Source organism: Phalacrocorax aristotelis, chromosome 1 (assembly GCF_949628215.1).
Source record: "Phalacrocorax aristotelis chromosome 1, bGulAri2.1, whole genome shotgun sequence".
NCBI classification, from domain to species: domain Eukaryota; kingdom Metazoa; phylum Chordata; class Aves; order Suliformes; family Phalacrocoracidae; genus Phalacrocorax; species Phalacrocorax aristotelis.
The window spans coordinates 184761897-184876368 of record NC_134276.1 but is presented as its reverse complement, the minus strand read 5'-3'; the positions used below and the strand labels follow the sequence as shown (position 1 = coordinate 184876368).

The 114472-nt window shown below is 41.1% G+C and overlaps 1 protein-coding gene and 1 long non-coding RNA gene across 2 annotated transcripts in view; one reads left to right on the top strand and one right to left on the bottom strand.

Annotated features, from left to right (window-relative positions):
• The first annotated feature begins 26472 nt into the window (after nt 1–26472).
• ANO6 (anoctamin 6) lies at nt 26473–103236 on the top strand. The gene is made up of 20 exons (XM_075091896.1): nt 26473–26578; nt 54711–54787; nt 64430–64558; nt 73385–73450; nt 75074–75352; nt 75688–75801; nt 77643–77758; nt 78191–78325; nt 79621–79726; nt 80998–81058; nt 84423–84568; nt 86028–86105; nt 87618–87843; nt 88713–88882; nt 89449–89546; nt 92464–92594; nt 93393–93598; nt 99627–99820; nt 100288–100393; nt 101314–103236. Exons 1-20 carry the CDS (start codon nt 26473–26475, stop codon nt 101518–101520), a joined length of 2751 nt encoding a protein of 916 aa, XP_074947997.1. The 3' UTR covers nt 101521–103236.
• Nucleotides 103237–111390: 8154 nt separating this feature from the next.
• LOC142051659 (uncharacterized) overlaps nt 111391–114472 on the bottom strand; it is a 15930-nt gene continuing 12848 nt past the window's right edge. The window contains exon 3 of the long non-coding RNA XR_012658576.1: nt 111391–113499. This is a non-coding gene — a long non-coding RNA (uncharacterized LOC142051659). The remainder of the gene's footprint in view (nt 113500–114472) is intronic.

The following is a 114472-nucleotide window of genomic DNA, read 5'->3' as shown; positions in this document are numbered from 1 at the left end:
GAGTAAGTGGCGCTGCATCTTCCTGAATCTAAATATCAGCAATATCATGTAAATTTAGTCATCTGTGAAAAGCTGTTTAGGATAAACTCTGTGACTTTGCAATGAAGACAGTATGAGTCCTCATATTAGCCACTTTGGACACTCTGCCTATGTTGAAATTGCTTTTAACTGGTTTCATGCTTTGTCCGTTGGCCCTCCCACTTGTCAAAGGTACTGCGAAGTTGTAGGTGGCTGCTATCTTCAAAAATTCCCCACTCATGCTGTGTGTGACCCAGACAACCAGTGGTTCCTTCCCTTTTCTACCACCTCACCTAACTGCAACCTTCTCAGCATCTCCCTTCACTCTTTTAATTGCCTTTGAATGAGGCACAATTTTCCATTGGTCTCTTCCTCCCCCCTGTAATTCCTTTCAAAATTATATTAACTGTTTTGCTTAGTTAAAGGTAAGCTGAGATGAAACAACTGGGGGCTAGAGCTGCGAAAGTTATAATATTAAGAGTCAAGGCGATTACACAGAGGTGGCATAGTTACTAAAAAATAACCAAACTATGGTTATGGAAGTCCTAGGGTTTTGCTTTGTAACGGCTCTCCCAGGCTTTTCTATGTTAGGCAGTGATTGTGAATAAATCACACCGATTTGCCAGGCAGGGTTCATTGACCAAGAATTGACTATGAATTTATTTGTCAGCAAATGTACATCATTCCTGCACTGTCCCAGTGACACAAATCCATTCTGGTGAGTCTGAAGGGATATGTTATTTCCTTAGCAGAATATTTTGTTTGTATTTATTTTACATTGTGTCCACTGATGGCACCAAATTGACTTACATGGTAGCTCTTTTTAAAGTAGAAAAATTCCAGATTGACTAAGAAAACTAGTTTTGCTCATGGTCAAGAAATATAGGTGTCATGCAGTGCTACTTTTGTGTTGCTGTTATATTAAAACAGAATAACGAATCATTGTCATATGTTTCTCCACTGATCTCATAGCATAATGTGTATCAACAGAAGGGGATAACAGGAATACCCCACCTAGATGCCATTTATGTGCAGACAACAATTTTCTCACATGAGCTTCCCACACCTGGCCAAACCCAAAGTTATAGTTATTTTAATGTCAGTTGCCCTTAGAGCAAAACCATGCACAGCGAATGTGGGAAATGGCCAGGAATCTAAATAGGGTCTTCTGATGGAAAGATACTGTATTGTGAAATATTAAAAGAAATCTTTGCCAGACAAAATTAACTACAGCTTTCCTGTTTCCCTGAAAAATAAAAAGCCCTTAGGGTTTGATGTAAAGCGGGTCCCTTTGGTTTGCAAATCTGATGTTACCATCTTTACAGAAAGTGTGGAAATTCTGAAAATTATATTGAAGGCTGCCGCCCGGCAAGCTGCCTACTGCTGCCCAAGGCAATGAGCACCAGCTTTCAAAGAAAGCAAAATGATTTAAAAATCAGTACTTCGGGTTTTCATGACAGAGCCTTAGATACAACAACAAAAAAAAAACAGTTTAAAATATAGTCGAGACACTACCTGCATCGTTGTGCTCAGAGGCTGAATGCTGCAAAAGCCTTAATGATCCAGTGTCTTATACAGGGAGATATTTTATACTGAATCCAGAGCCATAGTGAACTGTGTTATCATCCACTAATGGCGCACAGGATATTTGCCGGAGATGCTGGCACTTTGTAGAGACAGGTAGACAGATGGACGACAGCCCAAGAAGAGCAAACTTGTTTTGTTAATGGCAGAGGAGCAGTTCTTTATTCTTATCTTGGTTAGGGTCAGATTCTGACGGCCTTCTGTAGCTTTTGTAGTGCCTTACTCCTTCAGTAACCCCGCTGCAATTCAGGAGAAAAGGAGCATTATTCAAGGCAGGTAAACAGAGCAGAACCTGGCCCTCGGTCAATAAGTGATTTGCAGAAAGGTCTTTTTAAAATGTACTGTGAATGACTGTTTACTTGCCTTGAGGCAGCAAACAAAGACAACCTCCAAATCCCACTACAGCAATTGGCAAGTGTAATACTACCCAGCGTATTTCAGTTCATTTCAAACACACTGTCCTAAGTGAAACGGGAATTTCAAGGAAGCAAAGTTAAAAGATGCTGGCAAATGAATCTGCTACAAAGGCTGAAATGGGGGATTACAAATGAGCGATCCCTTTAGTTAGACTGCTAAATTGGTGTGCAGGCCTGGAAAAAGAGAACAATGAACACCTCCTGACACCAGGCTGTTTGTCTGGTGAGTATCCCTCAGTGCAAATGTTGGTACTGTGTGAGTATTTTTTGTGTTTCTATAAAGTCCTAATGAGCTCCTTGGGTGAGAGTGAAACCCTTTGCTTTTTCACACTGTGCTCAAGACCCTTAAACTTCATGGGGTCAGGCCTAAAGAAAGGGTAATGGACCATGAGGTCCAGCTTAATAGACCCGATATTAACACAGCAGCAAGAATGTCACCAAATGCAAAGTTTAGGGCAGGCAATGAATGAAGTATTTGTTACACTTAAATAATATACAAAGATTATAACAGAGTAGTAGCACTATATCAATGTCATCGTGCGGGACTTTGAAAATCCCCCATGTATGAAATAACTTTGCAATGCATCCTTGTATTATAAACACCACAATTTACCTACATGCCCTAAATGATTAATTACATTAATGTGTTTTAAATGTCATATCCAGCCAATAATAGTCATCAAATCTTCTCATTAATCTTGGACCTTGAAAAACCTATGTGTAAGAAAACCTCTCTAATCCAGCGGATCGCAGTAAGGGAATATTTGCATATGAGAAGCAAAGAGTTTATTCATTCAGTGGCTGAGATTCCAGTACTGGCAGATCAACATCTTTATTGGAAAGAGAATGAGGTTTGTCACTTTTTAGTTTAGGCCTGAAATGCTTATTTGTGCAAATAATGTTTCATCTGACTAATAAAGTTAATTGATAATTTATGCTGAATTATGAACCAATGTGGGGCCTGAGCCTTACTGAATCTAACATTCATTTTAATATGAAACAATAAAGTAGCATCCACTAATGAAAGCCCTAATTAAAGGAAAGGAATAAATACAGTGCTTTAGGAACACCAGCAATTCAACCGTTTATTTGATAATTATTGTTTAACCTCTTTTCATAGGCATACATTTGTAAGCCCAGAACTCTTTAACACTATAATTACAATAGCTCTATATTAAACTTTATTTGTAGATAAGGAGTTTTTATTATTGCCTCCACTTCGTATTGTTAGAAGAACTAAAATTTTCATTGGGCAGAGTTTTCTTTCTCTTTTAATGACTGAGAGCAAAATAGTTTCCAATAATACACTTCAAGGAGCAGCTACTCAATGAGGAATGTGTATTGTCCCTTTTGAAATAAGGCCCCACACAGACGTATGGTGCTTGAAATGGGAAACAGAAAAAGTAAGCAAAACAAATACTGGTGAAGTTAGTAATTATATTTAATTTGACAAAAATAAAAAATTCTTTTTACTCTGAAAAAAAGATTTCTCACGTGTAGATGCCTGACATCATTCTGACCTGGCATTCACCAGTACGTGTTTGCCAGTGGTGGGAACAGAGAATGGCCCCAACCTGCCTGGGGACTCCAGAGGGACAGGAGGGTGACTCTTCTCTTAGTGAGCAAATGCAAATAATGGAGCATTGCCCTCTTTTTCTGCCATAGGACAGTTGCAAACAGGTTAACTGAAATACAGGCTTTCTTTTCTTCCTTTGGAGGTTAATTAAAGGTTGATGCATTGATGGAGAACAGGTGTGCCCTTCTTCCCACAGCGAGTATAGAAACTTGCACGCTGCTGAATGTTCCCTGGGTTGGCCAGGGAGTTGGCTGGAGATGCTGAGCTGGGCTGGCCCAACATCCAGAGGTGGCAGCAGAAACTGCACAAAAACCCTGAACCTGTAGCAGTTGTGTTTTGAAAGCCAACTGATGAGCCTGCCCGCACTTCCAGGCTTCTCAGGCCTGGACAGTAAGCCGGGCTGTACAGTGGAGGAGGCCACGAAGAGCAAAGAGGCAAATTGCTTCACTGGTCTCTCTCTCATGACTGCTTGTCCTGGTTTCAGCTGGTTAAACCACGACACTGCTAGAGAAAGATGGGGAACCAAGGTAATTGCCAAGGCACCCAAAGAGGGTTAATATTTCTGGCTTTACTATTTGTTGCCTCTCTCAGAAGTGTTTGGTGCTCATCCTCCATTTTTGAAATGTAGTGGTTTAACATTTCATTTAACAATTGAAACATCATAAAACATAATAATCCCTTAAATATTAATAATTATTCTTAAAATCCTTTGGGGACAAAAATGGTTCCCTGTGTTTTCAAACTTTGAACGCAATGTCTTTGAGTAGGGAAGGCAAGATTGTTGAACCCATGTCTTCTAATATAATGACCCAGACTTTGGTATAGCTCAAGGCTTTGCATAAGGAAGCCCTGCCTGGCTGAACCTGGCACTTTCCAGTAGCAGCACCACTGGCAGGTTACCTCAACAACTAGGCCACCAAATTTATAGTCAAGAAGGTGAGGCTTTGCTAGACCACCATGCTGGATGGAAATGCAGCTCTAGTGCAGGAGTATGCATGTCAGCATGAATTATGAGCTTAAATTTTATCGATGCTGAGTGAAATTAAAGTAACATCTTCAAAACGTCTTCCCTGACTTGAGACTCTGTTCCATTTTCAATTTGACTCGGGCACTTAAAAAACCAACTTATTCCATCTGTCAATGAGGACTTTCTCAGAGATCCAGGACAGTAGGTGCCTTTTTCCCCACTGCAATGTGAGCAAAGTGACCAGAGACTATCAGATCTGAAGGAGAACAAAGTGACTTTCAAGTTTATCATCTGAGGTTACTTTGTACCATCCACAGTTGGTGAACATATGTTGCAGCCTTGAAAGAAAACAACTCTGCAGGATTTTGAGCTTTTCATTGAAAAATTATGAAGCCAGCAATTCAAAGTTAATTAAAATCTGAACCAAACTATTCTAAACTTTAAGAAAACGAACTACAATGAAGCAATCCAGTTATCAGTCAAGCTTAATGAGAATCAAAGTAATTATTGTATACATAAAATGTTATGAAGTCACAAATTATTTTGAGCAGCAGGTGAAATCATCAAGGAAACACTGCAAGCATTAAATCATGAGTTGATGTAACACAAACTCAGAGGAGGACTTGAAATCTGCTCTCTCAGTTCTCGAACAAGTGGTATGTGAAGTATTGAAATATGAGTATATAGGAGTATATGAAATATGCCTTAGCGAAAGAAGCAAGTAGGGGGGTTAGGCTTTTCTGGCTTGTGTTTTCCACTGGTTAAGCTTAGACAGCTTCCTGCTCATCGTTTAGGTCTTCTAGATCACGTTTCAGGTGTGATTTCCAGTAGCGGCTTTTTGATGCACTGATCGAATGGGGACCTATGCCCTTACTTTTGACTATCTGGCTCAGACCACATGACTCACGAAGTCTGGTGTAGAGGATGCAGTAGTTAAGGAAAAAGGTACCATCTTCAGATTGCATGGTCTTTGGAGCATGAGGGTTAGAGCTGTGGTCAACCAATTCCATTTCTGTTTGACATTTCATACTGTGCAGTTTATTTTAATCACGAGGCTCCTCAGGCTAGCATGGTATCTGGCTTCTGCTGTTCCCATTTGGCCTGAAGATGCTGGTGTTTTCCAGAGAAAACCATGTGTGCCAGGTTTTCTAACTCAGCAAGTACGATCCATGCTCAGAGGCACATATTTGACTGGACATCAGTCTAGCATGCAGCAGACTTGTGCTCAAAATATAAAAATCATTACTCCAAAAGATGTGATTCCACATATTCTTTTGTCTGTTGTCCAGCTTCTCTGTGAGGGATGAAAGTCCCTTCTAAGGACTTCTGCATATATATGTGTGTGTGTGTGTGTGTATATATATAAAAATATATAAAATATACAACATACTTAGAAAAAATAACAAACCTTGCCAATACAGGAATCTGAAGTTTGTACATACTAAGTTTTATTCCAGTCTATAGCTCTCTGCCTAGATACGAGGGCTTGACCTATGTGTCTGTGCAAGTTTTGGAAAGGAACTAGTTATTTTGAAAATCTACTATATTATGCAGGGTTCTGAAGAGCAGGGGTATAAACACACCCAGAGTCCCTTACAGAAGCAGAACATCACATTTGTAGGTAAGGAATGTGCTTTTATAATGCCTTTTCTCTCTCAGGAGCTGTGTAACTTCTGAATTATATTCTAGCAATACTACTACTGCTGCTATTAATAAAATAAGTCACTTAGCCAGGTGCTGCTCTATCTTGATGTACTGTAAATCAAAACAACCTGGGCTTATACTGTTACAGAAAAATAAATTGGGAGGTATCTAGCAAACTCTGAGCCACTGAAGCAAACTCTCCAGAACATGCCTTGCTGCATACCTTGGATCTTGAAGTCTCTTCTATTTACATTGTAAGTATTAATTCCAATAATGTATTCAGCTTTTAGCTGAAGCATTTCTCACTCTCGGCAGTCACAGGAGCACTATAGTTGCTCGCAGAGACCAGAACAGATCTTATTGGAGGTGGTATATCTCACTTCTGGCGATGGAGAAAACAGAGATGGGATGCAAAAGCCAGAAGCACAAAAAATTCTAGCTTTGTAGGAAGCCTTTCTCTGGAATGATGTAGTGTCTAATACATGTTCTCATACTAATACACTTAGACATGCCATGTTGCAATAATTTGACAGCAAACACAGTATAGTCTTCTCCCTGACAAAGATGACAGAAGAAAAACGTAGCGATAACGCGTTATCCTGTTACATTCCTTTGCAACGACAGAGCTCGGTAACTGCATTTCCAGTAACAGCCTTCGCGCAGGGCCGCACACTAGTGCCAACAGACGAGCCAGCTGGCAAACAGCCATTCAGGGTCTGGTGGCAGCCCAGCTGCTGCCGAAATCCTGGGCTGCATCTGCACGGATATGGTAAGGCTAACTCGACTTACTTCAACTCAAAGTAGCAAAGAGTATGAACAGCATGACTCCAAACCAAAAGGCTTGCATCTCCTGGAAGTTACAGTGTAAACAATGAAATTAGCGATATCGTTCCTTTTCTGGAAATCTGGAATCTGTTTTCTTCATCATGAAAAAACACCATTTTTCAGTATAGGAATGGTAGCAAAAGCTCTGCCCACAAAATATTTCCAAGAGCGTAGGTAACCTGGGGGTGGGAAAGCCTGCCTGTTCAGCAGTCAGTGTCCTGGGCTTAGGTTGTCGCTCCAGTACTTGTAAACTAACAGTTACTTGCTTAGATAGAATTAAAGCAAAACCAATGACAAAGTGAAGAAGAAATGCTCCAGTCTCAAACCTAGGCAAACCCTCAGAACTTTACACTCGAATGGTGGGAATAATGAATCTTCTCTTCCTAGTGTGAAGATGCAAAACGTGTAACAACAAATATTTTCCCATCCAGTTAAATACAGAAGGGTCTCTTATTTCTACGCTCGAAGCAGAATCACATCAATATGTCATCCCTGGTCTGTGTTGTGCTAGAGGAAAGCCTTGCAAGGAATCCGAGAGACAACATAGGACGTGTGAGCACCCCTAACTTTCCTCTTTTTTTCATAGCCCATGAGACATAATTTCCCTTGTAGGCAAAATCAAACATCTGAATCACTCCTGCATAATGGTTGCATCCTGTCTGAATTTGTTTATTTACAAATAGATTTGTAGTCTAGCGAGTCAGGTTAAGGACCAGTCTGCCACAGTGAAAACGGCAATAACACACTTCTTGTGGTTAAGCGTAAGAGAAGACTGTAAAATACAAACCCTTTCAATCCAGTTACTTTACGTGAACACACAGAACTTTGGAGGATCACTTTCACAGCGAAATGGGGTCCCATAGTGGGTCCGATAGGGGCCCCATTTTTTCTGTTAATTAAAGCAACTGCTTCTACTTAAGTGTGTGGCAAAGATGGGAATGCTGGGTAAGGATAACCTCTGTTTTGGATTATTACTTTCTGAAGGAAAAAATAGTGCTCCTTGCAAACGGAGACGGAGGAAAATGTGTTAGACTGAAAACGTAGTGAACAGACAGCCTCTAAGCGCCACTCTCAACACAAAAGCATGTTTTCCAGCACACGGGACTCATGGTCAGAACTCAGTTGTTGCATTTCAAAGCAAACAAACGAGCAAACCCCTCAACTGTTATTGCGTAGTCCTGCTTCCTTATCTGTGGCTAAAGGAAACTGCCTATAGTTCACTTTAACTTGGTGTCTCTCCGTACTGGAGGTCCCCTCCCACTCTATAAATCAGCATATACTGAGAGCCAGCTGGTGGGAGCAGCTACTTTTCCATCTGCCCCTGGGGTTTCCTTGCTGAAGAGGGGGAAATGGGCACATCAGGGTCGAGGAGGGAGCTTCCCAGGGACTGAGTCACTGGAAACGGCAAACTGGAACATCACCAATTCTGGTTTTCCACTGAGGGGAGGTCCAGACAAACCTTGCTTCAACAGGACAAGACAGGACATGCCTGTCTCTGAACAGGAGTTTCTAACAGTGTTAAGTGAATGAAACTCAAGGAATAACTATAGGCTCTGTGGGAGCTTCTCCTTTACCCTCCTTCTCCTACTCAGCTGTACTGAATGAAACATAGAGTGGCCCAGCTATAAAAACCAGAATGTATTTTTTAAAAACCCATTGGGCAATGCCTTTTTCTCTTTGGCGGGGTGGATTTGGTGGGCTAAGGTTGGAAAGAGAGGGTAAATCTACAAAAAAAAAAATAAATTTAAAGTTGACTGAAATGTTTAGGATTTCACTCTTGATTTTCACTTTGTTAAATTTTTCTTGTTTTTTAAGTCTTGGTATGAGGATCAGCAGGAGGAATGGATGGAAACTCCATGAATACACTGCACCAGGGCGGCTTCTCCTTGTTGCAAACTGGTTTCCAGTACACAGATGTCACGAAAGGACTCCCTGGGACCAACACCGCCTATTTTGGCTAACGATTTTCCAGAAGTCAGTTTCTCAGATTCTCACGCAGTGAACTGCACCGCTGTTCCATGTCGCGCCCCACAGGCTGGGTTCGCAAACCTAGTGTTTCGGTGCTACGAGTTCATTTGTGCAAGTAAAGGCTTTTCTTTCCTTTGAACTATCATCTACCAGGCACTGAAACAAGTAACTGGGAGCCAAAATCTGACCAGCGCTTGTGTATTTTCTTTTGTATTAATCCTTTGCATGGGAAAAAATACCAAAAGAATTCTTATTCAGTGTAAGTTATGAGCTAAATCCTGTTTACTAAAGGAACTCACACCCAGGGGAAATAAATCAGTATATTCAAATAGAGTGCACTCATGAGGATATAAACCATACAGAATGTTTTCCTCCTTACATTGTGTGTGGTCAAATTTACATTGAAATGCCAACAAACATCTAATATTTTTTAATTGTTTAAAGGCCTCCAGAGCTTTAAAACAATAACTAAATACACATTTTTATATTCCTAGAAAAACATCACCTAACCAGCTCTCTTGAATAACATTTAAAAGGTCCAACCTCTTAGTACAACAAGCCTCTTTTTTTTCTTTTCTCTCATTTTTATTTTTCTCTCTTTCTCTTTTTCTTTTGTTTTTCTTTTTTCTTTCCGTTTTTCTTTTCCTATTTGCTTTTCTCTTTTTTTAAATTTTTTTCGCAGCAGACTAGCTCTGTTGTAGCTGTGGGCTGAGGTGGTAAATGAGAGCATGCTGCCACCAGGAGGCTGACTGGCTTGCTCTGGGTTTCGCTCCAGCGTCTTGCCTTCTGCTTCAGAGGTAGCTATAAAGAATCCCCAGCTCTTTGACAAAGCTCGTGGGTATATAAATAGCAATGAGAGAGAACTAGCGAGCTACCCTAGGGCTGCATATAAATTATGGCTAAAAGTGACATTAGTTAAGTGGCTATTAGTGCCTGTGCCGGGCATGCGTGAGTGAATGTGTGTTTAATTGCGCTAACACGACTGCCACGTATTGCTAAATACAGCAGTGGAAATCACTCCCCACTAGCAGTGACTCTTTCAAACAAGAACCGGGAAACTGAGAAGTGCCCAGATGAAATAGCTATGTACTCTTTCTCATAAGATCATGACAATTTGGAATTATTAATCTTTTATTAGTAAAACATTTTATTTGTATTAGCATTTTTTTTTTCAGTTACTTTCAGTAGCAATTTAAGTATATTTCTAGATTGCAGGCCTATACCTACATACTGGGCAAGCGTAAGTCTCCTAATGCAACTGGAGCCACTGGAGCTACCTCAGTATATATCAGTTGAAGACCTTTCCCTAAGAATTTTCCTATAGATAAATTCTGGTACTACAGGTACATGCTGCCCTCGCAGTCTCTGATAATGTATTTAAGGTTATTTGAGGAAAAATTTATACACCAGAAAAGAGAAGATTTTATCCAAAGCTAATGAGGAGTTTTCTTTTTTCTAGAGAATCCAACTGTCTAATCCTGGACCATTCAGCTAACCTTTTCCATAAAGATCCATTTTTATAGAGAGGCACAAGTACTCTGTAAATAAAACACTTGTCTTTACCAGCCTGTGAGTCTGGATTCTTTCCTTCGCAGTTCCTTGGTCTATCAATGATTTCTCCTATGATCTTGAGAGAGTTTCTTAGCCTCATAGTGTCTTGTAATCCTTAGATCAAGATCAGCTAAGCAATCATTGGGAATTATTAACCTCTGTGGGACTGGAAAGGAGTTCTGAAGCATAATGGCCTTTCCCTCCAGCCCAAATGCCTAATGGCATCCCTTCCCCTGGAGACTGCAGTAACATCTGCTGAGCCTTTCTAGTAACAGCTTGCTTCCGACAGTGGTGAGCGACAGTATAGGCGTGAAGCAGCTTGCAAATGCCATTTTCACACATACCATCTCAGTACCGTTATTACACTCACCATTTTAGAGATCCTAATGAACACCAGTTAATAAACTACCTGTGTTTCCATGAAAAGCCATCCCAGGTATGGCTGGGCAAAGGGCTTGGTTATAGTTCTGATTAGCAATGTGATCCATCTAGACCCCGTAAAAACCCCAAATATCCGTAATACCCGGTAGACAGTTGGCTCCTTCGCTGAACACTGAGACCATCTGAAGGTGGCCGACATGGCAGCGGGAAATGGGGACAGCTGCATAATATTCCTATGTGCTGGCAGGCACGGCTGAAGGGTCCCGAGCTCCTGAAAGCAGCCAGAAGACATGGTTTGCCTGTGCCCATGGCTCTGCCTCCCCGCACCCTTCCCGAAAGCCACACAGATCCCAGCAGTTTGGTTTACTTGATGGGAACCTCTCCTGAAGAGGCAACTTCTCAGTGTCCAGACATTCAAAGCTCCAAAGATTTGTATGGCCATACACATTTCAAAATGTAAATAGGAACAGCCAACTTTCAAGGGTCACTGTATTTTCTCTAATACAATCACCTATTTTCTAGTCTAATTAGGAGCTAATGAGCAGCCTCTTTTTTTTCTTTTTACTGGTGGGATTTATTCTGAGACTATTTCCTCTACTAAGCTGTTCTCCTATTCACAAGAGATAGCAGCTTTCCTTTGAATTTGTGAGTGCATTGTACCACTGGCCATAACTAAAGCTGCCAGAACCATCTGGTAATTCATTCTTAATGAAAGCATATATTTAGAAAATTATCATTTTGCTTTGTTTTCTGTCTGTACCCCGTTGGTGTCAGCATCCTCTTCCCATATTCTGCACTTCAAAAATGATAAACACATTTTAAATACTAAACCTAGCCTGGATTTTTCAGGGATGACTGCAACTGTGGAAAGTTTCAAAGAGCTCTAGGAAATGAGAATTCACTAAAGAACTAACTAGTCCCACCAGGCTCAGGCTAAAAAATGCACAAACACACTTCACAGGAGCTCCTGCTAGTCGGTGCTTCCAGGCTTGAACTTCCTACCTACTTTCACTTTAATACAGTTTCCCTTGTGACTCATTTTGTCTGCACAAACTTCTGAAGGCTGTCTGCTAAAACCATCCTTTCCTTTTTTATACATTGTGGTGTATGGAGCCTCTTTAGACTTGACCAGTTGAGTCAAAAGGATGCTCCACAGGTACTGGCCCTTTGGCCTCACAGGAAAGGAAGATTTTTCTCATCCGAGGATGCTATGAGGAAGCTTTGCAGATTATGTAGGAAGTGGCTTTCCTCAAGGAAGCCCAAGCTACTGTACAGGTGAGAAACCCATCAAAGAAGGTGAATCTAGTGCTCAAACTCAGTTAGACCTAGTGGCTGGCCTTCCATGACGCTTCCATGACCCACTGTAGCTCCTTGTGAGACCAGAAAAAAATCTATTGCTTGAGTTCAAGGCTCGAAGTGCTACTTGAAGCAAGTTAGCCTGGAAACAGCATTACAGTAAGGGCCAGAAGCTGATCTGGTCGAGGTCGGAGCAGCTGGGTGAGACACCCTGCTCCCGCTGGCTCGGTACCACATGTCTCTGTGAAGAGGTGCTGCCGCTGCCCACTTGGTCTCGCTTAGCTCGGTGTGAAGATAGCGGAGGAGAGGTGTAGTTGTTCTAGTGGAGGTACGAAACAAGTGCAGGCTATAATGACATTTATCTATTGCTTTTGTACTGTTATATTAATTATTCATGGCACGGTACATTGAATGAGTTTCACATTTTTTTAAATAGTTACAATTAAATTTTTTAACTTTTTTAACATAATTTTTTAAAAAAATTTTAATGGTTACAATGTTTTTAAATGGTTACAATTTGAATTCCCCTCTGCCTGGCAGGACCTCGGCTGCCCCAGCCCACCTCCCCCACAGAACCTGCTGGAACAGCGCCAAGATTCTGGGAAGAGGTGCTTTTCCTTTTTGGATACAAACTGCTATTCAGTGTTTGGAGTCTTACTGGAAGTTTCCTTCAGGAAGAAAAAACGATGTTGAAGTTAGATTTTTGTCTGACTTTTGTCCTTTTTATGTACAAAGACTGAAAACAAAGTTATGAAAAGAGGGCGAGCACTTTCTTCTCAATTTCAAGATTCTTCCAGCAGAGTTCCCATGGAAAGTTGTCTCCAGCTATAGACTTTTAGGCCAGTACCTAATGCTTGCTCTGGTTATCTCCTTGCTTTTCTGATATTTCCACGTCAGCCTGTGCTGGTTTTGCTGCTTCTCTTTACTCCTAGCTCCATCGAACAGTGCCCACACTTCTGCATCTGTAGTCAGCCCTAAGAAAACCTTCTCTTTTATCTGGGATCCTTACAATGGTGTATGTTGCTGTGTTCTTGGCAAGAGCTCTTTTTGTTTCAGCTATCTAATTCCATTAAGGAGCTTTACTGTTTCTTACATTTTATTCTGAATGATAAACAGCTGTTAGGACCAACTGCTACAAAGAGATTTTGTCCAAGCTCTAGCCTAATGCACCCTAACCCCCACTGAAACCATCTTTCAGAATGAAGTTTTGACTTTGAGATTTCACCTTCACAAAGGTCTGAGGATCCAAGTTGTTCCTAGAGAAAACTTCTTGCACTAGTTGAATATATCAAAGTTGAAAGTTCAGACTACAGAGTCAGAAATGTTCTTCTTCAACAAAAAAGAAATACAAAACCAAACCAAAATACTGTATCATGTCACTGCAAGGCAGACATTAGGGGCTGGGGATTCCAGGTATATAGCTGGGGGTAGCTCAGCACCTCAGTTTCTTCCTATCATGACCACAGGAGACTCTTGTCTTAGACTGGGCTCCTTCCACCATCAGCCTACCCATCAGTGCACCAGTCTCAGCTCACAGCCATGTGTGCCTGGCTATAATTTTAAAGAGCAGTGCTGTCTGATGTCCCTTAGTGTGGCAGCACGCTCAGATGTCTCTTGCTGGTCACAGAACATCACTGTTCCTTATCCCTGGAAGGCCACACCAGGATGATGCCCAGAAACATCTGGGGAAAAGCATGTTTAGGGCCCTTGTGGGACCAGGAAAGGTGTATCTCCAAGGGCAGAAGCACCACAAACATGTGAAGGATCTCCAGGGCCCTAAGCAGATAGGCGTGCATGGAAAGGATGAAAAGGGACCGGATTTCCTTCACACCAGTGTAGAGATGACCCCCACCAAGGGCTGCCCCCATGTCCCTGCCCCTGCTAACAAAGAAATGGATGGATTCCACATTCCCCAGGAATGGGGTGAGAAGTTTGAAAATCCTCATCTCCTCCCTGAAATATTGGAGTGCTGTTCACAGCCCTCCAGACCAGAGCAGTGGGATGTTTTCCTTCTGGCTGGTACAACCTTTTGTGTTTTAAACCAAGCCCAAACAAACAAATTAAAACCCATTTTGTCAGTGCTCAGATGGACCAGAGACTGTGTCGGGGTTCAGCAGGAGCTTCTTGTTGCAAACACAAAGGGTAGGTCACTGCCAAGACAGCCCACTGCTGGTCACGTGCGGGGCTGAAACGCCACATCCTTCTTCTCTAATACATGACCTTGTGTTAAAAAGGTCTTACGAACCATCAAAACATGAACATGCAGTGGCAAACGTGAGGGAAGTTAATAGCGCTGCATCCGCAGATAGCTGCAGCATGTGTGCGTCGTTCGATGAGGCTTCTCAAGGGCCGCCAGTCGCATTTGGAAGCAGAAAAGTCACCATGCAGATGCAACTGAGTCCAGTGTGGAGCAAGACTTTTATTCAGTGACTGACAATCCAGCTGGATACATTCTGTGGCATTTCTGTGGCAGAGATCCGTCGCTCACAGACACGATCAGGGAAATTATTTTATAGAAGTTTCCTTCTCTGTTGTAAACGATGCAGATACTGTATGGACAACATAAACTGCTTTATATTACACACAGACAAGGACTGCTGCTGAAAAAACTTGGAAGCTGTAACGTCAGCGATCTCCAAGTTAGAAAAGGCTTTTGCAACTGCCATTCCGACACTAATTGCAGTTACATTATAAAACACTATTTTTGCCACAGAACACTTGCTTCACCCATCGGACAGAAAGTAGGAGCCACTCAAAGAAGAAACCATTGGCATGCTTTAGCCACACTGTCCTGTATTTACCATGGTCCATGTGCAGGGCTGTGTTCAACCACATTTCCTATGGGCTCTGCTCTGACACTCCTTCTTTGAAGCAAGTCTGTCATAAGCACTTATTCACAAGGCTTCCCATTGCAGGGCTCTAAGACTATCTCATTTTAGCTACCTAAGGCTCCTTTCCTGAGCACTGGTTATTATGTGGGCCTTTCTGTCCACATAATAATTATGTGTAATTACTACATTATTGTTATTCTTGATATTATTTTTCCCATAAGACTTATGGGAAAAAAAGTAACTTGATGCTGTTTTCTGGAGCGTACACTAATGTACATAAACTGGAAAAACCCACTAAGGATGTGCCAACAGCCAGCATTTTGGCATTTCCTACATTCTCCTCAATATCGCAGCCATTTCATGTTTAATGATTTTTAAGGTCATTTTAGAGAGAGTGACAAATAGAGTAGTTTGACATGCCACATTCCTACAGCCAAGCCAAATTGCTCCTGCTTAAATAACTACACCAGAAAATACTGGATTATTGAAAACAATTTTAGCAGAAATTAACTTTAACAGAATTAATATTAGTCTTGTCCAGTTAAAGGAGGGAGGTTAAGAGAAACTGATGGATAATTAGAAAGAAGGTAATCTCCTAGCAAAGAAGTAAATAAAGGTTAGTGAGCCAGGCTTAATATTAGGCTGCTGGAACAGTTCATGTACAGGGCAATTGGAATGTATGGCCAACAAAAAAATCACTAAAAGTGAACACAACCCCTTGGGGGGGGTCTTGAGGGAAGGGTCTAATTCTCATTGCAACCTACCCATGGTAAGATGAAGGCTGTGCTGCAGTATTTCCACAGAATTTACAGTATCTGCTTAGAAACTGAATGTCATAATTGATGCAATACAAAACTTGGTGGTGAAATTGCAAATAAGTAAGCAGTGAAGGTGCAGATAGAATTTTCTGAAGTGAACCTGCAAGTTAATATAAGCGGAGTTGATTTTCTCCTCGCTTGTTAGCAGTAAAAGGCTGTAACTCTATCCACGACTCAGCAGGGTATGCACAAAATTGATCAGTGCAGAGGTGAACTCTTTACTTGAGCTGTGGTTACTGAAAACCATAGGCTGCTTTCAGGGGAATCAAAGTTGCTGATGGCAATACAAATGCAGTAAAAGCATCCGGTGTGTTCTGAGGGGATATCATGTAACGGGGAACTGACCGATTTTTCAACAGTAGCTTCCACGAATGCATTGCTGGGAGAGTTAGCCTGATTTAATAGGTTATCCAGCATGGATGGAGCGTGCCCCAAACAACCTGAATTTACTGAACTGATTCCCTTCAAACTGGTTTTAAAAGGGCCACAGCAATTGTAGAATTTTGTTTCTGCATGCTTCAGTTTAATGTGGGAAATAATATGCAGGGCTATTTTAGGTTGCAGGGGCATATTGGTTTAGAGAGAGATGGCAACACATCAGGCATGCTACCATGTTTATGTAGCTTCTGGACTGGCTGGCTGGCATCTACTCAGCTCATACCTTGGGCAAAATAAGCTCAAATCTGTTCACACTCTTCTGTGCATTGGCAGTGATGTGTCTCCACTCGCATCCCCATACTGAAGCATCAAGTTTAACAGAAAATATTCTTATGATTGGCTTTGGATCTACTGTTTTCCTAATAATTTTCCTTCAGAATGGAAGGTTTGGAAAAGTAACAATGAAGAAACAAGAGCTGTAGTGATCTAGTGTCTCAGACCCACATTTGAGAATGGTCACATCTGTAAATGGGGAGGAAGATTTCACGCTTTGAAACATTAATTTCCAATTGCAACAGGCAGAGTTATTGTTCACAAAGCAATCACCATGGCTTCAAATTGCAGATCTGGAAAACTGCTGCAAAATGTTAAATGGATCTCCTGGTACTCTGCAGGATCACAGTATGGCCTTGATCACCTTGTGATCTATCAGTTCATCATCGTCCTGGACCCTGTGGATAGGCACCGCGGTTCTGTAAGGAACTAGGTGGGTATAGCACCTTCCTTTCAGAAGGAAACTAGCCTTGAGATGGGAGGGGAACGGTGACAACCTTTACCTGGAAAATTTCAAGCCACAGAAGAGCATTATGTATTTGCTGTATTTTCCCCTGACCTGAATACAATACCTGATGTGAGGATGTTTCTGCTGCAGCCTATGTGGTCATAACAGAGAGGAGCTTCAGGTCTTCACACACCAGCCTGAGGAACATTTCTGTTCTTCCTTAGAGGAAGTCAACACGTTCCTCATCTGCATGGTTAGACTTTGATCCTACAGTTCTTGAACCCAACTAGCTGATTTCAGGAACCTGGGAGCCAGGAAAAACGCTCATGCTCTTTCTTGCACTTTTTTCCACAGCCAGCGCCAGGCCATTTCTGCGTGCAGGACACAGGCACAGTCATACCTTTAGTTTGACCAGCTACTGCTGCTTTTCACCTCAGCCATCAGGTGACTGCTTTCAGAGGCTTTTCTTTCTTGCTCATGGTATTTTATGTGCCTGCATTTAGGGGTTCCGTTTTATTCTGGTTTGTCTCACTCTTGAGTTTCTCTGGGTTGGTAATAAGTCAGAGGCAAGTTGTTTGTAAGTCGTCAATTCACAGCTCAGTTGTGAGCATGTTCCTGTAAAGCCACATTCTGCCCTTGTTTACACTCTGCAGCTCCGGTGGTTTCACTGGGGATTTGATGGAGGAAATAAGGTTGGGATGCAGCTCTTTGAGTCCAGTTCCACTGAACTTACTCTAGCAAAAAAAGCTTGTGGGTTTCCTTCTCCTAATACCCAACGCAATGGAAGGAAACATATGCTCCTCCAAGTGACCATGGAAACTGGTGCCTGGGTTTCCAAGGTGATTTTCTGGCAAGTGGCCGAAGGAGGAAGCGGTAACAAAACAGGATCCTGGGCAGCAGAAAGCATCCACATTCCTGGCGGTGTAGCAGCCTGCCCCGAGGAGGCCAAAGCCACAGAGACAAACAGAGCAAACTCCTCACTTTAAAACCACTGCAGATATCAAACACATGGCAAAGGATGGGTAGCTCAGTCTGTGGTCCCAGCTTCCTTGCAAAATATCTGTTTTCTTTCCTGCTTCTATCTGGTGACTGATATCAGCCTTATCCAACTGACTTCTTAAGGCCATATAAGCTCGCTTTCGATAGAAAATAAAAGAGCAAAATGACACAGGGAGAGAAAAGAGAAGCTGCTGAAAAACAACTCTTACCTTGAGGTTAGGAAATTCTAACACTCTAGATTTTTTTTTTTAATGCTTCATAGTAGCAAGTAAGAGTGCTTTTCTACCTTGCATTTTGCAAGGCATGGAATACATGTGAAAAAGGATCAATTCTCTTTCAAGTGCAATAAAAGCACTTTGCAGAGCACACTGGTATTCCTCCTGGGGCTCCAAACCAGCATACAGCAGAACCCTTCCTTCCACATCTTTCAGGAGGACCAGAACTCTCCCTATCTTCCTGTCAGCACAGTTGCTTCTTAGAGAAAAGTTGAAATACAGTGAGGCGCAACATGGCATAACGGAGTGGAGGAGGAGGAAGGACTGGTGTCAAAGACTGCTTCCTATTGCAGCAGAGAGGAAGAGGGGTTGATACGCACAACATATGTGCTCCACCAACTCCTGCACAAGCATTAAAGCCTGTCACAGTGTACACTGGTCACATGACCACAAGCAAGTACAGACATAGCATCTAACAGCAGAACAGCTCAGCAACAGGGATGTTACTCAAGATCAGATGAAGGACTGTTGCAAATCAAGACCAACCCCAGCAGGAGAGCTATCCATCCTGATATAAAAAGTCTGATCCAGAGATAGCAGAAAGCTGTTTCCTTTCTCCTGGAAGAGAAGGTGCCAAAGGAGTTTGAAGCTTCCCTCTACCTGTCAGGAGGAACTGCTGAGTATCAAAATCACAAACATGAATCAAACTGTTGCTAAGTGTTTTCTTGTGCGTTTGTATTCACGCTTTCAGCTATAAGTAAAGCCTTATGAAGCTTGATTGCCAGCTTTTTCATTAAAGCCAGGAGGTCCTATTCTACCTCTGCAGGATACAGTTATTGACAAGTTATTTTAATATTGTTTCATGACCGCAGGATAGAATCAAATTATCCTTAAAAGTCCTGTGAAGGATTTTGACATTAAGTCTTACTTACCTAATTGTGGGATTGATTTCAGAATTCCTTTTTCTTCCCCTCTCTTCAATTTCTAATGGAAAATCTGTGCTTGCAAGTGGTGGGGGAAATGTACAACAGCAGCCACTTAAAGCACTTTGCTTACCACAAACACAGAGCCTTTCTGAAAACATGGGGAGGGAGCACTTGCTAATCCCACTGGAAGTACAGTAAAAACTAGCTGCAGTGTGGGATGCATTGGCACCACAGTAAGGGGAGGTGGTGACAATGATGGGAGGGGATGTAACCCTTATGAGTTAATCTGACTGTGCCAGAACAACCCTTTCTGACCTTACCATCGATAAACTCCGATATGCGTATTTGTCACAAGGTGAGTTCAGGGTTTTACTCAGAGAATGCCTATATCCCACTGACAGCACTGCCCAGTGTAGTCTGAAAACTCAGTTATATGATGTAGTTACGTGTACCGCTCTTCTGTACTTTCCCATCCACTTGGACCTGCACTTGGACACGGTAATGCTGCACTACACCACTCAAACCAGTTTAACAATTTCCATGGGGTTCAGGTCAATACTTAATGTAGTTCTTTGCATCTTCTCAGAGCACTAAGACAGTGTTTGCAGCCTCACAAGTGTGGGGCGTACCTTCTCCATCAGCTGAACACGATGCCCAGAAACCACAGCTAATTCCAAGCAGCTTGGTATATCCCCATGCAAAGGGCAGCAACACGCAGGGGTACCAGCACTGGCTTTGAAAGGACTAGTCGTGCTAGTAAGGTACCACACCTGAACTAACTAACCCATGCGAGTAGCTTTGCCTTCCATACCACCCACCTATAGTCATGTTTGCATTTTACTGTGCGCTTGCAGCGTAAGACAGGGTAACTGAGAACACGCTCTCTCTTGAAGAATAAGATTTGCTACAGTCATTTCCTAGGATTTAGGGATATCCAGACAGATATGGGACTAAATTGGTTTTTTGTAAGTACGATTAAAATATCGTAAAACTAGTATAGCGCATTGCAAATGAAACAATTGCATGTGAGTGATTGTAATTCACCTGGTGAAATAATCCCATTAACTCCCTGAAATTCAAATATTCTGAACTATTTGAGTTCAAATGTTTGTATTAGAAAAATAAAACTATTTGCACTCAGAATCTATTGCTCTAAGATATACATTGGCCATGTATAGGCCTTTCCTAAGAATGAAAATCTTCGTATTAAACACCTTAAAATATTAGACAAATAGTTTGCAATATAATTACCATGCCTACGTCCCAGGCTAAGGACAGCTAGTGAAAGAAGGTAAAATGAACACATAGGTAGGAGCCAGCAGAAGACCTGGCAGCACTTATGAGGCCTCTACATAAAGTAATTACACATGCCACTGGTCTGAGATCAATTATTTATATCCTCTTTTATATATTGTGGCTCACAGTTTATTGGCAATTGTTATTACCAATTCGCTTCAATAGAGGGCAAAAGAGACTGAAGTTGTCATCTCAGACTGGAGGTTGCATGCAAGAGTGAGAATTAAGAAATCTGGGAGGATTACATACAATTGGAAACATGACCAAAGTAAAATAGTAGAGCTGTACAGGGTTTGGGTAATTTTAATTTCCCTTAATGCTTCACTGCTCTCCCTATCTGTGAATCATACTGAAACAAACACAAGGGCTTGTTGAAACAAAATTAACTCCAAACTCTTTACAGTCATTTTTCTCTAGCCTTGAATAGATTGTAAGCACAAACTTAACAGTACCAGGAAAAATATATGGTTTGGTGAACTGGAAGTGCATTCTCCTACATTTTCTTTTACTGATTTCTAATGCAGCAAATTACTGAATAATTTGGTGCACTTAAGGGAATTTCTTGTGAGGAATGACCATTTTATTTATTTTCTCTCTGAGAAAATATTCTCTATATTTATTTATTTTCTCTCTGATTTTATTTCTCCAGTAGAACAGGGCCTTTGCAGGCTATCTAATAGAGCATTTCAAATGGTCTCTTCTGTTCCTGAGTTTCAAACTCTTTCAGTAATGCTTTAAAATTCACCTGCTTTCAGACACAGAGACACAATATCCTAGCAGTTATTAAAAAGTCTGATGTTTTATGAAATGTGAAATAATAGACTTTGTTTGGTCTGTGGGATAATTACTTCCTTCATTCCGCCTAAGAATGCAGAACAGGAAGATGGCTGTTCTCCATGCTGCAATGAATGCCATGATGATGGACCGATTTGACCTTCTTATCGTTAAAGAATTGCTCACACAGTGATACTTGTCTCCTGCTATTCTTCCCAAATTTTGTTTGCGCTGATATAATTTCCTGTAGCGACCTTAATACAGTACATTTCAATAATTGATAGCTTTCCCACAAAACTCTTTCCCTCCAAGTTTTTTTTTTTAAGTGCACTTGACCTACCAGTCCTCCACATTTACTGACCGTTTGCTTTCCTAATGCTTACAGTCTTTATTCTGCTAGGATTATGCAGCAGCTTGTAAGCAGTGTGAAAGACAACATTTGAATTCAAAATTATCTTGACAAATGAGCAAGAGTTGATCAAATGAGGAAATATAATAAAAACAAGAGAAGAAAATGTCCACTTAGGAGCAGAAAATCAACTACAGATATACAAAATGGGAAATAGCCTGACAAAGAGCTCAGCTGCAGAAATTAATGTAAGACTTATTGCAGAATGCAATAGAAATATGAGCTGACAACTGCTGCTGCAAAAAAAGTAATTGTTGCTGTGGGATACGTGTAGAAGGAGCATCACGTTCAAAAGGGTACGGCAATCGTGTTCACCGTGAGTGAGTCCTTACCTGGAACACAGCATTTGTTGCTTGGCACTGTACCTTAAAATAAAGGGTTAGGCAACGAAAGAAGGTGTACAGAGGTACTAACTTGTAATGGAAATATTAAAATGGCAGAAATGAAGTATGAGTGGATATAGTTGCATAAGCATGACAACAATGTGAAAAATGGACTATATTCATAAACAAGGACATAGTCCACAACAGTAAGATCAAGGGCTGCTGGCCGTGTTAGCCCCAGGATGCCTGCACTCCAGTAAAACCAGACCACAGACTGCCTGTCAGCAGAACACCCTACCCTCTAACAAGAGGAAGATTGGAAGAAGGTAACAGCACATCACTTATACGTCATTCCTTTTCCTTTCAGCCCAGCTAGAATACAGACTATGGAACTCGGAGCAGACTTGCCTAAAATTTATGGAGATGGAAGTAAGCAAAATTCTGATGAAAAAGAACGATGCCATGGTGATTTTTGGCTCTTGAGTATAAAAGACTTGTCAAAAAATCAGTTTGTCATTGCTTAACAGATGTGATGAAGACCTGATACCTGGTGTCCCTTCACAGAATCACAGGATGGCTGAGGTTGGATGGCACCTCTGGAGGTCATCTAGTCCAACCCCCCTGCTCAAGCAGGGCCACCCAGAGCTGGTTGCCCAGGACTGTGTCCAGGTGCCTTTTGAATATCTACACAGACGGAGACTCCACAGACCCCTTGTGCTCTGTGTTGGACACAAGTGACGCCAGCCAGACCACCTGAACACTTACATCTTGGCCCTTCTAAGTATGTGGGTGTGAGACTGTAAGTGAATTAAAAAATTGAGAAAATAACTGTGGGTGGGTAAAGCCAATGTACTTAGAGATTTTGTGAAATAATATCACCTTCTCCTTCCACAGAGTCTCACACTGAGTTTTTTACACTCACATCTTAGCAGAGGAAAGCACAGATAATGATACATGCTGGAAGGCTGAAAGACCTGGGTTTGTTTGGTCTGGATGAGAAAAGCTTCAGAGCAATTAAGGTGATAGTTTTCTATATATAATATGCTATTATTAAGAGGACAACAACCAGCTGTTCCTATGGATGCTGGGAAAAGGACAAGAAGAAAACAGCTTCAATTGCTGCAAAATTATTTTGGCTGAGTATCCGCAGGAGTGAAACCCTGCGAGGAGCTTACCGGGACACCTCATGGAGGTTCACCTCATGGTGAAGACACCAGAAACTGTGAAGTACGTGACCAGCAAATATTTGTCACCAATATCTGGATACATTCAACCCTGTCTTACTGCTGGGTGCTGGACCAGACCAGCAGTCGACAGCACATTTCTGGTGCTCAGCGCCAGATTTATTGCCAAAGGCCCTGTGATTCAGAGACCCTGGTGCCAGCCCAGATCCATGTCAGTTAGACACCTGGTTCCTGCGCCAAAGTTTTGTCACCACTGGACTGAACAATCTCTTTCAGTCTCTTCCTGACCTATGTTGTTGTGGTTGCTATGAAACCCTTACTCATGGAAGCAATTTTTCCACTGGCTCTGTGGACTTCTGCTCATTTCTCACTACCAGGAATGTTAAAACATTTTTATTTCTTCTTCAATAAAATTGAAAACAGCCATGCTTGAACTGGGGGGGGGGGGGCGGAATAAAGAATTTGTTTTAGCCTAACTTTTTAATTTCAGATTACTTTTGAAAAACTCTTATTTGTCGGCTAGAGGTAACACAACTGCAATCCTTTGAGCAGATCTTTTGTTATTATCTGTCTGACAAGGAGATGGCAGCAGGGTGGTGCTGTTGCATTTTTCTCTTCATTTGCTATTTTTTTTAATCTCCGTTTTTCAGGAGTAAGAAAACGGAGCTTCTGAAGCTTTGGTGCGTTACCAAAAGTACACATGGAAATATTTGCATCAGGTTAATCAGGTTAAAAACCAAATAGCTATGTGTTTTCAAAAAATTTTATGTGAGTTTTAGACGCAGTACTCCTATTGCCTTTCAGATAACTGCAAAACTCAGCTCTGAAGTAATCTATGAAATTGAACGTTCAGGTATTGAAGGCTGAATGACGCTTACAAATTCTTCATGTTCTATAATTGCTGGGAGAAATCTTACAGCAAGAGCAGGACTGAAGAGGTAGTTCGTCTACCTGTATTTTTAGTAGGATCAAGTTTAAAGAACACGTTTTGTGTATAGCCTGGTTTTAAAATGCTCCTCATTTCTACAGATTTTGTTTTTGCACTTTGCAGCTTTTTTGATTACATTTTCATTCATGATATGTGAAAATGGGAAGTACGTAACCAAGGTAACAATGATGTCCCTGGTATGTATCTGAGGGTGCACTAATCTCACGTTACAGTCCTAAGCCAAGCTGTACCTTGCCTTACACAATCCCTGCCATCCTCCCATCGTTTACGGAATAAGATCTCACCAGTGGGACCATGTTTTGGGGAGGACCCGCAAAGAAGGGGGGGCAGCTGAATATTACGCAATACAGGCATATAAAGATGTCACTGCAACTGTCTGCTGGACACATCGGAACCATGCGCTGTCTGTGGCTGAGCCAGCCTGGAGTAAACACTCCTGGCACAGAGCAGTGTAATTCCCTCTGCCCTTGTTACGTCTCTAAGTGAGAAACCTGACAAGTGGTCCTGACGATAAGGCACATGCTGAGATGGTCAGAGGACCACAGGACAGCACACCAGATTTCTAACTGGGCGCACAAGAAAACACAGGTCTTACTATACATCATTACCTGCTACTGGGTAACCCCTCATCATATTGCCCTCCTTCTCTGGTTCAGCTCTGTGAGGCTTTCTTTATCTAACAGAGTGAGGACAAAAGCTCAGTGTCAGGTGGTGCAGATAACGCCCCTTTGCTGATACCGGCGCTGGCATCAGTAAGGTCAAGAAAGGTAATTTCTGTTCTGATGATTTCACTTATGCCCTTGCAGACCACTTCTCTCTTCAAGCTATTAATGTGAGGGAGTCTTTGCTAAGCAGAGTTGCTCCAAAACTTCCCAGTTAAATTCCTCAACACGTTTTTGTCTGAAAGTGTTTGCATTTAGACTTGCTGTAACGCCAGGCCCTGCTGTGACTCTAACCCGCAGCTGCTTGACAACAGATAACCATATAAGCAAGTGACAAGCTTATCTGACAAATGGCTTTTCGTCCAGATTCTTGTTTGTACACTTTAGACGTCCTGGGTCCTGTGGGCCATTTTGCTATCAGCAATAGACTAGAGATTGAAAATGGATTATTTATACAGTATTTATTTCTTCATGCAAGAAGACAAAAAAAAAAGTTATCTTGCTCTTTTCTCCTTTCCCCAAACAGGACTCCTTCATTTCTTCAATCCATTTTTCCAGCCTTACTTCCATTTCTTCCCACTATTCAAGCTCAGTCCAGTTCCTCTCTGGGCATCCCTCCAGATGCCTTTCCTTTTGAGGAACCCTTTACTTTCCCTCTGGAACCAACACATGTGAGTAGACCGCTATATTGCTGAGCACTCAAATCCTTTTTACGGGTACTTCTGCCTCCTCAGCATTTCTGCATAGTGACAATTCTACATTCCCTGTGGTGCAAGATTCTCCTGGTTTGACAGCCTCTCACCTCTGAAACATCCACATCAATGGAGCTCCAAAGATGAACTGTTTACTCAGTCCCTGAGCCTTCCCCCTCTGACTTCTACCTTCTCCAAATAATCCTACCAATACTTACTGGTTTGGGGATTTCTTAATGTATGTGCGCTTCACATTTTCAGAAGTATTTAGCAACGGTGAGGTCTTCAATGCCTGGGTGCATAATTTGACATACTGCAAAAAGGTCCAGGGGTTTCGCTCCTGATTCAGTTTTCAAAAGGTAAACATATGGATGAACCCAGAGAAGTCTTTGTAAAACCTTCACCCTGGATCCTGTTAAGAAAAATCTTTCCCTATTTCGTTTTAAGATGGTGTTCGATCAGCTTGTGATATGAGCAGGTATATGAATTCTATGATATGGCCAACTGCAAAAAACAGAACCAAACGCACCGTGAATAACATAACGTTTTTCCAGCCTCCCCCTTGTTATCATTCAGGATGCTATTAGTGAAGTACCTAATGTGCCTGCTTACAGGGCACGATTTTGATAACGGTCTCTGCCCCTTTCTGCCCAAAGACCCCTAAGCGCCTTCCCCCCTTTTCCGACAGCTCCAGCACCCAGCAGGTGACAGCGGCGAAAGGACTGAGGAAACACGCTGGCCCTAGCCCTGAACCCCCTAGAGCTCACCTTGCCTCAAGTCCAGCGCCCCCGGGCCGGAGCAGCGCAAGGCTGGGAGCCACGGGACGAGCTCGGAGCGGCAGCCGAGGCTCCGGGGCTCCGCCGCCGCCCCCCGCCCGCCGCCCCTCGCCGCCGCCGCCGCCCCCCGCCGCCCCCCGCCGCCGCCCCGCCTCCGGGACAGGGAGGGCTCGGGGCGGCCTCACCTCCCCGGCGGCGGGAGAGCGGGCGCGGGGGGCCGCAACTTCGGGAAGATGAATGCGGAGAATCAAGATGTGCTGCTGGATCTGGAGGGGGAGGAGGAGGAGGAGGAGGAAGAGGAGGAGGGAGATGATGATGATGATGGTGATGGGGAGACCGGTGAGTAGGGGGCTGGCGCGGGGAGGGTTGTGTGTGCCCCCCACCCGGGACAGCGGGGGAGGCGCCGCGGCGGGGGGCGAGCGTGGGGGCTGCAGCCGGGAGAAGGTGCTGGCGGGGCCGGTGTCGGGGCGGGACGGACGGGACGGACGGACACCTGCTGGCGCCGCGCCCCGGGCACGGTTGTCGCAGGGCCGGGGGGGGGGGCTGGCAGGCAGGGTGCTGGCACCGCGGCTCACCTCCTTCTGCTACAACTTCTGATGCTTTTCCCGTGGAAAATAGGGGGTCTGGGCTGGCGGTTCGTGCCAAGTGGGGCTTCCTCGTGAAGCGGCGTTGCTGGGCTCCTGCTTTCGTAGCATCAGCACAGGCCAGTTTTGCAGAGAAGCGCCAAAAACTTTACCTGTTCCTTTCCCTCTCCTGGGAGGGAAACGCGGGAGGTGGCACAGAAGCTGCGCTTTGCACTAAGTGCGACGCCGGAGACCTTTGGTGTCGCAGTGATCCCCCAGCCCAGGCACAGCCGGTGCCAGGGTGCCTTCCTCCCTTGGAAAATGCAAAGAATGCCATCGCCTCCGCACCCCCCCGGGCACGCTGCATCCCCCAGGGCTGAGCCTTACGGCTGGCATCAGCTGCTCGCTCTCCTCTGCTGCCAGACTTGCGTGCCTTCACTTGACAGCTAAGGAAAGGAGAGGGAAAATTACCCCACCCCCAAAAAAAAAAAAAAAAAAAGTAAGGGAGAAAATTGGCAAAGCATAGAAAGATACTAATTTTGCTGGAAGGAAGAAATGCATATTCTGTCTGCCAGAAATGCAGCCAGTAAAATGACCAGCGAGTTTTAAATTCGAAGACAGTGTATGCAGCCCAGGACGATAACATTTTTATTTACCATGGGAATGAATTCTATTAAAGTAATTCCAGAAAACAGCCCAAAAGGGGTTGGTTCTCAGCTGGTTGAGACTGAAGGGGTCTATTCATTTCACCAGAGACCCAGATTTACTTCAGTTCACAAGCTGTTTTCAGCTGCAGTACCCAAGATATTCTGAAGTCTTTTATTTCTACTTAACTCATTAAAATGGATCTAACAAACAAGAAATGCAGGCTAATGTCAATTAGACAAGCAAGTAGAAGATAGATTTGTACATATAAAGTTTACCAAATAAAAAGGGTTCCTGCTCATTATCGTTCAAAAGGTTGTGAATGTTTTTACTGAGAAGTACAGAATTTTGATTTTGTTTTTTAATATTGGGACTGAATTTCTGAATTTGTAAAAAATTCTGGCGGCATTGTCTCTCTCTGATACTCTTGTTGCCTAAATCTCATCCTTAATAATGGCCAATAAAGTTTGCCTCATTTATTCAGCTAGCTCACTCCAAAAGTGTATAAAGTTTGAGCCTCACCCAATGTCTGTGGAAATCAGGGAATGTCTTTCCTCCAACATTACTAGCCTTTGTTTCAGATGCTGTGGGAGTATCCCTTGCTTTACAGTAATAGTCCAAAGACAAATTCAGTTTTCCGTACAAAGTGAGGCAGAGGAATTATTTGACACCACTCCCCAAATTAAAGGGTGGATCAGCCCTGCAATGTATTAATCAACACATGCCTTTTTCTTTCCATTCTTCACCCCAGAGAACAACTACATTGTTTCCTACCCATGACTCTGTCAAATTCGGGGTTAGTTCAGCTCCCAGAGCCAGCAAATCATAAGCTGCATGTTCTGCTTGCAGGATACAGCATTTTGGAAAAAACACATGCTATGTGGCAAAATTGACTAAAAACTGAGCAGTGATGATTTCATGAGTTGTTATGGAAAGCCTGTTACGCAGTGCCCAGCTGTCACGTTTGCTATTCTGCCTTGCAAAATACAAGCGTAAGAGTCTTGAGGTTTTTACGTTAGGTATAATTACATGAGTGCTATTTTATTAGTCTGAGAAACTTGTAAATCATCCATTTACCTCCAGTTTTATTGTACCACTTGCATCTGCATTTTTTTCCCAAGAAAGCCATTTCTGCTTTAGCAAGTAAGTAGGATTTCTGAATTCATTCCAGTTCTATTCAGGGTCAATCCCAAGTGTTTATAACTCATCAGGAAAGCATTATTACGGCATATCGAAGTTGTAGTCATGGCACATAAAGGGAGCGCTCTGGCTCGTAATTGGCATGCAGTTGCTTTTGGTTATCCACGCTGATGACTAGCAAACCGCTCACATCAGAAGCAGACTTAGGCAGGAGTCCAGAGAAAGAGCTGGACTCCTGAGTCCCAATCCACAGGAAGGTACCACAAACACGCTGCTGGCCATACGTAGCTTTGAAATGGGTTGTTTCGGTCAGACTTGTGCTTAAGGAAGAAAGTCTTGTCCTAAGGTTAGGCTTTTTTGACAAGTTGAAACCCTTTTTTTTTCCCAGTGCTTAAACAAGATGGACAACTTTTTGAGTCAGACTGTTTTCAAGACGATTGTTACATTAGTGGCATCAATTTGTTTCTGAGGTATCTTGTTACCAGGCAGAAATGATGGGAAGGACATTGACCTGCGGTTGCCACAGTATTTAAAATTCTCCAAACCCATTATTTTCTGCCTAGAAACTGTCAGACAGTTCCATAAACTGTAAAGTTTTTCTTTCCCTGGTGCCAAACCTCATACCATATCTAAATTAGTTTGCTTGTGCTTTGGGATTTACAGAATATCTGAGTATGCTTTCCAGAAAAATTAACTTTTGCAGACAATGTCGAGAGACATCCACTCTGACTAACCATTCTGCATGAAATACTTTTCCCTTCAATGGGGTATGTTAGCATCTTGCTCACTCTTGTCTTGGTTTTGCTCAGATACATCTCCTAGATGTTCCTTGAGCCTTGAGTGTACAACATTTTCCCATCTTTTGACACTGCTGCAGTAATCATCAAGCCATGCTTTATGGATGACCAAGAAATGATGTACATATGTTAACCTTTTTCTTGTCACACAATGTAGATACTGTGCTGATGAGGGTTCCAGCTCTTCTTTCTGAAAAGGATTCTATGCAGTCGTTCAGCACGTTTTTAAACTACAATAAAAATGTACAACAGTGCTGACTCACTCAAGCAACATTATTTGTGGAGTTGCTGCCTAAAATAGCCAGTTTTGTGCAGCCCGCTGTACAACTGGAACCCTGTCCTAAGAAGTGACGTTGTAATCCAAATAGTGAAGAGCAGGCATAACTATTCTTCACCTCCTTACTTTTGCTCACTGTACTGTTCCCTGCTTGTTTCCTCATGGCATGTACTGAATTTTATCATATTGCCTGCCTAAAGCTTCTATTTTTTCTGACTCCATAGCTTCATTAACTTGACCTGCTTCTCCTATGACCCTACAAATATTACCAATATCATATACTGCACTCCAATATAAATGTACAGTATACCAATGGTGTTCTACAAATTACTTCAGTGTTTGCTTTCATGATGCTGTGAAATGGTCAATTTTCTATAGAAGTCTTCTAAAGGCAATGGGAAGTCTGAACAGTTAGATTTCTTGATTGAAAAATGTGGCTTTGCCCTGCAGTTTATTATCTGTAATCCCCACACTGTAGGAAATTTAAAAGTGGTCTACATGGCAGCAGGTGCAGGGACCAGATCTGATAATTGTATAACATGCAAGGCTTTGTAAGCAGATCCTTTAAAAAAATATATTTCCTGAAAGGACAATATCTTGCTTTTCAGTCTACCTACAGCAATGTGTAAGACTGTCCTGGTCCACTCTTAGCACACCTGGTTTTCTTCTCCTTTTCTCCTCTGTCTTGTAATCAGCCTAAAAATTATTGGGGCGCATTTCAAGTCACCCACTGTCCTGAAGAAGACTCTGGGATGGATATGTCTGATGAGCTGAGAATCAAGAATTTCTGCTCCCCAGTTCTGTGCTCTGTTTGCAACAATGTTCTTGTACATGTGCTTCTAGGAGACGAGGAACAGGAACAAGCAGGAATGTAGACCTGTGTCTCATTTATTCTGGTTTGCTATCGAGGCAGCGAGAGGTTCTTCATGGTGAACTGGGACTTGTACAGGTCCAGGAAATGCTGCCCTGTAATACTGCTCAAAATTTAAACTATCTTTCATGCTTGCATGTCCTTCCTCTTATATCTGTAACCCTGAAGGTTTACCTACATTTCTTCCTGTCTTCATACTTCAGTAATTTTATTTTTGACTTTCTGCCCACTTCACTTTCACCAAATCCAAGCCACGCAGGGATAACAGCCTTGTCACCGAATACGGTTGGATTTGACAGTACACTGCTGGTACCACTCACTTTTTCATTCTAATTTTATGATTTTTGTACAAAACTACTAAAAAACACATAGTGAGAGTATAAATATTTAACTACAATATAATTACTGTTTTGCAGCTATTTATAATTCATAAACTCTGGAGGAGATCAGAGTATTTCAAGAATCAGGCAGGAATTTAGGAAACTGATAAACTTCAGAAATTTATCAGATCTTTCTCTTTTTAAAGTGTTTCTACTCTAACAGAATTCTGTGTTCTCCCTTAGAAACTTCCTGTACTTTGCAAGTATTCTTCATGCCTGTATTTTAGATTAAGCTGTACTGAACATATGAGTGTGGTTTACAGATAATTCTGCACTCTGTAGGATGGACTTGTTATCTGCCATTGTATCAACATGTGCCATTTGCTCTACTTTAACAGTAATAGTTTTGTTTCTTTCCCTGGTTAAGTCATTAATTTTATGTCAGATATTTATCACAGGTGATTCTTTAAAGTTTTTCCTCTATTTACACAGTCCAAAAGTTCTTTCAAAAGGAAAAATACCCTATACATAATTATGCTCAACATCTTAGATTTTTTTTAATTGACTTTTCAAGCATTATCATTTGTAAAAAAGAAAACTTATTAAAATTGATGCATGGGAAACAACCAGGTTTGTGTTACATGGTACAGAACTCCAGCAATTCCATACTGTTACAGTTATTGAAAGTAATGCAATCAAAAACTCACAAAAAAATGTCCTAGTATCAGCTGATTTGCAGCTTAGGCAGTATAGCAAACCGCAGGTATAGAAAGCCTGAATTTCAGGAGACCAGAGACATGGAAGGGGTGATCTATGCATGCCATAGCAGATGTTGTTCAGTCTGTGCCTCATACAAATGGATCTTTCAAAAGTGGTTAAAGATGGGTTATGAATAAGATCTGTTTCTGTACACACAGTAAGTTCAACAAAGTAGTTATCATTTAAATCACCTCATCCTAGTATTTCTTGGTACCTGCCATTTCCTAGGAAGTGATGGATTGCATGCTGTGGAACTGAGGTCTAGTTTGCCACTAGACATGTGGCAAACCCCAAGGGAGAACTGATACTAACACCGATGTTGTCTGCTGTGGTAAAAAAAAAAAAGTAACAAACACAAGGGTACTCTTGTACGAGAGCCATTACCTGTCATAAATTAGTCTTTGTAATGCCTTCCAGCTTATCCTTTATAAAGAACAATGGACTTTTTTCTTTTATTGTTTTTTTGTTTGGGGTTTGTTGTTTTGGGGTCTTTTTTTAGTTTGAGATGCTACATTCTTGTACCCCCCTAAAAAAGTCAAATAAAAAAGCATTAACCTAAGTTTGGGATTAACCAGGGTAGGTCAGGAAAAAGGCTTGCTCATTTCTGTGCTTTATAAATAACGCACATATATCCTGTGCTTGACATGAGAAGATCTTTGAAAAAGCTTTTGCAGGCTTGAAGCTTCTGGAGCCGTTGCAGGTGCATGTTTAACAAGATAATGTATTTAGTGGTGTGTGAATGTCAAGGCAAGGCACTGAGGAACAGTGCCATGGGTTTGGGTTGTTCATTGTTCTTATACTCAGAAAACAAGGGTGAGGACAGAAATATGCAAGTATGCATCTCTGTATCCTAATGAATAGAAAAAATCAGCTTGCTTTTGCTGGACTGTCACTATTGCTTCTGTGCATGTCTCTGGCGTGGTCCTTTCTAACAGTCTGAAGTATTGCTCTATAGAATAGACATGCTATTAAACTGATATCTGATTGATGTTTTTAATATAAGATTAAAAAAAATAATTTCACCAAGGCATGGGACTAATATTGCTTGTGACTTTTTGAGGGGGTTTTATTCAAATCCAGGCTCCCTGTGAGTGTAGGTAGAACAGTTTTGCCACTGAAGAGTGTGTGTGTTCATCTACTGCACTGGCCGCGATGAGAGCCCACTTGGACACTGTTAACATCTTGTGTTAGGGTTCAGGTCTGATCAATCTGGAAGTTGAAGTGAAAGCCATAGGCCGTAACGTCACAAACGTGTCAATCCAGCATAAATTGGCTTGGCTACCAAAAGAAGTATTCCCCCAACAACTGCCTTACAGCTGCAGCTTAAGTCTTCGTGGCATTTTGGCCTTATTTTTCATTGCGGTGTATCAGTGGCAGCGTGGTAGGAATGCAAGGCTGTAAAGGCCACTGTACCCTTTATCTTATTACTGCCAGTGTCTTCTGTGGGAAATGGAAACTGGCATTCATGCCAATTGTCATCGAACGATAGATTTTGCTTGATAGTCAGTCTAAGAATGCAAACATCTGACTACAGAATCCTTTGTCTTCTCCACCCATCATGCTTCACTCCCACACCCCACATAGCCCTGAAGGCTTTGTGACAGGAGGAGTGTCTTGATTGCTTCTTGAGGAATTAAACAGGCATCTGAAATATATTTTTGCTTGCTTCAGTGAAATTATCTCTAACTGTTGTTCTCACCTATCCTAAACTCAAGCATTTGCTAACAACAGTAGACAGGTAGGCACAATTCCCCCCATGGACTTCAGAAGTGAGATCCTGAAGCATCGCTAGAGCTAATTAGAAAAACGTCCTCAACCTCAAGATGGCTTGATTTAATCTTTGAAGAGTACCTATTCCTCTGCAGGATTCAGAGTCACTCCCCAACCTCCTTATGTTCACATGGGGTACCTTCCCCAAGGAAGTCAAGGGCTGCACTCAGGCCCCACATTTGTATATGCATGATTTCATACACCGCTCATGCAAAGCTAACTCAGCTAACGCAGCTGGTGATTTATCAGGGATGGGCTGCTGAGTGGCAAAGTGTAGGGAATGGCAAAGATTTACACTTTCATTAGCATGAGGCCACCCAGCAGATAGTCTCCCATCGCACGATACCACTGAATGGGAGTGTAATCCCTTTTTCACATTCGTATCCCGCATCCATGTCAGAGCAGCTTCCCCTTCACCAACCTTCAGTTCCAAACCTTATCAATATAGATGGTCCGTCTCCTCTGCGGCAATTGACCTGTTGAAGGGCATAATGTTACTGAATGCAAAGTAGGCAGAGTTGAGATAGCTTCGCTAATGAAAATAGCCACATTAATACAATGTATGTGTTATGTTTGTGAAAGTGTAAGGTTCAGACTGGCATAAACCCCATTAGCAGGAAGAACCAGAAAGACCAAATGGTTTTGGAAAGAGACTACATTTAAACATCTTTAATGAATACCAGATTCAGACTGGAAAATTAACAAAAATGTATTAAAACACAAAGTGACTGAACTTTAAGCAGTGTAGTTACAAGTCTGCTGGAGCATTAACATTCTTTAATTGATTTTATGCCTCATGTGGTAGAAATTGCAGCTTAGTTTCAAAATATTGTGTAAAGGCTGAATATGATTGAACCCTTCATTTGAGTGTTTACATTAAATAATTTCCAACTAAACGACTAATCATTAATATTCTTTAGACATAACTGAAAAGCAAAGTTTTGTAGGAACTGCCACCAATAGCAGATTTTGCTTTGCTTTTATGTTTTCCTTTCCTTTCAGTTCTTTGTTGATGGATTTCCCCTGACCCCATTAATCTGGTTAGTCAGGTTCTCTGGCATTTTTTAGGTGTGCTTTATAATGGGACAGTAAATATTTGCATAGGAGACTGCTTACAGTACAGTCATCAGTATGAGCTGCTGTGCCAGTGTCGTTGTGTAGGAAACAGCCACCACCTCTGTTCTGTTCAAGTGCTGTTTGAGAGCAGTTGCTGCAGCAGTCTAAATGTCTTGACAACTTGAGTGTCCATGGTGTGTTTCTGTCCGGTGGGTAGAAACACCCTAGAAAGCTTTGGCGGATCTTTTGGTAAGGAATCTGACTTTCAGAGTGTCTACAGGAAGATCTTGGTCCACTGCTGCAGCAGAGAGCCATGACCGGTCCCTCAACCTTTACTACTTTGGGACATTACAGTCAGATGAGGAATCTTCACTGGGTAGGGAAGAGAATTTGGAATGAAGAATGGGAACAAGAAGCACTTGTGATCAGATACACTGAGTCTCCTGTGCTGTGGTGCTGCCAGGGCTAATGCGTTTTGGTCAGGAGAAGGGAATGAGATTAGTGACTTTTCTGTGGGCGAAGGATTGTGTGTTCTTTCCTTCCTTTGTGGGAGGAATATTTAACTGAGAAAATGTCATCTGGATTGCAGATCAGGGTGGAAAATATGAGAGCCGATTATAAAATGTTGTCGGTGTAGCAATCCTGCTGAAGTTGCTGGGAACTGATATTAGCAATCCAAGGACATGCTGCTGTGATCTGGCACAGTGGAGGAGTTGAAGAGCCACATCCTGCCTGTGGAGAAACTGGAGTCTGTTGCTGTCAGTGGATGGAGCCTGAGATAAGCACCAAAGACTAGAACTTAGATCAGTGAAGAGGCTCCTGTAGCACAGACCAGGGTCTTGACTGAAGGGTCTGGTAAAATAAGATGTGTCAAAGAGATGGAACGAGTAAGGAGGTGGATAGAAGTAAAGGCAAAATATCCTTTGAGACCTGGGTGCAGACTAAAAAAGAAAGTAAGTAAAAGGGAAAGAGGAAGAACTCTGACAGTGTTCATAAAGGTAAAGCTGTCCAGCGCAGCTATTCACCTATTTATCTGGTCAGGAACTCATAAGCAGTGGCTTAAGGATTCTTTCAAGGCAGTTCATCAGGAAAATAAGCTACGGCATGGAACTAAGGTAATATAACCATGGGCGCAGTGAATTGAAGTAATTAATCTGTGGCATTTTCATGCATATTTTTAATCTACAGTAAGATCACAATGTGTTCATAGGTAATTTATCCAGCAAGAATAAAAGACTATATTTATACCATTAATTATTTGCAAAAAAATTTCCACTGCTTTAGGTTTGACACTGCAGTTAGTGATAATAACATTTAACAAAACAAGACTGAGATGATGATCCAGAGGGCTCTAGCATTGCCAGAGAGTTTTATTAGTTTTTGTGCAATATTACTAAAATTATTAGTGTTCTCTTTCTATGTGTTTTTCCTTAAGTAGTCTAATGGAGTTTTTGTAGGCATTAATGAACAAGGATGAGGTCAAACAATGCACACTTTATAAGCCCTTGTGAGCAGTCCCATCGACTAGAGTGGGAATAGCATTATTTTTATAAATGCTATTCATAGTAGGGAATGCAGAACTAGTCCCTAATGGAGGAAATATCTTTATTAAATCTTTCATCATTTCCATATATACTGATTTACTCTAGGAAAAATAATTAAATTCATTTAATTATTCTGCTGTCTATAAAAGACGAGGAGGAATCTGCACAAAAGGACAGTTTAATCTATAAACTGATGGCTGTGCTTAAGACAAACAGCCCAGCAAAAACTCCTACAATATTTGGTAAGACTTAAACATGTTATGTATTATTAAAAAAAAAAAAAATTAATATGACCTGGAGAATAAATGAGTCAATGCTGAATTTTTTTTAAATTATTTTTTTTCTAACTTGTTCCTTGCTGATAATAAAGTGAGGAGAGAAGAAGCTTCAGGGGCAACGCAGTCTTGCCAAATAGAGCTCCAGGTGTGTTTTTTTTTTAAGTATATTGGTATTCACAAGAATGGTAAAGCTCTTTCTTAGGCCTCTTATGCACAGAAGAAGGTGGCTTTAGGTAGAAGTTGGTTATTAAGGTGCAGCTGTTAGAAGAAAAATCTGAAGAGACCTTCAATTGCTAAAACTGCAGAGTATTTTCTGATTAGGAAACAAAAGTATACTATTTATTTCTAAACTCTGGGTTCAACACTGGGAATGCTTACACGACCATTTGCATCTACACACACAAAGTAGCTCAAAAATGCCTGTAGGTTTTGACTTTAAACTTAATATTTTCATACTCAAAGTAATTAAAAGTATCTTTTTGGGACCCTCCTGTAAACACACTGTATAACAGCTGAGTGTAGGAAATACTTTAAAGCAAACATTCTGAGAAACGCATTACAGAAATTCAAATGTATCTCCCTGGAGACATGTAAATTTAAGAGCAATGGGTATAATTTTATAAACATATTTCAAACTTAAGATTTCTAATTAGATAACTCATTGATCCATAGGCATTGAAATCTAACCAAATAGCAATTTGCAATTACAATTTTGGTTAATCATTTCAGTTCCCATGAAAAGGCTCTACAGCTGCCTGGAGGCTTGACATTGGTGAGGAGCACCATGGGATCAGCTTGGCTGCTAAAAAAGCTGTGTTTGTAGCTTGGGGCAACCACTTCGCATGGGCTGCCCTCCTATAAAACACACTGAAGGCAAGGTATACTTGTTCCCCATGTTATTGGCCAATAGTTTTGACAGTATGCTCGGGGTTGATCTTGGCAAGTCTATCTCATGGCAAAAGCAGCTTGTCTTCTTTATATTTCCTGCCTAAGGACAGCTGATTTGGGTTAGTTGCTCTGGGATAGGAAAAAAACCCCACCTTGCATTATTTTAAGCAATGAAGAGAACACCTTCAGGTTCAAGAAGGCACTCAGGGACTGGCAGAAGTCCAGGTGCATTTGTGCAATGATGTGCTTCGGCACTGGAGCAGGTGAAAAAACAGCTTATCACACTCTTGACCAGAGGGCTAATTCTACAGTCCTCACCAAAAGGTTAGGTCACAGCCCTTCAGCAAATCAGCCTTCAGAGACAGGCATGTTTATTAGGCCAGGTTCTGGGCACGCATGTGATTTAGGCAGGAAAGGTGAAGTGCTTGCACAAAAATGATAAATAGCTTACGCTGCTTCTTGGTTTTATCCATTGTACCTCTTAAAATACCAGCAATATTATGGTTTAACAGAGCTGATTTAAGTTAGATCTCACTAACAACTCATCTGAAATTTCTCAGGGAAAGAAAACACATATAAACAATGGCATTTTATGATGTTTGGACCCAAGCAGTGTAGTGCTTCTGGTAGCTGTTACACTGCCAAAATTTCACATACACCTCTCAGCTGATGTTAGGAATCTTGATTTTTGCAGCATTAACTGCAGTTTGCTCCTATAGTCCTCACAGAACAGCATATACTTCTGAGGTAGCAGGCTGCTGCTCACCTCTGTGCACCAGTCTGTGTAGGGACGTATCACAAGCCAAAGATGACACAAACACGAGAACAATCCTTTTGAGTGAAGTGGAACTGTCAGCATCCATGAAGTTATTTAAGTGTGTAAATGTTGCACTCTCAGCCCCCAGAGACTCTATATTGCTGTTCAGAGTGGGTTTTTTTCAGTGGGTTTTTTCAGCGGTTCATCTTCCAAAGTTATTGATGGTGGAAGGATAAATATCTCTCTGAACAATGGTACTCCATTTATCAGTTGTGGCTGGTGTATCCTTGTCTTTCTTTTTTGTTTGTTTTCTCTGAGTTTAATTAAATGTTTGGGGGATAGATGTTTATCCTGCACTCTAAGATAAGACCAAATATGTCTGTCAGAGGAGTTTCTGCATCTCTCACTGCGTACAGTTCACTGAACAAGCCCGGTGACCACTCTCCTCACCAAGATGTTCCTCAGGAACACCTTGCAAACAAAACTAAGCTCTGGAGAAATCCTGTTTCATTTCAGGAAAAGTCTTGCAGTTCTTTTTCATCCCTTTCACTATTTTCTTCACCATTGTATTTTGTTACCTTTAGGGTCAGTGATTCTCTTGGCCTTTGTAGTGCTGAGTTTGACTCCATATGAGCAGGCCTGGCTCATGCAGACCTGGCTCATGTCACTCATGCCACTCAGAAGTGACATAAGGTGCTCTCAGGGTCCAGACTGCACCAGACAGCCGAAGTGCCACTGTGTAGCAAACAGGGCCAGAGGATTCATGCAGTGATTTCATGTTTCAAGGATTACTCCAATTTACAAATATTAACCTAGTCCAAAATCTGTGGTGACAGGAAAGGTGGCCATTGAAATCCAGCTGTGTGAGTTCAGCATGAACGTATCCCATCACTGCTATGTGCAGCAGGGGACGGATACAGCAAGTACCTACAGCATTTAAGGTTTTGTCTATGTAGAACGCAGGTCAAAAACATAATAAATAAGATTACAAAGTTTTTCTTTTACATGAGCAGGCAGATTTCTAACTGTGGTAGTGTAGGGAACTGAAGTCTACAGAAGTGAAAAAATGTATATTTGATATTTTAAAAATTCCTTGCAGTCTAGTCAGCGAAGTTTACTTTCAGAGATGTTGAAATATTGAATTATTCTGGGAATCAGCACTGTGCTTTTTCCCTTTGTCTCTGCAAGTGTATGAGCAGAATTTTCTACTTTTATTAACTCAACATGTTTAATCCATTTCATAATGCAAGGGAAATGAAAGTGCCATTACTTTTCTAAATGTGGGGTTTTCCATATCTGTGGACCCTCATCTGACATGTCACCTTGACGTGGGACAGTAAGAAGTCAGGCAAGGCAAATCTCAGCTAAAGGTTTTGGTCTCAAAGGTATATCCCTGCTTTTTAGAATGTATATTGCTATTAAAATCAGTAGAGATGTTTTGCATTGTTCATTCTAGGCACAAAAATATGGCTTGGAGTTCAGCTGTCCCACCTCAAATATTCCTCAAGTGTGTGATATTTTTGGTTTTCATTAAAAGCTAGGTTGTGTCTCTTGCAGAGAGCTCAGAGGTGAGGCCACCAGAGATGCTCTGCCTGGGACTCCCCCTCTCAGTCCCCTCGGTGTGGATTACAGAATGGCTGGCTCAGCTAACACTGTCATCTCCTTGCTGTCTCTTTTTGGTGTTTGCTACTCCTGAAGCCTAGAGAAAGTGGATATTGGTTTGTCTTTGTATTCTTCTGTTTCTATACATTTGCTTGCAGCGTTTGTTTCACAGCTTGTGTAGTTTTCAGTAAGTTATAAATGAGTATGTCCATATGTCAAGTTCCATATGTGAAATCCATACTTAGGATAAAGTGTAAAGAGAAAATTTTCTTGATGGATTTACTGGATCCTAATTTGTTGTCTGTTTTAAGAGATCTACTTGATATAATTCTATCAGTCTGCAATTCAGTAAAACCTTTGGAGCTGAGAAATTTTTTCACCTTCAGCCAGAAGTTGGAGTTGACACAAGAGATAGGAGGTAAAATCTGCTGGCTTGTGTTAAAGGGATCAGACTGGGTGACCTCATTGGTACCTTCTTGCCTTACAGTCTGTGAGCTAGATTCACACATTTTGAAAGGTCATTTTTCTTCCCCTCCACGCAAAAAATAGAATCTGCAGTAAAGCCACTGTGGTCTCCTTAAAAATAACCCAAAACTCAGCATAGCCAATGTCAAGGGATTATGACTAGCCTCCTAACAGCCCATCACACTTGCTTTTTCCCTACCGTTATAATGAGATGTGTAAGCAATCTTACCTAAGCTTAAATGAAAACCAACTCTGTAGAGGCTGCTTGGTTTTTTTTTAAACTGAAAACTGATTTTCTCTCTTACTTCCACAGTTTTGAAGAAATGGATTAGAATCTCAGTGGAAATGAGCTTGTAAAGAGGGGTATGGCTGGGTCTCAGCACTGGTTGTACTCTCATGAAGCTCTGTAATGTTGTATGAAATGAGCAAGCCCGATGTAACCGCCATCTGGTATGTTCATAACATTGTAAAACAGTTTAGCAGGACTTGTTAGGGACACCAAAGTAAAATGTCTTTCCTTGCTTTCCAAAGCAAAGCTTGCATCTCCTCTTTTGTGGGCTTTTTATAAGAGTTTCATGGAATTACACTGTAGTATAGGTGAGATAGGAGGAAAACAAGAGAATTTATGTTTGGCTTTTACTGTGTTATTCTTGCTCCTTGGTTTTGTTACAGCTGAACGGTATATAAAATTCAAAGGCAGTCATTTTTTCATCGCGTCATTAGTGTATAGTCCTGACTGATTTTTGGTTCCTCCTGAGATAAGCTATCAAAATACCTGTTTTCCACATTTTTATGCTACCTGCCAATCGAAAGGAGACCTGTACTTTAAAATTCACCTGCGTTCTTTCCTGACAAGTTCTTAGATTGAATTTACTCACTCTGGGATTGCTAATCTTATAGGAGGATGCCACAATTGTTAGAGAAATCTAGAAATGGCACTTTACACCACACTATCGTGCTTTGGTGGGTCTAAAGCTGCCTTCAGTGTTCCTGCTCTGAAAGACCTATTCACAGTGGTGGTGGGTGGCCGTGCTGAAATCTGAAGTGTGACATTACCCAGGGAATGACCCTTCTACATGTGTTGCTGATAAGCACAAATCTGAGGGTGACATAATATCTAGATACCTGATATATTATTAACATGTTTGCACACCAAGCACTCAAAAAGCTCTCATTATCCCATGGGCAGCACTGTTGATACTCTTCCTCAGGTATCTACAGTGTCTGCCTCAAGTGTGTAGTAATACAAAATATATCTGAGAAGATTTCTACTGTGCCACCTCATGGAGTGGAGGGGAACCAAAACTTACTGGGCCTCACTCTTACCAGTGCCAAGAAGTGTAAGCAGCAGTTGCAGGTTCAAAAGGTATAGAGAGAAATTAGTGAATTAAAAAGCCATGAGATGATCTAAAATAAAAAGATACTGCTTCTGTCTGATGTATACCATGGGAGCTTCACTGCCTCTGTGCCCTCATCTTACACTTCAGAACATGGAATGGCGTTTTTGGCCTAGAGCACCACTGGCCTCTCTTGGGGACAGGAGGCTGTGCTGGGTGGACCATTGAGATGATCCATAAGCACATTCTCATGTTCTTATGTGCCCTTGCTCTTCTTTGGCTACAGACACACTCTGTTTCTTAAAAATCCTGTGCAAAACTGGTGAACAGCCTTACAGTCAAAAGGCAAGGCAAGAACTTGGACAGAAGGCAAGCTATAGGCCAAAGACTCCATTATAACGTAAAGTTGAGGACTGGGAGCAGGCAATCTGTCCAAGGACAGAATCCAGGACCTAGCTGATGCTAAGGCCTGCCGCTGGATGACCACAGGCAAGTTGTGAGTTTCCTTCTTACAGCTGATAGACAGGACAAGCCACCAGCCAGGCTCACAAGCCAGATCACGGAACACCCATCCCAACAAGAGGGTGATTGCAGCCAAAGGTGTGGTCTGACGGCGTGGCATTACCTTGGGAAGCTTGTAGCATTACAAACTCTGCCTAAGCTCAAGCCTTGGTGTGGTAAATGTGCAATGCCTGATCTGTGCATTCATGTCACCTAGCCAGGATATTCAGCACGGCATTCTCTCTCCAAAGGAATCCAATTGCATTTTTCCTTCCTTGTCGTGTAAGAGGACTGAAATGACTGTTGAGATCTTACCTCCTTCTACTTCCAGGTTCACAAAGTACAGGGAAAAATGTTTGTGATCACTCTGGAGTTTGTTTTTATTGCCTTCATATTTTCCAGATGTGTTTGTGGGTAAGTTTCTTGAGTAAGTAGTTTTACAGGCATCTATTTATTTTTCTTTAGTTTTGTAGTGGACTTTCAATGCCAGGCAGGGAGACCACATTCTTCTTTTCTATCAGCCTGCCCACATTACCGTTACTAGAATGCTGTTTGCACACATGCATCGTTCTTTTAATTCCTCTTTTCCCAGAAAGTAATTTAGAAACCTCTGTGTCTTCAAAGCCACAGCTGTTTGTCATGAAGCTGTCAGACCTTGCCCAGCTGTAGTTAGTGGGCATGATTAATTGAACTGTCAGCAGAATCCAGAACTTTTTATTCAATGATTGCAATAAGCTAAAACACAGACAGGGTTTGGGGTTTTTCTTCTATCATGGTACAGAATTTACACTAATTACATTATTCTGAACTGACTTTTAAAACTTAATAGATTTTATATGCAAGTTGCTATGGAAAAGTGTCCATAGTTATTACGATTACTTTTTCTTACAGTGCATTTTGAAATTACTCAGCAGCAGCACAGAGTGCTCCTACACATGGGCCACTAACCAAATTGTCTGATTAGGTGAAACTGTAGACTTTAAGCAAAGTTTCCTCATGCCAAATTGCAGTAATAATTGTTCCATTGCTTCTGCTCAAGGGAATCTCTCAAAAGCTTCAGATATAATTTCATTTCTAAACTGACTGTATAATTAAGTAATACAGTATAGCTAGCAGTAATTGTTCTCCATATTTAAATGTAAATATTACCAGTTACCAACAGGAGCCATAGCATCCCTAATTGGCTGTGGCTAGTTATATATTATGTCTAAAAATGTTAACATTAAGGTTGTGAAGTCAAGCACTTAGAAGTTGGGCAATGTCAGCATTAATGTTGCCCAGGCAACTTCAATTTTTCTGCCATTTCTTTGCATGCATGTTCCAGCTTTTAATTACACGATCATACTGTTCTTTTTTTCCTCTTAAGTCCACTGCCTCATTCAGTAAACTGGTAGTAATTGCAGAATTCTTTTTATCTTCCTCAATAAGAGCATGGCTCCAAGCCTTGTTCAAGTGAAATTATCCAAGCCTTGCACAGCATACATTTTCATTCCTTTCCTCCTCTATGTTTCTGTGTGCTTTTACCACATCTGAGCACTATATCCAACAGAGATGCAAGTGTCAGGTGGCCTAACTCCCTTTTTAGGGAGAGCTGGAGTTTCAGGAATCCAGACCCCCATGAGAGGAATGCAGGCTGCTGAAGTGATAAGATGTGGGGAATATAAAACACTTCTGAATGCCTTGTGCAAAGACACGGTGCTGAACAGAGACACCCACATGCCACCGGCAGGCTTCCCTAGAACACGTCTACTGGAGGGCTACACAAAAATAATTGATTTTTGAGCACTTTTGTACAATCAGGTATTAACACCATTCTGGATTTATTGCTGATAAACTCTCTGTGTTTCATACAAAGTTGTCAAAAAAATACTCAGCAGTCACAAATGCTTTGGAACTGATTTTTTCAGCAGTAAGGGCAGTTCCCAATCTTCCTATTCCAAGTAGTCCACTTCTCCAGCTAACTTAATGACAAATCCCCAGCTCTTCTGTAAAAGTGCTGAGCTTCCCAGCTGTAACAGCCTGGGCAGTTAGCTTGAAATCTCTGCTGTGGAAATCTGGGCAACACTTTGTTCAAGCAGCTTTCTCAGCACCATGTGTATTAGGTGCTGAAGCTGGGGCTTACGCCACTTCTCCAAGGCTGAACACAAATTCTTTGACAATCAGAAAATCTTTCTTCCTTTCAGTCTTCCCGCAGTCTCTATAGCCTATCCATCTTTTGCAAAAACAAGTTAAAGGTCTAGAGGGACAAATCCTCCTTTTTAACCAAACCTGGACTCATCCTCATTGCAACCCCATCTCATATACAAAAGGAGGTGGCGACCTGAAGGAAAAAGAATAACAAATTGGACTTTATAATGAAAAATTACTTCCTTTGCTTTAAAATCCACCAGCATCTCCTGCTCTAGATGAAATGGTATTTCTGTATACCTTTTACCTTTGATGTAGTAAGGAGCACTTCTGAAATGGGAAGACCAGGATCCAATCCCTTCCTTCATCTTCTTTAAAATAAGCGTCAGTGATAACAGGCAGTCTTGAACCAGCACTAGTTCAGTGCTTATGAGCTTGAGTTTGGAGTCTTAGTGATCTGCTCCCTTGGTATAAATTTCCAGGTTTTTTAAGAGCCCTGAAAACCAGATTCTACCGGGTAGATCAGTATCAATCAAAGTGGAATCATTTAAGTTAGTGATTAAATTTACAGGTCATAATAAGCAGTAACCTGTATACAGTTTTGAATCATGTTTTGAATTTTTATTTCAAAGGATTTCTGAGAAAGAGGTTTTTCTTTTTGATTGATAGAGCAGTTAAGACAGCAAAACCATTGTGTTCTGCTGACTAATTACATTGCTGAAGGTACCACAGGGCCTACATCCAGCCTGGTCCCTGGTGACGCCCAGGGGAAATGCCCCCAGTGCATGACTGTGAGGCAGGGAGGCTCCTGTTAGCCAGCAGCTGCACAGCCACAGTCCCGCTTTGTACTTTTGGACCTGAATGTTTGGGTTACTCCCAAATCCTGTTTTAGGTCCCTGCATCCTTTCTTTAATTCCATTCATTTCAGCAGGTATATAGCTCAATGCACACTTACTCTGATTTTTAATTTGTTGTTGAATGGGTGCTTTCTTATCTACTAGATAATAACTGTTTACTCTGAATTTGTATTTAGATGCATTTTGTTGGTAAGTAGAATTAATTAACCATGGAGGAAAACAACATGCAAAAATGTTTATTAGTTATCTTAAATATGCTGTATACATAAGAAGATAAGTACATTTATAAAACATTTTGCATTTAAAATAATTTATTAAGCAAGGGAAACATTAGCTGTAGTTAATGAAATTGATGGATTGATTCTGGTCACTAATGGCCATACGCTATGTTTGATATAATTTGGCATAAAAACTGTCAATCTGCTTGGACACTTTTGAATACCTCAGCAGGAATTTATCTGTAACTTCATATGCCTAACACCTTCTGTCCTAATGCCCTTTGGGTTTTTAGAATTAGTGGTGTTCATTCCCTGCCACCTAGATTATATTCACTTCAAGAGAAAAAACAGCAGCCTGTTCTTGATCCCTCTGTCGGAATAAAACAGATTATTCCAAGTCAAGAAAATTTTCTCTCAGAACCTTCTAAAAAAAGTAAAAATCAGAGTTGTCTGTAAGCTGGTGCTGGACTCGGTGACCCAGCTGTTCCTTTATGTCTTATGCGCTTAATGGGATTGAGGTAGTTGTTTTTCTTAACTGTAGAAACTTGCATTTTTGGCAACAGGAATGTCAATGTTTGCACTATTGTTAAATATGAAAGAAATAAAATAAGTGTATATGTGTGCTTCAGTATGTAGCAATGTGACATAGTTTGGATCTAATGAAAAAGGCTTATTTGACAGGCAACATGACAGCAGTTTTCTACCTGGTTCCATATATACTTAAAACAAATCAGCCCTTAATTGAAAAATTTAATAAGTCTTATCTGTTGCATCAGTTTAATGTATTTAAATTACTTAATAGGTTATAAGAAGGTATATGTGGAGAAGAGAGAATGATTCAAGCCCATATTCCAACCTGAGATTAATACCTAAAAATATTACAGTCTGATAACAGTCTGAAGCCTTCTGACTTAATCAGTGTATTCCATTATTTTATTCTCTGACAAAGAGAGCTAGGTATTTGACACATATGCATTTAGTGTTCAAACAAAAAGCATACCAAATATTGTTTAAAATTATAGCAGGTAGGCATGTTAATACATTCTAAAACAAAAAATAGTTTCTGTATATATATATATAGATATATATGTACATATATATATACACACATATATGTATATGTTTCTGTATCTATATGCCAGCTGAACATGAGCCAGCAGTGTGCTCAGGTGGCCAAGGTGGCCAACAGCATCCTGGCTTGTATCAGGAATAGTGTGGCCCGCAGAAGCAGGGAGGTGATCGTGCCCCTGTACCCGGCCCTGGTGAGGCTGCACCTTGAATATTGTGTTCAGTTTTGGGCCCCTCACTATAAGAAGGACATTGAGGTGCTGGAGCGTGTCCAGAGAAGGGCAATGAAGCTGGTAAAGGGTCTAGAGAACAAGTCTTATGAGGAGCAGCTGAGGGAGCTGGGTGGTTTAGTCTGGAGAAGAGGAGGCTGAGGGGAGACCTTATCACTCTCTACAACTACCTGAAAGGAGGTTGTAGCGAGGTGGGTGTCAGTCTCTTCTCCCTAGTAACAAGCAATAGGACAAGAGGAAATGGCCTCAACTGCACCAGGGGAAGTTTAGGTTGGATATTAGGAAAAACTTCTTCACCAAAAGGGTTGTCAAGTATTGGAACAGGCTGCCCAGGGAGGTGGTGGAGTCACAGTCCCTGGAGGTATTTAAAAGAAGGGTGGATGTAATGCTTGAGGATATGGTTTAGTGGTGGACTTGGCAGTGATAGGTTAGTGGTTGGACTCGATAATCTTAAGGGTCTTTTCCAACCTTAACAATTCTATGATTCTATATTGCCTACTGACAGATGAGAGCCAAAATAATTCTTTCTGGCAGCCATTTCAGCTGAAGGTGGGTAAATTGTTTAGCTTCAGAAAAAGCGTTTAGAAGAGGCTACTTAGCAGCTGAATTTCTGCAGTGATTTACGGTCAACTGGTGTCTGATGTGCAGACTGGATGCAGACAGGTTGGTTCTGGTGTGCATTGCAGCAGTGGAAAGCAGGAGCTAGCATTTGCATTTCCACTAATTACTCTGGATTCACAGAATTGTAACTAAAAAGTCATTAGCCCAGTGTTTGTTTTCAAAACTGAAGCTGGGGCTAGTCCAGGTCTCATTGAAATGATTTAGGATTTTTGCAACAGGTTTTGGGCAAGTGTCCCACTTTGAGCTCTGGACACATAAGATCTATTTGACAGTTTGGTTACTGAGCCCCTTAAATCTTCCAACTCAGTGCCTTTTAAATGTTTAGGCACTGCTATCAGCAGAATCATTTCCACACAGTCTAATTTCTCATTCTGTAACTGCCTGATAATTACTTTATTAATTTTGGTGAGCTACCTCGACTCCAAGCTGGCTGTTTCAGGACATGAGGTGTTAGACTAGCAATACTCTGTATTATATTCCCAACGGAATGCTTTCCTGTTTAGGGTTAGTCATGAAAGAGTATTTATTTTTGAAAGTCATACCACATGTTCCCAATCCTTTGTTTGCACAGCTGTAAGAGAAGATAACTCAGTGGAAAGAATAGTCTTTCAAACAAGAAAGAATCATCTTCCAAGACAGCTTTTTCACTTCCTTTGTGATCCAACAGAACCCATAGCTTCATATGCTTGGGCATCTGAAATTAAAATCAGTGTTTTTCTTATTATGTGGTATAGGTTAGGTTTTGGGTTGACGATACCTGCCAATCTGCTCTGTGTGAGTGCACAAAGAATGTAATTTATTAACAGCTTGGAAAGCCATTTTGGCATTACTAATTGTCATTTGTTTTCTCATGTGGTGTAAGACTGCAAGAGACCATAGGAAGACGATAAGACTTTCACATGGAAGGCAGCAGTATAGATCTCTTATTAACTATAAACAATAGGTTATAAAGTATAGTTTGTTATAAAAATAATTACATTTCACTTCAAGTACATGACTTTTTAAAAGGGGAGAATATTGGGTTTAGTAGCATGTACTCTTCAAATAAAGTCTACAGGTATAAAAAATAAAACTAATTTAAACACATTCCAATAAAATAATTGAACTTAAAGAAATGAATGCTACCAAGGGCAAGCCAGTAGTATTTTGGTGGAAGTGGAATGAGGTGAAACCATAGATAATTTGGGATCATAATGGCTGCCGCCGTGAGTGAGTGGAGATGAGACACTATGTCAGAGAAGAGCTAGTCTGGAAAAGTTACTTCAACCCAGTCAGACCTTTAACCATCAAAAAGATCCCTATAATAATGTCTCCACCTAGAAAGGTGCAAGGGAAAAAGATCAGGCCTACATTTTGGAAGGATAACCTAAGACATTATTTTCTCAACTCTCTGTGTTTATTCATTTACTCTGTGAAGTGAAAGATATTAGGTTACATATTCTCCTAGCTAAGGAGGATTTGGTGGTTTGGGTTTTTTTTTAAGAATTCTTTATATGATTAAACAAAACTATTTTATATGTGGCTTGATATATAAGGATCAAGACCGTCAAGGATATTTTACATTTGAACTGATTTTTTTAACAAAGTACCTCAAGGACGTTAATGGCCTAGATTAATTTTGTTTTAGAGCTATGGATCTCATTGTCTCTGTCTTTCCTTGGTTCATAGATTTAAAAAGGAAAATACATATTCTTGCTTTTTCAACTCCTAAATATTTTCTTAGCTTTGAGAGTACTCATATGCAATGAACTGGACATAGGAAATACACTACAATAAAGAAATATTCTGCACCAGCAAAAGAGATTGTGACTGTCAAAAAAACAGTATATGAGTCCAACAGTTTCTGTATCTAGAAAAATTCCACTTGTGTAATGGTTTTACTTCACTTCAGATTCCAGCAAGTATTACATATGGCTTGAATAGTTTACATGTAACTGAAAAAAATATTTGTGCTAGAATCAGCCCTTAAAACAGGTTGTTATCTGTTCTGATAGGCTTTTTTTAGTAATAACTATCAATTTGTTTTTAATTTTATATATACCCATATAAACATTATTGAATTAATATATGAATTTTATACATCTATAATTAATCTATTAATGTATAACCTTATATAAATTAACAGGAAGGAAAGTAGTTGTTTTGTCTAATCTAAATAGCATATATTCAAAGTTTCCTTTGTTCATAGCCCCAGAGCTTGTAGTCATGCTTATAACAATAGCTTCACTTTCTGGGTAAGTTCCAGATTTGGAAAAGCAAAATCTTTGCTCAGAAGGGAAACTGCTTTGTATTGTCAGTTCTGCACCTTTTTGATCTTCTGGTGCATTTAAAAAAACATGGCATAAATTTGTCCCTGTCTTCCCTCCCTTCTTTCCCCAAAAGCCAGGACAGAATATTATACTTCAGTAACATAATTTTATTATTTTTGGACCAAGAGACAGAGGGTTGGACATTCTTAAGGAAGCTGCCATCTACATAAAGTCCTTTTTAGGACAGTGGCTTTACTGCAGTCACCAGCTGGCATCCAGGGATGACTCCAGATCTTTAGACTGAGCCATCTGAAAATTATGCTCTCTCCTCATTATTATTTCCTCAGTTTTGATACAGAGAGTGATTGCCATTTCCTTACGTGGTACCCTGTCTTGGATGTGTCAATACTCATCCTTTTTGAGAAAAGGAATCTCTCTGAAACATTAGTTTTATTCCAGACAGCAGTAGTTTGTTCCTTTTTATGAAGTAAGGGGAAAGTAGTTTGACTTGATTAGATGATGGGCTTCAAAGTAGTTTTCATTCATCCCAGGACTTAGTTCATATCAAGTATTTTACCTCTTGCTTCCTTGTGGCGTCTGAGGCAGCACCTGTGTGTTGGGGCTTTTTGCTTGGTTTCCTCTTGGGTGCTCTGCATGATGATATCACTAAGCTGATCTTCTGCTAGCATGACTGCAGCCTGCTGAGATGAGGAGGCACAACCACAATGTTGGTCTGTTTTCTGAGGAGCTATGTGATGCAGGATCAGCTATACTTAGAAAGCAGTATCTGGGCAAAGCCCACCATCTTTGTATCTTCTTGTTCATCCTAGCAGGTGGGAACAGTCTGACTCCATCCAGTACTCTGAGCCTCACGGTGGCAAACCTGATATGATCTTTTCATTTGATTTTCATTAGGACAAATAGACTTTACTAATTACTATTTTTTCTGTTCTAATGTGGTGACAGGGCTGTCAAACAAACATCTCAGGGAATGTGTCAATTCAGATAAAAATTGCATGTAAATATTTCCTGATATTTTCCAGTTGGTAAGATATTTTGTTATTGTCATCTATTCAGTGTTCTCCTTCAGTAGATGCCTGCTACCCTTTCCTCCCATGCTTTCCACCTGCATTCACTGTGGGACAACATTGTGCGTGCAGCCAGGTAGTACAGATAAGGTGGTGTGCCCCAGCACTACAGTCTAGCTTTGCCACAACTCGTTTTCTGTAACTGTACTGTAAACTTCCCCGTTTATGGAAGAGGTACCCTGTGCAGCTGGCAAATCCCACCAAGGTGCTGAGCAGATATTATTGAGCACATCAGTTTTGTACTTAGGAGAGCACAATATTCTGTTAATTTATTTTCCCCCCTGTAAGAACAGGATCTCGGACTTGTGCTTTTTAAAATTTCTGTGGCAGACAGTCAGTACGCTTACATAATACTCTCAGGGAAGTGAAGGGTGATATGATATCTATAGTAAAACAGCAATGCCTGGGGACCCTGGGGGAATTCCAGACCACTTCCTGGCTTTACATTCATGATTGCTCATGAGGTACCGTGTTCATTGCCAGGGCTGAGATCTTGTCCTCTGCAGTGTCTCACAGGTCTGTTGAGGGAACTGAAGTACCAGGTACTATGAGTTTGGTGTTATAAATCTTTTTGGTTTCTCAGAATTATTCTGTGCCTACTTGTTTGGCTTCTTACAAGCTTAAAGAATCCTGCTGTCCTTTTTCACCTTTGGTTATTTTCATTATAGAGGAAATCAATGATAGCCAAGAATTTCTTTGGCACAAAAAATTTGGCAACTTCAGGCATATTTGCCAATATCCTTGCTTATAGAGCCAAGCTCAGCAGTCTTTTCAGACATCAGTTTATCCAATATTTTTGTGGCTTTCTTGTCACTAATGGTGTTTTGGACAGCATCTTTCTTTTCACTTCTGGATACTGCTTTCTTCCCATTCTTGGGCCTCTTAATTTACAGTCTCAAAAAGACTGTTTCATCCCTACTCCTCTTAATTTACAGTCTCAAAAAGACTGTTTCATCCCTACTGCCTGTGGTTTGGGCAGCTTCTATTATTTCACTATTCAGACTCCAAGGAGATTTTTAATTCTTATTTGTATTTATTCCAAAGGGAGAGCAGCTTCCATGTCTATCAGTGTGCCATAGCCTCTCACGTCTGCCATAGCAGTAGGTAGAAATTACTGTTAGTAATGTTCATGAAACCCTTTAAAAACTCAATTATTCAATGGGAAGATCACTGAACTTCCAAAACCATTCACCATTGATATAAATTAACTAATGGAAAGACTAGACATTTTACATTGGTTCTCAAGGTATTTCAGGCCCTTTATTTGATCCAGTCAGAAATGCTGGCCAACCTGTGAGAAAGCAAAGCCATAGATAAAACTCATAACACAAATCACTCAAAGAATTAACAGCAGGATTCATCTCCCATGGCCTGGCCCAAAGTGTGGGATGTAAAGAAGCAGCATGGCATTAATACAGACTTCTTAATATTTGTGTATTTGAGGTAAGGTATGAAATACTGGCAGTGCAATTCAGTGTCCTGGACTGCAGAATCTCCAGGCAGCTGGAAATACCACTGATATATTGGTAGCTCAGATACCACTGCAATGTTCTTGTAAAGTAGCATGCACAGACTCAGTACTTACAATTTTTGCAAGAGCATTTTTTCTAAGGACTAGATCAAAGATCAACTGGTATCACTGAGCAGGAACTCAAAAATCTATTATTACAATTCAAAGAAATTTGATTAAATATTCTGAAAAAAGCATATGTTGCCAGGATCGCTTGAAGGTAGAACATCACGTATCAGTCAATTATAAACAGAGCACACCAACACAAATCCAGTAGATTTCTTTGCTACCTTACACCTTCTTTGCTTTACTTGTCTAAGTGGTAGAACATAAGCATCTACACTTGATGTGCTGTGACCCAAACATTAACAGGAATGATAACGTTTCTGAAGAAGAAAGAGTATTATTTTAATATAAAATGTCAGCGTGGTGGTTATTTTTGGCCATAACTATGAGAACACTACAGCCAGACATACACTCAGAGGAAACGGGGTCTGGAAAGGACCTCAAAATCTTATCTAGGCCATTCTTCTAATGTTCATTCCTCGTTCAACTTGGCCCAGCTTGTTCCATCTTATTTAATTAATCTGCACTGAAGTACCTCTGATGTTGAAGGCCTCACATGACCTCATCTGCCTCCCAGACAGTCTCTTCTTCTAACTCATTGTTAGAAAGTTTTTCTAATGTCCAGCCACGAACTTCTGTGCTGCAATTTTCTTTCCTGTACACATTCAGGTAGTGTCAAGGCTCTGTATTTTTGGCTTCATGAAAACATTAATCTGCATTTAATTTGAGATAAGTTCTGGGCTGATGTCCCAGAAGAAGTGAGAGTGGCAGTTCCCTTTTGCATGAGTCCCTTCATTGGATCAATGGTCCAAGGACTCTACTGAATGGTATTTCAAGTTAAAATGTGTTAAGGTGATAAATACTGATTAACTGATAAAGCGTGCATGACACTTCCCATATGAAGGGGAAGATACACTGGCCAGAGACACTGAGGCCGAAGCAAATTGTAGTTGTATAAATTTTTGCAGAAGATATTCCTGGCCAGTCCCAGATCCATCAGGATTTGGGAGAACTGAAGTTATCCTTCCAGCTGTGAATGCCACATGTCCCCCCTCTCTTCAGTTCTGGCTGAAGGGATTTCTAGACAACACTGATGAGGGGTATGTATTACACATCATGAGGACTTAGCAAAAAGGCCATTTTAACTCATGATTCTCATTACTGCAGTTCAGTGGCTGGCAGAAGTCTTCATGTCTGTGTCCTCATCTGCTTGTTTCATGTAGTGGCACACAGTGTTTCAGAGCAGATGTTTATTTTTCAAATCAAGATGCTTATATTTCTCCTTCACCCTGCCCATTATATGTGGGCAGAAACATTCCCTCTTCTGTGGGCTTTCAGAAGCACTTTGTATCTGGATATCTTTGTGTCCAGATAGAGAATAAAGAATGCCCTAAGGAATGTAGGGTGATGCCCATTACGCTGACATCAAGGATATGTATTTGCCCTTCTCACACTAGTCTGAGCTGAACCCATTAAAATATAATGATGCACATATACAGCAATCTTGCAGTAGCTGCTGAGATATGCTCATATTTTCTGAGTCCTCATATGATGGTCTCAGCAAGTGATGTTTGTGTGCTGCACTAGTCCACGTTTTCCTGCTGTCTTTTTAAATGCTGGGAAACATTTCTAAAGCATTAATATTTGTGAGAGCTGACGGACTTTGATTATTCAACTGGGCCAACCTTTGGGTTATGACTCAAATGTTTCTGAAGCAATGTTGATGGAAAATTTCATGGACTTGCTTTTGTCTCCTCCCTAGAGTGTACGCTATCACTGCAGTAGAGATCTGGAAACTGACAGCTCAACATCTGGAACAAAGTCCCTACAAAACTCTGTGAAAGAGTATTTAAACCAGAGAATTCAGCTGCTTAGAGGCCATGAGAGAATTCTGTTGATTCATAAGGAGCGGTCTTGTTGTACTCTTTTTCTAAGTGTTTTGACATGCCTTCAGCTGGTATAAATGAGCATCATCAGTGAAAAAAAGCCTCTTAAAAATTACTGAGAATTTGGCCACATATCAATTAAGTTTTTAAGCCAAATAAAACCCCAAACGAGGCACATCATTTTTTTCTCCTGGCATTGTATCTGATGGGCATTTAGCTAGCCTTCTAAGAGTACTATAGATTTGATTGTTTTAGAGTTTGAGGATTTTCTTTTAGTATTATAGTATTTTTTGATAAGTTGAGGCTATCCTTTCCAGACAGCACTGGCATTTAGTTAACATTGATATCCATGACCCTTTCCTCAGTGCAGGACCGACTTTGCTAAGACGCCTCTCTGTTTTAAGGATCTAAAAATAACACATGGGGTCCATCTGCCTGCCCTGCATAGGCAGAAATCATCCTTCTCCCTTCAGCCAACTGATGCTATCTTCAGCCTCAGGATGTTATCTGACTTCTTCTTAAGACCCAAGAATATTTTTTAAGAAACTAAAATCAATACCTTGCAGCGATTGTAGAGCTTCTGTAACTCATTTCCAGCAGCTCTATTAGGATGAATTTGTGTGTTATTCACACACAGTGCTTTATCTGGTGGCAAGTTTTCCCAGTGTGCTTGATAATGCTATCACAGAGTAGCATACTTCACAAGATCATTTTTATTTTACACTGTATTTTCAGGAAAGCAATACACTTTGCATGTTGTTGGTTTTTAACAGGTATTGGGGAAATGGGTGAGGAGTCACTGGGGCATCAATAGACATTGAACTTGTGTGTTACTAGGTTATGTGAAAACCATTCTTGTTATAGAATTAATGTTACTTGAAAGTGGCTTCTCCACAAACAATTAATAAAATTTAAGAAAAAACCAAAACACCTACCACACAAAATGCTAACATGTTTTAATTTTTTATGTTTATTTTTTAGTCTTGGAACTGAACCAGGTGATTATTCCCACTTACGGAACTGTGCCGGATCAGCAAAATCTCCATACTCCTGAATGGGTGGGTACTTCTTTACTTCAGCTATGGCTACCTGTAGTTTTTTCCCATATAGATATGCAACAGTCAGTAGCTGTTCCAGAAGACTAGCATTCCTTTGCATTTGCAGCACATGCAGTTCTTCTGTGTGACTGATTCTGAGTTGCTGTATCTCTGTTTCCCTAAGAGTACCTGAAGTCATTGACTAAGATGTGAAAGTGCAAGCTGACACAGGCACTGGACTCAATTAGAAGTGACCAATATATATTCACTATAAACTGATACACACACATACACCTCCTCTCTATAGATAATTTTGTACATGCATGTATAGGATTTCTGTGTGTTCATGCAAGGATAAACAGTTATGAACACGCCTTACATATAAACGCACATACTCTATAGATTCATACACACCCAGGTATTAGTTGGCCAACATGTGAGTGCAGGATTCATTTTTACAGAAAGCTTGGAGACACCAAGAAATTCCTTACTCCAATCGGAGACTGAAGCAGCAAGAAGAAAAGACACCTGGAAGTGTCCATTCCCTTTATCCAAAGTTCAAGTTCCCCAGCTCACCTAGTGTTTTCTTCTGGTAACAGGCTTCTGGCTCTAGCTCAAGATCCCCTGCCACAGATCTCATTTATCTCTAAGGGCTGGCCAGCTGACCCCAAACAGCCCTGCCATGGCACGTGCTTTGCCAACCTGATGCCCAACTGGCATGCTGATAAGTCCAATTTTACTTTTTTCCCCTTGGTACAAGTGTGGTCTGCAGTTGCATGAGGAGATAGCTATAAGCCTAGACTAAAAAAGACATGAAATCATATACTTATCCTAAAGCTAATAGAGCAACTCCATATAAATCCAAAAAAAAGCCTGTTCTGTGTTTCACTACTCTAATGACAGAGGTTAGTGTCACTGGCTTTGTGTGTGTAGAGGTTGTCTTTTCTAGTCAAGCTACCTCTACAAGTGGATCAGTGCTACAGGAGAACAGGGCATAAAGAAACAAGTTCAACAGTGTCCAGTTGAATTTGAGCACTTAAGAACTTTATGATGGTTTTCACATAGATAAATCATTCAAGAAAGTACTGCAATGGTGCCACCAAGTAACGAGAGCTGCAGCTGGTTCCCAGTCAGCCCTGTCCAAGGCATTGACATTTAAACTATCAGCTATTTACAGATAAATGAACCTGCCTGTGCATTTCTTTATAGCTGTCTACCAGATACTACTCCAGGAATGACAGCCTGCTACCACTGCTACCAGTTATCCCTTTAGCTGGCACAGTGGAGATCTGTTATGACTGTGGAGGTCCGGGTCATGTTGACTTCTCTGCCTGTAAGGAAATATTGGGTTTTTTATATGACTAGGAGAACATACAGTGCAATGAAAAATGAGCTAAAAATTTAAAAGATGCAAATCGAGCTTTCAAATTCAGGGGCTTGAATTAAGCCTGCCCTGTCTTATATGTAGATATTATGACTGGAGCTTTTTCAATAATTTATTTTTCAGCCTGGCCACCAAACTGAAAGCTGTTTTGATTCATACCAAACTTCAAACTGAAATGGGAAACAGAATCATAAAAGAAATAGACAAAAGATTTCCATAGTGGTAGTGCATTTCAGAAGCAGTGTAAATGAGGGGATAGATTCAAGCTTCACTGTACCAAGGTGGACTAGAGCCTTGGGGAGCTGCTCTAGCAGCTTAGCTGGCAATGTACTTTTCATAGTTATGGGTCAGGGTGGGGGTGGGGGTGGGGGTTGTTCCTGCCTCTGCTGTAAGAAGCAAATACCCAAACTACCGGAAGATTAGTTTCCTTCTGGGAGCTGGATACCTTAACCTCCCCTGCCCCTGCTCCAGCATTTGAAGCTCCTTCAGTCTCTGGAAAAAGAATTAAACAGTTTTTGGACCACGATGTGGAACCAACAGCTTCCATTTCTCAACTGAGTGCCCTGACTAGGATATTATAAAAATCCTTCTTGGACTCTCCTTGTGGTTCAATGAAAATTTTTTTATGTATTTATATGAAGTGAAATAGCATCAGAATGTCATATACCTTGTGGTTAGAACAGTCTTCTCTGAGGAGTCTTGGTAGAATTTATTTTTATTTCTACTGAAAATCAACTGTCAAAATCAATTTTTATTTTTGGTTACTCATGTTTACTAGCAGTTGTAATTTCTGCTCAGTTTTAGCAGCATCTTTTCTGCACTGCTCCTTCCATGTCAGGTCCTCCTTGTTGGCTACTGGACAGTTTCAGTGGGTTGGAGGGGCCAGAAAGACAAAACTGAGGTCTGCTGAGCCTGACTGAAATGGATGAGTGCTAACTGTAGCTGGAAATGGAAACTGAATAGGAATCCTAACCTTAAATGATTGAATAGTAGGGAAGTGCTGTCCCTGTTGTCTACACTTAGATCATGCTTTGCAGCTGGAAGTATTCTGGCAATTTGATTTGATTTTGCAAGTCATCCTGGAGTAGCCAAAACTGAGACAGTTATTGGCTAATAGAAATGGCCCTGTTCTTTTGGTGCTGTCTCTATTTATAGGATCATATGCTAAGTTTGCCGCAAGATCCCTGCCTCATTCAGCATGACTAGGACATGAATTTCCAAAAAGTCCAAATTCTGTGAGGATGTTGTTTGTTGTACTTCAGCAAGGTGTAAATTTGGCAGGAAATTGCAGAGGAAAAAATGGAAGGTTCTTACGATTAGAGAAACTGAGTGCAGTCCCAGATAATTGGATTTTATCCCTGCTTCTGCTGTAAGGTTTCTGTGCAAGACTTGCAAAGTCACATCCAGCTTTTGTTTACTTCCTGAATGTCAAAGGGGAACATCTGTGACCCTGTTTACATTAGATCAAAATAGTCACATAAGGACGCGAAAGTGAGTGTATTGCTCTTTGAAGAGAGAGAATTGCTGAGCTCTCTGGAAAGATGTCAATGTCCTGGTGTCTCAAGCTAGAACTCCAAATTTAGAAGACAGTCAACAGCTTTTGGCATTGATCTCTAGACGCCTGATGTGATCACTGTTAAAATGAGGGTTATACTGTTACTTTCTCTCCTGGGGATTTTGTAAAATTAAATTTCTCAACATTTGTAGAACATTGAGATTCTGTGAGGAGAGTACCACAGGCATAGTCAGAAGCAAATACCTATTTTAAGCATTCAGGCTATTTAGATGAGCTGTAACAAAAAAAAAGACGTTGACTAAATAAGATAATAAGGACTATTCCATAACTACTACAAGGAAGGTAGAAATATGGCATGTGGTTGTGCAATTAAGTCATGTGTCATGAACAGTATGTACAAGGAAGACAAAACTGCACAGACAGCATTAATCCACACCTTTTCCAGCTCTCAGATGTTTCATTTTTCAGTCTTATGTGCTTTATAGGTAGATAGTTTGAATTTGGAGGTATAAGATTTTTTTTTGCGAGTCAACATCTCCAGAGGGGAGGCTAACTTCTTTAAATTGTATATTACTGCTGCCCCTCAAATACAATTTCTGCAGCGAGAAGGTTTCAGGGAAGTCCGAAAGAGTGAATTTCCCAGCTCCTGCATCCCAAGAAAGATGGGAGGTGCTGAAAAGCTGGTTTTCAGCAAAGTACTGTCTTCACCTTTCTTTAAAAGTAAGGCCGTTTGGTCTCTAATCAGGAGTGACTGGAATTCCTTCTGCAGCCAGCAGCGACGTGACACTCAGACAGGAAGTCAAGTGGGTGTCTGGTCCAAACTTAGCTCAGGGGACAAGGCATCCCAATGCCTGGCCAGTTAACAACTGCCTTCTGCTGACAGAAATGTATGACTGTAATGATGCCCCGCATTTTTCTGCTTCGTCTTTAGTCTCAGTTTATTTCAGTTTGTTACATATCAAATATTTCTTTGCATGTTGAAGAAATTTTAAAAAAAAACCTTCTGATAAAGTGCTTGCTAATAATTTCATTGTTGCTAAAAACAGAACTGAAACAGTCCTCTGTTGTTATTAGCAAATATGAGTCACAGGGGAAAATGTTAAAGGCACAACTGTTTTAAGGCCCTATGGAAACAGACCAACGTTATTATGTGATATGCAAATAACTTTGCATCTTCCTGAAGTATCTTGTATATTATATTTATATTACATCTTCCAGAAGTAAATGCTTGTGTTGGTTTTAATGTCAGAAAGTTGTCTCTATTGGTCACTTAGAACATAAAATAATAAAAGCTCCTGTTATATAGCTGTGATAGTAAGAAGAACTTGATATTTCTGTAACATTTTCTCCAGATGATCTCAAACCACTTTACAACTAATTGTGTTTCATGATATCCTGGTAATATAATTTGTTTCCTTTTTATTTACTTGATTTGAAATTTCCTGAGGCCTGTAGAGAGAAATAACTGTGCTCCTAAACAGGCACTCTGAAATTTTCACCTACGTAAAACCCACAACTGAAGAGTAACCTGCAGATCCCCGGCAAGACTGTCGCCATGCTCCAGCCGGAGGGATTTTTGCAGGTGCCTGTCAGCAGAGGCAATGTTACACAGGCTCTGCTCTGCTCTCTTGTTTGCCAGTACTGATTTATTCCCTGGCATGCTGCAGGAAGCTGTTTTGAAGCATATCTGTAAATTATGTGTGGTTGCAGACAAGTAGTTTATCCCTCCAGTAATGATTACATTTGGTGCTATTGACAGTCATGCCAAAGGCTCATGCAGACAAAATAAAGTACTTCTTTTATCCTTCCAGTTAGATAAGTCATTCCTGCAGAATCTCTTGTTATTTTTGAAAAAAAAAAAACAGCTTACAATACTGTGCTTGTTCAGGGTGTAGTAAACAATAAATAACTGCAATTCCTGTGCACATATTTTTTCTTCATGATTGTCTCCGTGCTGCCCTTCCCACCATTATCCCTACTGAATGTTTAACAATATAATGCCCAGAGAAGCCTGGAAGAGTGAAGATGGGTTTCTTTGTAATGCCACCGTTTTTTCTCCCCTGGCATGGAGCATCGCTGTTGCTGAAAGGGGAGCTTCCCGTTAGAGTGGTCTCCTTTCATCATCTGCTGCAGGCATCACTTGTAGCCATGACTACAGGAACGGTCTCATGAGTGAGACAGTGAGACGCGGCAGCTCTCCTTAGATACTGGCAAGCCTGGTTATACGTGAGGAGGAGCACAGGGTAACCTCCCTCCTGAGGAGCTCTGACTCCACGGGCTGAGGGTGGGTTCCATAATGTGGTCACCTGGATCCAAAATGGTTGCCTCAGCCTTTAACAGCCCTGTGTGGAGGGCAAGCTTGTCTTCATGTCCCACTTGTCCCTTCTGCAAGTGCCACTCTGTCCCGAGGGCTGGGAAAGCACGTGCTGTTTACCAGCGACTGCTTTTGCTGGGTTAGCAAAGAGCACAGGGAGCTCCTTATTCCTTTGCCGCTGGAGAGGATTAAGAGAAGGTATATAAGCAGAGGGGTGAGCATGGCAGAGGGCTGCTCAGGGCTGGTTGGGGACCTTCAATGTAATTGCATCAGTGCAGCACTTCCCAGCCCTGGCAGGATTCCACCAGCTGTGTGCACATCACCCGGTAGTAAGGACCCAAGTAGTGGGTCTGTAGGATAAAACATTTGGTGCTGAGGAGGTGGTGGCTGCATTATACAAATTTTTGGGCATTTGTTGCTGCCAACTACCTTCAGTCTCATTCCTTGGAGTGAAGAGCTACTGGTGCTCGCCTGATCTGACCCTGCTGTGAACTGAAACGCAGAGGTACACCCACATAAATGTGGCCATGCTGCTTCTAGGCTAGCCCACACGGGTGTACCCTGAGTGTTTCAAAAAGCTTTATCCACAACCTGGCCCTCCCCTTATTCAGACTCCTTCTGTTAATAAAGCAGCTAATAGTTCCTGGTCTCTGAGTGGTAGGCAGGCAGTTGATTGTACAGCACTTGGAGAGTTCAGAAGTGCTGCGGAGTATGTGCTAAATATAATTAGTCTTTTACAACTAAATGTGTTACATTTTTTGTATTTATTAAAGGTGTTAATCAATATTAACCTGCTGTCCACTGCGGTATTATTATGACATTAGGGTCCACAACCTATTGCCTCCATCAGTACTTAAAATGTGATTATGCTGAGGCTAAGAAAATTAGAAAGCGCAGTAAATAGGCCGTGCGTTTGTTTCTTCCAAAACAAAGAGGTATCAATGGTCCTGTTCATTATTTTGGGTCATAATTTGCTGCTGATACTTAAGAAATTAAGTATTAGAATTTCAGACCCATTAACTTATGTGTCTATGCACACAAGCTTGTATGCATTTGTATGATAATTATATTTGTAATACTGTCAAATAATATTACATATTTTTAAAAAACCAAACATTGTCTCAAAGGAATTATTAACTTTAGAGTACAGCACATCTTTTTGGTTTCCAGTCTTGTTTTTCCTCTGGTAATTATGTTGAATAATATATGATTTTTCCTTACAAACTATCCAGTAGGGATTACAAGATGCACCACGCATCTCAGTTAATGTGGCTATTGGAACCTTAACTATTACATTCCCATTTGCATCTTACTTCTTACTTTTAATAGAGCAACATTTAATGTTACGTGACAATTTATTTGTGTGGGTCTTAATCTTGATCTCTTAAGTATTCAGGCTTAATGAGTCAATTCTTTATTATTTTATTGATATAAAAATTGTCTATGGATAGGTCAGTTGAACAATGCCTCCGTGATTAAAAGAATAAAGATTGCATTTAAGAAGTTAGCTTCATAAGTATGAACTTCAATGTATCTGGATTCATGCAGTTCAGCTATATTCCATTGTATCAATGCATAGTTTGAGATATATATATACAAATATATATATATAAAGGTGTATATGTATATATAAAGGTATATGGCAACATGTATATATTCATGTGAATGATATCATATGTGTAAGTAAATTCATGAGTCAGAATACTGATTAACAGACAGTCTTTGCATCTGGTTATTGACAATCCACTTAAGCCAGTTATTGCTAAGTTACATACCAGTTTTATAAGCTTAGAGGAGACTACATTTAAAGGAAAATTATTTAAACAGTGAAGTTATGCAATCAGAAAGTACGACCAGAACTTGTTAGATCAAAACTTGATCTGATGTTTGCTGTCTGCCATTTCTTTCTTTGCTATCCTGTGGATAGGTCATATAGGAAAAAGAGCTAAAAGCTGTAGCGAAAAAACTTCCAAGCTATTACCACTTTTATGCTTTTATGCTTGAATTTCACAACTAAATTCTGTCTCTTTAAACAGAAGTTATTATAATGCTGTTCCTAAGATTCAAATTGCGAAGAAGCTCAATTAAAAAACCTTCTGGTTTATGCAGTGGCAACATTTCCCCTCCTTATTCATTATTCCAAGGTTTGGGCTCTGTGTTTCCAGCATTGCAACATGGAGCAATTTTAGCCCTGGCCAGAGTCCACTGGGGTCCTGGGGGAGAGCAGAGGCTGCAGGGCTGGGCTCTGTGCCTGGCTGGGCTCAGCTCCCCACACCCTCTCTTCTGCTGCTGCCCCAGCGCCTACCATCCTGCCTCCCAACAAGGGCTGTTTGGCTGTGGTCGATGCTTTCCTCCCGATGGGAAGCTAGTCAACAGGAAAACATCATGATTATGTTTTAAATGAGATTGGAAACGGTCAAAACAAAGCTGTATTTTTCACTCATGGCTAGTCCTCAGCAGGACAAAAACTTGTCAGGGTCAAGCCTGATTGCTTGATGGGACTATGCCAACTCTAGCTCTCAGGAATGTAGAAACTCACATCTGTGACTTACTTTGGGTGATAGAGATAGTCAGTGTCATTGTCGTCTGGTGATGCCATCTGAAAGTTTAAAGCACTTTTTTTCCTAAAACTTTATTCACAGTGTGCAGTTGTATGTTGATTTGGTGACTGCCTAGGTAGTTGCTAAATCCTAGGCCAGGCTGTGAAACTAACATAGAATATATGTGTATATTGGCCATATGTCAGCCTATATATATATGTATGTATGCATTTCAGCAGCTGCTCACTGTCAGGTTTGTCACAAATCTCTAGGCACAGGTGGGATTCAAAGGGAATTGGTTCTAACCAAGAATCTGCTCAGTTCTGTCATAATTATGGGGGGACACATCTTGGTCAACTGTTTTGACTCAGCCAATAAACAGTAACAAACTAGTCTACAGGGAGAGGTTTAGAATAAAACTCCTGGGAAATTTTGTTTCGGAAACACTGACACATGATTCCTAAAACACTGTATGCTCCCTGGAACCGGGGTGCTCCTGACTGAAGACTGGCATTCTTCTCAGTTTTATCACAGTTGAAGAACAACCATTTCATTCTGCACCTAAGGGGTCTCTGACACCTTTCCATGCCACATTTCCGTGTGCCTTTCTGTGGACCAGGCATCCCAGAGCTCCCAAAACTGTACCTGGCATCCCTCGTGAAGTCTGGTCTGCACTGACAGGGAAACTTCAGGGATAGGACATCCGGGAATCTTTTCTGTGTCCCCAAAGGCACAGCATGTTCAAGAGATTATTCTGGATCATTTTGCGTGGCCTCATCCTGCCCCACGCCACCCTGCATGCCCAGCCATCTGGAAGCCAAAGCTCCTCTGTGGTTCTGTATGGGAGTCCTGACAGCTTTGGAGATCTTACAATCTCTAATGCAATGCTGAGTCCCATTTCAGACATTTGATATCTACCAACTTCAGTGGCACTGCCCTCATTAACACCGTGGCTGGATTTGGCCAAGTACCTGAGAGTTTGGTGCTCATTACATGGCAATTCTGATAACATTACAGCTATATATTACCTGAAAGGAGGGGTTGTTACATGTGATGGTGCCCTCAGAGTACTCTAGGAAACTACAAAACCATTACTCGAGGATTCAGGTTCCCCTGTCCTCAATGTGTCTGTATCATTTCACACATGAAATAACATATTAAGATGTTATTAGTGGATATGACAGTCTATCCTACTTTCCTCCAGGGACTAGATAATGGCTTATGGATATATTTATCCTTTTGGTTTTGGCATATATTATAGCATGATGGATGTATGACATACAACGTTTTTTGCTTGCTGAGATGTTGCAAATAAAAAGAGAAATAAATCCACATAAGATGTGTCCATTTTGAGAGTTCATCTGCAGCGTGGTCATGTTCTTTGTTCTCTGGGCAATGGTGGGTTTGGGTATTAGGGTGCATGAAACTACTGGGCTTTTTGTTTTGTTTTTTTTTTTTTTTAATTGCAGAGATGCGTAAACTTCTGGCAGGTAAGGGGACAGATGGGAACACACTAATTCTGAGACTCCCATCAGGCAACGGCATATCTTGTAGACAGACTATCTAACATTCTATCCATGACAGCATGCAAATTACTTGACAGATGTGTTATTCAGGAATGGTGCTGCATCCCAATGTTCCTCCCATTGCCAAAAGCTAATATGCTATTTTTAAAGAACAAAATTATGTCAAAGTTCTGCTGTTCTTATGTCATTTGGAGACCTCCCATACTTTTTTTCTCTCTGTTCACCTCTGTGCTACTTTTTTTTTCACTTTGGACTTTGTGTTATATGAGCGTGATGTGTTGAACTTCTTTTTCACTGAAATACGGTGAATACAGGGCATTAAGGTGGTGTAAAGAACCGATGAGTAAAGTTCTTCATGTTAACCTATTCTACCTGCCTTCTAGGCTGATTTTGATGGTAAGCCTGATTCCTTGTTCTTCAGTGATGGGCAGCGAAGAATTGACTTTGTTTTGGTGTATGAAGATGAAAGCAAAAAAATGGCTCGTAAGAGAAGTGATCGTAAGAAGCAAAAGGTAAGTTATTTTTAGTATAAATCTGAATCATTTGTTGGGTGTTAGGGTAGTGGGCAGAAAGGACAGTGCCCTTACCCAGAATGGCAATTGCATTGCCCTGTCCTAGGAGGGCTCATGGCAGCTGGGAGACGGAAGCCCATCAAAGTGAGCAGGGAACAGGGGTAAGCTCAAGCCAGTAGACTGCTCTGTAAATAGGCTGAGCACTGCACATTGTGTCTGTCAGTGTGTGCTAGGTGACCTCAGAGCATCCTCCTGGGAAGGAAGCCTTCAGATGTGAGCAGTATAATGCTGGTATCATGTTCCTTGTTAGAATTAGACACCAAGATCTTCATGCTAGGGCCATTTTCTGTACTTACAGTGATAGAATTAGGCCCTTAGTGGACTGTGGTATTAAAATCTGGGTATTCAGAGGAACCCATAGAAGGAGACAGTTGACCAAATGCTCCAGATCACAGTTGTGAACATGCTGCTGACATTCTGACCAATAAAGTACCTAAGTCATTTATGGAAAATAATTGTACATCACTTTGCCACCAGAATTTCTCTCTGTGCCACTCCTTCCCTTGACCCTTCAACAGCTTGGCCCTCTGTAGGGACCTTGCAAAAAATTTCTGACTCAAGCCAGTGACTGCTTGATGTTCCTTAGCAGCTATGAATGACAATCATTGATTATTTTTAACTCTCGTTTTTCAAGTATTTCAGTAGTTCCATCAGTGAGTACCATTCATTATGGTACCCAGGGCCACAAAAACAAGCTCAGCCATGCCACTGAGCTACTTTAATTGTGAACTACCTGAGAACTATCCATCCATGGGACTGTAGTCCCCTTGGCATCTGTGCTCTCCTACCTACCCACTTCCTTCTCTGATTTAGCGACTCAGTGTTCCAGCAGCACCCTCTGGTAGAGACAAGCAATGACAAAGATCTCACTGAAAGCAGCTCATATACAATTAAGGTTTGCAGTTAGGAAAGAAGAGAGTAGGAGTAAAAAAGCCTGTAGCTAAGTTGGTTCATATTCATTACACAGTGTTGTTGTTGGCATTAACAGGGCAGCCATAAGGAATGTCGTTAGTAGGGTTTGAGGGAGTCGTGCAGTGGGTGGATGTTATATTACACATGATCACAGGATCAGCAATAAAAAATTAATTGAAACAAGTAATTAGAAACAAAAAGCTGCCCCTATGGAAACAATTGTTTTTATCAATTAGCATTTTACATTTATGTTTGTAATATTTGGCCATTGCCCAAATGTACTTAAAAATATAATAAGTGCATTTTCCAAGCAGCGATGGAAATTAAATGTGAGCAATGGAGTAGTATTTTTAGTGCAGCATTAATGGTAGGACATCAGCCAACACGGAACTATAAATAATAAGACCAGGAGATTGTGGGTAATGTGCTAGGTGCTTGCAAAAAAAGTTTACTTTCAAAGGTCTGCAGCCACACTGAATCTGTGGTGTGCTGAGGAAGAGGAAGCAGTCTACTTACATGCAACAAATAAGAGAACAAGAGTATGTTAGACTAATGATCAGATAAGATGAAGACTGAGTGTCTAGGGAGCAGCTCTGTGGAACAGGCCCTCATGGTCTTGGTGGACAGCAAGCTGAACAAGAGCCAGCTGTGTGGCCTGGCAACGAAGTGGCTGACAAAGGCTGTATGGGCAGAAGTATGGCCAGGAGGTTGAGACACATGACTGGGGTGATGTGGATGTGTCAGAAGGAAGCTGAAAACAGTGCTGATAGCGGTTTTCAGAACCAGGATTTCTATGGACAGGGAGAGTCTGGAACAATAAGGGCACTGTGGAAGGCGTAGGCAAGAACGTTGATACTGAGAACACATAGGGTGGTGAAAGGGCAGTAGAAAGCATAGAAAGAGACAAGGATGAAGAAGTGGCAGTTACAGAGGACTTCCAAGGACAAGAGCAAAGGTTACAAATGTGATGACACTGAGCTGGAGAACTAATTAAAAAAACCAAAGCTTACCATGAAACAGACAAAACGTTACACATAGGGTAAAGCATCAGAGGGCACTGAAAGGTGGACGAAGGAGAAGAGGGAGTGAAGAGACCATTTTGTTCAGTGAGTCTGTCACGTAAGCTGAAATGAGTCAACTGGTCATAACCAAACTCCTTTGATACAACTCAGATGTACTGGCTCCCTCGCTCTAGTACCTCACATACGGGGGCCATCAGTTTAGAAATGCATTTCCTTTATCTATTGTTGGAGGAACTGGCTTTTAAAATGTGAATAGATGTAAGCTTCCTGACTTTTTAGGACGGGATAGGTGCAGGTCAGCTCCAAGCACACAAACACTTTAGTCACCTCAAAGACAGAGAGGTCCTTCGGCTCACTTGAGATCACTTACTATGCAAGTGGAGGAAGCTGTATGTGCTGCAAATCTTCATTCCTTAAGCAAATGCTGCACAGACTTTGGCAACATTTTTCTTCCTGTACCTTCCGCCGAGGAGGATGCAGCGCACTGCCTTGTGACCTACCTCACAATCATACTAGGAGTGAAAGCAGAGAAACTGAGAAGTAAAAAAAGAAATAAATGTGAATAGAATATTTGAAAAGAAGAAAGGAAACACATATACCTTATGTCTGAGATGGAATGACATTTATGGTACAGTTTTGCATCCTTGGAATTCCAGGGAGAAAATTAACATTTTGACCTACCACAGTTCCCAGAAAGAGGTGGAGATGATGCTGCCCAAGATAAGATACATAAGGGTTCATCAGTGTTGGCATAAAACCTAGCTGATAGCTTGTCATTGCTGACAGACCTTTTTTTTGTTTGTGCATAGGTTTTTTATGGGCAAAATTACTTCTGCCCTTGTGATGATATACAAGATAACAGAATGAGGAGTATTGCCATTTACTGTTGGCTTTAAATACTGCATATGTCACCGTATGTCTCTGACCAATCATCAACTGAAAATGGCAAATCTTATATGCAGTATCTTCTGTAATTCAAGATGTTTTAAGCTTGAATAGGTTCCTTGCTCATACTACTCTCTTTGGCTCTCCTGACAGTTTTATAGAGCTATTATCCCGAGGTTTATTGTTCACAGAATTTAGAAACTCCAGCTTATTAAAGAATAGCAGATCCAGTGAAGTCTGTTCCTGTAGGGTGAAACCCTCACCTCACTGAGGTCAGGGGCAAGGTGTCCGCTGGCCATGCACAGTGTTACAGGTCTGTGAAATGTAGGGACCAGGACTGTAGTCACTGAGACAAAAATCTGACGCACAGTGCACCTCACCTGATTGCAGGACGTGGAAGTCGGGGCAGAATTAAACTTGTTAGTGGACATCTATATATCTATGTTTCTTAAAGGTAAAAGTTCTGGATGATGCACTTGGTGGTTTTATATGACACTGAGAGTGGAGGAGTCCCCAAACACTTACTGAATTTAGTGGGAAGGATTTGAAAATCAGATCTCAATCTAGATAACCAATTTACTAGATTCAGAGAAACAGGGTACAGATCCATTTATTCTTCTGCAGCAAGAGAAGAATCGAGTCCTGGGGCCATCATTATATTTTATTTGAATGGCTTTCTGTCCTTTTTCAAAAGAGTTGCATGAGTATAACTGAGAAAATGGGCCAGCATTAGTTTATATTAATTAGCAGTATTCTTGGGAAAACATCTCAGAGGAGAGAAGGAAATAAGTAAAAACATGGGGGTGATTTGGACAGAAGGAACAAAAAATATGGGATTCTGAAGCACTTGGAGGTGTGCAGTGGTGCTGTCCTTCCCTCACTTTCATGTGTTTCTGAAATTTGATTTAAAGGAGGCAAAGTCAGACTACTGAAATGACAACTTCATGGAAATTTCTAACTTAATTTACAGATTCAAAAATTAGCAGATAAGGTTCATATATGCAACTCAATTCAAACTCCAAAGCTTTCAAAGTTGGTTTACAATTAATTTTGCAAGCACTAGCAAAAATCAAACTGTCAGAAGCAGATTCCAGATCAAGCAATCGAAAATCCTGCCCAAAGCATGTTTTTTAAACCTACAATTTATGTACCTTATTTGTCAGGATAGGTTGCCATCAGAATAGAAATGAAATTATCACCAGTCTTTCCAGGAACACTCCAAAATGCCAGTTTTGTCTGTTGGGGTCCTCAAGGAGCTCATTGTTGAAAGTTAAAGGGTCAGTGCCAGAAAGGCGAATTAAAAATAGATCGATGCAGAATGTCATTCTAGATCATCTGCTTCCCCCAACAGAAATGAACAGAAAGACTGTCAGTAATTTAAGTAGTAATGTGGGCAAAACCTTCATTTCCAGCCATGAAGTAATCTGTGCTTCACCAAAATAGACAGTTGGGTGTATTTTTTTCAAATTAAATGAAAACTATAATTCACAGAGAATATTACACACATTGTTTTTTTTAAGTACAGTGTTACCAAGAACTTCACCAGGGCTAGAGGAGTTTGTCTTCATAAGCAAACAACGAGCAGTTCCTGCCTCTGGACTTGTTTAGTTTAGATAACCGACAAACAAAAAGCTTGGATAACTTAAAAATCTAGCAGTACTTCTCCCACTGTTTAGCATGCAGTCACACCTGCAGTGACAGAACAATACTTGGGTTTACAGAAAGAGGGGTACCTCGGTAACATTTTATGTGGTATTTGAGGCAGTAGAGGATGGCAGGCTCTACATGCCTATGGTGTGTCCGGCTGACCTGCCCAGGAAGTCTGATAACAAGGATGAAACTGGGAGGAGGGCAACCACACCTGCCCTGGGCTATGCTTGATGGATTGGTTTTGAAGCAGGAACTCACTGAAATAAAATCTCTGTTCCTGAGGCAGCCCCAAACCCAATTTTTACTTCTTTGCCTAGTGGATGTAAGGAAGGATGACAGAAGGATGGGAAGACAAATGGAAGGAGGGAGTTACTCTGAAGTTACTGCATACATTCATAGAACCAGAAATGGGTCTTTCCAAATAGGGTGACTAGAAGCCACTGTTGAGAGCAGGGTTAGACTGCAGTATTGCCAGTTCTGTGTGGTCATGAATCAGGTTTCAGAAAATCACGAGTCTGGCTTAAAATCAGAGGGTATCTCAGAAAATACGTATTTGAGTTCTTTGGGTTTACTTTTTTTGTGTCAGCCCTTATAGCACATTCTGCTTCACAATTTTATGATTACCTTCAAACATAAGGGAAAGAAGCTTACAGAAGCAGAGCTTCTCAATCAATTAATTTCCTGGTGCTGACAGCTGGGACTTTCAGAAAAGCTTCCAAATACAATCAAAGAAACTGTGACAGTTGGCAGCTAATATTGATACAGTGATCCTCTCCACTCCCTTTAGCTGATTTCGATGGGGGAGACTTTGGGCCCCATGCTTTTTCTCTTATTGACTGTGATTTATCTGTTGCCTGTCAGGTAAGGCAGAGGTGGCTATTCAAGCACTCCTTCCTTGTTAGGATTTTTCCCCTGACGCCACATGGGTATTGTTGTGGGGAGCTTTTCTCTTTGTGCGAAAAATATGAGTTGGCATTCTTCTGTCACTGTAATCAAAGCAAGCGCTCCCTACTATTTACAAAACACAGGCAAAAACTGCTAGTGGTCTGCTACCAATTTCCAGACCCACAGTCTTGTTATTCTCCTCAGCTTGGCAAGACATTGAAAGCATTGTGGTGAAAAAGCAGCTACCAAGAGCTAACCCTGCTACATGCCTGTCATAGTTGGCATTTACTTACACTATGCTTCACTTTCTTAAGATTGTATTTGATTATGCATCTTGTAGTGTCTTAGGCTATTGGCTAGCCATTCAATCACCAAAATATATGTCAGGTTTGGATCAGCAGCATCACCATCATTACATTAGTATTACAGCTTAGCCTTGCAGGTAGCTGAGCAGAATGCCAGACACTAAAATAAACTTTGGCCAGTCTCCACCTTCCAGCCCAATAAGCCGTCATATCTTCTTGCCGTATTCCCCAGTCAATGCAAAACTACTACAGACTCCTCTGGGTAAAAGTCTAGCTCCTCGATAGATCATCATACGCATAATTCAATCATTTATGTAAAATAGCAAAGGCCCTAATTAGCAAAGCCTCCCAGGGGCTTTGTTTCTCACTACTGGCATTAATGCATTATTAGAAACCTTAATATTGTCAACATTCCTGTAAGAAATTGAAGGCAAAATTAATTTGGGGAACTCCTTGCCATAATAAATTATTAAAGTAATCTGAATGGCAAGATTAAAAAAAAAAAGTAGTAGACTTCTACAAATGAGAATTGCTCTGCATCCATCTTTGTGCTATTTAGGAAGAAATGAAACAGGTATTTAGCTCCCTGTTTTTTTTAATTTGCTGAAACAAAGCAAAACTCAGGTTGAAATATTTTCATTATTCAGTATTATTCACCTTACAAAGGCCTGTGTGAATACGGAAGAAGCAAAGAGGTAGGTTGAAACAGCAAAAGGGTTAATAGTGGAGGAACAAACAAATCCTGTGTTGTGTGCTGCATATATTAATGATCTGGTTTGAGGATTGCGTTATGAAATGACGAAAATTGCAGAGGAAATAATTATGTAGTTTAGTCAGAAGCCAAGACGACAATGAACCTTTAGCTTTGAAGGAGAATGGGGAGCACTATTACCTATGGAACACTTACAAACACGTTACTGCAAGGAGAAAACTCATTCACATTTGGAATTTTAAGTTAGCGCTGGTAGTACAAGGAAGAGACTTAGATGTCACAGGAAACAGCTGTATTAAGTGTCCTTTTCAAGGTTCAGCTTCCATCAAAATTCTAGATAATAGATAGTATTAGTTATATACAACATATTATAAATGTGCACATTACATATATATACACACAGTGTTATATACACAATGAAAAAATATAAAAAGCATTATATTGTCACCAATAAACAAGTGGATTAATGGACATGGAGAGGCACCTCCATGAAGAGTGCTATCAACGTTTGGGATTGTGATTTTATCCTCAGAAAAGAGAGTAATAAGGAGAAATGTGACAAGTATTGATGAAAGGAGAAAACAGATTGAAAGATTTGGCTTTTCCTGTCCCTAACCTGAGAAAAAGGCGATATTCACTAGACTAAAAAGGCAGAAAACCCAAAACAGATAAAATAAATAACTTTTAACAAAATATGAAATTAGTCCATCATGACCATTGCCACATGTAGGCGCTGCAGATGAGAACTAACAAAGTATAAATGGGGTAGGCTGTTTATATTATTTTTCAGTTTTATAATTATTAATTCCAAAACTGCTAGAGTTTTGGAAAAATAGGTTTTTTCTGCTTTGGAGATTTACTTACAACAGTCTTTAAACATTAAAGAACTGGATGAAACCTATGTGGAGATACAACTGACCTGTTCCTGTGGAATTCCTGAAGATTTTTGCCCTTTTTGCTGAAGCATCCATTTTTTCCCCCCTAGAGTGAGTAGGTCTTGTGTCTAGTCCTGAAGACCAGTTTCCATGTACCTATCAAAGTTCCTAAGATTTTATCTAAAGGGTCATTCATTGCCTCTGGTCCCTCACAGTAGCAACAGGCCTGGATCTTAAGCACAGATCTTAAAGTAGTTAGACTGGCTATAGAGAACCAGGTGACAGAAACTGTTGGACGATTCTTCTTTTAAGTTCCTGTAGTGGTAGGTGCAGAATCCTTTAAGCACAGGGTATATATACAACTGAAAACTTGGCCAGTGTCATGAAAGCAATCTAGGAGTAAGAAAGTAGTATCACCAAGTCACTCTGAGAACCTCGCATGCCTAGCCTAGCGTAAAGCCATCAGCCCAGTGCATTAATGTCATCCCCTTCTGGCAAACTGTTCACAGAAGCATCACCCCACCCCAGCCCCAGCTGTCTACAGGTGCTCCCCCTTACTCGTGCTGGTATTTTGACATATAGTCTGTAGGCCAGGGAGAGCTGGCTACTCTTGACTTATATAAACAAATAGCTCATTGGAGAACTATCCAGTTGATGCAGATAGCTTTCAAATCGGATTACTTCACATGAAGTTTCAAAATTTCTTATAAATCCCATATGGATTTGTATATTTTGTATTTTGAGGGAGAGGGGCGGCTTGTCTCTGCTTTTTGAGGGGAGGTCATGTGTGTGGAGAAGCAAATTCAATATTGTGAAAACATTTCATATTTTTTGTAACTCACCACCTGCCAAGTGCTGGTAACTGTGAAGTGAAATTAAAAATGATCCGTGAATTTCATCTTTACTGAGGAAAACTTATCATGTCCTCTGGGGACGTTGAATGCTCCCAGAAGAGCACCACTGACTCTACAAGTGCAACAGCGCTCGGCTTCTTCCTTTGGGGATGCTTATCCATGTGCTAAAATGTAGGGGGCTACTACAGTTTGAAACACTGTGTGAACTCACATGATTACTGTGAAAGAAGAATATAGTTACAAGGTGCTGGAAGGAAAATGGGATGGAAAGCCCTTGAGATTAAGACTTTGTAAAGGGTAGATTAATGATAGGTGGGAGGCTGCAGGCAGTAGTTCAATTAGTCACTAAAGGTGAAGGAGATCCCAAGTTTCAGGGGTAGTTGCTCTCAAAATCTGGGGCTCATTTTTACCTCTGTAATGTACCAGAAACTAAGAGGGTGAATTCTCCACAGTTGCATATGAGGGCAATATTGTTTATCAGACAAAAAGCCTGATCTGGATTAGTAGGTAAGACTGTACCTATCTATCACAACAGTAGCTGTCAAGTGGGCTATAGAGATAACGACCCAACAAGTCTTTGTTTTGGGAGGCAATTCCATTCTTCTATGCATACGTATTTGTGAGATTTGAAACAGATGTTTTACAGTGATCAATACATTTTAACAGAGGAAGAGGCAAGCATACGAATCAAAACTGATAACGAATGGCTTGCAACTTGAAGCAACAAGATCGGTGAGTGTTCTCTGTGTGATCGGCTGTGTTTGAGAGCAAAGCTGCCCCTATGGGAATAAGGAAACTGGATATATGAAAGGCCCACCTTTTTCCCATCAGTAGCATCTCTTGATCTCATGAAATCTTTTAACTTTGTGTCTGTTGCTTCCTCTGCAAAGTAAAAGATGGGGACCGGGGAGTTTAAATAGGTTGTGTTTGCCCAGCTCTTGGAAGATAAAAATTACTGCTACACTCTGAGGAGTGGTTTTCCCCCTACTCTGGCTGCGTAGGACGTGTGGGAAGCAAGTGGGTGTCCGAGGCAGAATTTCCCTGCCAGGAGAGCAGCACAGGGCTCCTGCACATGACCCCACTTCTCGCAGGGCCTGGCACAGTGCAAACAGTTGTAACTGTCACACTTTGTACATTTTGGTCTGTGAAGTCACCTGTGGGCATTTCACGAGCGCTGTGATAATGCACACGAGCTGCCAGAGCTGCTCTCTCTTGCAAGTTGGGTTAAAGCTCCTCAGACCCCCTTTCCTTCTTGCCCTGCAGGGCTGCAGCGCTCCATCTGGGTCTCCCTGTCCAGGACAATCACTTCCAGTTTAAAATTACTGTCATTTGGTAGTCTATAGTGAGCTCCAGAAAAGGTCATTCTGCCCCTTCCTCCCAAATTAGACTCAGAATCCATGGCATCATGATATTTATTTGATTTCTGCAGTAAGAGCTCCTGCTGCACATCCAAGGATGCATTCTGGCTCTTCACATTCATAAGAAAGTAAACTGCTTGCTGGAAGTCTGACACGGACCTGTTGCTATACTTGCATTTTGCATTTTTTGATAACTCTGCTGCGATCATGACTGAAAAACTTTTGAAACTGGAAGTTTCCCCAGGCTAGATCAGATATCTAACTGATGTTCCTAAGCCAACAAGCTGCATAATGTAATTTTGTGTGGCTGAGACTCACTAATGCAGGACATCAATAGAAGGCTTAAAGGTGGTGTGCAGACAGGAGCCAAGAGTCAGGGTTCCCACTGCATACTGGTGCTAGTTTGGGTGTGCAACTGGGAGCAAATGTGCCCTGTGCTGCCTTTTTCAATAGTCTCAGCTGATTCCCCTTTCCCTCTTCCCATTCTCCCTACAAAGCTGGGAATTCATGTTCCCCAGGAGCACCCATGGGTGCCTGCTTCCATGAAGTCACGTCACCCTGGAGTTGTACTTGAACTGCTGGGGTGTCACTGGCAGCTCTGAAGCCACAGCTGCCCTGCCAGGCTACAAGTACAAACACTCCTAATTAACCCATATGGGGGAAGTTTTGTTAAACTTAAATTGCTTTGTAAAATACTTTGCAGGGATGTAAACATTAAGCATTACGGGAACATTTAGCTTTTTTATATGCTTTTACATGCCTTTATATCTCCTTATATGCCGTTATATGCCCAAGTGTTTCCACCTCATGTCAGTGCTTTTACAAAGCTAATGATGCATTCGCTGAGATGGACAAAGAATGCAATCTTGAATAGGTCATCTATGAGCTGTATGAGCTGTAAGGAGAAAAAAAAATTCTGGATAGTTTAAGAAGTGTTATGAAAAATCCTTTGCTTTCATTTTCTCACACATGTATTTTTAATATTCTTTCATTTTAGGTTTTGGATGAAAAACTAGTTTTTGTGAAAGTCCATGCACCTTGGGAAGTGCTGTGCACGTACGCCGAGGTTATGCATATCAAATTGCCTCTGCAACCCAATGACCTGAAAACTCGAGACTCAACTTTCAACTGGTTTAGTAGACTCTTCAGTGTGGACGAAAACATCATCAAACCTGAGCAAGAGTTTTTCACCGCCCCTTTTCAAAAGGAACATTTGTCCAACTTTTATATTCAAGACAAAGACACTTTTTTCAATCCTGCCACTAGAAGCCGAATTGTAAGTCCATGGAGTATTTCTAGTATTTAATCTTAACAAGAAAAGATTCCTGTAATCAAATCAGTGCAATTATCTTCATGAAAGCATCCTGAAAAACTAGAAATATTTGGGATGTCCTGTGTCATTTATGAGACAGCCTGGACGGTCCAGAAGGAAAACATGCTTTACAGTTGACCCATTTCTGTTCTACCTAAATTTAAAGCGGGATTTGAATGGTTCATATACTCTGTGCAATTAATTTGCCTGCACTGCTTACCCTTTCCTACCTCGATTATATGCTGAAACAGGTAGACTTTCAGGTTGCAAGAGACACAAAAATCTTTTATATATTTCAGGTTCATTTTATCCTGTCCCGTGTGGAATATACAACTAAAAACAATGTGAAAAAGTTTGGCATTAACAAATTACTGGACGCTGGAATCTACAAAGCAGCATTTCCCCTTCATGATGTAAGTCCAGTACTTGTAACTAAAATATATTTTGAAATAGAGGTCTGAACTATATCTGCAGGGTTTATATCAAAATGTACAAGCACTATTGATTGCCTTACTCCTTGACTGGTTATTATATCCACATAGTAGAATAGGACATAGATTGGCTAAAGAGATTTTCTTCAAAAGCACTTTTAGTTAAAAATGTGGCTCCATAACTGAAACCCAACATATTTCATTTAGGAAGTGTTAACCTTGTATTCTCTGGGAGATGTAGTTCAGTAAAGTGCCTGACCTGAGTAATAGTTCCCATGGTGCACTGTATTATCAGTTCTAAATCAATTTTAACATTGTTCCTTTTGTTAGTGTTCAGTTTTTCAGTATTAAAGTTCATATCAAATATGAACATTTTTTAAAAAGCTGTAGGATACAAATCACCTCTTAGGGTGTATGACAGTCTCACACAGTGAGAAACATTCCCACAGTTCCCAAACATTGTGACATACGTGCAGGGAAACTCAGTTTCTGCAGGAAGACTCTGTCCGGCCAGTGCAACACCTCGCAGGTGATGTCAGAGTCATGTGGACTGCGTTGAATTTCATCCTGCAATGATAAGAAATACAGCTTTTGTGTCTACACTTCTGAAGATTTTTCAAGTATATCATTTAAAGAAGCAAGTTATACTGAAAATCGTTTTACATACAAAGGGTAGCAATAGCACAGAAAAAGAAAATGAAGGAGGAAAAAACCCAAATTTCAGAGTATTTGACTAAGGAAAAACTCCATGTGAGAATGCAAACAGGATACAGTAAGCAAAGACTGAGGGCTGTTTTTTTGTATTATATCTATTATATACCCACACCTCCTGCCCATTCGAGCCACCATTCAGAGTCTGAGGTGTATTCTTTTGAGAAGACACTGAGAACACAGGTGGTCAGAACTGCTTCAGCTGTTTGAACTCTGCTTAAAATATTCAGGAGGCCTCCAAGGATTTCAAAGAAATCTTTAAGGCAGAATCAAGACAAATCATGTTTCTTGTAAGTAACCCAAAGCTTTACAGGGTAGAATTAATATCATTCGTGACTATCCATTTTTAAGGTTTCCTTTTAAAGATTTAAAACCTGCCTTGCAGGCTATTTCTATCATGGCATGGGGGATTTGGACTCAGTATGCCTCGTAATTAATGACTGTCTTTTTATACAATTAAAATTATATATCACAGCTACCCTGTAAACCAAAAGTAGCCTATAGATTCCTACAAATGTCACTTGTCTTCTTGCATCACAGATATAGAATGGAAAATTCCCTTGAATAAGACAGGCTTTATTGAAATAGGTTTTCAAATAATCTTATAAAAACCACAAGGATTATCTCCATGTGAACTCTTTTAAATTTAAAACAGAGACTAGAAACCCTGTATTTATCCCTCAGACTTTCCAGCCTTCGTTCCAGTACAATATTATTTTGAAGCAAAGCATGTTAACATGTTAGAGCTACTTAAAATCCATTTTAATTCAGTCCTGTTCTCTAATTACAATAGATCCTTTTCTGTTTTCTATTCCTAAGTGCCAAGTCACTGACATGTGATTAGATTTAAGTTCATGATGAGTCTCTGTTATTTTCAACTCACATATGTAAAGCATTTGCTTTTAGCACTCAGTGCCTTTCTGACAACCTTCAATCCTGAATCCTGGTGCACTCCCAGAGCTGCCATCCTGCTCCATTACCTGGCTTGCAGTGAGACTGGGCAAAAAGGCTGTTCCAGGCCCTGGCTACATGGCACGGGGTCTGCGGAGATGAGAGCTGGGCTGCACTGGTTAAATTAATGGTATCTTCTTCTCATGCTTTCTGTTTTGCAGTCTAGTTTTAGGCACCTGTCAACTGATCCTGACTGCCCAAGTGAACGATACCTTCTCTACAGAGAATGGGCTCATCCTAAAAACATTTTCAAACTGCAACCCCTGGATTTCATCAGGTTGGTATGATTGGGGCTGCCCTAATGCAGAGGGAACTGGGAATTTACATAACCAGTCTGATTTTGCAGCTGTCAAAAGGCGCACAGCTCAGTACAGAGGGCAGGTGCATACACCCGTATCAGCTCGTGCATGGGAGCACTTACTGAGCACAGTTTCATGATAAATCAATTCATGAAAAGGCAACCACTTAAAATTTTTCTTTGCAAGGTATGATCTTTCTCTCTTTTTCCTTTCTTTTCTCCTCTTCCTATCCTCTCATAAAAGCATAAAATGGTGATAGAAATACCCAGCTGTAATACTTCTGCAATCCCAGAGTTCAAACCAGAGGAATATGACAATAAGAGTTGGCACAAAATGTCTGAAATGATGAGCCATTTGAAACAGAAATGTGAATTTACTTGCGTTTCAGAAAAAAATTCTCCCCTCTACAGGAAATACTATGGAGAGAAAATTGGAATCTACTTTGCTTGGCTGGGCTTTTACACTAATATGCTGATCGTGGCTGCAGTTGTAGGAGTTGGCTGCTTTCTGTATGGATGCCTGAGAAAGGACGACTGCACATGGAGGTACCTGATCAGGCCTATTTTAATATTACGTGCAATTTTAATCAGTCCCCTGCAGAGGGGGCTGTATAGGGTTTGCAAGACACTGCATAATAAAAGAGGCAAAATGAAAGGGTTTAAGAAAGCAACAATTGTGGTTTTGAAAGTAAAGGCATAAAATGTGAGCTAGAAGAGTAATGGATGTCCATGGACCATTACAGCGATAGATATCTGGGGGTTTGTTACTTCATCATTTTATTTACGTTTTGTACTAGGTTCACCACACCTAGTGTAGAAACACATAGAAAAGAGTGACAGTCAGAAGTCAATACAAAGTGCCATAACACATCATTTTCACTGTGGTAATCCTTAAAGCAGATATCCACAGGCTTTGATAAAACCCCCAAAATGTCTTTCCTCTCTTTTGAGAGAAGACCAGAGGAAGAGAAACAACACAGGGGGCTTCAGCTGCCCAGGGTATGCTGGGAGGAGAGACATAGTCATGACACAGATTCCCTCACCCCAGCATGATGAAACTCAACCATGGCACAATGACCCAGGTGTTTTTTCCTGAGTCATCGTGCCAAATCCTCTGCAGGCCATCACACTGTATGCCCCCTTCAGGAAGGGTGTTCATCTTTGCAAAACACACCAAAAGCTCCACTCCTGTGGCCAATTTGTAGCCACCTGGTCTTATGCCAGTATTATCATTTAGTTAAGTACTTCATCTCCCTCCCTGGTGTTTACCCCACTGATGTATTTACAGAAAGGAATTACATCACCTTTCAGCCTCCACTGTACTAGGTTAGATAAGCCAAATTTTTTTGCTGTCTCTTAGGAGACAGATCTGCCATTCCTTGAATCACCCTAGCAGCCCTCCTCTGCATGTTTTCCAATCTGATCCTCCTTAGAAGACCACAGGGACTAGGTAGCCATTTCACTTCTGCGGCTATCCCTTTCTCTGGTAGGCAGTGTTCCTCTTCCTTCTCCCCTCAGACTTGCTATGATAGCCCACGTGAGCATGCAAGTGTGGGTTTCCTAACGAAGAGTGTGAGATCTTTGAAGAGTTGTTTCTTTTTTAATGTGAGCTGTTTTGAGTATTACCACCGCTTAAAAGGGATCGAAATTATTTTCCCCTCATGTCATCCCTTTTTGAGATAAGGACTAAGAATATGTTGCCAGGGGAGGGGGGGAAATTCTTGAGAGCAGATCACTGGTAAATTATTTCTCATTTCCCTGAGATTATTGCACTGTCGTCATGTGTGAAAAAGGACTAAAGAATTTAGTGTTGGTGAGTGACTGACTAGTTTTGTTTTTAGCCAAGAAGTATGTGATCCCAACATAGGAGGTAATATCATAATGTGCCCTCAGTGTGATAAAGTATGTACCTACTGGAACCTCACCATCACTTGTGAATCGTCCAAGGTAACTACATTTACAGCTTATAGACATGCCATTGAACTTTAGTTGCACTTTGTCTTGTACTACGTATAAAACAATGTTGTTCCTCCACTAATGTCCTCCAGAATTGCTAGAACTGTGCAAACAGTTGTGCCTTTTAATAGAGTGACTGAATTTTGAAAAGCAGAAACAACAATACTTGCTCTGCTTGATCTAAGATGAAAAAATTTGGGTTTTTTTAATTTTTATTTTCACATAGCCCCCAAGTATTTGATATGAGAATAACAGGGGGGTTTAATCAAAAATTAAACCATTTGGTTTTGTTTTGGGGTACTTTGTTCTTTATCGGGACAAAAAAAGAGAACCCGTGGTCAGTTACTAAAATCTTGATTCAGTAGCTCTGAATCAATTTTGCTAAGGAAATGTTAAAAGCATGTTTTGACATTTCTAAATCCTGTCCCCTCCCCCTCCCAAAGAAGTTATCTGGATCCGTGCCTTGAATTTGACCCAATTTGTCAAAGACAAGATGGGTACATGGAGACGCTGATGTGGGCCATGACAGAAGATGTGACACAGCCATGTCCTGTTAGTCATGACAGGGTCAGACTCATGCTCTGAGTTCCTGACTAGAGGAACCTGTCTGTCTTTCTCCATTAACCTGTCTCACTAGGCTAATTTTAGCCTTTTGTCATTCCTTTCCATAGATTCAGTTACTCCCAAACCTGCAATTTTTCAGCTGCTCATCAAAAATATTTTTCCCAGCTTTAATGTGTTGCTTCAGCACACTTAAAGGGTAAAAGAAATAAGAATACAGGGAAAAGGCTATGATGGAAAGAAAAGGCAAATTGTGACCACAGAGGTATCTCATCAGAACGTGTTTTTGCTAACTAGCTTGATTTGTCATCCTGCTTATGAGAACCAGATGTGTCCATTACCTTTTTGTGGCTGTATTAAAAATACATAACTCTATACCGAGTTCCCAGACCAGAAGCACTCTTTTTCCTCTTCCTATGCAACAGATGGAAGGAAGTCTAACAGCACACCATTTTACTGTCCTCTTGCCGCATATTTGGCTTATATTTTTAATTCTGGGCTTTGCATTTAATTTTCTTAATTTACTGGAAGGTGTTGTACATTGACAGAAATTGAGGAAACACTATCAATAAAGATTGTTTATTGAACTACATAAAAGCTAAAAATCAATATATTCAGTAAGCAGCTTCTATTCTGGGTCAGTGTAGAAGAAAAAAAAATATCTATTTTAAGCATTTTTTTTTTCTTTTCCATTTTTCCAGAAACTGTGTATATTTGATAGCTTTGGAACACTGGTGTTTGCAGTATTTATGGGAATATGGGGTAAGTCGATTTCAAAAACTGTGGCTTGTCATCTAATTTTGGCTAAGCTTCCAACATTAACCAAGAAAACATGGATAAATTTGCAGCAACTTTATTTTCTAGCACTCAGGTATTCATTAGTCTGTAGTTCCATAGAAGATACGTACATTCACAGGAACTGTTTTTTAGCATCGTAAGAAAACAAAAAAACTGTAGAACTTAAAGTTGGTCTTCAGTGTCTGTTTTGTTTCATTTGACTTGGAGAAAAGTCTGAGAGAAGTGATTAGAGCTGCCTCGTGTTCGTCCAGCAGGAGCCAGCCACATGGTTAACTATATCTGGCAGAGGAGCTGGATTTTTTCCAATGAGTTCTGGAGCTGCCTGTGCCTATTAACAGCTGTGTGACTGCACAAGGCAATTGAAAAATAGTCATTTATTATATTTCCCAGGAATTTTTTCCTCCTGGCTTTATTTAAGAAAATGATTGTTAAAATTATAGTAGTTACAAGCACTAGATATATCTTTTAGCAGAGAAAATGTATCTGAAACCAGGATGTTTCCCATGGGTAAAACTGCTTGGTGCTTTATCCAAGGGAATAGGAAAGGTTTATTTACCCAGAAATGGTTTCATTTGTTCATATTAGCAACTTTATTAAACAACCTTTATTGCACTGTCTTATCTGGAAATTACCAAAATAAGTTCAATGCTAGGTCTGTATACAGGATACTACAGAGAAAATAACTCCTGTAGCATTTTTAATTCATATGTAGGCTGACAAGAATATAGAATTTTCTTTCTTTGTAAAACACATTGTGTTTTTATTTTTCTATGATGACTTAAAGTGCTTCAAAATAGCTACTGCTTTAAAGAAATGTAAGATGAAACATATCATTTCAAAAAGATTTTGTTCAAAACATATGTTAAAATCAAAATACCAGCAGGAAATTCTCTAAATAAAAGAAAATTAAAAGTTTTATATTAATGAAATGTAATCTTCTCCTGTCGTCTGAATAGTTAATTTATTCGCAGTTTGCTTTTTAATTAAAATTGTGTTTCCTGTTTTGAAGAATGGTTCCAAGAGTAATAATTACAAAGTTAAGCTGCGTGGTTATAGTGATGGCTGCAAGGTCTATTAGTATTCTTGTCATAAGTCCACTATATAAAGTGGTGAATTGTATTACAGAAATTCAGTCAAAACTGTACTGAATACAAATAACCCATGGTCCTGCTGCAATTCCAGCTGTAACTTTCATCTTGTTCTAACACTTTTGTAGACCTCCTGGTCCAAAGCAAGTTTTAGATCTATTATTGCATCATTATCCTTAATACACCCTTAGTAATTGCAGACTTTTTTTAGTGTGTTCCCTTCAAAGGTCTTAAAGCACTATAAAACACCAGAGAATTTGGCCTCAGGAGTTAGCCCTCTATATATTAATGCTCTGGACCAACACTTCTGCCACTTCTCCCATGATGGTATGACTAGACTGGTAAAGGTCATGAACAAGAGGCAGCTTCTGCTTCACTTGTTGCCACTACTGGGTCCCCTCTCTGAGCAAGATCAGTTAAGCAAATATTCTCCAATGGAGGCATTTCTCTTCAGTCCTTGGTGACACAGCTTCAGAGGCAGGATACCTGGGCCAGGCTGAATGGCAGCGTTGAGGGACATGCAAAAGGGGACACCACAAATTACCAATGTGAGGTAGAATTAACACTCAGATCTCCTGACTCTGAAATGTCATTTTCTTCCACTGTTAAAAAAATGCTGATTCAAAATAAAAGGAAAATGTCAAATCCAGCAGCAGCTCCTTTCCTGCACTGAAAGACGCAACTTGGCTGCTGGCTTTTTTTAGCTAGTAGAAGTTTTCTTTGTATTGCGGCTGTCCCCTTGTTGTGTGCCCTTCTTTCGGTGTTAATCCAGAGGCTCTCACAGAAGGAGGCCCTGGACTTCTGGACTCCCCAGCAGCAGCTGGATTTGCAGCTGGAGCAAATCAGTATAGCCTGTAGCTTCCCGTGATTTGGGCTGGGCAGCAGTTAGAGGTTTAGGGAAGGCTGATCTCCCTGCTCTGCAGGAGAAAGCAGATGTGATCCTCTGGCCCTCTGCTTGGAATGGCCTTTGAGTCTCTAAGCATGAAGTAGCGGGGAAAGTTCTTGTGAAAGAGGCCCCTGAATAATCAGGGGAGGAGGGTTTCCTGGGGTTTTGCCTGTGCGCAGATGCCAAGGTCATCTCACAGCCCAGCCCATGGAGTTTTCTGGGTTTTAAATGCTTCAGTTTGGGGCTTATTGACCACACCTGGTTTTGGAAATAACCTTTAATGTTTGGACTGGTAACTGCATGCCATTGATGTTTCATCATTCAGGATGAGGGGCCAAACTAATTTTTAAAACCCAGTTTTACGGCTAATTGCTCCCAGACAATGGGAGTAATGAGGAGTGCAGTGACAGGATACCAACTCCTCCTGGAGGCGGTGCTGCAGAGCCACACCGCTCATTTAATCTGAGGATGCACTGTCTTCAGTAATAAAGCATCCTGGTGCACTGGGGAGTGTGGTGCTGACACCCACCATCCTGAGCTCCGCCCAGCCTTCTGAGCTGGGCCTGTCACTGCCTCAGCTGCCAGGTCTACCTGCATCGTGTCTCAGGCCAAGGTAAGGAGTGTGGCCGGATTCATGTCTAGCCAGTACCACTTAGGCACCTGTGTACCTGGTCCCTCAGTGCTTCCAATTGTAGGAGCACACTCCAAGGAAATTGCTGACCCAGCCCAGAGAGTTTCTAAGCTCCATGCTATTCACAAAGAGCTGCAGCCCCCTCAGATTCGTGCTACCAGGAGAGGAAATATAGCTGTGTTTCAACTGCTTTACCTGAACCATCGTTGACTCTTGTAGTTTGCAAACTGATAACTTGTCCGCGCAAAAATTGCAGACTGAATGAACATGAGCTTTTCCTTGTGGCAATTTTTGGCATACTGAGTTCTTCTTTTCTAGCAGTCCTGCACTCCCCAGCATTTTGTCTTCACCTATCCAACCAGCTTGCTTTCTTACATATCCCATGATAAACTTTTTCAAAAACAGTCTATAATATGAAATCGAAATCCAAAGTGCTCATACTCTAGCTTAGGCAGAAAGCAAGTAAATTTCTCTATATTCTTTAGCATGTGATTACAGCACCATTTACTCCATGTTTCTCCTATTAAAGTACCTATATATCCAAAGCAATAATTGCATAAAGAAGTAGATCCAGTTATTTTCACCATCACATTAGCCAATAAGGGTTTTTTTCCATGTCTGTGGAAATCTGTATGGAAAACTGAGCCACATGTTATAGCCCAGCGGGTCAAGCAGTGTACAACACTCACGTGGTATTGCTCACTTTGTTTGTCTTCTGGATAGTTACTTTGTTTTTGGAGTTTTGGAAGCGACGGCAGGCTGAACTGGAGTATGAATGGGACACAGTTGAGTACTTAGAGCAAGAAGAACAAGTTCGTCCGGAATACGAAGCTCGGTGCACTCATGTAGTAATGAATGAAATCACACAGGTAAGGAATATTTTGGTAACTGGTGATGGCTACTGCAATAGACATGTTTTGAGAAGACACTATGAAAATGGTGAATCTAGACTGGAGCTGTATAAATCAGCAGTGATTCAAGATGAGTTGATAAGCTGGTTTGAATATAGTGAACTTATAAAGTACAGATGTGTGGGAGGGAATTTATACCTAACTGTAGGCACCTTAAAGTAGTTGCCCATTTGAGGAGCTTGCACTGCTGAGGTTCCTGTGTCATAAATAAACAGAAGTAGGCATCGTCTCCAGCTTAGAAGACTAAGTCTACTTTATTAAATCTCCCAAGAAATGATTCAGGGCTGCTGCCAGAGGCCAAAATCAGAGAGCATTTGCTATCTTTGCCTAAGAATGCATCAGGAAAAAGGGGTGAAATAGAGGGAAAGATGTTGCATTATATATCATGCCAAGACTGTTTTTTTAACCAGAGATGTTTCTGTTTGAAACATGTATAAATAGGTACTGTTGCTAAGTGCATGTGGGTTCAATTACGATTAATAACAGCAAACTCACAAGGACAAGGATAATCCTCATTTCAATGAAATAGGATTCATATTTATGAGGGTCTTAGTTTAGATCTCTATTTATTATACATTTTGAGTAGCTTCAGCTTCCGAAGCTCACTCCAGCTCAGCTTCACTTTTTACTGTTCTCTGTCAATATATTACCCTGACGTTTATCTGATCATTTGCATTGCATTCACATTCCATCCACATTATACTAATGTTTATTAGAGGGCACTTGGAAAGTTTCAAAATTAACTGCCAGAGTTGGAACTATACTATATAGATCTTTTTATATCTCATACTACACAAAACCTGGTTCTTTTTAAAAGCTTATAAACCTGTGCCACCTTTAATGTATAAAGTCATAGCTAGAAAGTTCAAAGAGTGAAGAATATGCTAAAACATAATGATTTAGACTCTCAGAGATCCTATAAAGACTCGGTGAATTTTCACACCACCACACTGAAGTAGGCATTTTCCTTGGGAAACCCATCCCATTGTTTCAATGGGATAAACTGAGAAATACAGAGGTCAAGGACCAAAATTTTAGTGCCTGCTAATTTTAGCCAATGAGGTTTGGAAGCTAATGACCTTGGATGCTATAATCAGCCAAGAAGGATGGGTGCGTTGAAAAGGACTATGCACCCTGTCATAGCTGAAGTCAGTAAGAGCTGAGGACACTCAGCCTCTATGAAAGTCATTTTTGTCTTACAATGGGCAGCCAAAAAAAAGGCACACGTAATCAGGCAAGGCTTTTGAAATCATGAATAAATGTGAGTTTCCAGGACAACAAAGCAGGAAAGGAAACAAAACCAGAGACTCCTTTCCTTTTTTCTGCCTTCAATATCATGAAGGGTTTAAGTGCAGCATCCAGAAAATATGAAGAAAAGATTGGGTGCATCCTTAATCTGTTTCTAAATCTTTTACAGCAAGAAGAACATGTGCCATACACTGCCTGTGGGAAGTGCATACGGATGACTTTCTGTACAAGTGCAGTCTTCTTCTGGGTAAAGTTGTCCTCTTATTCTTTCACCTCATGAATTCACTTGTCTAGTAAATGTCTAAAACAAGATCCTCATGAGCTCAACATAAGGTAACAAAGGAACAGGTTCAGTTGGATTTCCATCTGATGCATAAACCAAGCCATAAGGTATGGACCCGTATGGAGAAGGTAACTGTAGTCACTGAATACTCATTAGCGTACAGTCGGTACAATACGTGCCAAAATATCCTGCAGGTGTAGCTTATGAGTTATGCTTGTGAACGTGGTCCACTGGTTTTTCCCTAATTATTTTAAGACAAATGTCTTTGCTTTTGGGGAGGAGAAAGGAAACACTATAGTTTATATGCTCTCCCCCCTGCCAGGTTCTATCCTACTTGTTCCAGCCATTTGCTTCCATACCATGTCTCCCAGTCCTGGGCCTCTTTCAGGTTTTTCGTTTCACTTAACAGAGCAAAGCTGGGCGCTCTCTAATCTTCCAGAGCAGCTGCTTTAATTACAGCTAAAACTTTAAAGTAGTCCAGTCAGCCATGAAACAATATGTAACATCGTGAGCATGCCCAGAGAGGTTGCCTTGAAAAGCTCAGTGTTTTAGCATGCTGTGCGACCTCCTTGCCTGTAGCACAAAAAGCAGCTGGAAAAGACCTCATCCTAGGTAACAGCAGACAGATAGGAGAAAGAGTGGTGGCTGGCAGCCCAGGAGAACCTCAACATTAACACGTCTGAAACACAAAGGAGAGAATACTGGCTTGCTGTTGGATTTAAATAGGCAGGACTTCAGGTTGAAGGGAAGAGATTTGGTCTGGATTTGTCATTTGTGTTACTGCACTCTCTTATGTGCAGTGAGCGGGGAGGTAGGTGGATTAATGGCAGTTTGCAGAGGTAGTGAAAGAAAGATTCACAGCTCTATGGACCTCGATCTGAATAATAACTAGAGAACTAGCAAGAAATAAAAGCAGGAGGAGAAGCAGAAAGAGAGGAGATGGCAAGCAAGATGGGGGTGCATCGATCATTATTACAACCCCTGCAGATTACATGACTTGGCTTAAAATTTGCCTATTCCTTTGAGGGGTCCGTAGTCTGTAATACTATCATGTGAAAGATAAGGTACAGCCCCCTCCATAATCAGTGCAGACCTGCTAGTACATTTGCATCCTGCAAATTGCCCTGAGTCAACAGAGGGAGATTTCTTCCATCACATGCCTCAGGGCGCAAGATTTGATTACACATCTCATTATCCTCACTCACATTGGTACAAACTTTGTTATTAGTCATAAACCAGACCATCTCTTTTCTTTCCTGCAGATTGACTATGCTGCATGAAAAAAATGGCTTCTTTTATGGGTTCTAAATTTATTGCCCTCTATCTTATTTGAGCATCCTCTTGCACTCATCTTACACGATGGAATGACAGGCACACAATCAGTTTCCTTTTGCCTATTGTAAAAAGTATTTCAAACTCACTTTTTCCCAAAGCCAGTGGTTCAATATTAACATCTTTCTTGTGTTCCTTTGGCAGATTCTTTTGATTATTGCTTCAGTTATTGGAATCATTGTCTACAGGCTCTCGGTTTTCCTGGTGTTTTCTTCCACATTGTCACAGCACGTTAATGGAACAGAGGCGATCCGCAAGTACCTGACTCCGCAGACAGCCACTTCAGTAACTGCTTCACTCATCAGCTTTATAGTCATTATGGTTCTCAATGTCATCTATGAAAAAGTGGCCATCCTGATTACTGACTTCGGTATGCCGCTGCTGTACCTCAGATAGAAACTTGCGGTAAAATAGCAAGGAAAAATAGAATGTATATGCATAATAAGAACTCTAATAAATGAACACCTGTGCCACATATTTCAAAATTTTACCACCAAATCACACAGTACCATCGAGAAATTTTCAAATACAGATCTTCTCAATATCAAAGGAATATGATATTCAGCTCTTTGCCTGAAAACTTGTACAGCCAGCATGAAACATCAATTGTTTACAGTTTTGTGCTTGTGAAACAGACAAAGCAAATAAAATTACTACAATAACCAAGCTTTATGAAAACAGTTCAGTAATGCATAACACATTCAATTACATTAGCTTTTGTTTATGGGGAGAATAGCTATTTTCTTGTAAATAAATGAAATAAGGTCACTGTTCCAAAGCTAGATACCATTCCCATGTTATTAAATAGATAAACAGTCACAAATATTATTATTCTTTATATCCAGGCCATCAACATTAAAGTAGCTATTTTACTTCAGATGTGTGAAGTAGCGCCGTGTTTTAATATACTGTTTCATCAGTTCAAAGTGTTACATTTGCATCTTTCATGAGTGTGCTGGATTTGGGTAAGGTTTTTTTTCGCTGAGTTATTGGAATTTTTGCTTGTTCTTTTTCTTTATTGTCAGGGAACAAGTTCTTTCCTTTCTATAACACATAGAGTTTTAGAATTAACATAATGGTTACAGTATACATGGAGATTATGTACAATCTAATTCATAATGTTCTCAGTCTTATTAAGGAATACGAGACATACACATACTTTTCCAGCTGAGGCTCTAAAGCAGCTTGTAGGTTACTTGTAGGTGGTCTTTCTTTTTCATTTTTTTTTTTTAATTGCAGAGCTTCCAAGGACACAGACTGAATATGAAAACAGTCTGACCACAAAGATGTTCTTGTTCCAGTTTGTCAACTACTATTCTTCATGCTTCTACATAGCCTTCTTTAAGGGTAAATTTGTAGGTTACCCTGGAAATCCAGTTTATTGGCTAGGAAAGTATCGCAATGAAGAGGTAAGGATGTATGACGGTGTGTGTTTTTAAACAGCAGGAGCCAGTAGTCCAGGTATTCTGCTGCAGTTAGGCGTGTATAACATAGTTGTACATATTTAACATGAGGGTTCAAAAGTGACTGCCTCCCAAGCCAATTGCCTCCTTAGTAACCCCTAGCATAAATGAATATGTCACAAGACCAGCTGGGCTTAGAAATGTATTACGCATACCAGACAAGGTTATTTCCCATGGTTCAACAACCCATGGATCAGCACAAAGAGGAAGGGGAGAACATCAGTAGAAGCATTTCTGTTCTGCTGCGTGACCCTCGCCTGGTGACAGCACAGTACAGAGCTGCATGACCTCACCTGGTGTTTCACTCCTTCACTAGTGTCCTGTCAACCCACCACCTATGACCATATGTGGCTTTTGCATATATTACTGGAAAGGTTTGCTTAAACAGTCTTCTTGGATTGCTTTAAGAAATGTTATCATAATAAAACAGGAATGCGTTACTTTAAATGCTTAATTCATTCCTGAAAATTTACCCAACTTCAAAAATTTTTCATGTATCTCCCAACCTTCAGTGTGATCCAGGCGGATGTCTCCTTGAACTCACTACTCAGCTTGCCATCATAGTAGGAGGTAAAGCAATCTGGAACAACATTCAAGAAGTGCTTCTTCCGTAAGTTCAAATTATTAAGTAATCTGCTCTTTCATATTTGAAACATACTGCTTTTGCTTGATATGTTCAGGCATTTGGTCACTGAATTTGGTAGGCATGTATTGTATTCTAAAAGAATAAGTATAGTCTTTTGGGGTCTTTTTAGACAGTTTGGATATTTTCAGTCCGGTAGCTCTGAGCTCCTGTCCTTGTCATTCTGACTGATTCTAGTTCTAATCACAAATGCTTCCTTCCTCTGCAAATCAGAGTCAATGTGTTTCAGGTTGGATACTTAAAACTGAGGCTTAGAAGCTCTGAAAATATTAAACTAAATACTGTTGCTTGATATTGAGTGGAATGATTTGTTGTTATACACTGGGCTTTTAAAAATCATGCATAAGTTACTAATTTAAATTGTTTAGTTTTAGAGTCATATTTGACATTCATAGTGCCTGTATGTTCTCTTTCAGTGGGGCAGATCTCTGGAAAGTCATGTTCTAATGTAAACAATAAGCAAAGAGCTAACCATGAATGCCCTCCATTTAATTTGGGTTAAGATACTATCCAGGACTCTGTTCCTTCTCCCAGGACTTGTTCTTTATTTTATGCTGCTCAGTGGCTGTTGCGTTGCTTGGAGTAGGGAACTCCCAGTTTGCTCATGCCCTCTTGAATGCCATAAGCACCAGCTCACAGCAATGTATTCCCTCTGGCCGTGGTTCTTCCAAGCCCATGAACTGTGCTCCCCTGCTGCATGTTGACCCTGAAGTGGGTGTCATAAATACTGTGTAGGGTTGAGGCTAGGGTGCTCTGCCGAGATACAGTTCCTCCAGACCGCAATGATCCGTATATGCTGCTGGTTGCAGGTCTACAGACCCATCCTTCTTTTCACCATCTTCTTTCACCTGGGGAAGGGTCCCTAGACTGAGCATGCCTGCAGATGTCAGTTCCAGCCATAGACAACTGACTCCCCCTTCTGTGTACAGCAAATATATTAATCTGACCAGAACTTTTAATTCACTTCCCAGGGTGACAAGTAACATTTAGGTGTTGAAATGCTGGGTATCACTTCTGGATCTGGTTTTTAACTGCTCTCTCATTCCTCAAGTATAAAGAGAATAATTTTGGTTTTTTCTCTGTTAATAGACATTCGACCCCACACCCCTTTTTTTAATATGGTTCTTTGCTGAAAATGGCTACAGCCAATTTATCAGTTTTCTTAAATGCTCATGCAAGCCTTTCAGATGACATCAACCTCACCTCGATCCCTGGGAAGGTGAAGGAGCAGCTAATCCTAGAAGCCATTTCCAGGCCCATGAGGGACAAGAAAGTCAACAGGAGTAGTCAGCGTGGATTCATCATGGGGGAGTCATGGTTGACCAACCTGCTAACCTTCTGTGGGGAAATGACTGGATCAGTAGATGAGGGGAGAGGGGAGAGCAGTGGATATTGTCTAACTCGACTTCAGTAAGGCTGTCGACACTGTCTTCCACAAAAGTCTCATAGAGAAGCTGTTGAAGTATGGGTTGGATGAGCAGACAGTGAGGTGGACTGTAAACTGGCTGAATGGCCAGGCCCAGAGGGTGGTGATCAGCAGTATGAAGTCTGGTTGGAGGCTAGTCACTAGTGGTGTGCCCCAGGGATCAGTACTGGGTCCTGTCCTGTTTAACATCTTCATTAATGATCTGGGTGTGGGAAGAGTGCAGCCTCAGCAAGTTTGCTGATGATACCAAACTGATAAGTCAGAGGGTTGTGCTACCACCCAGAGGGACCTTGGCAGGCTGGACAAATGGGCTGATAAGAACCTCACAGAATTCAGCAAGGGGAATTGCAAAGTCCTGTGCCTGGGGAAGAACAACCCCATGCACCAGTATATGCTGGGGGCCACCCAGCTAGAAAGCAACTTGGCAGAAAAGGGCCTGGGTATCCTGGTGGACACCAAGTTCAACATGAGCCATCAAAGTGTCCCTGCAGCAAAGAAGGCTAATGCATCCGAGCATTCCTCAGCTGCATTAGGAGGAGTATTGCCAGCAGGTTGAGGGAGGTGATCCTTCCCCTCTAGTCAGCCCTGGGGAGGCCACACCTGGACTGCTGTATCCAGTTCTGGCCCCCCCAGTACAAGAGAGACATGGTCACACTGAATAAAGTCCAGCAAAGAGCCACAAGGATGATTAAGGTACTAGAGCACCACACATATTAAGAGAGGCTGAGAGAGCTGGGGCTGTTCAGCCTGGAGAAGAGAAGGCTCAGGGGGATCTCATCAATGTGTACAAATACCTGAAGGGTGAGAAGAAAGAAGGAGCCAGACTAATCTCAGTGACTAATGCCCAGTGACAGGACCAGCGGCACTGAGCACAAACTGAAGCACAGGAGGTTCCCTCTGAACATCAGGAAACACCTTTTTACAGTGAGGGTGACCAAGCACTGGCAGAAATTGCCCAGGGAGGCTGTGGAGTCTCCATCCTTGGAGATATTCAAAAGCCAACTGGACACAATCCTGGGCAACCGGCTGTAGGTGTCCCTGTTTGAGCAGGGGTGTTGGACCAGATGACCTCCAGAGGTGCCTTCCAACCTCAACCATTCTAGGATTTGATGAATTTTGTGATCAGAAGGAATTAATCTGTCTAACCACAGGGCTACATTTAACTTGGGTTTTTGTTACCCTGAATTTTATGTGGTCATTCACCTGTACAACATAAGTATAAATCACTATGATTCTGATATATTTCCCTTTTAAACTCTTATTTATGGTTGTAAATAACTGCTTTCAGGATAAGGCAACAGAAGATTATACTCACGTTTGCAGGAAGTTTTCAGTAATTCAAGAATAACTAAATCTGCTGTTCAAAGCTCTAACAGCACAAATGTGAATTTTTTCCATTTACTGGACTTCTTAGGTTATTTTACCAATGTTAGTGGTCTTTTTCTCCCTGTCTGATAGTTGGGTTAAGAATCTAATCGGAAGACACTGCGCAGCTGCTAGATCAGAAAAAGTTGTTCCACGCTGGGAACAGGACTACCACCTGCAGCCCATTGGAAAACTTGGACTGTTTTATGAGTATCTTGAAATGGGTAAGTGGCAGTTTAGTTTGGATTTGGGATCCCTGCTGGATACAAACATGCTTTAAAGAAAATCTTCATACAAGCAATGCTTAATAAGTTGATAGAGGAGAAATGAATGTTTTCCAAGGCAAGTTTTGATGAGCCATTATAGATAGTTTTGCAAGCTTTTATTAAGCACCCTCACCTCAATCCAATTTATAACTAGGAAGCAGCATGTGGTTATACAGGGAGGACAACTGCTGCTTCTTTGCCCTGTCCTCTGAGAAATGCATCCAGAAGGCAGACCCCTGCCATGTTCTGGTGTTGGATGGCAGAGCCCTGCGTCAGACTGCTCTGACGGAGATCTGCAGTCACTAGTACTTGGTGCTGGTCTCTTGGGACCTGGCATATCTCCGGTTTGTTGCCACCATCCATTCTGTCACAGCATTGCCAGCGTACTTGTGGCAGCACCCAGACACCAATAACATGGTTGTCAGTTCAGGCTTTCCGGTACAGCACCGATACAGGTAGTCATTAGATTTCCAAGTCTTCGTGATGAAGACATAAGAAGGAAAAGGATGTTTAAATACCCTGAATAGTTCCTTTTCATGTACTGTGACTGGTAACATTTTTCTGTCCCTCCACCTAGCAGGTGTTTTCAGTATTGTTGTGCTCTTATCTTTCCATGCATAAGATTTGCTAGGAACTCAGCTACTCTTTCTTGTCTCTCTCTCCCACAGTTGGAGCATATAAAGTATGTGTGCTAATATATGCTTATCTCCAGTAAGTGAAAGCTTCATCCATGTATGTAACCTCTCCCTTTGACAGTTATACAGTTTGGCTTTGTCACTCTGTTTGTGGCATCGTTCCCCCTCGCTCCTCTTCTGGCTCTTATTAACAACATGTTGGAAATCCGGTTGGATGCATGGAAGCTGACGACCCAGTTCAGGCGCATGGTTCCACAGAAGGCACAGGACATTGGTGCCTGGCAGCCCATCATGCAAGGCATAGCCATTCTGGCAGTGATCACCAACGTAAGTACTGGGCCAGCAACTGCGAAGGGGAAAATGCCTTCGCTGCAGGTGTTACATCCGAACATGGGAATGCCACATGTGGCAATGAAGCACTTCAATGATCCTAAATGAATTATGAGCATCACTCATAGCCTCTATTAAGTTCTTACTTACTTTCCAGATGTTTTGGCAACAGAATATGGCTACTGTCTAAAATATTATATATAAAGAAAAAGGAATTTTATTTAGAGTTGCTAGAGTCTTCAGAAAAAATCTGTTACATATGAGGACTATCCTTCCATGTGAAGCACATCTTTCCCAAAACTGTAGCATGTAGTACAGAAATCTTTCCGGACAGTTTACAGCTAAATGCATGAATTTTGAAAAAAATTAGGTTGCAGCTTAGCTAAGTTGTGACTGATTGTTGCTTCTAATTGTTACAATTCTTGTGGTCATGCCTATGTATTTGAATTTGGCCTTAAGCAATTTTTCACTTAAAACAGAAATTCAGCTTCTTTCTTGTGTACTCTAAAAATATAATGTGTACTCAAAATTGCAGCACTTACCTTTTGAGATCAGAATGAATTTTGCTGAGAATTTGCAAATTAATCTGTTTTTCAGTTGGATTTAAAATTAATTTTAAAAGAGTTTCTTTAAAACATTTAGAAGAACTTTTTTTTTCCTCATTAATATACTCCTAGCAATGAAATTCAGACCTTTCGAATTTCCTATATCATTAATTCACCATGGTCTTATACATAGGCTGCATTGTGGGGAGAAAAATAATCCATTGGACTTTATTACTGTGAATTATTTGATTGCTTATTCTTAAACAGTAGCTTTTATGTATTATCTTTCAAAAAAAAATCCCACTGCTGGCCTTTCTCAAAAGAGCAGTGACCACTGGTTTCCTCTGCGGGGACAGTAACACCACAGACTCTCCATGGTTAATAGCCTTTTTCAACAAGCTCACCATTTTCGACTGTTATCAGTGAGATCAGAGATTCTTTCTGACACACTTAAAGGTAGTCACTTCCCCAAGGACCTCATCCTTGCAGTAACGGTACCTTATTGCACTCAGAACGAGTTTCTGCAGAAAGCAGTTGAGTCTGAAAACAAGAGTTCATCTTAGTCCAAGCTTTCACAGGAGGCTCTGCCTGTTTGGAGAATGGTGGACTTTGGGTAAGAGAAGGGAGACAGAGCTGAGCACTCTACCATAGATGCTAACCTAATAGTTAGGGGACTTATTTCAAGTAAAAGAGCAATTCAAATTTAAATAAGGGCATGAACTTATTTTCCTGTGTCTTGGGCACCTTCTCTAGCCATTAGGTGCTTGGCTGGTCTGTCTGGGGTCTCAATCCCAGGGGTTCTGCTTTTCAGAAATAATGGGACAGGTATGTGTATCTTCTCTTCCCACACCCAGATGAGTGTCCCTGCATATCACACTCTCTTTTTCCCCCCCCACTTTTAAAAGTCTTCATTTTGCTCCTGGAAAGATGAGGCTATTTTTGAATAATGGGAAGATGAGTTTCCATGACCTGACTGCCTACTGGCTTATCATCTTCTCAGTAGCCTGTTTTCATTATAGAAATAGGATTCCAGGGTGGATTTCAGTGATTAGGAAAATTTTATATGTCAACCTCAATTACCAGATGTATTTTCAAGTATTTTAAGGTCTCCCAAAATGGCCATTATTTTTCAGAACTTTATTTCACACTATAGCAATCCAACAGGTATGGTAAACATAGCTTGGATGTAGAGAGGAGACTCAGGAGTACGTAAGGGCAGAGAATTACGTACAGAGAAATGTCAGAAGAAAAAAGGGAACTTGAAGATGGAAAATTTGCAAGACAATCTGGGAGACAGACAATGAGCTAGAGCATATGCTCCAGCTGTTTTGCACTGCTCTGCTGAGGCAAGCCAAACACAAATCCAGCTGTTCCACGGGCATGTGAAACATCCAAGGCCTAGTAGTAAATCTGATGTTAAAATTTAAAAAAGAAATTATGCAACCTTGGTAATACACGTTCAGGCTGTTAGAAATGTTAGGTGGCACCAGAGATACTTCAAGACTCTCTTGTTTCAGTGCCTGTGTAAAAAAATTGTTAAGAATAACTCTCCCAGATAATTATGGAGGCAGTGCAAATTCCCAGATGAAGCATTGCTATATCACAGTAGAGTTAACCTCACTGGTGCATCAATATCCTTTTCTGAACTATGCTGCTACAAAACTTATAAAATAAAAGGCATAGAAGTTTCTGGTGCCCTGGAAGAAAAAAGAAATATGTTATGGTATTGGACAAGCTAACAGTCAATCCAGCTGGGTCTGGTAATACCACTAGGAAATAAAAAGTTGGATATACATTTAAGATTACTTTAAAATATGGTTACGAGTACCTTAGCAATAGTCCTTCTGATATTCAGGGCGGAGTTAAAGTGGCTTTGGTGACCTTGCAGTGACTCAGATTCATGTAGGCTTCTGTTAGGAATATATTTATTCCCTGATAATTCCCTGATTCTGCAGAAAAATGACCCTGCAATTGTTTTAGGTGTCTATGGCTGTCCATTCACAACCCACCTGAGGCTAACTGGAGCTTTGCAACATTTTTTCACTCCGAATTCCTCCTTATGTGCTATACTCTTCAAGGCATTGCTGAAAACATGGAGTCCTCAATGTGCAAAAGTATATTGACAGCTTGGTTTTACTCTCTGTCCTCCTTGACAGGCACTCAATCCCAATGTTCATATGACTGTTAACTGCAGGCATGTTTCTTTCAGAGTCATCCTTTCTGAAGGTCTCACGTGTTAGGTAGAGTCAATGTCAGTGTGAATGTAGTGCATTTGCCACTGTCGTTGGTGGGGCTATTAGCATGTGAGGAGCACAGCACCAGAGACTGTCATGTTCAAAAGGCCCTGCTGCAGGTGTTGAAAGGACCTTGAAGAGATCAGTATTTCTTGCTAATGAAGTGTGGGCTATAAAGCCATATACTAGGTCAAATGCTAGAAGCTGTTTTCTTCCTTTAAGTATGTTTTTTTTTCTTGTTTGACATCGAGGACCTAATACAGGCCGTCAGTCTTCATTTATCATCCCTTCCTTGATTTTTCTTTAGTACACAGAAACTGTTTCTTCTTTTCCATGTGACTTGTTACAGATGATTAGACTTCGGTAGTGTATCATCTTCTCCTTCATGCATTACCTTTGGAACACCTGCTAGTAGCTTGCAAGCAACTTTTGCACAAAACCACCAGTTTTGCAACTTACCGCTCAGGCACTGGGCTTGTTGCGTGATACCAAAGCATCTGTCGTTGATTTGAAGACTGATTTTAATTAGTTATGGTATAAATGGAAATCTGTGTGCAGTAAAGCTTGGGAAGCAGAGAATGTGCTGTTTGTTTGTAGTTCTCCAGTGCAACTCTGAAACGCAGCCCATAACTCAGGAGGAAAAAGGCTTTTACCTTGAGAGGATGCCGTAGGAATAGGTTTCGCATTATCTGTCCTTGCAGCTCTCTGGAGCACATCTGGAGATCATTCCAAGAGAGGGAGGAGAGTGGGACAGGGTTCGGATTTAGGATGATGAGAGACCAGGGGCCGTGCGAAAAAATTCAGTAAGAGCAAATATTAAGTTGTGTAAAGACTGTATTCCAGCATCTTTCTAAATGATACACAGAAGGACCATCAAACTTGTTTGGTCCAAAGGGAGAAGGGATTTTTTTTTTTGCCTTACTGTTCGGTTGCTATTAGTGCATTTATGGTCTGCCTGGATGAGCTAATGAACAGAAAGAAATTATATTTAACTAAAACTTTATGTGCTTGTACTTGAGTTAAAAACAGAGTAATTTAGGTGTGAGGTCTTCTCCCTGCAACTGTAAGACACAGTAATATATATTTCTTGTCAGCCAAAACCACCTACTCTGCGTGTAAATATAAACAACACATAATTTTAACTTCATTGCACACTGGCATGTAATGCTTAAAAACAGGTTTTAAAAGTGCATGCCAACTACATTTGATTTAAGCCAGAGTACTGTACAAAAAAAAAAATCTTATCCTTGAAAACTTTGAACAAGTTTATTTTAGTCTTAGGATGCCTCCCTTTTCTTATCAACCAAATTAACTTTCTTTCAGCTGAACTAAATTGTAACAATATTCTGAAGAATCAAAGATAGATTTTGGACCACAGTCTCAATCTCAAGTATTTTTTTTTCCGCAACTGTTGTTTTAACTAGAGTTTAGCTTCTCAGGTACTTCAAAGTACTTCTAAAGGTAAGACATTACAGTAGTGCCCAACATTTGGCAGTGGTGCTACTTGAGGTGGGGTGGGTCTTGCACCCTTTTCAGCTCCTTGTCCTTTCCCCTTCCTGTCTTTCACCCTTGTTCCTCTCTCTTGTTCTGTGCTGGCACCAGCACTTTGACAAGCATAGGATGAACCAGATCAAGGAGTGCATTTGGACAGGATTCCCCACCAGAGCAGTGCCCTGAGCAGATCTGCTGCACGGCTGTATGAATGCAAGAGTGAACTGCCAGAGGCAAGGGCAGGAGGGAGGGTGGTTGTTTTAGCTAGCACTGCCACCAAAGCGTTCTTTGAGGAACTGCGGAAGAGGTGTCTGCAGTTGTTTTTTATCTTTCTCCTCTCTCCCCTTCCCTTTTTTTTCAACTGTTACAAACACCTCCTCAGGTTAGGGCTGTCTTGTGGGGAATGTTGCATGAAGATGGACAATTTTTGCCCCATCTCATGAAAATAAGGAAATACAGACTGCATGAATTGCAGACTGGCATGAAGGGGAATAAAATACAGACATTAGCCAGCTCTTATGCTCTTCTGTTATCCACTACTGCTTAACTTTGCCCCTTCCTCTGTCCCACACCTTTCCTATGGCTTTTTTCTGCCCTTTTTATGCATTTCTGCCTAAGCTTCCCTTCCCTTCCCTTAGATCTCTACTTCACACCTTTTTCCTCAGTGTGTCTACCCTGGTTCCTTCCATCCATGTTGTCAAGTGTTTCTTTCCCCTGTGGTGGGACAAAAGACTTCTCTTTCAGCCCTGGAGTGCAGCTCGTCTCTCCTTCTTAGCTGCTGGGCACGAGAGATGCCTGTCGTCATGAATTGGCTGGGCAGCTTCTTGCTAGGTGCTCAGCTGCAGATCCTGCCAGTGGAAAGTCTTCCTCACAGGGAAGCCTTCTGCATTTGCAATAGCAGAGGAGGAGATTGGATTAAACATAGTTAGCCTGTCCTCCAGAGTGGGATGTTTTGGGAAGTTCATGAGTTTAGAAAAGACTTCCCACAACAAACCCACGGATCCTACCCAGTTTGTAAGTAGCAGACGGAGTAGGACAGGGACTCCCTAGGGACCTAGATAAAAACAAATGGTCACGTCATATGTAAAACGGCACTGTGCAGCTGCTGCTAAAAAAATTATCTTGGCATCAAGAGCAGTTTCCACATGTACTGACACCAAAACTTATGAGGCAACAACTGCCAAGATTAATTTGGGCTGGCTAGTACCTCAGAAAGAGTGGGATGTTTCTAGGGTCAGAGGTGAATCAGCTATATATATATAATTTATTTAATTCTTGTACTCAAACCTCAGGCTTCCTGGTGAAATTTAATTTTCTATTATTGAACGACTCTTCCATTGTTTCCATGAGTTTCATCAGGCAGGATTTCTTTAAGCATCTCATAAGTACATCTAATAGCAAGCACGTTTGCTGAGGGTTACCTCAGTGTACCTTAAGGTGAGTTTGGCTGCTGACCTCCACTGCGTGCTCATGAGGAAAAAAGTTCATTATGGTATAACTTTTTTTAGGTATCCAGCAGAGCTAACATAATTTAAAAACCATACAGAATGCACATTCCAGAAAGAGATTGTTTTATGCCCAAGAGTGACTACATGCTCATTTACAGAGGGAACCACTGACTGGAAAAGCACGTATTTTCTATTTTTAGCTCACACTGTAACTTTTGAGATACTAAGTACATGGCAAAGCCATACATATTAAGGCTTATTTCTTAAACGCTACTCTGCTTTTTTGTCTTCTTTTTCTGAAATGCAGGCTATGATAATTGCTTTTACATCTGACATGATTCCTCGTCTGGTTTATTACTGGTCCTTTTCAGTCCCTCCTTATGGGAGTCACAGCAGTCACACTATGAAAGGGTATATAAACAGTACACTTTCTATCTTCAATACATCAGACTTCAAGAGTGCAAGCAAGCCATTTTCCCCTTGGAACCAAACGACATGCAGGCAAGTGTCAAATAACAATTCTTTTCCGATGAGAAGAATAAATGTATTTTTTTAATATCTAGATCATCTAATTCAGTTAACAATATCCAGTAAGAATGTTAAAGCACAGTAAAAGCCAGAATATTTTGAATGGCAGAACTGAGTGGAAGTAATCACCCATAAGTTTGTGCTACTCAGAAAATACTTAACTTTATTTGGTTTTTCTCATAATTGATAGTCTTCAAAAAAAAAAAACACTTCAAATTTTTATAAGTAATTTTTAATACAGTAGGGGGAAATAAAAAAGGACATTTCAGCCAAATATAGCTTATTCTGCAGGTAAAAAGTTTACCCATTACTGTAGTTATGTGCAGCTAACTGTTCCTGGATGCATTAAACAGGGATATGTCTTGCTCCATCCTCTGGCCACAGTGCCTTACTGCAGAGATGCCTGAGACTAGTTCCTGACTTTCCTACATTGCTTTCAGATATCGGGATCTCCGCTACCCTCCTGGTCACCAGCACCAATATGAGCATAACATATACTACTGGCATGTCATTGCAGCCAAGCTGGCTTTCATCATTGTCATGGAGGTAAGTGTACGGGGGTTTGAGCGTTACTTATTTAAACTTCTCTTCACTCCATGCAGAAAATCCTTTGAAGACATTCTGTTCAGACACAGCTGTCAGCTGGCGATGTGTGCTAGCATGGGCAAGAGCTTGGGAGATGTAGATAAAGTGTAGCACTGTCAGAAAAAGACGTCTCTGAAGTCATGACATCAACACAGGATTGCCCCATGTGTTTGCAGTTTGTTTTCCCAAGAACTGTGAAATGACTTTAGTATCAGAAATAGAAGGGACAGTTAGCATCAAAAATATTTTTACATATACTTAGAGGAAGTTTGCGCGCTGCCTCATGAGTACGTATATAATACATGTACACTAGCAGAATGAAGTGTATAAAGACAGTCACTGCAGGAGGTCAGTCTCAAGATGAGCCTCAAAAAGCAATTGCTCCTTCTTGGTCTTACAAAAGATGGGAGTCGGTCCAAGATGAAGGGAGAGAAACGTTAGGTATTATTTAATTATAAAATGTACTTAGGGCCTGATCCAGGGGCTACTGAAGTCATCAGAAAGGTGCAACTGGTTAGGCCAGAGTTCCCATAGCAGAGAAAATTCTATTGCCCCAGAGTCATTTGAACAAACCTAAACCAATTTTAAAAGAAAATGTAACAAATATTTCCATGCAGGGGGTAAGCACTGGGTACCAGGGCTCCCCCAAGGCAGGCAGAGAAGTCCTTGTTAAAATCAGGATTAGGAAATCAGAAATTCTTGTTTATCAGACAATTATTCTATTCATTAGTCATGCCTACTTTTTAAAATACTGTTCCACTGTGATGGATACTGGTACAGAACCAGCTCAGAGTCTTAAGAGATAATGTGACATTTCATTTATAATAATAATAATGTCCTGTTCAGCCTGAATGACATTTTTTCATTTTCACCTTCCCCAGCATGTCATATACTTTGTGAAGTTTATTATTTCATACGTAATTCCGGATGTATCACAAAAGACCAAAAGCAAGGTCAAACGAGAGAAGTACCTGACACAGAAACTCTTGCATGAGAATGATCTCAAAGTTGTGAAAAAAACCATGGGGAAAATAGCCAACAAAATTATCAAAGGAGTAGACAGCACATTCTTCCCTAAAGCTGAATAAGTACTTTTTTGTGTGTGGTATAACAGTATTTAGCCAACTAATACTTGTCCAGATATTACCAATAGCTAATCAAACACTTTGGATTAATTTCCTATACGAAACATTGTTTCTTGCAACTGTAACCAGCTCATTTACCTGTTTCCCTTGGACAAATCCAACCACTGTGACCCAGATAAGAGTTACCAATTTTTTAAACAGCTTTAGTAGGACATATTTTTTAACACATGAAAATAAAAGTTATTCATCACTTTAAGATGATGCAGATTTATTCTCAAATACTCAAATAGAGTGCTTTCCATTTTATTTGGGCATTGGCTATTAGATCTCTTTTTTGATTTGAATAAAACCTTAAGAACAAGAATGATTTGTTGTAAGGATACCATCACATCTTCTGAAGGAGTTTTGATTACTTGCTAATGCAAACCCCACCTATAAAATGAAGAGGAAAAGCCAAAACACGAAGGAAAGAGAAGGAAAATACAACTAAAAATCATGTCATTAAGCCATTGGAATAGACATACTGAATGCTGTTGTGTGCTACACTGAATTAGCTATGCATACTGAGACTTAAATGGATAACAAGATATTTTGGTTAATCATGGACTTGGATCACAAGAAGCAGCAGGACTGTAAGCCCATCCTGTTCATCAATCTCTGTGTAAATAGGAGAATTGCCTTTGAAATCAATGCATACAAACTGACTTTACAGCACTCCAAGTGAGTAGAAAACTCAGGCATTTTATCTTTCCCCAGTCGATGTACTTTCATTAGTTCACTTGCCCATTCTGCTCCGAATGACCATAGCCTTGAAGGTCTCCTACCTGTAACAGCAATGAGTGTTAAAAGTCTTTTCACATACTAAATCAATATTTGTGGAGGGCTGTCTTTTGCATTTCTCCCACACCAGAGGCATCATGCTCTTCCCTGATAGATTTCAACACAGGAAGAATGTGCAGCTGGACCTGCTGTGATACAACTTTGCGTGATAAAGTGAATTCTGACAAGACCATGAATCTTTTGAAAGCGGAGGTCAGAATAAACCATTTAATAAGGCTTAACCGTGTTACAAAGCTTTAAGTAACTAGGAAAGATGTTAGAGGTGTGGATGCATGTGCCAGAGCCATCAGTCATCTTCAAATTAGGCAGATCTGCTTGGCTATTTTGGCTCCAGTTGCAAAGTGGGATTCAGGGAATTACAGATTAAACATGTATGTAGAGCTCCATTTTGCGTCTGCAGCAGTGATATTCCAGATTATTAAATTTATCAGTTTTAGTGGACCAATTTCTACAAATTCTGAAAACCAACATCTTGTTAAAGAAGCAAAAATATTCCTGTATTCTGTAAACTAGGTGATTACTGTTGTGTTTGTCATTTTGTACTCTTCTTAAATGTAAAAGATATGCAGAACTTTTAAGCAGATTATTCATATAGCTTTTTGCATATTAGGAAGTTCATTTGCAGAAACTAAGTAGCATGTGTAAGATGTATCTTATCCCATTAATAATCAGAAGGAATCAAATGTCTGAATTTTGTAGAAAAAGTTCCAAATACTTACTGCTGCGTACCTCAGGCCTATCCTTTGAAATGGCAACATTTAAACCAGAAGAGGTAGCACATGAAGGGAGTCCTTTCAGAAGTCATGATACCCCAGCTTTCACTCAGCAAGACTTTGCATGACTGCACAGAAGAACGTGAGAGGAAAGCTTGGTTCAAAAATCGAGGAAAGATGAAAGAAAGAAACAAAAAGGCTCCAGAGAACCACTTGCATTTCTGACACTGAAGGTCTGAAGCTTAGTCATTATAATGCCCAGAAAACTTTGTCCAGACATCATCACCTGAAGAAGAAAAGATGCAGGACAGAAAAACAAGGTAGACTGTAATGATAAATGACAGTCAACCAGAGCAGCAATGGAACCAGTGTTTCTTTGCACAGGGATTTCTACCCTTTGCCATTTATTTTGATTTTGTCAGAATCCTGACAAGTCTTTATTTACCAGGAAGCAAATATAAATTGGCAGATGGACAAACACTCAGAAGTTTCTAAACGAGACAGAATTTCTTATCAAAATCTATCCCCTCAACACGGCTTTGATCTTTTCACTGGATCTGGGCATCCTGGGCTGCATCAAAAGAAGAGTGACCAACGGGTCGCAGGAGGTGATTCAGCTTCTCTACTCCGCTCTGGTGAGACCCCCACCTGGAGGGCTGCATCTAGCTCTGGAGCCCTCAACAAGGGAAGGACATGGGCCTGTTGGAGGGGGTCCAGAGAAGAGCCACAAAAATGTTCTGAGGGCTGGAGCACCTCTCCTGTGAGGACAGGCTGAGAGAGTTGGGGGCTGTTCAGCCTGGAGAAGAGAAGGCTGTGGGGAGACCTTATTGAGGCCTTTCAGTGCTTAAAGCGGGACAACAGGAAGGATGGGGGAAATCTCTTTAGCAAGGCCTGTAGTGACAGGACAAGGGGTGATGGTTTTAAACAAAAGGAGGGTGGGTAGATTTAGACTGGATGTAAGGAAAAAATTTTTTACAATGAGGGTGGTGAAACACTGGACCAGGTTGCCCAGAGCGGTGGCAGATGCCCCATCCCTGGAAACATTCAAGGTCAGGTTGGACGGGGCTCTGAGCAACCTGGTCTAGTTGAAGATGTCCCTGCTCATTCCAGGGGGGTTGGACTAGATGACCTCTAAAGGTCTCTTCTAACCCATAACATTCTATGATTCTATGATCACAGGATGAATGGTGTTGGAAAGGACTTCTGGAGGTCACCCGATCCAACACCCCTGCTTAGGCAAGGCCACCAAGAGCAGGCTGCCCAGGATCATGTCCAGATGGCTTTTCAGTATCTCCAAGGATGGAGACTCCATGACCTCCCTGGGCAACTTGTGCCAGTGCTCTGTCACCCTCACAGTGAAGTGTTTCTTGATGTTCACAGGGAACCTCCTGTGCTTAAGTTTGTGCCCGTTGCCTCTGGTCCTGTCACTGCATAGTATACCAAACTCCTGTTTAAAACAGGCTTTTGACAAAAAAAACTTTTCATGGAACGATTTTAGGGAAGTACTCAGGATTTTGCTGTGCAAAATTAGTTTAGTCAGAAAGGCCAGTCAACTCTTTGCGGACTTGGAGCTTTTGATTTTAGCTTTGAACTGGCTCTTCCCTATCTGCAGTTGTGTCAGCTGAGATGCCATTTTCATACCTCTGTCAGTGATGACAGTGCCAGTGTGCCTTAAACACCCTTTCAGGTGCAGTGTTGGAGGGCTGGGGCAGGCAAGGAGGCATCCTGTGATAAAGGAAAAACAATGCAGCACAAAATGGACCGTTTCAGGTAATTATTTGGTTTTAAGGAAGCATTTATTGCCCTCTTTGAGAGGTAAAGAGACTAGGAAACAAAGGAATTAAGTGCCTTGCCTGGGGTCGCACTGTGAGCAGTGGCAGAGTTTAAGGCTGATTTCCAGGAGTCCCTGCATCTTCTGCTCCTTGTTTGGTTCCTGTGGCCTCTCTCAGTTGCCCCTTTTTACATCAGTTGGCAGCGTTTCCTAAAGAGGGGGGTTGGCCCTCAGTGTCATCGAGATATTATATTCCTGCCTTTAAAATAATGATTTAAATAAAAACGTGGCACATCAGCAAAGTGTGTATATCCATGACTTGGGCTCCTCCCATAATAAAATCCTTAACAGCTTTGGGTGGGTTTCTACATTACCATTTTTGTTCAGCTCAAGAGAGTGCTTTTGAAACTAGTCTTCCACTTGTCCCCACCTTCTGAGTGGTGCTTTCCATTATAGACTGGTCTCAGGGCACATGGACTGGATTCCCCTTGGTTTTAAACTGAACCAGAAGGCAGGTTTTAGATATGCACTTAATGGTCTTTGACAGGTCCAGCGAGCTAAAACCAGATCTGGCTGAAGAGAGCAGTGAGTACTGCATGGACATCAGCTAGTCAACATCAACTTTTTGCTCTAGTGATTTGCTTCTGAAGTGCCACGCTCCTCGCTAATGTAGCTGTAACATTTCGTTTCAGAAGACATTATATCAGGAATTCAGTCCAGTTTGCCATATGCACAGTGTTATTCACAGCACAGTTCTGAATGAGGGAGAAAGAAGAGGAAAACTAGGAGAGTGCCTAATAATTACATTTTAATAGCTGGAATTTTTAATCTGTGCAATTTCTGCAGCCTCTACCTCCAACTGCTGAAATGTGCTCTGCTTGTACACAGGGAGCTCTGTGCCAGCATCAGAACAAAACGTGGGGGGGGCGGCTGCCAACATATGACTATTTGTAACTTGCTTTTTTTTTTTTAAGGCTACGTCACTTTAACAATATTTAAAGATCTGCTTGAAGGGAAAATTAACATTTATTTTAAACTATGAATCAATTTTACTCTTTTCTAAACTTTATTTGTAAGCCAGACTCTTTCTTTGTACAGAGGTCAGGGTGAACTTGGACCAGTGACAATTTCAGTGCCTTAACAAGCACCGTGAATTACAGACCATCACTACTGTTTTAGACTCCATGTATGTTTATAAAATTCAGAATGTAAGAATGTATTTTTTGTATTTTTTCTAAGAATGTTTGCTATTAGTTTCTGAATGTTAAGATGTCTTTATATTTATTGCCATTAAAATTGTATTTTAAAATAACAATACATCTGATGTTGATTAGCATTGTTTGTTTTTCCATGAATGATACTGCTGTTGCCAAATGCTACATTTGAATTCTTAGAATGTCATCCCTGTCTAGTTTCCATATTTCTCCTCTTTTTCAATCTTCTTCCATTAAACTGTGACTAGTACTGAAATTTACCTCCTGTTTTTTCTGCATCCTCTAGATGGAAGTCATTCCTTTCAACACCAAGTCGATGACAAGGACCATTATGTTCTCATACAAATAAACAGTTTAGGTCTTTAGACCCTTTCACTCCTGTCATGATAAACCCTGTGTTATGTTTCAGAGTCATAATTTATTTCTTTATCTGGATCGACTCTGTGATGCTCCCACCTTCAGGCAGTCCACTCTCTCTGTCTCTCCCTGCCATCCATCCATCCATCAGTTCTCTTCTGCTTCTCCCCTGACTCCTCCTCCCTACTACAAGGAAATCCTTTTCTAAGACTTAAGAGAACAGGAAGGCTAGAAAGCAATTTTAAACAGAGACCTTCTTTCCATTCAGGTGTGTTGGGTTTTTTTTTTTCCCCTTAGGGATTCCCAAGAGCTGCTTTAAGTGTAGCTTCGTAATAATTGTGGAAGCAGAGGTACCACCACTTCCAACCTGTTTTCTGCTGACTAAGGGATATGTGTCATACAGATGCCAGTACCCAAACTGTTCTGCCACTCTTGCATCAACTTGGCTTTGTCAGAGGGAGAACAAAAGGAACTTCATGATGACGCATAATAAGGGCTATTTTCCTACAAGCAAAAGGATATAGTATCATCATAGGCCAAATCTATATGATGGTGTGTTTTTAAATTGACTGATACATATAAAACCCTTCAAAGTACAGGCCTTAGTATTTTTCTACTTAATACACAAATAGCCGAAGTAACATATTACTGCTTAGTTTTAATTCATTCTGTCACAAAGCTGGTGAATTGCACTCATTTTGGATACCCGGTATATGCCAGATGAACACAAGCTGTGCTCTGCCCCACCTGGTACACCCCACCTCGTCACTGCACTCACCTGCACATCACCAGAGGGTTCAGCAAAGGTATCAGCAATTCACACCAAGTCTAGATTTTTCTCTGGTATGCCCACCTGCCATTTCCAATCTACTAAATAAAGGCTGCAGGCTTTATTTTTATTTGCATTTATATGGACCTCAACCATGGATCAATAACAGGTACACAAAACACTGAAAAGGTATGTATGTAGCTAGTCATAAATAACCTCCACATGGCTTGGGGCAATATTTTCCTCATAAGAAAATAATGTATCTTAATAGCCTGATAATAGGAACAAATTCTTTCCAGGAAAGTTGAAGAAAGTGTTTTTTATTTACAAGCTGGAAGTGCATCAAAACAAGAGCCTTTCAAAGCTGTTTTCTACATATTGGGGGGTTTTTTGCGTTTTCTGATATAACTATCCTGCAAAAACAATGGGATTAAAGTTACAGTTTATCAGTCAGCAAAGATACAAAGAAATTAAATCAATGCTCTTGCTTTTAGAATGGATTCATCAGTTCTCTGGCAGTCCTAGCACAGGGTGTGGAAGCGCACATGTGAACACGTATCCTCTACCCTCTTTCAAACACACATGCGCACACTGATCGGTGTTCTGCCAACTAACTCCTGGCCTGCCTCACGCTGCAAGATGCTCTTTTCCAGTAAAGAAAAAAAGTCTTCCATCCAATTTTATCAAGATATATTGTTCTCTAAAAATATGTAGGCTATGGTAAGCTGAAGAGAAAGAAAAAGAAGAAAAAGCACGTGACACAGACCACAGAGAAAACCCCTCTGCATTCCATGGTGCAGTGAGCAAAGGCCAGGACACCAAAAAGCCATCTCTAGCATAGGAAGAGAGAGTTTATAGGGGAATTCTTAAATTGTGCAACACAAGGGAAATTACAGCCAACTCTGATAGCATTAACACAATATTAGGTATTTTATTATTTTAGATATTCATGTAGTATCCATGTAAGCCTCTCACATCATTTCTCTGCTTCTCTGTGGACGTCACACAAGTGGCTAAATAAGCTGTGCTGGGAGCCACAGCCACCTGTGGCTATCGCCTTACCTCCCCATTCTCTGGGATCCTCCCAGCAACTGGTCTCCTGTTACAGCTGTACTGCGCTCATTCATGCAGTCATTTTCTAAACCAGTCTGGCTGCTCAAAGCAAGCAGAGTTACACGTAAGCCTCTGTGGCAAGCGCACTGCGGGATCGTCACTTACCGGAGCCCACAAGTCGGTGGAAATAGTGACCATATCCCCAGCCCGGCATTCAGTCCTGAATATCCACCCCCTCCATCATGGGGCGACGGCACTTGGGGTTTGTCACGCTCTTGGGTTCTACGTAGCTGTGAGCAGCCTGGTTACCAAGAGGTGAGCCAGGGGTTAAGGTTGGTTGTCCCATGAAAATATTTCAGTGGCCATGCCAGCATACGCAGGCAGGGGCTTTGCCTCCTCCCAGCCACCCCGGGGGCTGCTTGTGCCAACCTCGCTGTTTGTACAGCTGTGCACTGGCCAGGGGAGCGCAGCGGCATGGGCGGCTGGGCTGGCATGGGCAGCCGCACAATCGCGTGGGGTGGCAAGTGGGGCAGTGGGAGAGGCAGCCCAGCAGCTGGGCAGCCCCTTCCAGGGAGCGGTGCAGCCTGGGCTCACCACTGCAGCACAAGAAATCTACCAAAATGCAACCAAATGTGCTCCTCATCCCATGATTATTTTAAGAAGTTAAAAAAAAAGGGACTTCCCTGCCTACCTGAGCTGGTTATCCAGCTGCCTGGGCCAGGCTGCGCCTTTAAGGGTCCCCTGCACAACTGCAAACAGGCAGGGCTGGTTTTGGCACCTGGTCTGGGTCCTCTGAATATCCCTATTCAGGGGTAGCTGTTGTGCCTTGAGCTCACGCCTCACCTGAAGCCAAGTGAATTTTTCAAGTTCAGACATGACCTCTAGGTGCTCATAACTTTAACTACATAGAAGATTATACACGCAGCTAAAAATTGGCAGAATCAGTCCCTCAACTGTTGTCTTAAATGTGTTTTTGTGAAGAATATGGCATTGTTATTTCTGAGATTGCCAAAATGTCACCTGGTCTCTGAAAACCCCAGGACGACGAGGGACTTTTGTGACGGCAGCCTGCAGAAGCCTGCTGTGCAGTTGGGGGCAGAGGTGACACCAGACAGGACTATTTGCAGGAGGTTCGGGCCAGAGGCAGAGGTCGCAGGGCAAGGGCGGGAGCAGCAGCTCCATCCCTAGCCGCGCACCTCCCGGGTTACAGCGCTGACGGCTCTGCCAAAGCAAGAGCTGAAAAATTCTTGCCATATCTGCTGTTAATTAGTAACTACTTAGATCTGGGAAAGGCAAAAACTGATCTGCCTCTCATAGAGTACTGTACTTCCAGATTAGCAATAGATTATAGTCCTGTTACAGCTCAAGAGTTTTCTTTTAAAGAGATTATAAAGTATCATTTTTTCTCTGAAAAAGCTATATACAATATGCGCATGGCATATCATATCACTGTTTTCACACAGGACTACAAATAAAAGAAAAAGGCTGCATCTGTGCTCTTCATAACTTAAAGCTTTAACTGGGAGGCATAAACACAAAAAGATAAGCCGAACTGATTTTCTTTCCTTGTCAGCCTGCTCCCATATTTTTTCCCCAGTGATCTATAAGGGGAAAAAATGTCACCATCCCCCAAGAGGAACCATTAACAAATCCTTTCTTATCTTGCAGCTAAAGTAATGACATCTTATTGACAACGCAGCAGAATAAACAACATCTTATTGAAAGCTCCAGTGCTAGAGGATTTTGGCTGTCCTCAGGACTTGAGACCAAGTAATGAAAACAGGGTTCGGTACTAAATCAAAGGCAGTGACTGCTCTAGTTCTCCAACGGCCTTTAGCAGTCACAGGCACTACCGAGTATCACCTGCACTACAAACTCAATCCTATCCAGGGACCTTACTATGAGAAGGATGCCCAAAGTAGCAAGTAGTTAAAGTATGATCTACAGTACACATGGGAACGGTGTTGGAATGTTTTCTTACCACTTACTTGACGTACGGGTGAGCCTGGAAACACAGGTCCATCCATTTCTTACAACCCGTGTTGGCCTTATCAGAGTCTAAGGTAAATTATTTGTTAATTCTTGTACCTCATCAAATTAATTGGACGAGCTGCAGATATTTTTGACAACTGAACATGAGTTGGTGATTTGGGTTTTGTTTCTCATGTCTGTGTATAATCTTATTAAAATTATTAATGTACCTGTGTTCTTTAGATAGATTCTCCTTCTTGTAGACTCCTCTCAGCATCCTGTGGGTAAGAAGAGATATCTGCAAGCCAGGTACCAGGATTAGGTCTATTGTATACATATGGCTTTGTACAGATGAAAAATTAATCAGGTATAAAATGTAACTGTGCCTCCTAAATTCATCCAAGCACAGGGGAAACAGAAATGCAGGAAACACATACGTTGTAGAACTGCAGCCCACAGTTCCAGTTAATCCAAGCCACTTCTGCCATAGTTCAGCCAGCTCCTGTGTTCCCAAGCAAGCTTTCCTGCACATTTCTCCAATTTCACTTGTGTTCATTTGACATCCTGGAGAACTAGCTCAGGATGCCAAACTGGGAGAGACCAAACTAAAACAGTACAAACACTGAATATTCTTCTGCCAGTCTAGCACACTGCACCAGCTCATTGCAGGGCCAGATGGACACAATTGCTGGTGCACAGAAAGAGCAGGGCATTATGGCAAGGCACGGCAGGGTGGGACAGCAGCATCCACTTGGATTGCTTTAAACCCTCATGGACCTGTGTCCTGGCTGGGGAGGTGGAAGAGGCAGCTGGGTGGGTCTAACAGATCTCTACTACCAAAAGGGTCCTTGCTCACCCTCCCCATCAATCCTCACCACACACCTCTGCACAGCATTCCTCAGGCCTGTTGTGAAGATGATGCAACTCACCAACCCACCAGAAAATTACCCCCATTTTTACCTGCTCAGATTTATTGTGGATCAGTGAGTCAAACGGTCTCATTACAGATCCAGCCAGCACCAGAAACAGTGCAAGGGGTGAGGGAGCACACAGCCAGAAGCTGGGGGATCAGACCTGCCCTTTCAGGGGTGACGATGTATTAGATCAGCTGAGCCATCCTCAGCCTTGCACGGGATGAACAGTAGCTCTCACAGCTCCATTACTTCACAGAAAAGTAACTCAATTTGCAAATGCTTTATTCTCCTTGTCTTTATTTGTGTGTTTACAAAGCCAATGCATCACATTGGTACAGCACGTATATAATAGACTAAGACAGCATGTGAACGTACATTAAGAAAGTGCTCGATTTATCAGTATTAAATTTAACAGATCTTAGACTAAATACAACTTTTATTGTTGAGTAAACAAAGATTAATATTAAACCCTGTCTGTGCTACAGCAGGAGCGAGCGATATGTGATGTCTTAACTTGTGAGTACACATCTTCAAAATGCAGAGCCGAGCCAGAAGGGAAGTGAAAGGGAGCCAAATTCAAACCCCCTGAGGAAGCTGAACATCAACAAAGGCTTGGCCAGGAGGACACTGGAGGACCTGCAGAGGAGCAAGGCTTGTTCTCAGAAGTGGCTTCTCAAAGAGATGCTAACAGTGCTGGCAAACAGCTGGCTCAGGAAGACCACTTCCATTTTTCAGATATCCCTCTTCAATTAAGCTGAACTCTCAGGAAAAGAAAAACTTATGAAACATTTAAATAGAACTTTTTTAGTAGAGAAAGACATTTTTACAATAACTAGTCAGGACATTCCCAGTGTTTCTCCTCCCATATTTGCTACTGTAGCTGCTACATGGGTGTTAGTGGCTCTGTACAGCACCCTCCTAGGAGATAATTCCTGATTTAACTGTTAAGAGACAAGCTGTGGATTCAGACAGTCAAGCTCAAAGAGACAGTCTTCAGGGTGGCGGATAATAGGCTCTCCAACTTCCCTCTTCTTCACCCAGGAATAAGATATTAGCATGCCTCAGGCTTGACTCTGAGGCAGATTGCTTTTCCCTCCTCCAGATTCAGGATTGCCTGACTGTGCACATGACCTAATAAACATACTCTGATTTGTCTTGCTTTTACAAAAACGACAAATACCCAAGTCACCCACTTTGAAATCCCAGAATTAGTCACATTTGTGCAAAAATTTGGAAATCTTTACTTTCTCCTGTTGCTTCTGGTTTTCACTTGATCTCACAAAGGACTGACTATATATGCACTTTGTAGCTTACGGTCAAAATGGCATCGGGGCAGTTTTTCTACTCTGCCCCACACTGGTGGGCTCTCTCAGCAGCAGCATGCTCAATGGAATGCAGCATCACCACATCTAAGCCCAACATCTGGCCCCAGTCAGCCTCAGACATAAGCCTAAACACCTACCACTCTTTATCTCATTATCTTTTTTGCTTTATCTTTGCAGTGTGACAGGAGTTTCATTTCTTTAAATATAAACATCCTCTGTCTTTAAATACCAACAGCCTTATCTGGCCTATCTATAATTAAGCCATTATTAGAGTAGCTTACTTTCATTTCACAAATTAGTATCATAGCTCAAGAAGTACAAAAATCCCACAAATTAATGTGTTGCTCTCTGCATTGATTTAATTTATTCCTGTTGTCTGGTCTTAAATGGGATTATGACTTGAAAGGTCAGGGTATCTTGTAGGTAAAATTTTTGATTGTCCAATACTGGATGGGTTAGAAAATTGTAACCACATAGTCTGAAAAAGTAATTTACTATTTTACTTCAAGAATATCCATCGTTCAGTGCATAAACTGCTTCAGTCCACGTTATCTAATGATTTATCCTCAATCATCCTTCTAATACATGAACTGAAACACTACATTTGTTCACAGTTCGTAAAACTGTTACAGGCAAGTCTAATCAGATCTTTTCAACAATTCTAACTGCAGGAACATAAGGTACATCACACCTATTCTTGATGCAGACAAACAGCTTTCCAAAAAGGAAATTTCATGTTCGGTACAGCCAAGTATGATGAACCCACCACACCCCTTCCCATTCCTTTTTCTCTAACAAAATCACTAAAGTTGTTTGCGCTCTATATCTTCTCCGTTGATGGTGCATTTCCACGAAACGTGAAGTTCTCCAAAAGCCTATGGAAATGTACTTTGCAGAAAGATCAGAAAAGCCATCTTTGGTCTGTTTCCCTCTTTCAATCTGACTGACACGAAGGAACCTGGGCTGTACTGCCGTCCAGGTCTAGAAGGTACCTCTCCATTCGGTCATGGTGAAACAGGACATTGGTGTGGATTTTTATTTTCATGAAATAAAAACTGCAGAGCAGATAATCACAATTATTAATGAGCTTCAGATATCTTAGAGAAACAAATTAAATATCAAACACATTAATTTCTAAAATGATCATAAGTAAAGAAACACAAGAAGGGACACCAGTGATCTGGTGAACAGTCCGGTGCCTTGCCCTTCTCTAGAAGAGCCCATCACTAAGGTGACACACAAATACATCGTCCAAGATTTAGTTTTTCCTTTTTATTGTAAAAATTATATTATAGAATATCTTAAAATAATGGTTAAGACAAACTGTACTTCTAGGCTGATACTGATCTCGGTGCATGGGCAAGCCCAGCCGCCCTCGGGCTTGCTCCCCGAGCAAGGGACAGGCCTGGGGTCAGGGCGTTCCTCCAGCCTGGTTGATGGCACCGGCGCTTAAAAGCACAATAAGAAAAAGGGGCAGCGAGGGCAGAGGGAGAGGCAAGCCACAGGGCCAAGTTTCACCTAAATCAGCATGATAATCACATTTCTTCCCAGAACGTTGCCCTTAACAGAGGTTGTTCTTAGCCTGATCCTTAATAAAGGGGATAATAGCTCATGAGAACAACAGTCACAGGAGATATTTCTAGTCAGCTTTTGTTCTTGTACTTGGCCAGTTTATGTGCAGCCTAAGGGTATAAATAGAGAGACTATAGAGGGGATTAACAGACTTTCTTTCCAGCAGGGCTCATGTGCCAAAGCGATGACTCTATTAGCATTGTTTCCCCTGAAAGGTTTGTTTCACTCAGAAACCGGCACAAAGGCACCGAACTCTTTCCTGAGGCCCCATTTTCTCCTCTGAAGGAGGGAGGCTTCACCTGCGGATCTAAACACTTTGGAGTTTATCCTTCCATCTGGTACAACCCAACCAGATTTTCCACCTCCAATTTGCAGACCTTATAGGGACAAAGTTTCTGTGGGGATTTTACACCCCTACAAGCTCCACATCAGCAGTCACTTTTTAACTACCGCATT

What these genes read in the sequence shown, in the direction of transcription:
- ANO6 (XM_075091896.1), top strand. Translation starts at nt 26,473, where the DNA reads ATGAATGCGGAGAATCAAGATGTGCTGCTGGATCTGGAGGGGGAGGAG. An exon ending in TTATGAGTATCTTGAAATGG is followed by an intron (nt 92,595 to 93,392) that starts GTAAGTGGCAGT and finishes TCCCTTTGACAG; the next exon opens with TTATACAGTTTGGCTTTGTC. An exon ending in CTTTCATCATTGTCATGGAG is followed by an intron (nt 100,394 to 101,313) that starts GTAAGTGTACGG and finishes CACCTTCCCCAG; the next exon opens with CATGTCATATACTTTGTGAA.